General features: G+C 41.7%; 1 protein-coding gene and 2 long non-coding RNA genes across 3 annotated transcripts; 1 reads left to right on the top strand and 2 right to left on the bottom strand.

Annotated features, from left to right (window-relative positions):
* Positions 1-43,422: 43,422 nt before the first annotated feature.
* LOC135228889 (uncharacterized) lies at positions 43,423-63,823 on the bottom strand. Its single transcript, XR_010319748.1, has 3 exons — positions 63,769-63,823; positions 45,822-45,915; positions 43,423-44,539 (listed from the first exon to the last, which is right to left on the bottom strand). It is a non-coding gene; the product is annotated as an uncharacterized LOC135228889 (long non-coding RNA).
* Positions 63,824-74,461: 10,638 nt separating this feature from the next.
* Positions 74,462-135,938, bottom strand: LOC111751863 (uncharacterized). Its single transcript, XR_002786922.2, has 5 exons — positions 135,757-135,938; positions 123,798-123,880; positions 123,543-123,628; positions 122,698-122,914; positions 74,462-74,867 (listed from the first exon to the last, which is right to left on the bottom strand). It is a non-coding gene; the product is annotated as an uncharacterized LOC111751863 (long non-coding RNA).
* A 42-nt stretch (positions 135,939-135,980) lies between these two features.
* Positions 135,981-139,815, top strand: C1GALT1C1 (C1GALT1 specific chaperone 1). Its single transcript, XM_003414764.4, has 2 exons — positions 135,981-136,232; positions 138,416-139,815. The coding sequence occupies exon 2, from the start codon at positions 138,421-138,423 to the stop codon at positions 139,375-139,377; it is 957 nt and encodes a 318-aa protein (XP_003414812.1). The 5' UTR covers positions 135,981-136,232; positions 138,416-138,420; the 3' UTR covers positions 139,378-139,815.
* Positions 139,816-144,179: the final 4,364 nt, after the last annotated feature.

Raw genomic sequence — 144,179 nt, 5'->3', positions numbered from 1 at the left:
ACAGTCTAATGTGGATACTAGGGTGGGATAGGGAGGTAGGTTCTGTTCCATATAGTAGTTCGGTTACCCAAGCTGTTTCCACTATGTGGCTCTGCCATCTTTTAGGGCCTCCACTAGACTGTCTTCATCCCAGTACATGGAGGGTTATGAAGGACAGTTTTATATGCTAGGCTTAGAAGTGGCACTCATCTTTTCGGCTCACATTCCATTGGTGAGAACTGTGACGTGGCCCCATCTAGAAGCAAGGGGGCAGGGAAATGTAGTCTGGTGGTGTGATATTAGTGAGCTCTAGCAGTCTTACATGTCTGTCAGTTTGTCATACTGTGGTGGCTTCTTTGTTGCTGTGACGCTGGAAGCTTTGCTACTGGTATTTCAAATACCAGCAGGGTCACCCTTGGTGAACAGGTTTCTGCTGAGCTTCCAGACTAAGACAGACTAGGAAGAAGGACCTGACGGTCCATTTCTGAAAAAAAATTAGCTGGTGAAAACCTTATGAATAGCAGCAGAAGATTGTCTGATACAGTACCGGAAGATGAACTCCCCAGGTTGGAAGGCACTCAAAATACCACTGGGGAAGAACTGCCTTCTCAAAGTAGAGTCAACCTTAATGACATGAATGGAGTCAAGTTTTCAGGACCTTCATTTGCTGATGTGATACAACTCAAAATGAGAAGGAACAGCTGCAAACATCCATTAATAATTGGAATGTGGATTGTATGAAGTATGAATCTAGGGAAATTGGTAGTCATCAGAAATGAAATGGAATGCATAAACAGCCGCATCCTAGGCATTAGTGAGCTGAAATGGACTGGTGTTGGCCATTTTGATTTGGACAATCATATGGTCTACTATGCTGGGAATGACAAATTGAAGAGGAATGACGTTACATTTGTCGTCAAAGAGAACATTTCAAGGTCTATCCTGAAGTACGATGCTGTCAGTGATAGGATAATATCCATATGCCTACAAGTACGACCAGTGAATACAACTATTATTCAAATATACGCACCAACCACTCAGGCCGAGAAGAAGAAACTGAAGATTTTTACCAACTTCTACAATGTGAAATTAATCAAACATGCAGTCAAGATACATTGATAATTACTGATGATTGGAATGTCAGAGTTGGAAACAAAGAACGATTGGTAGTTGGAAAATATGGACTTGGTGATAGAAATGATGCCAGAGATCGCATGATAGAGTTTTACAAGACCAATGACTTTTTCATTGCAAATACTGTTTTTCACCAACATAAATGGCAACTATATACATGGACCTTGCCAGACGGAATACACAGGAATCAAATCAACTACATCTGTGGAAAGAGACAATGGAAAATATTAATATCATCAGTCGGAACAAAGCCAGGGGCCAACTGCAGAACAGACCATCAACTACTCATACACATGTTCAAGTTGAAGTTGAAGAAAATTAGAACAAGTCCACGAGAGCCAAAGTACAATCTTGAGTATATCCCACCTTAATTTAGAGACTATCTCAAGAAAAGATTTGACTCACAGAACATTAATGACCAAAGACCAGACAAGTTGTGGGATGACATCAAGGACGTGAAGAAGGCAAAATGTCATTAAAAAGACAGGAAAGAAAGAAAAAGACCAAAACGGATGTCACAAGGGACTCTGAAACTTGCTCTTGAATGTATAGTAGTTAAAGCAAATGAAGAAATAATGAAGTAAGAAAGCTGAACAGAGAAGATTTCAAAGAGCAGCTCAAGAAGACAAGGTAAAATATAATGAAATGTGCAAAGACCTGGAGTTAAAAAACCAAAAGGGAAGAACACGCTCAACATTTCTCAAGCTGAAAGAACTGAAGAAAAAATTCAAGCCTCGAGTCACAATATTGAAGGATTCTATGGGGGAAAATATTAAATGACACAGGAAGCATCAAAAGAAGATGGAAGGAATACACAGAGTCACTATACCAAAAAGAATTAGTCAATGTTCTACCATTTCAAGAGGTAGCATATGATCAGGAACGGATGGTACTGAAGGAAGAAGTACAAGCTGCACTGAAGGCACTGGTGAAAAACAAGGCTCCAGGAATTGATGGAATATCAATTGAGATGTTTCAACAAACAGATGCAGCACTGGAAGCGCTCATTTGTCTATGCCAAGAAATTTGTAACACAGCTACCTGACCAACCAACTGGAAAAGATCTATATTTGTACCCATTCCAAAGAAAGGTGACCTAACGGAATGTAGGAATTATTAAATATCATTAATATCACACACAAGTAAAATTTTGCCAAAGATCATTCAAAGGTAGTTGCAGCAGTACATCGACAGAAAACTGCCAGAAATTCAGCCGGATTCAGAAGAGGATGTGGAATGAGAGATATCATTCCTGGTGTCAGACGGATCATGGCTGAAAGCAGACAATACCAGAAAGATGTTTACCTGTATTTTTTTGACTATGCAAAGGCATTCATCTGTGTGGATCATTAAAAATTATGAATAACATTGCAAAGAATGGGAATTCCAGAACACTTTGTTTTGCTCATGAGGAACCTGTACTTAGACCAAGAGGCAGTTGTTAGAACAGAACAAGGGGATACTGCGTGGTTTAAAGTCAGGAAAGCTGTGTATCGGGACTGTATCCTTTCACCATACCTATTTAATCTGTACGCTGAACAAATAATATGAGAAGATGGACTATATGAAGAAGAACGGGGCATCAGGATTGGAGGAAGACTCATTAACAGCCTGCATTATGCAGATGACACAACCTTGCTTGCTGAAAGGGAAGAGGACTTGAAGCACTTACTGATGAAGATCAAAGACCACAACCTTTAGGATTACACTTCAACATAAAGAAAACAAAAATCTTCACAACTGGACCCATAAGCAACATCATGATAAATGGAGAAAAGATTCAAGTTGTCAAAGATTTTATTTTTACTTGGATCCACAATCAATGCCCATGGAAGCAGCAGTCAAGAAATCAAAGGATGCACTGCATTGGGCAAATCTGCTGCAAAAGATCTCTTTAAAGTATTAGAAACCAAAGATGTCAGTTCAAGGACTAAGATGCACCTGACCCAAGCCATGGTGTTTTCAATAGCCTCATATGCATGTGAAAGCTGGACAGTGAATAAGGAAGACCAAAGAAGAACTGACACCTTTGAATTGTGGTGTTGGCGAAGAATATTGAATATACCACAGACTGCCAGAAGAACTGACAAATCTGTCTTGAAAGAAGTACAACCAGAATGCTCCTTAGAAGCAAGGATGGTGAGAGTACGTCTCACATACTTTGAACATGTTATCAGGAGGGACCAGTCCCTGAAGAAGGACATCATGCTTGGTAAAGTAGAGGGTCAGAGAAAAAGAGGAAGACCTTCAACGAGATGGATTGACACAGTGGCTGTAACAAGGGGCTCAAGCATAACAACGATTGTGAGGATGACGCAGGTGTTTTGTTCTGTTGTACACAGGGTCACTATGAGTCAGAACTGACTCCATGGCACCTAACAACAACAACGACAGCAGCCTCAACCACAGAACTGAGAACTGATAAAGGACCAAGCTAAGATGGTGGTAGTTGTTGTCTTTTCTCCCTTTCCAAAAGGTTTGGTACAATGCTTTTGATGAAATAGATGCATAATGAGCCAAACCTGTAAATAAGACACGCCCCGAAGTGGCATCTATCTGTTTTTAGAGCAGAAGTCACCAGAATGAATAGCTAATACTATGGAGAAGACAGGAAGAACTGAAGTTCCTCACACTGAAAGCTGCCTAACTAGAGGTTTCAGACATAAGAAAAAAAGCTTGAGAAAGTCACTTTGAAAGCTATAATTATGTATACTGATTATAGCCATAATGAGCCATAAAGCTTGAAATTTCACAGTGTGTCAGGGCCTCCAGGTATGGAACATTCTTGAATCTAATTTTTATTCTAACCAAAAAGTAAGAAGCCAACGGCCAGCAAGCCAACTGAAAAACCCACTCAGTCCTCTGCTCTTAATGGAATACAGACAGAAACACTCAAGAAAGAACCACCTTGCTAGGCCCTCCACTTGCAATAAGGGGGCTCTGCCTGGAGGGGCCCCTGGGCCTCTGACTGATGTTATGGACATTAGTGCCTCTAAATACTACATTATTCTCAGTCTCGTTGGGTCCCATGATCACCAGAGAGGCCCTCTCACTAGGGGGGCTCCAGGTGTTCAGGCCCAAGCTTCTCCCAGAACAGTTTTTAAAATTTATATTTATTTTGTTGTTGAGAATATACACAGCAAAACACACCAATTCAACTGTTTCTACATGTACAATTCAGTGACATTGATTATATTCTTTGAGTTGTGCAACCATTCTCACCCTCCTTTCCTGGGTTGTTCCTACCTCCTTAACATAAACTAATCTAATCTTTCGAGTTGCTGTAGTCAATTTGATCCCATATAAATAGTTCTTAAAAGAGCATAATGCTGAAGGCAGATATTTTTTTTACTAGTTAAGTTAGTTAAGCTAAACTACTGTTTGGTTTTAAGAAGACTTCATGGGGATATTTTTTAAAGTTTAAAAAATTATCTCACGGTAGTATTTTCAGGGATCTTCCAGCCTCCATGGCTCCAGAAAGGCTGGAGTCTACAAGAATTTGAAATTCTGTCCTACGTTTTCCCCCTTTTGATCAGGATTCTTCTATAGAATCTGATCAAAATGTTCAGTAATGGTAGCCTTGCACCATCTAGTTCTTCACGGTCTTTGATGCTATTGGCCTCACTCATTTTTGCTCTAAAGCTGAGTGTGGAGCCTACTTCTAGGGCAGCTTTCTTCTCCCAAAGCCCGTAGGTACAACTGAAACCCCCAACCTGGACGGGCCCGGGGTTGTGCTGCCAAATGCTGAGCACTGCTGCCAAACGTTGGGCCTGACATTAGTCACAATACTGGGCAAGTAGGTGGTAGCCACAAAGACAGAGGCAGTCGCTCTGCCACAGGTGAAAACAGTTGGAGTGCCACCAAGGCCAGCTATGTGCTGGCATGGGTACCCAAGTTGGAAGTTGTTGGTAATGAACCTTCAAAGCTGACTGTGTGATGCTAGCCCAAGCTGGCTGACCTGGAGTGGAGCTTGAAGCTGGTGCTGGAGCTGCCAGGTTTCCAAATTGGAGTGGGTTGTTAGAGGCATGGTTCTGTGGTGCTGCCCAGCAAGCGCCCCAAATATGGGCTTGTAGGGTAGCTCCAGGGTAAAAAGGAAGGTTCAAAGTTGCAGTTGGATCATAGAACCTCAGTGTAGGTGGGCTGATGCAGTGTCATGAGGGCGGGGGACAGTCTCTAAAGGGCCTGGTCAGATGGGAAGAAGCTCCCACTGGAGTCAGTGGGAGGCCCCAAGAAGAAAGGCCATGTCCATGGGGATGACCACAAAATCAGAAGCAGGATAGGAAGCCAAGCCTGCAGACATGTCGAAGCTGTGATTGGCAAGCCAGTAGAGAGATGGGTGCTAGGGTCCCTGATTGGAGGGGGCTCTGTTAGAAAGAGGAGAATCCACACTCCTGGGTGTAGCACTGGGAAAGGCAGAACTGGCATCTGCTGCAGCTGTGACCGAGGATCTGGGGTGCAAAGGGCCTCCTTCCTCCCCTCTAGGCTTGCACATGAAGGGGGAAGGGACTGAGCGGCAACTGTAGGAGCAGGTGAGTCAGGACTGGGCTTCTTGTTTCACTGTCCACATGTGGTGTGGGGGAGGGAGCAGGGGTGGAAGGGATTGGGGGCCTGTTGGACAGGTCAGTCATGTCAACATCTGACAGGGGGATCAACGCAGGGGTCAGCAAGATGAAAAGGGCTGAGGGCAATGAGGATGAAGAGGTGCCTGGAAGGGGCTGTGACAGTGAGGAGAAGAGGGGCCCTGCTGGGCTGGGCTTCTTACTACACAAAGGATCTACAGGGGTGGCCGCTCCTGCATATTCCAGAATGGCCACTGGGTCTAGGGAGTCCTGTTTCTCATGTCTCTTCAGCTGTGGATTAATGCTGGGGCTGGAGGGGCAGCCGGTGGAGGAGCAGTCCCTGCAGCAGGCAGTGGGAAGGAGCAGGCACTTGTGGGCCCTCCCGCCCTTTTCCCAGGGACATTGTGGAGACCTGCTCAGATCCTGCTGGCGTGGAGGCATGGTGACAGGAGGCAGGCTGGGAGAGACACACTTACCCAGCCATCCCACTCCTAGGTATTGACCCAAGAGAAATGAATACTTTTGTTCACACAAAAACCTGCATGTGAATATATATATGCATACATACACACATATACATAAAAAAATATATACATATGTGTGTGTGTGTGTGTGTGTGTGTGTGAGAGAGAGAGAGTGTGTGTGTGTAATGTATAAAACAAGAAAATCAAACTCATTGTCGTCAAGTCAATTCTGACTCATGGCAACCCTGTATGCAGGGCAGAGTAGGACTGCCCCATAGAGTTTCCAAGGAGCTGCTGGTGGATTCGAACTGCCGATCTTTTGGTTAGCAGCTGAGCTCTTAACCACTGTGCCACCAGGGCTTCATGTAATGTATGTATACACGTATACGTATATATGTACATATGTATATATGTATGTGTGTATATATATACACACACACATATATATTTTTATTTGTGTTTAGCTACTTTATTCATATCTCCTAGATGGAAGACTACTCGGGTTATTCATTTTTTTCTTGAGTGGGTTTGGAATTGTTTTTTTACTGGTTGCTCTGATGATAACAAATATATATATCCAACATTTCATAGTCTAATTAGACTTAATATTTTACCAATTCTAGTAAAACGTAGAAGGCTTACGGTCATATAAATCCTTTTGTCCAACAGTCCTTGTATTACAGTTGTCATATATATTACATCTACATGAATTGAACCCCACCCTCTGAGACTGTAGTATAATTTTTTTTAAACCCCTGGCCTGCCCACAGATGCAAAACCCCAACCTTCCAAAGTACAAAATGTCTGCAAAGCCTAAACCTAAGCCGTTCACTGAATTTTGGTATTTTATTTTTAAAATTAAGTCTCAGTTTAAGAAAAATAAACCACTTCTAGAAAAAGAAAATGCTTAAGATGTATATGTACAGAAGTTGCAAGCTGAGGAATTCATAAAATTGTTACTTTTTTCCCATTTGCCATGGATTAAAAAAAAAAAAAAAACTTAAGTATTCCCTGAGAAGGAAGATGAAAAATATTAGCAGTTCTATTTTTTTTTTATTTGTAGCCTAAAAATGCTATTTTGTGGACAAATAGTCCCTTCCCTTAGGCTTTTAGGATTCTAATCTGAAAAATCAATTTTAACAGTTACACTTTCACAGTTACATGCATAATGGTCAACCCTTAGTTAACCAGAAAAATTCCATTCTTTGAGTATTTTGGTTAAAAGAGGCTTTGCTATAAATCCTTATTAAATGAATAAATAATGACATTGAACCAACTTGACTGCACCATGTCCTTGGTTGATCTATAGATCTAAATGTCATCTTAAACATGAATTGCCCGATATTTCTCTCTCTGGATGAAAATTGCTGCCAGGCATTCACTTACCCTCTCAAAGGTTTCATTCATTTCCCACAGGAAACTGCCTCTGAGTCCTAAAATCCTAAAGGGAAACTGGGAGTTTTGTATGAGCAGGCTTCTAGGGACTGTCTGAAGGTTTCAGTGGAGGTTATCTTCCTGTTGAATGACTTTTCTGCCAAATGCCACTGGCCACCCACCACAGGTCCTTTTAGGACAAGAGATTAGACCCTTCCAGATGAAGATAAGCATCCACTTTCCCATGAGTGTGACCCTGTCAAATTTTAAGGTCACAGCTATCTTTTCCTGTCTGATAGAGTATTTACTCAACACCTGAGTAAGTTACTTTTATTAGCTAAAGGCTAAACCTTTATTACCGTCTATTTTTTTTTTTTATAGAGCATAGAGCCTCCTAATAATGCCCCTACTGGACATTCTAAAAATTACATTGTCTTCCATCCAAATCTTTAGATGTTAGCTTTCACTCATTCAGAATTTATATTAAGTTGACCTAAACTGCGGAAGAGTTTATATGGTTGTTATTTTGGAAGAAGGACTTATTAAGCAAATAAACATTACAAGAAGTTAGAAGTTGGTTTCGTGGGTAATGTGTCTAGCACTTTCCAGTTTACAAAGCACTCTTCACATACATCACATTGTATCCTCATAACCACTCTGTGAAACAGGTACTACTGCCCTTATTTTACAGATGAGGAAACTAGAGCTCATAAAGGTGTGGTGACTTGCTCAAGGTCATACAGGTTGTATTGTAAATGAGGATACAGATTCCATTATTATTATGATAAACAATACTAGCATTTAACATCTATTGAACAGTGATTAGGTAACAGGTATTATGGTAATTCTTTTACATGTATTATTGCATTTAATTCATGTAATCAGCCAGTACATTATTATTATTCCCATTTTACAGATGAAAAACAGTGTCTCAGAGAAATAAAGCAACTTGCCCAAAACTATACAGCTGATATCATAGGGTATATTTAACCGACTAAAGAGAATAAAATGCATTTTAGAACTCTGACAATTTTATTTTTTGTAAATACCAAAAAAAATTTGCCATCAAGTCAATTCCTATTCATAGCACCCTATAGGACAGAGTAGAGCTGCCCCATAAGATTTCCAAGTTGCAGCTGGTGGATTCAAACTGCCAACTTTTGGGGTTAGCAGCCAAGATCTTAACCACTTTCCCACCAGAAAAACAAATAGATATCAGGAAATAATATCTCTCTTTTTTTTTTTTTACCTATTCATTATAAGAAATTTAGGAAAAGTTTGAGTTGGAATATTCTAGGTAGGTAGGAATAAAATGGACTACATCTATAAAAACAAACTATGGAAAAGTTCAATATCATCAGTCAGAACAAGGCCAGGGGCCAACTTCAGAACAGACCATCAATAGTTCATATGGAAGTTCAAGCTGAAGTTGAAGAAAATTAGAACAAGTCCACTAGAGCCAAAGTACAATCTTGAGTATATCCCATCTCAGTTTGGAGACTATCTCAAGGATAGATTTGGCTCATAGAACATTAATGACCAAAGACCAGACAAGTTGTGGGATGACATCAAGGACATCATACATGAAGAAAGAAAAATGTCATTAAAAAGACAGGAAAGAAAGAAAAGACCAAAATGGATATCAAAAAAGACTCTGAAACTTTCTCTTGAACGTAGAGTAGCTAAAGCGAATGAAGAAATGATAATGTAAGAAAGCTGAACAGAAGATTTCAAAGGGCAGCTCAAGAAGACAAAGTAAAATATTATAATGACATGTGTAAAGACCTAGAGATAGAAAACCAAAAGGAAAGAAAACACAGCATTTCTCAAGCTGAAAAAACTGAAGAAAAAATTCAAACCTCCAGTTGTAATACTGAAGGATTCTATGGGAAAAATATTAAACAATGCTTTAAGCATCAAAAGCAGATGAAAGGAATACACAGTCACTGTACCAAAAAGAATTGGTCAATGTTCAACCATTTCAGGAGTTGGCATGTGATCAAGAACCAATGGTACTGAAGGAAGAAGTCCAAGCTTCACTGAGGCATTGGCAAAAAAGAAGGCTCAAGGAATTGACGGAAAACCAATTGAGATGTTTCAACAAATGGACGCAGCGCTAGAGGTGCTCACCCATCTATGCCAAGAAATTTGGAAGACAGTTACCTAGCCAACCGACTGGAAGAGATCCATATTTATGCCTATTCCCAAGAAAGGGGATCCAACTGAATGCGGAAATTGTAGAACACTATCAGTAATATCACACGCCATTAAAATTTTGCTGAAGATAATTCAAAAGTGGTTGCAGCAGTACATCGACAGGGAACTGCCAGAAATTCAAACCAGAGTCAGAAGAGGATGTAGAATGAGGGATATCATTGCTGATATCAGATGAATGTTAGCTGGAAGCAGAGAATACCAGAAAGATGTTTACCATAAAGAAACCATACCTGTTGCCATCGAGTTGATTCCAAGTCATAGGGTGTTTTATTGACTATGCAAAGGCATTCGTCTGTGTGGATCATAACAAAATATGGATAACGTTGGGAAGAATGGAAATTCCAGAACACTTAATTGGGCTCCTGTGGAACCTGTGCATAGACCAAGAGGCAGTCGTTTGAACAGAACAAGGGGATTCTGCATGGTTTAAAATCAGGAAAGCTGTGTGCCAGGGGTGTATCCCTTCACCATAGTTCTTCAATCTGTATGCTGAGCAAATATTCCAAGAAGATGGACTATACGAAGAAGAATGGGGCATCAGGATTGGAGGTAGACTCATTAAGAACCTGCGATATGCAGATGACACAACCTTGCTTGCTGAAAGTAAAGAGGACTTGAAGCATTTACTGATGGAAATCAGAGACCACAGCCTTCAGTATGGATTACACCTCAGGTTAAAGAAAACAAAAATCCTCACAATGGGACCAATACGCAACATCATGATAAACAGGGAAAAGATTGAAATTGTCAAGGATTTCATTTTACTTGGATCCACAATCAACGCCCATGGAAGCAGCAGTCAGGAAATCAAATGAAGTATTGCACTGGGCAAATCTGCTGCAAAGGACCTCTTTAAAGTGTTGAAAAACAAAGATGTCACTTTGAAGACTAAGGTGCGCACTTGCCTCATATGCATGCAAAGCTGAAGAATGAATAAGGAAGACTGAAGAATTGATGCCTTTGCATTATGGTGTTGACAGAGAATACTGAATATGCGATGGACTGTCAGAAGAATGAACAAATACGTCTTAGAAGAAGTACAGCCAGAGTGTTTCTTGGAGGCGAGGATGGCGAAACCTCGTCTCACGTACTTTGGACAAGTTATCAGGAGGGACCAGTCCCTGGAGAAGGACATCATGCTTGGTAGAGTAGAGGGTCAGCAAAAAAGAGGAAGACCCTTGAAGAGATGGATCGACACAGTGGCTGCAACAGTGGGCTGAAACATAGTAATGATTGCCAGGATGGTCCAGGACCAGGCAGTATTTTGTTCTGTTGTACACAGGGTCGTTATAAGTTGGAACCACCTGGACGGCACCTAACAACAACAACGATAGGTAGTCTGAGTTAGCATAAGATATACAAATTCATTTCTTTATTCATCAATTCATATTTCTCACTCCTTCAAAATCCCCCCATTTTAATTGAATTAGTAATACTTTATTGCAGTTTCTGTCATTTTGGAGACATGGGAAACATCCAAATGAATGATTTGAAAAAGCATATTCAGTACTGTAATTGCTTTCATTTGCTTTCATTCATGATGTTCAATTTCTTTTGAAATTTCAAACTATATGGAAAGGAGGGTGTGAGATTTTATACATATCAAAAACCAGCAAAAGTTGAGAATTGCTACAGCTGATTCTTCTCTTCTATGCAAACACAAACACACACCCTCACCTATGGTCTTAGCAATTCCCACTACTGCTCATAGGATGGTGTGCACACACACACAGGCACACAAACTGGGCAAGCTATAGCAAGTCAGGCTGAGCTGCTACTAAGTGTCTACCAGCTCATCGAGTTGGAAGTCATGGTGCCCCTCCTGGAGCCAACAATCTGACTGGAAAAACCAAACTCTTACACAAGAGCTGAGAGAACAATTAAAGAAACAAGTGCTACCTAGTAGTCAATTATCCTCGCTATTCATCAGAATCATCTTGGAAACCTGTTCCAGTGCAAGTGCCCAGATCATATTTCCAGAGACCTGATCCAGAAAGTCTGGGTTAGGGCCTAGCTCTTGCTCAAATTCACCATGAGAGGGGCAGATCAATGCTGTGGACAGAACCTGAAAGTATGGTTTCCTGATGTCTTGTTTTCAAATCAAGGGCTAAAGACAGTCATATCGGGTCATGAGCAAACATGCAGGGCATATTCATCCAATTTGCAGAGGAAACAAAGCTGAGAGGGATAATGACAGAAACTAACCCTCAGAATCTATCTGTAATCCTATGATCAACAAGTAGAATTCCTTGAGTGTCACTACTTGCAGGTAGTAAAAACAATGTAACACTTCTATCTCTCTCTCTCTCTCTCTCTCACACACACGCACACACACACACACACACACACACACACACGGTCATCCTCACAATGTATGCAAATACCCAGCTGCCAGACTAGCCCTTAGCCTAGTGTCTGTGTCCCAGCAGAGCACTGCCTGCCACTCTGTCTGACCACCCTTACATTACATGTCAGCAAGCCCTTTCTGCTTGCAAACCCCCCTACAAATAAACTCTCTGAGGCTGCCAGGCCTCCAGAGGAGCCTACTGTGCACATGGGAGGAGACGGAAGACCAGATGTGGTGGACACAGAGATGCAGTGCCCATATCCCCTCCCCAAGCAAGGACTCGCTGCCTAGCCCTGAGGAGGAACAACTTCCAGCCGCCAGCTCCTTCAGGGTTTGCCTTCGCTGCAGAGAGCTGCCTCATCCCGAGTGATGCCCTTCCAGGGGCAGCCTGCATCCAAAGGCTCAGTAAGGCAGTGGCATAAAGGCCAAGCCATTTCATTCTACAAAGGACAACTCTGACGAACAATCCTTGCTCCTCACCAGGTTGGCCAAGGCTTTGTCTTTGTCAGGACTGCTTCCTTCTCTTTCACTTCACTGGTGTTCTTGTTGTTATTAGTTGTCATCAAGTCGATTCCAACTTACAGTGACCCCATGTGTGCAGAGTAGAACTGCTCCATAGAATTTTCAAGGCTATGACCTTTCAGAAGCAGATCAACTGCCAGACCTGTCTTTCTAGGCACCTCCGAGCGGGCTCAAACCACCAACCTTTTAGCTAGTGATGGAGCTTAACCATTTGCACCAACCAGGGACTCCTCACAAGTATTAACCCCTAATTAAATAGCTTACACCTCCAACTCTGTTTTAGCATCTGCTTCCAGAGAACTAGCCTGCGATACTGGACCAGCCCAGCTCAGTGACAGAGCCAAGTGTGCATGGAGAAGAAAAAGGCAAGTGACTTCTGGGGCCCTTGGTCAGGGCTGCCACCGCATGGGTAGCCCCCAAGGGGCAAAAGCTTGATTCACTCTGCCTTCAAGTCTCTGGCATTGAGAACTACAGAGATTTACCAAGATCCCTAGAACTGAGGACAAATCTGATGACAGAAAGGTGGGGAGGGAGGCTTTATCCCTGGGTGGAAATACCCATCCATACAAAGGACTGGTTAAATAAATTAGGATACACTGCTATAATGGGATGATCCACAGCCCTTAAAAAGAATGAGGTAAAAGTATATATACTGACATGAGACAATGTCTAAAATGTGCTGTTAACTGAAATTTAAAAAGCGAGTTTTGGAACAGCTTGCGTAATAGGACCTCATAGTTAGAGTTAATACAGTATAGTCACGTTTTAAATGAATCTCAATAATGCAAATTTGAAATGCTGTGATACAAAAATATTTTCCTCTTATTTTATGTACATCTGAGATAATGCAAATCTCCCCCCAAATTAAAATATTACCAAGAATCCTGCAATTTCGAAGCTGGAAGGCCCAATGAATTGTAAACCATGTTTACATTATTGCCACATGGTGGCACCACTTCAGCTGATAAACATAAATTCTAGCCTTTGTCAAGATGAGTTGCAAAGTATGCAAATTTCTAATTATGAGTGGCCTTCAGGAACACAGTCCTTGCATAAAACACAGCTGCCCTGAATACTGGTAGGCAGCACATCTGGAGGAATGAATATATACCAAACTTAACTGTGCTTCTCTCTGGAGAGTGGCAATGGGGAGGAGGGTGTTACCTGTCCATGTTTCATACTTACAAATTAATTATTTTCATATTCAGTAGGAAAATGTGTATAAAGGGAAACAATTTCTTATTTAAAAAATGCCTCTTTGGACCCTAGTGTGTTTCAAATGCCAGGCAGATGGCAGACTGCAGACAGGAGGCGGGGCAGGAGGTGGGCCATCCTCTGGCCATGCATCTAGTGCTCCATATGAAAGAGAATCAAAGCCAGAGAAATGTAACTGCCTCAGCCCAGCTGACCTCGGCAATGTCTCTCCCATGCCCCAGGTTTCCTCCCAGCAGACTGTGGCCCAGAGGGCACGCACGCAATCACCAGACAGCACGGCCTTGCTCTGAAGCATCCATCAGCCTCAGAGGGAACGAACACCTGGAGAGAAAAAACACCTGCCAGAACTAGCGAGGAGCCGCAATGGAGCTCTGCAACACTATGCCACTTTGTACCTCAGAGGAGGGGTCAGGGGCCAGGCTGACCACAATGCTAACAACAGCAGCTGCTGTTTGAGAGCTTACCCTGTGCCAGGCATTGTACTAAGTGCTTTATACACATGATCTCATGTAGTCCTCACAATCGCCCTGAGGTGAGTGCAATTATCACCCCATTTTACCAATGTGGAAACTGACATTCACAGAGTTTAAGTCACTTGCCCAGGGTCATACAATAAATGACAAATGTGAACCCAGGTCTATCTGAGGCGCTGGTGCTCATGGCTTGCAGTTATTGCTTGTCGGTTCAAACTTGAGCCCTGAGGCAAAGCAGAGTTGAATCCTCAATAGTTTGCCTATATTTCAGTCAATGGATGTTATTTAAGTGCCTTCGGCCCAAATTTTAACTTGCTGAGCTAGAGATAGACCAACCAGTTGCCGTCGAGTTGATTCTGACTTATAGTGACCCTAAAGGACATAGTAGAATTGCCCCATAGGGTTTCCTAGGAGCGCCTGGTGGATTCGAACTGCTGACCTTTTGGTTAGAAGTTATAACTCTCAACCACTATGCCACCAGGGTTTCCAGAGATAGACCAGATACCTAAAAATGCTGCCTTTCCACTTGTTCATTTCTCCATGCATGCATGCATTCAAATCTCTTTCACAGTCTGCCTTGAGCTACAGTTATCTGGTAACAGATCAGGGTGTGTGGGTGGGTATAAGGCCAGATGTCCTAAAAAAAAAAAATAAAAAATGTTAAATCAGAAGTCCCTGGGTGGTACAAATGGTTAAGCACTGAGCTACTAATGGGAAGGTTGTCGGTTTGAACCCACCCAGAGGTACCTCAGGAGAAAGGCCTGGCAATCTGCTTCCGAAAGGTCACAGTTTTGAAAAACCTGTGGGGTGCAGCTCTACTCGAAACACATGGGATTGCCATGAGTCGGAACTGACTCAACGGCAACTGGTTTGGATTTTTGGTTTGCCAACATTTACACCTCTGGAAGCGAACAACATGCCTCATATGTAGTCAAGAGGCAGAGCCAAAAGTGATTCCCAGGGATAGGAGTCAAAGAAGGAATACTAAAACAGGCAGCACCAGGAAACTGGAGTACATAGTAAGCCCTCAAAACACTGAACTGAAGATCTGCTACATATAAAGCACATTGCATAGCAGAGCCTGGTGTTATGAGCTTCCCAGCAGTGTATATGTAAACCCCACAGACGGCAAGAGAGCAGGCATTTCTGTTGCTCTCCCTTGGCTGTCTGATTTGCTAAACTAGGAGCTCTTTGAGAACAGGAACAAGTGCCGCATCTACCTCTGCATCCCCAGTCTCTGGCACAGATCCTAGCACAGAGCTAGGGCTCAATGGACGTTGCCTGAACCAACCTTTACCTGCTCTGTCACAATGACACACTTGATTTTCTTTTCTCCTTAGGTTTATTGTTGTCCATTCAGGAAAGATTTCTGATATATTTGCTACATGCTAAGGAAAGAAGGGAATTCAAAAGAAATTGACGTTCTTTTCCATGTTCTCTAGGGTGAACCACAGGTACACAGCACAGTTACATAAAAATATCAGGAAGTACCAGCAGTCCTCAGCTCCCAAATGCAAGCCTTAGGAACAATTCAGACAGCTACTACTATGACACCCACTACCCTATTGTAATGATGAGACCATCCATCTCTACCATCTTGTAAATACTGATTCCAGATTTCATATACATCCCTAATACGTTCTAGTTTGTCATCTCTTCTATTCTTCTTCATACACTTAAACTGTTCAAAACGCAATACTTGGAAAACTTTGATGGCTCACAATTTTGTTGAAGAGAGGATGGCCATCTTTGCTGCACAATTGCAAAACATTTTCATTTTTAAATTACCAAACACCAATTAGAATGATCAATTAAATAAGGTGTTTTGTTTTGTTTTTTCCATTTCTACATCATCTTTTTCCTTCTAACCATTTTTGGATACACATGTGCCCTCATGCCTTTGTCCTTCAGCATTTGTCCATTTATGAACTGTACCAAATCCATTTTGGTACAGAAACATTATAAAAGATGGAAGAATACTATCACATGTCCTTTCACCAAAATGGGATGGTCCGGGTTCTTCTCACAAAACACTGACTGATGAAGTCCTTCCTGTTGAGTGACTAGCTGGATGAGAATATCACATTTCCTTTTTGTCCTTGGAAACACATTGTTCCATTATAGATTCTGGAGTTTGAAAAATGTTATCTAAAATAGCGCCATCTGTAGACTCATTGGAAACCCTGGTGGCCTAGTGGTTAAGAACTACAGCTGCTAATCAAAAGGTCAACAGTGCGAATCCACCAGGCGCTCCTTGGAAACTCTATGGGGCAGTTCTACTCTGTCCTATAGGGTCGCTATGAGTCAGAATTGACTCGATGGCAACAGGTTTAGTTTGGTTTTTTGGTAGACTCATTGTCTGAGATTTCACTTACATGATCAATTTCACCATCACCATTAGTCCAGAGTGTTGCTGTCTCTTTGCATTCATCTTCTGATTTGTCTAATAATTCGGAAACGTCTTCCTCTGTCAAAATTCCTCTTTGTGGAAAATTACACCTCCTGAATTTTCAACTGTGTTCAATATATATAAGCTTTTGAAAAAAACCTACAGAGATGTGCTTTCAGACTTCTTTTATAACTTTTTTAAGAATCGTGCATTACTATGGGCAACACAATTAAAAAAAAAAAAAACCTAAAGGACACTGTAAAAAATCTGTATTAGGGATGATTTATTTCACAATTGTATCATCTTTCTAGGTAATTCTATCATTCTCCTGATTTTTTTTATTATTTTAGTCTTTTTAGCATAAACCAGTTGCCATCAAGTTGATTCTGGCTCATGGCGACCCCATGTGCATCAGACTAGAACTGTACTCCACAGAGTTTTCAATGACCGTTTTTTTAGAAATCAATTGCCAGGCTTTTCTTTCGAGGTGCTTCTGGTGACTCCAACTACCAACCTTTAGTTAGTAGCTGAGCACATTTACCATTTGCACCACCCAGGGACTCCGCTTTTTAGCATAGTTGGAAATAATTGATGAGTAATAGTGAAATGATTCCTGGGATATTGAAACAGCAAAATATTTGAAGATGTAAGAAAAATAAGATCAGGAAGATCCCATTGCATGTGTTAACTTTATAAAAGTGTTCAATGGACTCATATAAGTTGTATTCTATTTTAAAAATAAGTACAATTTTTCATTGTTCCTTGGAAGACCTTTAAGAAAAAAATAAAAGTCATGAAATACCCATCCTTACAAGTAGTTAGAACTGTTCAAAATAGAAACTCAAAAATGAAAATTGGGCCCAATGGACCCTGATGGTATATTGATGGTTAAAAGGACTTCCCTAATTTTGACTCCTGCTTACTGTTTTGTCTACATCACTGGACACTTCCCACTCCACCCCAAGCCCGATGCACTCCATGCTTCTTCTCTGCCAAACTATTTGCAGTTCCCCCTGAATATATCATGTTGTTTCACACTTCTGTGTCTCTGCTCATACTTTTTTCTCTGCCTGTAATGCCTTTCCTGCCCAGTCTGCTTGGGAACTCCTACTTGTCTTTAATTCTTAGCTCAGCTGGCACCTCCTCCAAGAAGACTTCCTGGATTCCCTCTCCAGCTCAGCTGGGTTATCTGTACTCTGCAGTACCTTTAGCTTACCTCTCTCGTTGTTTACTAACACACTACACGTCATTGTTTACTTGTCTGTCTCTCTCACCAGCCAATATGCTCCTTTAAGTCAGAAACTGTTTCTAATTCATACCATAACTTCAGTGCCTGGCACATAGTGGGCCCTCAGTAAATATTTGTTAAATGAATGAATAAATGAATGCACCAGCAGGGCTAGGGCAGAAAGTTTCTATTGGAATACACTGGAAGATAAATAAGTCTTGACAGGGAGAGTAGAGCCAAACTGTGGAGAGCTTTGAATAAAGATTCTTACATTTGTTAGAGTGTGCTACAGTTTAACAGGCTTTCAAATACTGACCTCATTTGATCTTCCAAGAAGCCTATGAAGTTGGCAGGGCAGACAGATGAGGAAGTGGAGTCTCTGACCTGTCAAGCAATTTGCTTAAGGACACACTGCTAATTGGAACTAAGATTTTCTGGTGTAACAGAGCACTAATTCAGTGCTCTATTACACCAGCGTATATCCAGGCAGAGGCATTTGGGCTTTACCCTGTGGGCAGTGGGAGGGCCACAGGAATCACTGAACAGGGAAGCAACAAGGTAAAGCTATTGTTTTCAGAATCTTTAGCTAGGAAATAATAATAGAATATTGAGTATGGTTGCAACATCTGCAAATCAAATGACAAATGCAACACCATACTTAATCTGATTATTTTACCCTCCAAAGTTGACCCTCCAGAGCAGCAAAGAGGTTCAAGTCTTAAAGTGCCTTTTTTTAAATGATGTCTTGGATCTGCTTTCAGATAACCTGGGGGTGGGAACTGGGTAGGGATACAGATGAAATACGATTGGCCATGAGTGGATAATCATTGAGCTGGGTGATGGGTATATGACAATTCATCATACAGTTCCATCGACTTTTGCATATACCTTAGTTTGGGTTCCCCAAAGGCAGAGCCTGAAACAAAGATGTGGGTGCTGGTAGTTCATTTGGGACATGTAACCTAGCATCTGACCTCACCTAAATTCCCGAGGAATAAGAATCACGATCAGCATAAAGCTGGTTCTTATGAGGAGGAGGTCAGACATACAAACTTTCTCACCATTTCTGACACCAGCCGCCACCTCCCCACCCCCCGCCCCCCGCTACCCTGCACGCTCTACTTTGCTGCTGGGTTTGATAATTCATTGCAATGGCCACACAGAACTCACAGACCACACTCACAGTTATGTGGTTTATTAGGGAAGTAACAGGCTACAATGGCGGATCAGGATCAACTTGGAAGTAACAGGTTAAATTCAGGAGACAAGATCAACTTCTTCAATCAGGACAGCTTCCAGCCAGGACAGCTCTCAGCTCCTTCTCAGCTGTGCTAGCCAATGACCCTTCTTAGCCATGCCCACAGGCAGGCTGCCCTTCTTGGCCATGCCTGTAGGCAGGCCCTTCTCTCAGCCATGCACACCTCTCTTCTCTGCCTTCGGCCTCCCTGGTGTTGGCCTCTCCACTGCTAACTGGCCCACCTCATGGCCACTGTAGTAGCCCACTTGGCTGCTTCCCTCCTAGCAGTAGCTTTCTTCTGTTATTACTGCCAGCTCTGCTGCTGGGCCCTTCTTCTGGGCCTCTTGCCATCAGCTCTGCCGCTGGGCCCCTTCCCAGGCTGTTATGCCACTGGGCCCCTAGAGGCATATAACTCTTTAGTTCCACCAGCAAGCCTCCTGCCTGGAGGCACCTACCAGCTCGCTCTCTTTCTGTCTCTTTCTCTCTCTCCATGGGCCAACAAGCCCACTGGCTCACTCACTTTCTCCATGGGCCAACAAGGCCACCACACTACCTGGTGCCGTCTCATGCCGTCTTCAGTATTACAGCTCATGACCTGTATTATAGCTCTCTTAGGAGGTTCCCTCCACCCCCTTCTCTCTCCCTGCCTCTATGAACCTATATGGGATTGGCTGCTTATATAAGCAAGCTCCTTGTCAGTTTCAAGGCATGGCCCTCCCAGCAGGCCCACAAACCAACCAGTCCCCATAAGTCACTCAATCCTATGGTGTGGTTTTACACACCACTATTTGCATAGTAAATTGACCAATCCCTGCCAGGTACATAAAACAGACCTGGCAGACTGCAACCCAACAAATCATTTTTGGCAGAGTTATAAACCCAAGGCCAGAAAGGCCATATATAAAGAAACCCATTGCACTGCAGGAGGTGGTCCCAGGAAGTGGGGAGAGTGAAGCAGACATGGTAGAAAATCCAAAAGAAGAACATGTTATTGAAAAAGGTTAAAATGGTGAATGTTATATGTATTTCATCACATTAAATTTTTCTTTAAAAAAATATACTACCGAGGGTCACTGCTGTAAGACATGGGGCCTCAATTCTTCCAGGACACCCTCCAAAGCATAGAGAATGCTTCCCATAAGTGACTGCCTGATGTACTAGAGACACATTCATCTACTCCCATTGGTTGTGGGTTACCCAGAGTTTACGAAAAGGCCCTGGAGCAGAAAGTAGAAAGACAAGAGAAACACATTGAAGGTAAGATACTGTCAGTGTGGGATGAGTGTGAGCTTGCACGAAATTGTCCATGACAGCTGAGGCTAAAATCTGAGATGAGCCAAAGGATGTGATGGGAGCACCACCTATTTCAGTATATGTTTGAAATTTTCCATAATACAAAGTTAAACAACAACAAAAAAGTGTATCTTCATCACTCTTTTCCCATCAGGGAAGTGTAGCCAGAGGTAAGAAGGCCTCCTTCAGGTTGGCCTTTGGGTTTGACTGTTACAGCATGGGCGTCTCTGGGGCTAAGCCATGATTGTCTTCCTTTGGGGCTTTGGGGATGTCAAGTTCAGTTCCTCAGCCCTAGATATAAAAAGATACAACTGCATAGTGTGATTATTCTGAGAAATGAGATAACTGAATTTGAGAAGACTGAGAGAGAATAGTTGGAGTCTTTTCTTTTTTTATCCGCCCCTTTGAACTCACCCAGGGATCTGTGTCTGAGGCAATTTACAAACAATGCTTTCACTGCCATCTCTTTTGCCTGCTTCCCTGGCAAGGTTTCTTGAGGCTATGCACACCTTTAATGGCCCCAGCTGCTCCTCACAGCTTGGAACTAAGGGATCTGCCAGGCTAGTCCATCAGCTCTGGGCCCAGAACTCTTCCTAAGGACAGACTAGATGGCCACCCTTACATTACAATTGAACTTAATTGTAAAGGCTCACTCAGCCAAGTGGACGCTGGGGGCCTAAGGCCAACATTGATTCTGGAATGCAGAGCTGCTGCTCCCTTCAACCCAGGATGACTGTTTAACCATCTTGTTCCCCCAGGCTTAAAAAGCATATCAGGAATATCACATCTAGCCTTTCACTAGGAATAGAGAGACATACAAAGGAAGAAGACAAGAGCCAAAGTTCTCAAACAGGACTCTGGAGTAGGATTCTGGCAAAGGAGATGAGACAGGGGCTCTATGAACAAAATTAGTTTTGGCTAGATATTGTCTAGTACAGTAGAAAACCATTGGCTTGGAAACAGAAAAGCCCAAATTCTAATTCTGTCTCTTCCATTTAGAACTGGGAGACTTCAAGGTACAGTCTCACTGAGCCTCAGTTGTCTCTTCTGTCAAATGAGGCTAATTATCCCTGCCTTGCCCACCTCACAGAGTTTTGTGAACATTTAAATAAATTATTAACATAAGAGCACTCACTTGTATTCTATTAAGTACTCTACACATAAAGAATAATTATGATGATAAAGTTAACAAATATCTATACTCCATAAACAGGTCTGGTTTTTGTTTGTCTTATTCTTTAGGTTTGTCTCTTAAAATACTCTAACTTTACCTCAAATGATGAAGAGGGGTTTTTCTTCACCTCATTTAAGATAGCAAGGTACATGGTTTAAGGGGACTTCTAAGTCAATTGGCAAAATAATTCTATTATGAAAACATTCTGCATCCCACTTTGAAATGTGGCGTCTGGGGTCTTAAATGCTAACAAGTGGCCATCTAAGATGCATCAATTGGTCTCAACCCACCTGGATCAAAGGATAATGAAGAACACCAAGGTCACACAATAACTATGAGCCCAAGAGACAGAAAGGGCCACATGAACCAGAGACCTACATCATCCTGAGACCAGAAGAACTAGTTGGTGCCCGGCTACAACCGATGACTGCCCTGACAGGGAGCACAACAGAGAACCCCTGAGGGAGCAGGAGATCAGTGGGATGCAGACCCCAAATTCTCACAAAAAGACCAGACTTAATGGTCTGACTGAGACTAGAGGAATCCCGGCGGTCATGGTCCCCAAACCTTCTGTTGGGCCAGGACAGGAACCATTCCTGAAGACAACTCATCAGACATGAAAGGGACTGGACAGTGGGTAGGAGAGAGACGCTGATGAAGAGTGAGCTATTTGTATCAGATGGACACTTGAGACTATGTCGGCATCTCCTGTCTGGAGGGGGGATGGGAGGGTAGAGAGGGTTGGAAGCTGGCAAAATTGTCACGAAAGGAGAGACTGGAAGGGCTGACTCATTAGGGGGAGAGCAAGTGGGTGTATGGAGTAAGGTGTATATAAACTTAAATGTGACAGACTGACTTGATTTGTAAACATTCACTTGAAGCTCAATAAAAATTTAAAAAAAAGATAGCAAGGTATAAGAATCTGAATTCAGTAGAAAGGTAGAAACGAAGGGGCAAGGAATAGCTGTGGATCCCCTTTCATCTGAACCATTCCCACAGAGATGGACACAAATAATGATAATACTCATAGCTAATACTTAGCAAGTGATAAATATGTTATCTATGTGTTTTACGTGTATTAACCCATTTAATCCTCACAACAACCTTATAAGACAGCTACTACCGTTAGCCCATTTTACAGTTGAAGAAACTCAGGACAAACTAGTTAAATGAATTTCCCAAGAGTACATAGCTAGTAAGTAATAGAGCTGGGATTTGCACAGAGTCTGACTCCAGAGGCGTAACTAAGGTATGGCAGGTAGGGTGTGTGCCCTGTACACAGCTTGAGGAGGGGTGCTAAATGAGTAGTTTCTATTGGCCATTGCAGTTTCCATTACCAGCTGTGAGAGATCATTCAGCAATTTAAAACTAATTGCCATAGCGGGTATTTTCCATAGATAGGCCCCTATCTGACTCCAGGGCCTGTATCCTTAATCTCTATACCTCACCTATTGAAAACTCCTTATCCTTAACACCATGACCCTTCTACCCCCTACCCCCACCTAAAATATAAACCCACCGCCGTCGAGTCAATTGCGACCCTATAGGACAGAGTAGAACTACCCCATAGGGTTTCCAACTGCTGACCTTTTGGTTAGCAGCTGTAGCTCTAAACCACTACGCCACCAGGGTTTCCACCTAAAATATGGCCCTCACTAATTTTCAGTTGATCCTGAAATGCGTGTTAGTGAACACAACAGCAGGGCTCTGCTTCAAAGGACCTGTTTGTATGGGTAGGTGTTAGCTGGTACAAAATAGGTACTTATTACATGTTTGACAATTAAGGGAGTGAGTGAAAGGTGGGAATGGGTACCTGGCATGAGAGAGAAGGTGTCTGGATTTCTATCATGATGGTGAATCTATTTATCAAATTTACTGAGTTCTTACCTTGGAAAATAGAGTGGGTCCCTAGGAAGTAGGACTTACCTGATTCTGGATCCTTGCAGCCACCCTCACCTCCCAAATAGGCTGTTGCCCTCATCTGCAGGCTGAGTCCCATTCATGCTGACCAGTGGCAGAAAGTCCAAAGGGGCCCTCTAAGAGTGTTCAAGGGTTCAGCATTACATCTTGCTGGCCCACCTAAAACCCTGGATCCAGCACTACTTTAGGCTTCTGCCTTCTTCCTTAACCCATATCTCTACTTGCTGCCCAGTTCTGGGAATGGGTTGCTTCACTGCAACCTATGTCCTAACTTGGGGCCCTTAAATAATAGTAACAATAATTAAAACAAAAAAATGACTGGCAGCTCCTTCTCAGCCTTCAGTGGCTTCCCATTTTGGTCAGAATAAAGTCAGATTCCTTACAATGGCCTCTAACACCATCATGATCTGCCACTTCCTACCTTGCTGACCTCTTCTCCTACTGTTCTCACCCTCCTTCACTCTGCTTTAACCACACTGGCGTCCATGCTGTTCTTCTAACACTCCGGGCATATTTCTGACTCAGAGCCTTTGTATTTGTTATGACCTCTACCCAGAACCCTATCCCCACAGATTACTTATTACTTGAGAAGGAAAAAATACCAACTATAGAGAAATTGAACACCTTGACCAGGTGATCAAAATGAGCATTACCAATAATGGACAGATGGATATCATGTGCCTCTGAATGTGATGTCCTGAGAAGGACACAACGTAACTTATATAGTTTTCTGACTGGAGATGCAGAGCCCAAATCTCAGCATGAGGAAGCAACAGACAAAACCAAAATGAGGAATGTTCTTTAAAAAAAAAAAAAAACTCTATTCTTCAAAAATGTCAATATAATAAAAGACTGAGACAGCTGTGAAAATGTTTCAGATTAAAAGATGCTAAAGAGACATGACAACTAAATGCATTACCTAACTTTAGATTGGATCTTGTACTGAAAGGGAAAAAATATTATAAAGAACACTATTTAGTCAATTGAAAATACTGGTATACAGTCAGTAAACCAAACCAAATCCGTTGCCATTGAGTCGATTCCGACTCATGACAGAGTCAGTAGACTGGAAAATATTGTATCCACGTTAAATTTACTGACGTTGATAATTGCACTGTGGTTATGTAAGAGAATACCCATATCTTAGGAAATACACACTTAAATATTAAGAGGTCATGATATACATGACTTATCAAATGATCCATGTAGGTAAGTAGGTAGATAGAGAGAGAGGCTAAGTAAAGAGTATATAGGTGTTCTGTGTACTATTCTTATTCTTACAATTTTTCTATATGTTTGAAATTATTTCCAAATTAAAGGTTTTAAAGACTAAAAATAAAGCAATATTTTTCAAGGGAACACTTGCTAACTCATTCTATAAGGCCAGCATTACTCTGATACCAAAGCTGGAAAAAGACACCACAAGGAAAAAAAACTACAGATCAATGTGCCTTATGAATATTGTTGTTGTTGTTAGGTGCCGCCAAGCCAGTTGCAACCCAAAGCAACCCTCTGTACAAAAGAAGGAAACATTGTCCAGTCCTGCACCATCCTCACAGTTGTTGCTATGTTTGAGCTGATTTTTGCAGCCACTGTGTCAATCCATCTCGTTGAAGGTCTTCCTCTTTCTCGCTGACCATCTACTTTACCAAGCATGACGTCTTTCTCCAGAGACTGACTGATTCATCCTGATAACATGTCCAAAGTATGTAAGATGTAGTCTTGCCATCTTTGCTTCTAATGAGCATTTTTGCTGTACTTCTTCCAAGACAGATTTGTACATTCTTCTGGCAGTCCATGGTATATTCAATATTCTTCACCAACACCATACTTCAAAGGCATCAATTTTTCTTCAAGCCTCAAGTTGCAACATTGAAGGATTCTACAGGGAAAACATTGAACAATGCAGGAAGCATCAAAAGAAGATGGAAGGAATACATACAGTTACTGTACCAAAAAGAATTGGTCGACATTCAACCACTTCAGGAGGTAGCATATGACCAAGAGCTGATGGTGCTGAAGGAAGAGGTCCCAGTTGCACTGAAGGCATTGGCAAAAAAGCAAGGCTCCGGGAACTGACGGAATACCAATTTTGTTGAAGATAAACCAAAACCGGTTGGAGCAGAACATCGACACGGAACAGCCAGAAATTCAAGCCAGATTCAAAGAGGACACGGAACCAGGGATATCATTGCTGTTATCAGATGGATTATGGCTAAAAGCAGAGAATACCAGAAAGATGTTTACCTGTGTTTTATTGCCTATGCAAAGGAATCCCACTATGTGAATCATAACAAATTATGGACAACATTGTGAAGAATGGGAATTCCAGAACACTTGATTGTGCTTATGCACAGCCTGTACATAGATGAAGAGGCAATCATTCGAACAGAACAAGAGGATTAAAGTCATGAAAGGTGTGTGTCAGAGTTTTATCCTTTTGTCATGCTTATTCAATCCATATGCTGAGCAAATAATCCAAGAAGCTGGACTATATGAAGAAGAACGGGGCACCAGGACTAGAGAAAGATTCATTAACAACCCGTGTTACTCAGACAACACAACCTTGCTTGCTGAAAGCAAAGAGGATTTGAAGCACTTACTGATAAAGATCAAAGACCGCAGCCTTCAGTATGGATTACACCTCAACGTAAAGAAAACAAAAATCCTCACAACTGGGCCAATAAGCAATTTCTTCTTCTTCAGATAGTCCAGCTTCTTGGATTATTTGCTCAACACACAGGCTGAATAAGTATGGTGGCAAGATGCAACCCCAATGCACAGCTTTCCTAATTTTAAACTAGGTAGTATCCCCTTGTTCTGTCTGAATGACTGCCTCTTGATCTAAGTACAGGTTCCTCATGAGCAGAATCAAGTGTTCTGGAATTCCCATTCTTCGCAATGTTATCCGTAATTTGTTATGATCCACACAGTCGAATTCCTTTGCATAGTCAATAAAACACAGGTAAACATCTTTCTGGTATCCTCTGCTTTAAGCCAAGAGCCATCTGACATCAGCAATGAATCCCTCGTTCCATGTTCTCTTCTGAATCTAGCTTGAATTTCTGGCAGTTCCCTGTCGATGTAATGCTGCAACCACTTTTGTTTATCTTCAGCAAAATTTTCTTGTGTGTGATATTAATGATATTGTTCTATAATTTCTGCCTTCTGTTGGATCACCTTTGAAATGGGCACAAATATAGATCTCTTCTGGTCAGTTGACCAGGTGACTGTCTTCCAAATATCTTGGCATAGATGAGTGAACATTTCCAGTATTGCATCTGTTTGTTGAAACATCTCAGTTGGTATTCCATCAATTCCTACAGTCTTATTTTTCACAAATGCCTTCAGTGTAGCTTGGACTTCTTCCTTCAGTACCGTTGGTTCTTGATCATATGCTACCTCCTGAAATGACTGAACACCGACCAATTCTTTTTGGGACAGTGACTCTGTATATTCCTTCTATCTTCTTTTGATGCTTCCCGAGGCATTCAATATTTTGCCCATTGAATCCATCAGTATTGCAACTCGAGGCTTGATTTTTTTGTTCAGTTCTTTCACCTTGAGAAATGCTAAGCGTGCTCTTCTCTTTTGGTTTTCTATTTCCAGGTCTTTGCACATTTCATTATAATATTTTACTTTGTCTTCTTGAGCCACCCTTTGAAATCTTCTGTTCCGTTCTTGTACTTCATCATTTCTTCCTTTCTCTTTAGCTACTCTGTGTTCAAAAGCAAGTTTCAGAATCTCTTGTGACATCCATTTTTGTCTTTTCTTCCTGCCTTGTCTTTTTAATGACCCTTTGCTTTCTTCATGTATGATGTCCTTGATATCATCTAACAATTTGTCTGGTCTTGGATCATTAGCGTTCAATGCATCAAATCTGTTCTTGACATGGTCGATAAATACAGGTGGAATATACTCAAGGTTGTACTTTGGCTCTCAGGGACTTGTTCTAATTTTCTTCAGCTTCAACTTGAACTTGCAGATGAGTAATTGATGGTGTGTTTCGCAGTTGGCCCCTGGCCTTCTTTTGACTGATGATATTGGGCTTTTCCATCATCTCTTTCCATAGATGTAGTCAATTTGATTCCTGTGTATTCCATCTGGTGAGGTTCACATGTATAGTCACCATTTATGCTGTTGACAAAAGGTATTTGCAATGAAGAAAACATCAGTCTTGCAAAATTCTATCATGCCATCTCCTTCGTCATTTCTATCGTCAAGGTCATATTTTCCAACTACCAATCCTTCTTTGTTTCCAACTTTCACATTCCAATTACCAGTAATTATCAATGCATCTTGATTGCATGTTTGATCAATTTCAGACTGCAGAAGTTGGTGTAAATGTTCAATTTTTTCATCTTTGGCATTAGTGGTTGGTGCATAAATTTGAATAATAGTTGTATTAACTGGTCTTCCTTGTAGGCATATGGATATTATCCTATCACTGACAGTGTTATGCTTCAGGATAGATCTTAAAACGTTCTTTTTGACAATGAACGTGACACCGTTCCTCTTCAATTTTTCATTCCTGGCATAGTAGACCATATGATTGTCTGATTCAAAATGGCTAATACCAGTCCATTTCAGCTCACTAATGCCTAGGATATCGATGTTTATGCAGTCCATTTTATTTCTGATGATTTCCAATTTTCCTAAGTTTTATACTTCCTACATTCCAGGTTCCGGTTATTAATGGGTGTTTGCAGTTGTTTCTTCTCATTTTGAGTCATGCCACATCACCAAATGAAGGTCCCAAAAGCTCTACTCCATCTACGTCACTCTACTTTGAGGAAACAGCTCTTCCCTAGTCATATTTTGAGTGTCTTCCAACCTAAGGGGCTCATCTTCTGACACTATTTCAGACAATGTTCTCCTGCTATTCATAAGGTTTTCAGTGGTCAATTTTTTTTTTAGAAGTAGACTGCCAGGCCCTTCTTCCTAGTCTGTCTTAGTCTGAAAGCTCAGCTGAAATCTGTCCACCATGGGTGACCTTGCTGGTATTTGAAATACCAGTGGCATAACTTCCAGCATCACAGTATGCAAGCCACCACAGTATGACAAACCAACAGATGAGTGGTGGATCCCTTATGAATACAGATACAAAAATCCTCACCAAAATATTAGCCATCCAAATCCAAAAGCATATTAAAAGAATTATATACCATCAATCAAATGAGATTTATCCCAGGAATATAAAGGTGGTTCAACATTAGAAAATCAACGTAATAAATCACATTAACAGGATAAAAAGAAAAAACACATGATCATCTTTGATGCAGAAAAAGCATTTGACAAAATTAAACACTCTCTTTTTAAGAAAAACATTCAAAAAATGAGAAAAGGAATGGAAATTCCTCTATCTGATAAAAGTCATTTATGAAAAATCTAAAACTAACATCATACTCAATGGAGAAAGAATTAGAGTTTTCCCCTTAAGATCAGGAAAAAGATAAAGATGTCCATTGTCACCACTGCTATTCACCATTGTACTGGAAGTCCTAGCTAGAGTAACTAGGCAAGAAAAGAAGTTATCCAAATTGGGAAGGAAAAAGTAAAACAATCCCCTTTCATGGATGACATGATCCTATATATTAAAAAAAAAACCACAAAGAATCTACGAGAAAGCTCCTACAGCTAATAAATTAATTCAGCTAAGTGGCAGGATACAAGGTCAACATACAAAAATCAGCCAGGTTTTTATACATTTGCAATGAGCAATCTGAAAAGGAGATTAAGGAAGCAATTCCATTTATAATAGCATCTTAAAAAGAATAAAATACTTAAGAATAAATTCAACCTGGGAGGTATAAGACGTGTACAGTGAAAGCTATACAACATTACTAAGAGAAATTAAAGAATACCTAAATAAATAGAAAGGCTGTCTGTTCATGGATTGGAAGACTTAATATTTTAAGGTATCAATACTACCCAATGTGATCTACAGATTCAACTCAATCCCTATCAAATTGACTGTTGTTATATGCCGTCAAGTATATCTGCAAAATCCCTTCACTTTTGTTATATACTGTAACCTAATCACAGGAATGATATCCCATAATATTCATAGGTCCTATTCACATTCGAAGGAGGGTATTATCCAGGACATGTACACCAAGGGGCAAGAATCTTGGGGGTCATCTTAGAATTCTGCCTTCCACAGGTACTTACCTAAGATAAATGTTACACCTTTTGACATTGTCCCACAGTTCTTGAATGTTTTCTATTCCATTTTTTTCCTCTCTTTTCATTTCAGTTTCAGAAGTTTCTATTGATCTGTCTTCAAGTTTACTAATTCTTTGCTATGTTGAATGTATCAATAAGCTTATTAAAACATTCGTTATTGTGTTTATTTCTGCATTTATTTCTAGCATTTCCTTTTGACTCTCATAATTTCCATCTCTCTGCTTATGTGATCCATCTGTTTTTAACACATTATCTACTTTTTCCATTAGTGCCCTAAACATATTATCATAGTTATTTTAAATTCCCTTTCTGCTAATTCTAACAACTGTGTCATAGCTGAGTCTGGTTCTGATGACTGCTTTGTCTCTTCAGATTGTGTTTTTTCTTGCCTATTAAAAAAAAAATTTTTTTTATTGGCATGCGCATTGTAATTTTTTGTTGAAAGATGGCCATGTTATATCAGATAATAAGAAGTAAGGTAAATAGGTTTTTAGTGTGAGGATTTATGTTAATCTGGCTTAGAGTTGGGATGTGGTCAATATGTATTGTAGCTATAGGTAGCAGAGGCTTCAAAATCCTCTAGTGTCCTTATTTTTGTCTCCTCTTAACTTTGGTCTTCTGTAAGTGCTCCTTCTCAGAGAGACTGTGTCTTGCAGCTTTTTCAGCTATAATCCATTTTTAGTATACTGGAGGCTTGTTGGTCCGGTGGTAGTTTGCAGGAAAGGGGAGCATTCTGTAATCCTTTGATTAAATCTCAGTCTTTTAGTGGACCTGTGTCTCTGACCTGTGTTCCTCCTGCAGGAGTATAGCTTTTTCCCTCCTACCCCCTACTTCCTTCCCTGGCTGCAGCATTCTCGATCTGTTTTCTTGAAGTCCTGTCCCCTATTGACTATATTTTTGTTGTCTTTTTTTTTTTTTTTAGGTGTAACAGGAATACGCGAGTGGGCTGGAGTAAGGCCAGCCCCTTCCCCCAGGTGTATGTGTGTATCTCAATGGCTACTCTCCCTGAGCCTGGGCTAGAAGGGGACCTTTCACAGATCTCACCTTGAGAACCTGGAGGAGTTCCTGGAGAGAAAGTGTAAGAGTCTCTCTATGACTGTAGCCCCCAGAAGTTTCTTCCTCTTCTGCTAGCCCACACAAAGGCTCTAGCAATTCACCAACATTAACCAACCAGTTGCTGTGGAGTTTATTCCAACCCATGGCAACCCAATGTGTGTCAGAGTAGAAATGTGCTCTATAGGGTTCTCTATGGCTGATTTTTCAGAAGTAGATCACCATGCCTTTTTTCTGAAACACCTCTGGGTGGACTTTTGGTTAGCAGAGAGCAAGTTAACTTTTTGCACCACCAAAATTACTAGTCATGTAAGTGGTCCTACTGCTTATGGCATCAATGGCTTCTACTTTATGTAAGTAAATCTCAAATGCTCTATCTCTCTAGATGTGCCTATCTCTCCAGAATTTGGAGTTGCAGTTTGCTTTGTGACCTCAGCTCTCTGATGGGTCCAGGAAAACTTGCTGATTTTCAGTTTGTCCAGTTTTTTCCTTGTTGTAAGGATGGGAGAGATGACTTCTAACCTCTTTATAAGTCAGAGTTGAAACCAAACATCACTTCCCTAAGACAACTGAAAACATATCCACACAAAGACTTGTAGACAAATTTTCCCAGGAGCTTTATTCATATCCACAGATGAGAAAAAATGTTCATGAACCAGTGAATACATTAAAAAATGGTATATCTCTACAATGGAATGCTACTCAGCAAAAAAAAAAAAATGAACTACTGATAGATGCAACAGCTATGCTGGGTGAAGGAAGACGACAGACAAAGAAAGAAAGAATACATAATGTATGATTCCACCTATATAAAACTATAGGAAATACGAACTAATCCATAGCAACAGAAAGCAGATCAGTGATTACCCGAGGTTGGGCAGGGGTTGGGAATGGCCTGCAAAAGGGAAGGAGGAAACTTTAGGAGGGGACAGATATGTTCTATATCATGATCGCGGTGGTGGTTTCATGAGTATATTCATATGTCAAACTCATTGAATTGTACACTATAAATAGGTGCAGTTTATTATATGCAAATTATTACTCAATAAAGTTTATTTTTAAAATGCTATCTTTGGTATTAGACAGACTAATGTTCTAATCCCAACTCAGCTGTGTGACCATGAGTAAGCTACTTGACCTCTCTGCCTCTTAGTTTCCTCATACGTAAAATTTAATTAATAATATTTCATAGAATTATTGTGAAAATTGGATGTAATAACTTACATGAAGCATCTGCCATATAGTGAGTGTTCAATAAATAGAAAGGGGTAGAAAAGGAAAGCGCTGAAGACAAACTTTAACTATGAAAGACTTTTGCCTTGCATAGACCCTGGTAAGCCCCTATATCCCACTGATGGACAAGACAATGAAATCTCTGCCCTCTGTACTTCTTATGGCCATTCCCATAATATGCAATGTTTTCCTCTTTTCTAGAACTTTGCATATTGTGTGATAAGTATTAGTTTACCAGCATTTATATTCATCCTAATCTACAGTTTCAAAAATAACCTGGTTAATAAAGGTTAGTTTTCATCACCACTCAACCCCTTAGTTACCCATTGCCCTTATGCTAGCCAGAGCCCCCATTATGATACCTTATCCAGGCTGACCCTCTCTAAGTAGCAAACCTTGCTATAGCCCCTGTCCTACCTAGTCAAAACGTGTCTGTCTTATATTCCACTCTTCTAGGACCCGCTGGGTGACAAGAGTAGTTCAGAAAACTAATGACCGATAGTGGTATAATGCCTCCTCTTCCAGGTAATATATTTATAGTCTAATAAGGGCCTTAAGTCAAAAAAGAGACTTGTAATAAGGATTTCAGACCACTGGCAGGCTGGGGAAGGAGCTAATTTTCTGGATCACATGCTTTGGATCACATGCCGGATGCTGTCTCTAACTCTGGCTAAAAGATCGGCTCGGGGCTACATTTCCATTTCCTCTGGCTATCCCTAGCATACTCCGTAGTCTACACAGTCATAAAATTCCAACATTTCCGAAAGAAACAGTCTTGGTGAGATCATCTAGCTCAACGGTTCTCAAAGTGTGGTCCCCAGCCCAGCCACATCAGCATCATCTGGGAACTGATTGGAAATGAAAATTTTCATGCTCCACCTTCTGAATCAGAAACTCTCTTAAGGGATGGAGCCAGCAATCTTGGTTTTAACAAGCCCTCCAGATGATTACAATGCACATGAACATATAAGAATCACTGCTCTAGCCCAACATTTCCGTTTTACAGATGAGAACATTAAGACCGAGTCATCCAAGTTTACCAAGTTGATACTTGATAAAAAACAGTGCTCTGACCCTCAATCCAGTGCTCTTTTCACATATCACATTGCTCTAGAAACATGCTTGCTCACTACCAATGGAAAGAGTGGTAACCTTTTCCTTCTACTAGTAAAGAGCTTAAGATGTTATTAAGCGTTTCAGGAAACTTGGGTAGTTACCAAACATATGGAATGAATCGAGTATAGCCACGTGCATTCCAAAGGCCAACTAGAGACTCTTCCTGCTTTTAGCATTAATTTTTTTTGACATTAGAGATGCTGGATTACAACCACCTCAGGGAAATATTTGTGGTGCTTGCCTCTCTAAGCCTGCTGCAAGTGGTCAGCCAGAAGCAACACATACAGAACAGAACACAGACAAACCAAATCCTTTCAGAAACAGCAGAGAGCCACTGAAAACTGGCTCCCTCCGGGCTCTGCAAGAGGCAGCTAGCACATCTGGCAATGGAGGCCAGCCACACCTCTCCACCTTGAAGAGTGGGTAGCCAGGTATGTAAGCCTTTTAAAAGAATCCTGATGAGTGGAGCAGGTGGGAACCCACATATACAGGTAGGGGAAGACAGGCTGGGCAGCTCACTTCCTTAGATCATGTTGCATGTGAAAGAGCAAGGATCCAGAAACCATGCACTTGGTGTCTTTAGCACTCCAGTACCTCCACCACCTTCATGATCCAGGGAAATCCTAGAGACTGCACATGGGATGATATCTGAACAACAGTCACAGTGTTGGAATAATTACAACTAGAGTGTCCAGTTTAACACCATCAAGGCAGAAGAAATTACTTAGGGTCAAATTAGCAGAGAATTCTTAAAACCTTTCTGTCCAGAAATGATCACTTGAGAATGAGACTGGTTTTGATATTGATAAACTCAAAGTTGGGGAGGTGATGAAAGGGGAAGCCCTTTCCCTCTTTTGCCATAGGATCTTTCATTTTTTCCAATTTCTTAAATCTATGATTCTACAACTACCTTACACCTTGCTTTCTTTTCCTTCTTCTTTCTTCCCCCTGCCCTCGTGTCTTCTCTTAGACTCACTCTGCCCTGAGTGCAATACCCTTGTCCTAGCTGAGGCCCCAACCAGCAGTCCTGATATTCAGATTAGATCCGCAAGCCGTGCCTCTCTCTCACAGCAGGCCAGGGGGAAGTAGGGGCCAGCACCTTTTCAGCATGGCCCATACAGGTGCCAGGATACTGGGAATCACTCAGCCTGGTTGGTGCCAAGTACAGCCCCCTTGCTGCCCCTTTGGCAAGAACAAAAAAAAAAACCCAAGGAGTCCTCCTAAACAGCACAGACAGCTGGTCCACTAGCCTCTCCATCTCCACCTAGGCCCTGCAGTCCCCAAACACAGGATACTAACCTCAGGGCTAGGCTGGGTCCTCTTCTTTTTTTTAATTGTGCTTTAAGTTTACAGTTCAAGTTAGTTTCTCATACTTATACACACCTTGTTATATGACCCTAGTTGCTCTCCCTATAATGTGATGGTACACTCCTCCTTTCCACCCCGGATTCCCCATGTCCATTCAACCAGCTCCTGTCCCCTTCTGCCTGTTCATGTTGCCTCTGGACAGGAGCTGCCCATTGAGTCTCATGTATCTACTTGAACTAAGAAGCACTCTCTTCACAAGTATCTTTTTATGTCTTATAGCCCAGTCTAATCTTTGTCTGAAGAGTTGGCTTCGACAATGGTTTTAGTTTTGGGTTAACAGAGAGTCCGGGGGCCATGTCCTCTGGGGTCCTTCCAGTCTCAGTCAGACCATTAAGTCTGGTCTTCTTACAAGAATTTGAGTTCTGCATCCCACTGCTCTCCTGCTCCGTCAGGGACTCTCTGTTGTGTTCCCTGGCTGGGCGGTCATTGGGTTCTCTTCTGACTGAACTGGCAGATCAGTGTAGAAATGGGCATTGTTACCATCTCTACCTTCACCTCTATCATACTTGCCGCGGGCACAAAAAACTAAAACTGGTTGCCATTGAGTCAACTCTGATTCATAGCAACCCTATAGGACAGAGTAGAACTGCCCCATAGGGTTTCCAAGGAGCGGCTGGTGGGTTCAAACTGCCAAACGCTTAACCACTGCTCCACCAGGGCTTCTGCCATGGGCACAGAGCCCCACAGACCCCATAAATCTCAACAAGAGAGGTATTAAACCTGCTCCCTTTTTTTTTTCTTCCTGTTTGAACTTGGTTTGGGGGCTGTCAGCCCCTCCCCCACAAGCAGCTGGATTTAATGTATTTTTCCCTTCCTCCTACACTTGGTTTTATTCTTCCGCTCACCAGCCCACGCTCTCAGCATGCTGCTGTGGCTCTGTCAACACCCTGCCAGGGCTAGATGATAACCTCCTTCTTCCCACCTTCCCTTTCTTTTCTCACACCTCTAAACTTTTTCCACTCCTCTCTCTTTTACTTTCATCTCAGCTCTCTAAACTCTTCTTCCTCCCTCCCTTCCTCCCTTCTGTACCTTTGCTTTCCTTTTCTGAATCCCTTCCCCCACCATAATTATGGCACATTGAAGGTTTTATATGAACAAAACAGTACAATCACTCCATGAACAGGATCCAGTGGCTGAAGTGTCTCCTTATGACCTTGACCATTTTACACAACCAATTTTCAAAAGATGGATTAATCAAGGTTGATTTGAACCTGCTGCCCTTTGTCAGAATCTCTGAAGCTGATCTTCCCACTGCAACAATTTTCCATTTTAACTGAGGCTGTCAGGGATGAGGATGTTAAGACAGTCGAGTGCTCTTTGCTTTCCTCCAGCCACCAAAAAGCAATTTTCGCTAATGCTAGTGAAGATTACATTAAAATGGTGTAAAAGAAAGACAGGACCTTGCTTTTTTGTCAGCTAGTGCTCAGCAGGGTTGTGAAGGTGCTTTCTCTCACCGGCTCCAGCTACCAAGGCTGACCTGAAATGTTAAAAGTTAAAAATTTTGAATGTTAAAAGTTCAGCTGGTAGTATGGGAAGGAGAACATTCTCTTTGGATCACCATCATCTGTTACCATTGGTTGATTCATAAAACTTCACGGACTCTATCTCTCACAAATTGTTGTTCATGCTTCTTAGAATTCTGCCTAACCCCCCATTTCAGATCTTTGGAAAGGGAAAGGCTAGTCCAAATTTACACAAAGTTTAAACTGGTGATAAACATTGAGGGTAGAGGTAGGGATGATGACATCTGTGAATCTGAAAAAGCTCCCCAGGTGAATTATCTGATATAATCGAAATGTCCAGCCTTCCAGTACTATAACTTGCCTTGTAAATTTAAAGGACAGAGTGTGACTTTAAATGCCACATATACCCCCAGTCATTGCCAGAAAGATGCCCTTAAAATGTCTAATTAGATACACACTCTTAAAATCTCAAAACATTTCACTTACACATTGGATTCTTAAGTAAAACAATTAGCCTCAGCAATAGAAGTGCAAACAGAACCATAAAGCACTGATTTACTGCTAGATCTTCTATGTGACCTTATGTTTTTAGACAAGAATGCCTGAACATGACATCCAGATGCTTCTAGTCAAAAAGGGCATATGGGCACATTATGCTTACAGTAGAAAATTTTTCCCAGCCTTTTCAAACAGCTACTTAAAACCAGTTGCCATCGAGGCAATTCTGACTCAGGTGACCTCAGGTGTGCCTGAGTAGCACTGTGCTCCATGGGGTTTTCAATGACGGATTTTTCAGAAGTAGATCATCGGGCCTTTCTTCTGACGTGCCTCTGAGTGGACTCGAACCTCCAACCTTTCAGTTCGCAGCCAATCACATTAACTCTTTGTACCACCCAGGGACTCCCAAACAGCTACTTAAGCCCTCCAAAAGACTGTCATCAAATCAGATCTCCATTTGCTCATAAAGTGTTCTTTGTTTAAAGTTAGCAGTGGGCACCTGACCGTTGGCTATGTTAATCTAACTTGCCCAGAGGATTATGTACAGTGCACAGCTGGGGCTTTTCTGGCCAGGGAAGGCAAATCACCACTCCAACCCCAAATATTGACCTTGGCACCTATGTTGGAATTCTCCCTATGGTAGCCCCCTAGCTTCACAGTGCCTTAAGTCTATATGTTCTTTCATCATTCATTCACATTTATTAACTCAAATATTTATAGAATGCCTACTATTTGCTAGTCTATTGACTAGGTGCTAGTGAGAGTACAGCAGTGAGCAAGGCAGTCCTATTGTCTTCCCTCAAAGAGCTCACAATCTAGTGTTCTCCTGGGTCATATCCTGTTTTGTACTTGACCCAGACTCCTTCCCTAAGTCTCATACCTAAACCAGGTGTTTCTACCCTACTCCTTGGACCATCTATGGGCACTGCATTCAGCCCACAGGGTCTCCTCCCTCAACCTTAGCCCTGAGACCCGATACCTATACAGAAAGATCCTGAGAGGAAAGCACTGAGGCTAGAAAGGTCACCATCACCCCTTGATCTGGGCATATTTTTTGCCCAATCATGACTTATCTTTACTCAGATTCCTGAAACTCATGTCCCAGAAATCTGATGGCCAAGTCTATGATTGTTCCTTCTTGTCCACTGTGTTCCCTCACAGTGCCCAGTAAATCACTAGATTTATTGTTTGGAGCTTTGTACATTCAAATTAATAGTATGGCCATATCACCCTGAAATGAATGTCTTAAATTTATAGGTAGAACCGAGATATAGACATTATTCAAAACCTGTGTCAGTCAGGGTCCCAGGAGGAAATAGATGGCATATTTAAAATGGGTGTGGGGGGGGGGAGGTTAAAAAAAAGGACTATTTATAAAGGTGTGGGCAGGGTACCCCAGAACTAGTAATAGGAGTTACTTTATCACCCCAAGGTCTGAATAGGGAAAGGGAGGCCTTTGATGTCACCCCTACAAGTCAGCCTCCTGGGCCAGAGTGCAGGTGGAGAAGGGTGGAAAGACGATCTGAAGAGGCAGACAGAAGCTATCCAACACAGACTTTCTCATTCAAATTTTGCAGTAATTCAGACTGGAATTGTGGTGTTGTACAAAAATTGGCTTTGTTAAGCAAATTAGTAGGATAAACAAAATGGCAAAGAGAGCTTTTACCCTTCTCAAAAAAGTACACATTTTAAGACATTTTTTAAACTACGGAAGAAACTACTTGTACAGAACAATGAATGACTTATCTATTAAAGTGGGTCTTACCTTGATACTTAACAGAGTATTAGCTCATGTTACTAAATGTGCCTACAAAGAATTAAATTTTATTTATTAAAATAGTCTGGATTTCAGACATATAGCTAATTCAGATTGGTTCCCTTTAACCTTCTCCCCTCCTCCCAAAAAACTGGTATACCAATTAAGGAGCTTTAACACTCATAATAAAACTAACTACAGCATGGTTATCAATTAACTAAACACTGTTTTCTGAAGTCCACTAAACTCGTTGCTGTCGAGTCGATTCCGACTCATAGTGACCCCATAGGAAATAGAACTGCCCCATAGGGTTTCCAAGGAGCGGCAGGTGGATTTGAACTGCCAATCTTTTGGTTAGCTTTTAAACACTGTGCCACCAGGGCTCCAAAAGAGCCTAATAAGAAGAAAGCAAGCTGATATTGGGGCTTTTACTTCAAAAAAAAAAAAGGACCTCTTTCCAAGAGTAAAGCCATCATTAAGTCCAGGCTCCTGATTCTCCCTGTCTGCCTACATTCCTGACCTTGAAGATTGTCCCCAGATGCCCAGCATGATAATGCTAAGACCCTGCTGGAAGCCCAAAAATCACATACAATAGAATCCATGGTAGGCAAAACACTGATCAAAGTCCTCAGCATCAGTAGACTGGCTTGGCTATTGACTAGCTCTGCCACTTTGGGCAAGTTATTTAATTTCTCTGAGGGTCAGTTTCCTCGTCTTGAAAATGGGGATAATGACAGCATCATCAAGTTTTTGTAGAGATTAAAGTAAGACAATATCTGCAAAATATGTAGCATAGCTCCCGGTACATTATAAGTGCTTAGTAAAAACTATTATTTCTATACTCAGAAACAAGAGGTAATGGAAAGAAAAAAGGAAAAAATATATAGGGGTGAGGAGTGGGTTACCTTTCAATTAACTAGAATGTTACATTGCCCAGACTTCCATTCCCCAAGGGGTCCCATTAAGTCCATATTTATGGTATTGATCTTTTCCAAGAAAATGACCTTTTTACACATTAAGTGTCTCTACCTCCTGCTGCTGTTTTACACGTGGCCACTATAATAAGATCTCCACTCCAGTCAATGAGAAGTCTTTGTCTCTTTCTCTGTCAAAAGCATGAGGTGAAACAGGCTAAGAGATCTAGGTCACTACAGGAAATAAATGTCTTTCTGGACAGAGGCTAGAGGAACCTCTGAGACTATGACCCTAAGATACCCTTTGAACTTGGCACTGAAGCTACTTCTGGAGGTCACGTTTCAGCCAAATAACAGATTGGCTTATAAAACAAACAATATCACCCGAGAGTAATGTGCTCCCTTAAACAATCAACTATATGAGACCAAAAGGTCAACAGTTACCCACAAGCAAAGATGAGAAGGCAAGTAGGGGCACAGAAGCCAGATCAATGAAAACAGAACAAACAGAATGGAAATAACGAGAATGCTGACACATTAGAACAAACAGAATGGAAATGACAATGCTGATACATTGTTAAAACTGTAACCAACGTCATGGTACAATTTGTATAAAAATTGCTAAACGGGAACCTAATTTGTCATGTAAACTTTCACCTAAAACACAATAAAATGTTTTTTTTTTTTTTAAGTGTCTTTCCTAAGAATCCTTAAGGAACAGGTCAGGAAGGTTAGTCAATTGACTGTCAGGATCTGAAGTAGAATATGAGACACACAAGACGAACGCATTCAAATTGGCATGGTATGTTTGTTTGGCTCTTAATTCAGAGAAGTGACAACCACAAGTGGTAGGACACTTTCACATATGATTTATTTCTCCTTTCATCCTTATGGCTTGAAGTCCAGGGTCACCAAGATCCACCTCAACTCCCACCCCCTGCCATGGGAGTGGATAAGAGAGGACAAGAGCACCTACACAAATCCAACCCTCAATATAGCCTCCCTCCTCCCAGCCTTGGCCTCTGCAGCCTATTCTCCCCACAGTAGCCACTAAAACACAGTCTAATTTCCCCACAGCAGCCAAAGAGTAATCCTTTGGAAGGTAGATCATGTCACCCCTCTGCTCAAAACTATCTTTGTTGTTGTTGGTTGCCGTTGAGTCAGCTCTCATTCATAATAGAACTAAGTGTTGCCCGGTCCTGCTCTAAGTTCATGATCGTATGTTTGATCCATTGTTGAGGTGTTATGTCAATCCAGCAAATTGAGAGTTTTCTTCATTTTCACTCACCTTCTACTTTACCAACCATGTTTTCTTTTCCTAGCAATTGGTCTTTCCTGATGACATGTTCAAAGTAAGCAGGTCAAAGTCTCACCCCGTACACTTTTGAGGAGCATTCTGGTTGTATTTCTTCTAAGACTGTGTCACCGATTGAATTGTGTCCCCCAAAAATATATGTCAATTTGGTTAGGCCATGATTCCCAGTATCATATGGTTGTCCTCCATTTTGTGATTGTAGTTTTCCTATGTGTTGTAAATCCTAATCTCGGCCTGTGGTTCATGAGGCAAGATTAGGTTATGTTAAAGAGGATTAGGGTGGGATTGTCACACCATCCTTACCCAGGTCACATCCCTGATCCAATGTAAAGGGAGTTTCCCTGGGGTGTGGCCTGCACCACCTTTTATCTTACAAGAGATGAAAGGAAAGGGAAGCAAGCAGAGAGTGGGGGACCTCACACCACCAAGAAAGCAGCATCAGGAACAGAGCGCATTGTTTGGATCTGATGTTCCTGCGCAGAGAAGCTCCTAGTCCAGGGGAAGATTGACGACAAGGACCTTCCCCCAGAGCTGACAGAGAAAGCCTTCCCCTGGAGCTGATGCCCTGAATTTGGACTTGTAGCCTACTAGACTGTGAGGGAATAAGTTTTTTCTTTGTTAAAATCATCCACTTGTAGTATTTCTGTTATGGCGGCACTAGATGGCTAAGACAGGCTGATTTGTTCATTCTTTTGGCAGTTCAGAGTATATTTAATACTCTTCACCAACACCACAGTTTGAATGCACCAATTCTTCTTCTGTCTTCTTTTTTCATTGGCCTGCTTTTACATGCATAAGAGAAGATTGAAAATACCATGGCTTGGGTCCCGTTGCACCTTAGTGCTCAAGGTAGCATCTTGCTTTTAAAAACTTTAATGAGGTCTTTTACAGCAGATTTGCCCAATTCAATAAGTAGTTTGATTTCTTGACTGCTGCTTCCATGGACCCAAACTATCTAATGTATTTTAATCTCACTCAGAGTAAAAGTCCTAGCCCTTACAATGACCTACGAGGTGCTAAGCAAGTTGTTTGCCACCTACCCCTACCACTGATGACCCCTATGACATTATCTTCTCTCATTCTCACCGTCACTCACTTCCCTCCACCCACACTAGCCTCCTTGCTGTTCCTAGAACACACCAAGTACACTTCTGAATTGGGCTCTTTGCACTGGCTGTTTCCTCGACCAAGAATACTCTTCCTTGGCTCAGCCAGCAACCACTTGCAGGTCTTCCTTAATTGTCCCTTTCTCCGTGAAGCTCTCTTTGACCACCCTAATTCAAACTGCATCACATACAACACTGGCATTCTCTATCTCCCTTCCTTAGTTTATTTTTCTTCATAGCATTTATCATTATTTAACATACTATATATTCTACTTAATTGTCTTATTTACTGTCTGTCTTCCCCACTAAAACATAAACCTCATAAAAGGTAGGGAATTTTGTCTCTTTTGTTCATGGAATATATTCCCAGGGCCTATGATCTATGGCAAATGATCTGCACTCAATATTGTGGAATGAACAAATTCACTTAGTTTAAAGCAGTAGTTCCCAGTCCAGACTATGTACATTAGAATCACCTGGGTTGGAAAGTGGGGGCTTTTTAAACAAGAGCTTAGAACTGGTTAGTTCAAGTTCAAACCCCTGCTGAGCATTTGTGTTTCTAACAAGTTCCTAGGAGATGCTAACGCTATTGGTGAGGGACCAGTTCTGCGAACCGCTAGTAAAGCAGTGGTTCTCAAATTTTATTAGACATAAGAATCTGATTCAGTATATCTGGGGTGGAAATGCAAATTCTCAGCAGGGGTTCAAATGGAATGAACCGGTTGGAGGCCTGTTTTAAACCTACTGAGACCAGTTAAATCAGAAGCCCCAGGTGATCCGAATGTGCAGCCAGCGTTAAGAACTCCTGGTTCAAAAACCAGCAATCCCTGGAACCTCTCTGCAGAGGAAACCTCTAGCCACCTTCTTAGCCTAATCAACAGTTGCTGAATGAAAGGATCTGGATGAAATCAGGTTCAAATGATCATCAAGGGGAAAAACAAAGTGGGAAGCCAGTGGAGTAGTTGAAGGGAGAGTTGTGGGGCATTATTGTCTAAGAGTGCCTGTGCCTCCATGAGATCAAGTTGGGTTCAGGAGCTGGCTCTCAGTGTTAGAGGTTCAAAAACTATTTAGTCAGCCCACCAAGGGTGGGAGGGATTTTTTTTTTGGTGGTGGTGGTAAAAACATACATAACAAAACATATGCCATCTCTACAATTTCTACATGCACAATTCATTGACATTGATTATGTCCTTCAAGTTGTGCAACCATTCTAAGTGGGGGAGGATCTTCTTGAGGGATTAACCCTACTCACCAAATTCACAAGAGATTGATAACACAATCTGCATCATTATACAGTACATGACTAACTCTCCAGTGCCCGTGGCTGTGACAGAGAGGAGGGCCATGCAAAGATGGGACGCTGTACATGTAAGTGATAATTTATGGGGAGTAAGGTGGGAAGGGGAAACCCTGGTAGCACAGTGGTTAAGAGCTACGGATGCTAACCACAAAGGTCAGCAGTTCAAATCCACCAGGTGCTCCTTGGCAACCCTATGGGGCAGTTCTATCCTGACCTATAGGGTCTCTACGAGTCGGAATTGACTCGACGGCAATGGGTTTTAAGGTGGGAAGGGGAGAGAAGGCAATGTGGAAGAGGGCACAGTGCTCAGGTAGCCACTTCTCAAAGAGGCCACGTGGGAAACACCTGTTGCCAATGTACGGCGCCTCTGCTTTGCCCAGGTTTTTAACAACGCTTTTAAGAAGTGCTTAAACCAAAACCTGCTGCTATGGAGTCAATTCCCACTCACAGTGACCCTACAGAACAGACTAATGCTTAAAAAAAAAAAAAAAAATGCTTAGAGGTGCCAAATACCTGATGGTGAGAGGAAAGGGGGTGCATCAAGTGGGAAAAAATAAGTTTACATTTCCTATTTAAAAGGGGTGGCAGGAAAAAAGCACAAGGGGGCAAGGAGTTTAATGATAACTACCATTTTTTAATTAGGCACATAATATACAATCTCATTGAATCCTCCTAACAGCACTGAGGGAGGTACTATTATTCCATTCTGTAAAGAAGAAAATAAGGCTCAGAGACGTTAAATAGCTTACTCAAGATCACACAATTGGTAAATAGTAGAGGCAGGATTGGGACTCTCCAAAGACCTTGCTCTAACACCGCTGTCCTCAAACTTTCTTGTATATCAGAATCACCTGGGGAGCTTGTCTCACATGCTGACTGTTGGAACCTGTTGGGAAAAAGTTACTAAAAAACAAAATCTACTCCCAACCCAGAAAACTTCTCCACAAAAATAGAAAAGTTTTAAATTATCACTAAGCTTAAACCCAGAATGTGATGCATCACAGGCAATCTTCTAAAGAGATTGCAAAAACAGAAAGGAATCTTAATGGTTATACAGCTAAGTGGATACAACCCATTACATTCATGTTTTCAAGATAATATTGATAATTTTCTAGTATCTTTATGGCAATGAAAATGACAAATGCAATTTGGAGCCAGGCCACCAGAGGTAATGCTAAACTCCTTCCAGGAAACAAGAAGGTTGGGAGGATTACCTGAAGTTACATTTTAAAGGGGTGGCTGCCAGATCCCTGATTTACATACTTTTCAAAGAGACAAAGAAATAATTTACAATGACAAGTCATCTAAAGTGAATTCTGAAAGAACAGGGGAGGAGGGGGCCTCTTCCCTTATTTTCAACAGGAAGAATTAAAACCTGTTCCTTTCAATTTGTCCTTACAAACCCACCCCCAGAGATTCTGATTTGGAGATTCTAATATGGGGCCCAATATTCTGCATGTGACAAGCCCCGCCCACTCCTCCCCTCTGCCAGGTTATTGGGGTGCAAGTGGTTCTCTCTGGGGAATCACAGCTCTTCTCTTTGGGTGATGGCCTTGGGCGAGAAGCTGCCTCCTCTCTCCACGCAGCACACTCAGACTAGGCCTTAAAGAAGCTTCCATCAAGATTCTCTTGTGCCCTTTGATCCTCTTCCACTTCCTGGAGTTGCTTGATGAGTTCAAAGGACCTTCCCAGTGAGCTCAGAAGATCTGGGATAAAGCGCACACATGTTTTTAGTGAAGCATCCATCCCAGCTGGCTCATATCCCAAGAGAAGATTAACTCCCCCAACACGAGGCCCCCAAGTTAGGGCGGAGTGACATGAGGCTCTGTTGCAGCTCAAATCTCCCTCAGTACCTTCAAGAAGAGAGCATCTGTTTGGACTCGAGCTGGGCTATTTGGTCTTTGTTTGTTGCTCTGCACCCCTCCTTGTACAAGTCCCAGGAGAAAGGGAAGCAAACATTGGATCCCAGAGACTAAACTGCCTACTATACAGTGAGTGCAGGAACTTTCCCAGCTGTTAGGAGCCCAACCCCACTGCAGCTGTTGGGGCAGGGTTCCTTTCTCATGCCTGAAAGCTGTCATTTCCCTAGCCTCAGTGAAATCACCTGCATTTGGGTTTAATTATGCTTTGGCCCTTCCCCAACACACTGTTCTCACCCTCAGCTCTTCAGTCAGGTGCCCCAATCCCTGCACTCGTCCCTTTGGCTCCTTGCCCCCAGTCCCCCAAGGCCAAGTTTCTAGGGAAAGTTGAGGTAAGATTTCCCCCATCACTTAGTGACTGTGAGGGCCTCAATCAAGCATTTCTTTAAAGGAATGGTGTAAGTGGGAAGGCTTGCCATTCCTCTCCTTCAGTAAGGATGAAACCATTCCATTCACATAGCCAAACAGCACAGAGGATGAAAAACTTCATCTGCCACTTACTTTGGGTAAGCCACTTTCATCTTTCTAAGCCTGTTTGTGTATAAAAAGGTGATGGCATCTATTATGTGTGGGTGTAATAAGGATTATATTTTAAAAAGTTAAAGTGCCTGCCACATAAGCCAAAACCAAATCAGTTGCCATCAAGTTGATTCTGACTCACGGCAACCCTATGTGTTGCAGAGTAGAACTGTGCTCCATAGAGTTTTCAATGGCTGATTTTTCAGAAGCCGATCACCAGGCCTTTCTCCCAAGGTGCCTCTGGATGGCCTCAAACCACCAACCTTTCGGTTAGTAGTGGATGCTTACCTGTTTGCATTACCCAGGGACTCTTACCTGGCACATACGGGCTTAGTAATAATAATAGCAACAATAAATAACATTTACTGAATATTTATTACATGCCTGGCACTATTCTAATTGCTACATTTTCATTAACTTATTTAAATTACAACCCTCCAAAATAAGTACCTTATATTACGCCCATTTTACAGATGAGGAAATAGGTTTAGAGGGGGAGTGAATGTCCCAAAATCACAAAATGAACTAGAAGCAGAGCTGAAATTCAAACCTGAGTCTGTGACTCCAAAGCCTGTTGCTGCTGCTGCTGTTATTGTCACTGTCATCTTTGTTGTTTACTGGGGGCATGCTGTGTGCAATGCACTCTGTAAGTCATGAGGAACACAAAGAAAAATTACATATGGACATTGTCCCTAGTAAGTTCACAGTCTGGACAGATATGGGGACAAGACCTATGCATTAAAGAGAATCTAATACATGGGGGCAGTGGCGGTTTGGCAGCAGAATTCCTGCCTTCCATGCAGGAGACCTGGGTTCAATTCCCAGCCAATGCACCTCGTGTGCAGCCACCACCCGTCTGTCAGTGGAGGCTATGATGCTGAACAGGTTTCAGTGGAGCTTCCACACCAAGATGGGTTAGGAAGAAAGGCCTGGTGATCCACCACCGAAAATCAGCCAGTGAAAACCCCTTGGATCACAACAGTTTGATCCACAACTGAGCATGGGGATGGCACCAGACTGGGCAACGTTTCCTTCCATTGTGCATGGTGTCACCGTGAGTTAGGGGTCAACCCCACGGCAGCAAAAAATGACAACAATACAAGGTAGCTCTGCCAAGTGCCGGCCAAGTGGTTCAGAAGTTCAGAGAGGAAGGGGAAAGTCCCCGGAGAGTTTGGGAATTGTATATCATCGTGCTTGCTGAATGCCTGGTCCCCTCAGGGAACCACGGGCTTTAGAGTAGGCCCCATGAGCTTTATTTTCCTTATTTATCAAGTGGCAACAATAACCATACCTCCTCCTCTAGTGTTACTGCGAGGATTACTTGGGGGAACATGTATAGTCTAGCACGTGTTCAGCATTCAATAAACGGGACTTTTATGATTAACTTCTTAACTGCTCCCACGGAAGGAAGGCCCCACCCTCATTTCCTGTGTGCTCTCAGATTCAGAAGGTAATAATTCCCATCACGACTGGCATTCCGCTGTGGGCCATGCGGAAAGAAGCAGGAAGGAGGTCAGGAAAGTGGGTTCCTGGATATGCCCTGGCAACTCATACCAGGGGTTCGGGAAGTGCTGAGATGGACAGCAGTGGGAAGGTGGGCTAGAGCCAGAGTACTGTGGAGCTGGAGAAAGCAAAGAGCTGCCTGTTCAGCAAGAGTGTCCTTGCTGTATCTATAGACCAACACTTTCTTCCCCTGGTTTCATCCAGGGAGGACAATCAAGGCTGGGGGTGGATACGTAGAAGAAAAGACAGAAAGGCAAAAGTAGAGTGGAAGACAAGCTGACATATATTGAGTACCTTTTCTGAGCCAAGTACAGGTAGTCCCTCATTTATGATGCATTCAAGTTACAATGAACCTCACTTACGACCATCTGGGTTTTTTTGTACATCTTATCATTAGTGGAAACCCTGGTGGCATAGTGGTTAACAGCTACATCTGCTAACCAAAACGTTTACGGTTTGAATCCACCAGGCGCTCCTTGGAAACTCTATGGGGCACTTCAACTCTGTCCTATAGGGTCGCTATGAGTCGGAATCAACTCAATGGCAACGGGTTTGGCTTTTTTTGGTTTTCTTATCATTAGTAATATGTACTATACACTATGTGCAGCTAGTAATTTCCTGATGTTAACATTCTCAGATGTTTACTCACAGATGTTCAAAGATCGAATTTATAAAGATACGAATAATAAAAGGCAGTAATAATGAAAACTTAAAAAAAAGACAGAGAGATTCAACTTACGTCAGAACCAACTTATGATGGAGTTGTTGGAAAGGAACCCCATCGTGAGTTGGGGGCTACCTGTGCTGTGTGGGTGCTTTCATCCACTCAAAAAATTTTTTTCTATATTTTATTTATTTTGTTGTTGAGAATATACACAGGAGAACATACACCAGTTCAACCATTTCTACATGTACAATTTAGTGACACTGATTACATTCTTCGAGTTATACAACCATTCTCACCCTCCTTTTCTGAGTTGTTCCTCCCTTATTAACATACACTCACTGCCCCTAAGGTTCCTGTCTAATCCTTCTAGTTGCTGTTGTCAATCTGATCCCACATTCAACAAATATTTATGACATCCCTACAATGTGCCAGGAGTCTCTGGGTGGTATAAACAGTTAACATGCCTGGCTGCTAATCAAAAGGTTGGAAGTTCCAGTCCACCCAGAGAGGCCTTAGAAGACAGGCCTGGTGATCTGCTTCTGAAAAGTCACATCTTTGAAAACCCTATGGAGCATTTGTGCTCTGCACACATGGAGTTTCCAAGAGTCACAATCAACTCAAGGGCAACTAACAACAATACCTGTAGATGTAAGCTGGTTTGGGAATAGGACTGTCTTTGTTATGGTAATGAGGCCATATCAGTTTAGACTGTGTCTCAAACTTAATCACTTCTGAGTAATAAAAAGAGCAGATTAGATGCAGAATCACGCAGACACAGGGGAAAGACAGAAGCTACCCAAGGATGACAGAGGCAGATGAACCTACAAGCCCAGGAACTCCAGGATTGCTGGCTGCTGGAAGCTGAAAGAGACAAGGACCTCTTCCCTAGAACCATACCCTGAATTTGGACTTTTGCCTCCTGGGCTGTGAGAAAATAAATTTCTGTTACTTAAAGCCACCTACTTGTGGTATTTCTGTTAAAGCAGCACTAGATGACTAAGACAATTATGAAGGAAATAATCAGGGTTTAAAAATGGTCTGACCTCCTCTAACTTCACCAGGGGAAAGGAGAATCCAGATCAACAGCCCAAGGCTGATTCCTACGAGGTGGAAGTCAGACATGCTTCCTCTCTCCACCGTCTTTACCAGTTCTGACACCAACCGTCCCTCCCACGGCACTCTCTACTTTTCTGCTGGGTTCGATAATTCATTGCAGTGGCCATACAGAACTCACAAACAGTACTCACAATTATGGGGTTTATTAGGGAAGTAACAGGTTACAATTCAGGATGAGGAACACTTAGGATACAGTTCTTCCATTAGGACAGCCTCTTCTCAACCATGCTCGCAGGCACGCCTCTCTATGGCCCCTACGCCTCTGCCCTGCTCCGGCAAGTGTCACAAAGCTCTTTTAGCTCTGCTAAGTGCCCCCAAGGTACCCCACTGGCCAGTAAGTTTTGGCCCAAGGGTGCTCAGCTCTAGCTCCTGCCCAGAGGCACTCAGCTTTCTCGCTCCATGGGCCAGGAAGCCCACTGTGCCATCTCCTGCAGCCATTTCTCTGTCACCACTTCTCACCATCTTTGGTGTTAAACAGCTCTCTCTCTCTGTCTCTTTCTCTGTCTCCTGGTTCCAGAAGCTTCTCAGGGCAGGGATCCCAAGTCCAAAGTAAGTGCTCTACTCCTGGCTCTTCTTCCTTGATGGTGGTGAGATACTCTCTCTCTTCTGAAATTGGCTCTCTTTTAAGCCTAGCAGGATGGCAAAACTGACCAATCCCCTTGTTAGGGTTCCATATACCTCTTTAGAATGGTCCTACCAATCATTTGGTGGGAATTAGAAGACCATGGACAGAAACTCCTCACAAAAGCAATCCATCGCACCACACAGGAATAATGAGCCTCAGTGTCCTTATCTGTAAAATGGGGCCAATATTAATTGTGAGCTCCTGGCTCATGGAAAGTCTGCAACAAATGTGAGCTTCTGTCATTATTCCCCCTTAGTTCTTCCATGGAAATATAAGGGCTGAGTGGAGAGAGAGCTGCAAAAGGAGAGAAGAGACACTTTGTAGCTCCTGTGAGGGTGGAGTTCAGCAAAAGGGTTTTTTTCTAAGCAGATATGAGGCAATCAGGTCCTTGCCAGCTAATTATTCTGCAGATCAATACCTGAGAACCGAGAATCTGAAATATTACAAACAAAAATGAACTTGAAATTACAGCTAGTCCATAACCTTGGTACACCCCTTACACATGAAGGTACCCACGAAAAGCACAGCCTGAGGTGAGTGGTTCTGGCCCCAGGAGCTCTCTTCCTTTCTCCTCTTCCTCCAAATGCTGCCCCAAACCAAAAACAAACAAAACAAACCAAGCCTGTTACCCCTTTAAGACAATTCTGACTTATGGCAATTCCAAGTGTTACAGGGTAAAATCGCTCCATACGGTTTTCTTGTCTGTAATCTTTATGGAAGCAGATCACCAGGCCTTTCTTCCGTGGTGCTACTCAGTGATTTTGAACCACCAGCCTTTTGTTTAGTAGACGAGCACAAAGTTTGCACCACCCAGGGTCCAACTTATCCAGGGCCAGGCCAGCACAGCTGGGCCGGTAAGTCCTGTCAGTGCAGTACGTACAGAACCCTTGCAAGCTCCTTCCCCTCCCACTTCCACCACCCAAAGGCAGCTGCTCCTCCTGCCCCAGTGCTGACCCAGACAGCAGTGTTTCCAGCCTATCTCCTTCTCCCCAACCCCTCCCCAGCCACTGTATCAACGTAAAGCTCACTGACAGACCCCACTCCAGGCTAGATGCAGCAGACATTAACAAATGGTGATTGCCGTCATGCAAAAGGCTGGAGTCCTATTTTTCTTTCTGAGCCATCACACAAGAAACTATTTCAAAGACCCATTTTGTGCCATGAATGCTTCCCTCCCCTTCCATAACTCACCCAGACATCACCCTAATGGCTCCATCTCCCTAGTGAACAAGTAGCTGGCCTCCAATTACTCTGAACCATTTGCTGTTGCAGTGTGTGTATGCTGAAGTGATGGGTGGTGATCAAGTGGCTAATCCACGGTAATGATGGGTAGGCCATTTCATGTCTTTGTGGTAGGCTTTGCTTTCATGTGCCATATTTTAAAGGCCTTTCTGAGAGTTTGAAAAGACCCTTTCGTTATAATGGCATGTGCCCCTTGTTGTATGAGGTCTGAAACTGGGGTCGTCTGCTGTGGCACATCGTTTTTCTCTGAACTGCATGTAATCTGAGTTTCCCCTGGCTTTGCCAGCTTGAGGATATATAAAAGGTCACAGTAGTAGTTATCACCTAAATTTTACTAGCTCTTGCCCTTATGTCTCATGGAGAACTTAGCCTTTAACAAGACGCCCCTTAATCATTTTAGAGTCCCTGAGGGATGTCTATATACCGTGGACTGCCAGGAGAAAGAACAGGCCTGTCTTGGAAGAAGTACAGCCAGAATGCCCCTTAGAAGTGAGGATGGTAAGACTTCATTTCACATACTTTGGACATGTTATCAGGAGGGACCTGTCCCTGGAGAAGGACATCATGCTTGGTAAAGTAGAGGGTCATTGAAAAACAGGAAGACCCTCAGTTAGATGGATTGACTCAGTGGCTGCAACAATGGGCTTAAGCGTAACAACAATTGTGACAATGGTACAGGACCTGGCAGTGTTACATTCTGTTGTACATAGGGTCACTATGAGTTGGAACTGACTTGACGGCACCTAACAACACTAACAACATGGGATGTCTGCTTCCTGCCAGGGGCTGCTGCTGCCCTCCTGTTTATTTCTTGGTATCTATGCTAAGGAACTCTGTGTCCACTGGACACTGCTGTCTGCTCCTACAGCCAAGGTGCCAAAGCTGTGCCATGTATTGTTATAGATGGGGGAGAATGTGTCTGTCTCTTCCCCTTGAACAGCCAAGCAGGCTTGCTTATGCTCTTATGTCTTACCAGGGTTTTTTTGGGGGGGGGCCGTTGAAACCCTCTCTCTTCTATCTCCTTTGTTTCAAAAGATTCAGAAATGAGTTCAATGGCAGCTGGACCAGGAGATAAGTCTGTTTTCAGAATTTCCCCCTCTCCCAAGACAGGATTTCTTACTGGGTCCAATGCATGGCCCCTGCTTTGGGCTTCTGTCAGAGTGAAGCACATAAATCTAACTTCAGCCCTTTGCAGACTTTTCAACACACCAACATTACCTAAGTGCTCCTTCGTCCTTCTTCCTACAAGGGCTATGTTCAAAGAAAGAGAAGAAGGGGGAGAGTGCAAAGGTAGGGACACTTAGGTGGCCTTATGTCTGGTTTCCACTAGGAGTAAAAGTTCTTCAAAGGCAATATACTTATGTAAACATCAAAGGGCAGAGAAGAATGCATGATGGTAGTTTCTGGTCTACAAAGGGCCAGGCGAGACAGAACTTGATCAGAAGCAAAACGGTTTCTTTCCCCTCATAATATAAGTTCAAGCTGAAAAAACATTGTGAGGGTATTTCAGGGTTGGATGGGGAAGGGCCTCAAGGCCTATTATGATCCTGAGGATGGAGAGGCTGTTTAGAACACCGTGGTATTGCCAAAAGTGCGGCAGGCAAACAATTAGTGAGATGCAAGATCACTGGAAGTTGTACCCAGATGAACATGCATAATTAATAGTTGTTAGTTGCTATCGAGTCAGCTCCAACTCATAGCGACCCCATGTACAACAGAACAAAACGTTGTCCAGGCCTGCACCTTCTTCATGGTTATTGGAATGCTCAAGTCCATTCTTGTAGCCACTGTGTATTTCCAGTGCCTTCCAACCTAGGGGGGCTCATCTTTCACCACTATATTGGATAATGCTCTGTTGTAATTCATAGGGTTTTCACTCGGAAGAAAGGCCTGGAAGTTTACTTTTTGGAAGCAGATCACCAGGCTTTTCTCCCTAGTCTGTCTTAGTCTGAAAGCTCCACTGAAACCTGTCCACCACTGGTGACCTTGCTGGTATTTGAAATACTGGTGGCATGGCTTCCAGCATTGTAGCAACACACAAACTAACAGATGGGTGGTGGAATTAACAGCTATTGTTGTTGTTGTTAGGTGCCTTTGAGTTGATTTTTGACTCATAATGACCTCTTGTGACAGAGTAGAACTGCCCCCATGGGGTTTTCTAGGCTGTAATCTTTACAGGAACAGATTGCCAAGTCTTTGTCTTACAGAGCCAGTGAATGGGTTCAAAGGGCTAAGGTTCATTATTACAATTTTCTTCAATTTAGGACACTCAATAAAAAACCAGTTGCCATGGAGTCAATTCCACCTCATGGAGACCCCATGTGTGTCAGAGTAGAACTATGCTCCAGAGGGTTTTCGATAGCTGATTTTCAGAAGTAAACTGCCAGGCCTTTCTTCCGAGGCAACTCTGAGTGGACTCAAACCACCAACCTTTTGGTTAGTAGCAGAGTGTGTTAACCCACTGCATTACCCAGGGCCTCCTACTGGATTTCCATTTATAGTATTGACAGAAAGCTTCCTGCTAATGAAAACTTAAGTTAAAAAAATTGATTCAAAATACTAAGAAAGTAACAATATAGATAGTACATGATATAGCAAAAATTATGAAGGCGGTGTTTGAGAGGCTGAAGGTTAAGATAAGATATAAGGTTAAAAGTCTGACATCTGAAGTCTGACAGATCTGGATTCCAGTGCTGGCTTCACCACTTACTAGCTGGCTGATGTTGAGCAGACATGTGTGTGCTTAATATAATGCTGGACACATATTACATATTTCTAAAGTTTACTGAGTGTTTACTACCTGCAAGGCACTGAGCTAAGATTCCTATATATGGTATCTCATTTAATCTTTACATCTATGAGATAGATACTATCATTATCTCCATTTTAAGATGAAGATGAAGGAATGGAAGATGAGAAAGCTCCAGTAGCTTCTGTGTGGCCAGGCTGCCGAGAAGTGGCAGAGTCAGGCTTTGACCCAGGCCTGCCAGGCTCCGAAGCAAGAATTTACTCACCACTATGCCTCACTGAGAGTTTTTTTTTTTAATGCCTCACTGAGAGAAGAGTCCTGGTGGTGCAACAGTTAAGTGCTCGGCTACTAACTGAAAGGTTGGTGGTTCGAAGCTCTGTGGGAGAAAGACCTGGCGACCTGCTTCCATAAAAAGTACAGCCTACAAAACCCTATGGGGCAGTTCTACTCTGTCATATAGGGTCACTATGAATCGAAATCAACTTGACAGCACCGAACAGCAACATGCCACACTGCTTCAAATGGTAGAGCCAACTCTACCCATCGGCAGAGTGAGGAGCCCCTGTGTATTTAGGAGTGGCCATGAGGCTCTTCTGTCTCTAAACATCTCCTCTGCTGACCGATGACCATGAAATTTCTACCTTTAGGTATATCTTTGGGTTATGGATAATAATAAGGCAAGATAGAATTTCTTTTTCTCCTACTCACCTTTTTCCTCCCGCAACTCAACACAGGAGGTGAGGATAAGGGGCCTTTTGTAAAACAGAGTAAATAATAATTGCTACAGATATTGAGCGCTCACTTTTCTACGTGTTATATATGTATTATCTCATTTAAACCTATCATTTTACAAGTGAGGAAGCTAAGACTCAGAGCGGTAACAAACAGGTCCAGAGTCACATAGTTAATGGCAGAGCCAGGATTCAAACCAAGGCAGACTGATTTTTAAAGCCTGTTGTTTTAACCACTATTCCTATGAAAAGTAAGGATAGTGGAAAAGGAAGAGGGGAAAGAGAAGAGGGAGGGACTGTCAAGGCTCAAGATAAAATCCTTTCTCTGGCTTAAGGCAGGTCAGGGGTCAGAGAGACAGCCAAGTTCCTGGAGAAGCAGTCTTCTTCCAGACCAGGCCCTAAACTGCACCAAGAATGCAGCGCTGCCATGGAGCACAACTCCCAGGGACAGACTCACAGATCCTTCTGTGATGGCCCGTATCTACCTTCTAAGCCCCACTCTTTTTTAAAAAAAACTTTTTATTTGGAGATAATATCAAACTTACATATGCACACACTTTTTCTGAACTATTTGAGAATAAATTATATGTATCATAGCCCTTTACCTTTAAATACTTCAGTGTGTATTTCCTAAGAATAGGGAGGTTCTCTTATCTACCACAATACAGTTATCAATTTAACAATGATTTTATCTAATCTACCATCTGTATTCAAATTTGTTGGTTGAGCCAATAATGCTCTTTAGAGCATTTTTTATCCTATAGGTCTAGTCTAGGATCCAGGCTAGGGTCAGGTATTGCATTACTTGTCATGTCTCTTTACCTCCTTAAATCTGGTTCATTTCCACATTGTCTTTTATGACACTGACTTAAAAAAAAAATACAGTCCCCCCCCACCCCGCCTTTCCTCATTGGAGGTTTCCAATGCTAGAATACCATATAAGTGATGTCTCCTTCTCAGGATATCGCATCTGTAGGCACATGATATCTATCTGTCCTTCATTGGTGTGTTCATTTCGATCTCTTAGTCAAGATGTCCAGTTTCTCCACTGTGTAATTACTGTATTTTTCCTCCTTGAAATAAATTAGCAATTCTAGGTCTTTGGGTAGCACTAATGGTTTGCTCTCCTTATCATTTACTGATCAAAAGGTTGGCAGATTCGAACTCATCCAGAGGCACTGTGGAATAAAGGCCTGGTGACCTGCTTCCATAAAGATTACACTCAAGAAAACCCTATGGAGCTCAGTTCTATTCTGTAACACATGGGTCACTATGAGTCGGAATCTACTCAACGGCAATGGGTTTTTTTGTTGTTGTTGTGTTTTGGTGAAGAGATCTTTAAGAACATGCAAATGTCCTGTTCCTCGCTGAAAGTCCGCCCCCCCCCCAAAGGAAGACACATTTCTTAGGGGACACTGAACTTTTGTTAAGGGCAATAGAAAAATTCAGGGATGGTTAATGGTGATGGTTAAATATGATGAACATAATTATTGTCACTAAACTGTACATGTGAAGATTATAGAACTGGCAAATGTTTTGTTATCTATGTATTTACCATGATAAAAAAGAAAAAAAAATTTAAATATTCCACCTATATTTATCATCCATTGATGATTCTTGACTGATCCAGTCTTTACAGTGATGGTTGGAAAATGACGACATGGCATAGTGTTTAAGTGCTACAGCTGCTAACCAAGAGGTCAGCAGTTTGAATCTGCCAGGCACTCCTTGGAAACTCTATAGGGCAGTTCTACTCTGTCCTATAGGGTCGCTATGAGTTGGAATCGACTTGACGGCAGTGGGTTTGGTGGGTAGCCTTGTGAGTTCCACAAGTCAATGGTTTATAAGTCATTACTGTACTTAATTATTTGAGTCCTCAACTTGTCCCAGATTTGGCCAAGGCCTTGCTCTTGAAAGCCTAGGAGGATCCACCTCAAAGGTCAGAGTTGACGTGCCCAAGAGAAAATGGCAGCCAAAGCAAGGTGCCGCAGTGGGAGCTGATCTAGGGCTGGCCTCAGACCCTAGGCCTGACTTGACTGCTCTGAGTGGAAAAACACTTATAAAGTACTGCCCAAGCGCCAGCTAAACCTCCTGCAGTTCTAACTACAGGTAGTTAACCACATGTCAGAGTATCCTGGTCTGATGATGCTAACATGCCTTTAGCCTCAGTCTGGCTCGTCCCGCCAGGCCTCTCTTCTTAAGCCTTGCCTGTACCATGATTTTTTGTCAACTCAGCCTTCGTATCATCTGAGATTGGGAGGAGGGGAATAAATTGAGAAGAGACCACTCATGTTTACCTCAGGCGGCCTAACAGGGTCTCAGAATCACAGTACTCCAGGCTTCCATGGGAACAAAACAAAGGGACAGAAATTATCCCCACCCTACTCCCAGCTCACATCTTTTTATTAGCCTATAAAGCCACCCAGGTGTCCGCCTGTGGCTGTGCCTTTCAAACAGCTCCCTGAGCTCAAAACCCTGGGAAGAGTACTTAAGGGCCATTGAGGGTGGTGTGAGTTCTCCCTAGAGGCCTCAGTCTCAAGTAGGCCAAGATGCCCTTTTGTGCTATGAACACGCTAGGCTAGGTCGTTTAGCAATGAGCCCTCTCAGCCCAACTCCAGAAAGCACGTGGGAAAAAAACCTTCCCTTGAGGAGCCTGTAAGACATCTGCAGCGAAATGAACAGCTCCTCCTTTCAGCTCACAGGTCCAAAAGCCACTTTTGCCAAACACTGAATGCTGCTTCCTGTTCAGTTTGCCTTTCACTTGAATCTGCATCATTTCTCTTATTTAAATGGCTGAGTGAGGCCCTGGTAGTCCTCTCAGATTCCCATATTTGGATTCTTTGTTCCCATGTAAATAGGCATGGGGCCTCTAGCAAGTCTCTTTTTTGCTTCCTCCTATTGAATATGCTACATGTAGTGGCTTCCTTTTGAATCTTGTAGTTTCTGTATTTCAGAATAAGTTGACTTTAGACTGTAAGTTTCAAGAGCTTTGACTGATTTGGGTTGGCTGTTGGAGAAAGAGGTTTAGAGGATAATAAAATGGTGTGGTTTTTCAAGCCATACAAAAAAGAGAAAAGAAGAGGAGAAGTGGGGACAGGTCTACTGAAAGACCAGCTGTTCCATCCAACCCCATCTTTATATACACCCTCAGTAAGGGTTTATTTAAAGCAGCATTCCCCCCACTCAACACAGACAGCTCAGCTCATCAGGGGCTCTGCTGCCCTTTCAGAACTTCCAGCAATGCTGGGGGAGGGGAACCCTAGCTGCTAAGGGTGACCCAGGAGGAGGATTCATACACATTTTGCCATATTAAACAGAACAACAGCATGGTGCCCCAAGTGACAATGCCCTGGGAATGGGGTTGCCAGATAAATTACATAATGCAATATCTGGGACATACTTACACTAAAACATTATCTGTTGTTTGCCTAAAATTCAAATTTAACTGGGTATCCATATTTTTATTTGCTAATTCTGGCAACCCTACCCAGGAACCCCATAGCATCAATGTGACTTTCAATTGCCCTCCCCTTGGTAATGGGGTGAGAAAGGAGGTCCCCCAACCCAAAATGTACTTTTTCCAAATTGTCCAATAAGGGGCAAATTCCCCAGCCTTAGCCCCAACTCCCTAAACCTGCAGTAAGAACATATGGCTAGTTTCCCCATGTTGAGAGCAGCTGGCTATCTCCCTGGCTCCAATTCTCACTTGCTCTAGCTTACCTGTCCACTTTTCTCATTCATAATGTACTCTTCCCAGGTTAACTCTGCCACTCACCAAGTTTTAGAGAGATGAATGGAATCTTTCTACAAGTGGCTAGGCAGTGGGTGATGGTCATTATAGGTTCTGTGCTTGTTCCCCATAGAATCAGCAGAGTTCAGGAGGAGGGAAGAGAGGACTATTGTCCAGCCTGTCCCCTGTGACTTCTAAGTCCATCTCTTCAGGCCCCTGAAGACTTCAAGTTCTAATCCTGGCTCCAGCAAGTAGCTCTGTTTGTAGTCTATCATTTTGCCCACAAAGACAGACTGAGAGGTTTATTAAAATAAATTTAAGAGAAATAAATTTTAAGAGTTTATGAATACTCGGAAGGGCAGCATCTTGCATGAAGTAAGGTGTGTTTGCATGCTGCAAGAAGGAGCACACATACTGTACTTCCCAGAGTGCTTTGATGGATGTTGGACTGTCCTTCGTTTGCTAGCCTCCAGGCATGTTTACACAAACTAGATTGGGAAAAGATGGTGGCTGCCACAGCAGCTTAGGGGATGAATGTGCAGGACATCCTCAAATCGAAATCTGTTGCTCCCAACATCTCTGTGGGCCACACAGCATGTAGGAAGCAGACAGGTAGGTGGAAGACAGGTGGGTTTCACCGCACCTTCTGAAAGGGACTTCACCCAAAAGGGACCTCAAGCCTTGGAGCTCTAGCTCTACAACTGACAGCTGCCAGTAGATTCAGCTTTAACGGAAATCCTGTCTGGTTATGGCTCCCCAAGGGATCTAAGCCTAGGATTTCTCATTATTTATTCATTTAATCAACAAACATTTAATGAGCTTCTACTCTGTGCCAACACTGCTGATACAGCAGTGGGGCAAAACAAAACTGATACAATTAAAACTCAGGGATTTTAGAGTCTAATGGGAGATGTGGAGAATACATTAGGTGGAAGTACAGGTGCTGCACAGGTGCTGTAAAAGAAGCCCTGGTGGTGCAATGGTTAAGTGCTTGACTGCTAACCAAAAGGTCAGCGGTTCGAATCCACCAGTTGCTCCATGGGAGAAAGATGTGACAGTCTGCTTCCATAAAGATTTACAGCCTTAGAAACCCTATGGGGAAGTTCTCTATCATATAGGGTCACTATGAGTCAGAATTGACTCGATGGCAATGGGTATGGGACAGATGCTGTAGGAGCATGAAGGTGGGACACCTTACTCATTCCAAGAGGGTCTGGAAAGGGATGTAAAATGATGTCTGAACTGAGACCTAGAAGATGAGGGGTTAACAGAGAAGAGTGTTTCAAGCAGAGGGAACATGTACCCAACCACCATGGATGAGTTTGAGGCATGGCAGGATGGACACATGGCATTTGAGGGCCATAATAATACACAGCATTTATCCAGCATTTACCGTGTAACAGTGTCGTGCTAAGCTTCTGACATACATTATCTCATTTGAACATCATAGATCCCTCAGATGAGGCAACCGAGACACAAAGAGGTTAAGTGCCTTACCCAAGGTCACACCTCTCATAAGTAGTGAAGCCAGTAATTAAAGCAGCTGTCTGGCTCTAGAGCTCACACTCTTAACACCATGCTGTAATGTCCAAATCTATAACACAAATGAATAAAGCAAATGGTGGGACTTCAGCACAGGCCTGTAGCCCTCACCCCTGGAGTCCAGGCTGGGGTGCAGTCTCCACTGGGCTGCCGTCCACTCTGGGCTGCCACAATGGAACTCAGTGCTGAGTACCTTCCGGCAGAAGCTGTAGCGGGAGCTGAAAGCAGAGCATGAGGAGGTTAGAGGACACAGCTCTCAACCGTTGTGTGTTCAGCTTCCGAGTCCTGGTGGTATCCTCCGAGTTCCAGGGGAAACAGCTGCTACAGACACACTGGCTGGTGACCGCATGCCTAGCAGAGGAGCTCCTGCACATCCATGCCTTTGAGCAGAAGACCCTGAACCCAGTAGAAATGAGGGGCTGTGACCCGCACAGCCATGAAACTATGAATCAGGAAAAAAAAATCAACAACAGTGTCCAATCTCCAGGGTTCTGTCCTGCTTGTGCTCTTAGGGGTTGCGAGCCGGATCCTGGCTGCAGCTCAGGGCAAAGGCAGGCCAGGTTGTGGGCCTCCAGCCGTGCTGGGCCTTGGGGCTGGCAGCCAGATCCTGGGGCAACCCATCTGGTCTCCTGAATAAAAGTCAAAGCTGGATTCTTGCCATGGCCTATTTCTCCCATGTCCCAACACTGGGTGTGACAGCCCCTCTGCCCAGAGCCATGGAGAGGGAAGCCTTGCTGGGCACCAGGCCTTGGCCACACACGCAGCCCCACGGAGGTGGTTCAAATTCCAGGCCAGGGCCCAAGAGTATGGGAAAACAGGGGCTGCCACACTGTGTCCAGGATGAGGGCGGGACAGTCATAATCAGCAGAGGAGCGGGGGGGGGGGTCCCAGGGCCAGCAGCCCTACTGGGACTCTTTCTCATGGAGGTGGGCCTGAGGAGGCTGCCTCCAGCCCTGGCCAGATGGTGAAGTCAGCCTGAGGCCCCTGATGATTAAGAGATGTGGGACCTCCAGTCAGATGGCAGCTCAGCCTGGGAGCAAACATGATTGGCTGGGGCAGGGGGAGAGGACAGGACCCAGGCCAGTCACAGTTGATGATAACAAACAGCAGGTACAGCCCCACCATACCTGTCAGCAACCCTCACCCCCCCACCCCCTCACCTGGGCTTGGCCTCTCGTGGCCCAGGGTTTCTTAAGCTTTAATGTGCACAGAAATCACCTGGGGATCTTGTTAAAATGCAGATTTGGATTCAGTAGATTTGAGATGGAGCTCAGATTTTGCATTTTTAACAAGCTCCCAGGTGATGCTGATGCTGCGAATTGCGGAATACCCTTTAGATAGCAAGGCTATTCCTGTCATAGCCTGTTCCATGACATTGAACTGACTCTTTGTAACCTGTGAAGTACTGAACAAATATAAAGGAATTGTATTGTGCCTTTATTTGAGACATCTGGCAGCTCAAAATAGAATGAATGAACAAATGAATTTACCACAGGAGACAGAGATGGTGGCAGACCGTTAACAACAACAAAAAGTAAAATTACACAGGCCAAGACGGAGAGTACTTTTCCCATGCTCCCTACAGGTGACACTCAGCTATTTGTTGATCATAGGACACATAAAATACGTTGAGGACATTTCACTACCCAGGAAAAAATTGCTTCAGGCTGAGCTAGGAGTTAGGTATTACCATACATTTTAATACTTCTTCACAGTCCAGGTGAATTTCCACATTGTTTATCATGTTGTTTTACAACATCATAGACTATTAAAGCTATTTCTTCATTTTGCAAGTTAAAAAACTGAAGCAGAGAAGTGGTTCAACTTGCTCAAAGTCACATAGCTAGTTAGTAGCAGAGCTGGACTAGAGCCAGGAAATAAGCCTAGTTTTCTTTCCACTCTGAGGATTTGTTAACATGGCATCTGAAAAAGTGAAAAATTTTTAAGTTCATTCATCACAAGTCCCTCCCATAGCCTGCTGTAGAGGCTCCTTGAATGAAAACAAATGCTGTTTGGGAGAGAAGAATTTTTCCAGGCTCTCAGTCATTCAAACAAATAAACATCTTTTTGAGCACAGATTGCCCATTTGTTTATTCAGCAAACATTTGTTGAGCTCCGTGCTAGGTGGGGATAGAGAGAAATAAATCACAGTCCCTGCCTATCTTAGTTATCTAGTGCTGCTATAACAGAAATATCACGCATGGGTGGCTTTAACAAACAGAAGTTTATTCTCCCACAGTTTAGAAGGCTACAAGTCTGAATTCAGATGCCAGTTCTAGGGGAAGGCTCTCTCTCTCTCTCTGTGTCCGCTCTGGGGGAAGGCCTATGTGTTTTTCAGCTTCTAGTTCTCAGTTCCTTGGCGATCTTCATGTGGTATGGTATCTATCTTCCCCCATCTCTGCTTGCTTCTTCTGTATCTGATCTGCTCTTTTTATATCTCAAAAACTGATTGGTTTAAGACACGTCCTACCCCGCACTAATACTGCCTCATTAACATAACAAAGAAACCCATTCTCAACTGGGATTATAACCATAGGTTTAGGGGTTAGAATTTACAACAGATATTTTGGGGGGACACATTTCAGTCCATAACAATGTCCTGGGAAAGGAGTAAGGAGAGAATGACATATAAACGAAAAATTGTAATAGACTCGCATAGGTACAGAGGGGGAACAAGAGAAGGAATGAAAGACTTCAGAAACAATGTCATCAGCCAACATAGAAAAGCAGGCTGGACTAAGCACCAAATGTGGGGTGGAGACCCAAGTGGGGTGCAGTCAGAGCTGAGTGGAAAGAGGGAGAGAGGGATCTCTGTGGGCTACAGAAGTCATGGAAGGCTTTTTCGAAAAGTAAGTCTAAGTCTATAGCAATGACTGTGAGGATGGCACAGGACTGGGCAGTGTTTCGTTCTGTTGTACATGGGGTCGCTACTAGTCAGAACTGACTCAGTGGCACCTAACAACAAGTCTACGGCTGAGTCTTGGAGCATGTATAAGATGTATATAAGCAGAGACAAGGTGACAAGGATGTTTCCGATAAGGAATAGCATGAGCAAAGGCATAGATACAGGAAAATACACTGTAAATTGGTCCTTTGTATATCAAGCTAAAAATTGTTCTTAAATCACCTTTTGCTTTTCCAAAATAGTTGTCTTTTGGCCTTCCTATAAGGAATTATCTCTAGCCAGCAGGTCATATTTGGACGGGTCCTTCCAACACCAACTTCACTCTTCACTCTCACTGAGAAATACACTGGTAGTCTGCAAGGCTACCATGTACAGTTGTGCATGTTGTTCACCACACAAGGAGGTGAGTTGAGGCTGAAATCCAGACTGCACTGTACTTGCCAAACCATGCTTTCTTTTCTTAGTTTTATATATTGTGTCCTTTCCCGGTCATGTGCCCAGAAGAAAAGGCACGTTTTCCAATTTGCACAAAGGTACCCTAGCACCCTAGCAGTGGCTGAGGCACTAGATCAGGTATAGATCAAATTCTGAAGTGAATGAGATTTCTTTCTGATTTCTCCTGGCCCCAAATCCTTATAGCTGAATCCACTAATGGAGCCACAACCCATAGACTCAGTTCCATCCCAGTTCTTACGCACATCCTAACTGACATAGGAAAAGTACCAAGAAGCCCCATCACCCTTCAGCAACTCAGAACTGCTACCCTTCTGGATCTGGCCTGATGTGGCTTGCTTGGTTTCATGTCCCTCCAAACCCAAACAGGGCAACACTGAGTGCCACCAGTTTCCTGGAGTCAGTTATTCATTCCCATAGGACAACTACATTTCTGCATGATTCACAATCAAGCTTATTCCTTGTTTCTTGTCTCACCTGCCTGGCAGTACCATCAGAATCAGCCTTAGAAATCAGGTGGGCACTCACTTGCCGTACCCACCTACCACAGTTGGCAGTCTTGCGCCGCATCCTAACTCCCTTTTACCTCCAACCTGCCCTGTGCTACCACGAGCCACTCACTCTCCCTCTCAACCTACCAACCAGGGCTTTCAGATCTCCAGAGTTTTCCCTTTATTAGGGCTAAAGGGCTAAGCTACTGTAATATAAAGGCCCAACAATACGGTAGACTAAAGAACAATTAAGTTTTTCTCCCACATGACAGTCCAGGGTGCATGGGTGGGCTACTGTGCTTGCATTCAATCGTACACGGACTTGGGTTCATTCCATCATGTTTCTCCACCCTCCTCTAGGGTGACGGCCTCACCTGCCCAGCTGAACCTGTCTTATAGACACAGTCATGTTTCTGCTCACAGGAAGGGGAAAGGAGCATAGAGAGCACATGTGCAAGGCTTAAAGGCGTGGGTCTAGAAGGAGTACACATCACTTCTCACATTCTATTGGTCACAGAGCCACACCTGGCTACAAGGGAGGCTGGGAAATGTAGTGCCTCACTGGACAGCCTTGTCTAGCTACAATTCTATTATTATGGAGGCTGTCATGCCACCTTTCCTGTCAGGGAAAAGCATCTGTATGCTTTCCTGCCCAGAGTAGAAATGATACAGCCTAGTTCAATCAATTTAAATAGAAGCAAAGCTTAATGTATTCATAAATTTGTTTACTGTATAGCACATACCTTTTCCTTAGGCACTATTTCTCAAAGCATGGTGCACAGATCCTGAGTGGTCCAGAGCCACTGATTATTCCCAGGAACCTAGCAAGTGGCAGAGGAAAAGCAATTTAAAAAAACAATTATTTGTTCACATCCCTTCTACATATTTGAGATGAAAGGCTAATTATGATTTTTCACAGCAATCACAGGACATTTTTAACAATCCTTATGTTCTTAAAGGTTGGGCATGCATTACAAGAACTGCATTTGTCTCTGTTAGCACTCATTTATCAAGGTACATAGTTCATCTCTCTTAACATATATTTGTGCTTTTTGCACACTATTGCTCATGCTTGTTATGGCTATATTTAGTGTTATGGCTATTGTGTTCCATTATGTCCCCAACCAAATCAACCACTCAAAACTGGTTCATTGAACATTAGCGTACTAGTAAAAATAATAAGTTAAACACTACAGCTCAGTAAATATCATTTACACAAATAGTGAACAGGACTCCAGCACAAACAGAGAATGTGAACCTATATGTGCTGGGACAAATAAATCTTTGTGTGTGATGATATCACACAAGCAGCCATGAAATGCAAATATGAAATAGGATAAAAAGCTAAAAATCTGATCTTACTAGACCTGCCATCCATTTGCTCCTGTCTCCAGCTGTTTGTAACAAAACATGTCAAATTGTATCATGAAGTCATCGAAGCTTTCACATCCTTATGAAACAAAGTACAGTGAATCCTGGGTAAATCAATTGAATTTTTCAAGAACAAGCATAACGTAATTATTTGCTGTATGAAATGGATGAACACTGTGACTAAGGCAAAGACACTACGGCTATAGGGCTATCATTCAAAGTTGTAGACCTCTTGGCAAAACGAGTACAAGTCACTTTATTGCCAAGAAGCTTGTAAAACCAACCACAACATTAATGACAAAATGACTTAGAGAAAACAAGAAGGAGCTATTGGCAAAACTCCTGTAACGATGTCACTGGACATCCATAATATCCATGGCACACAATATAGAAAGGAAATTACTATCACATGTGGATTCCATCAGATATTTTATTTTACAATTGGGCAAAACTACCAATATGTACTCTTTGTATAGGAGTGGTACTTAGACAAGGGAGAAGCGCTCCACAACCTTTTTTGCTTTTTTTTGACCTTGAAAACCGAAGCTATAAGAGGAAAGATTTTTTTAATCAAACTTCTTATTTTGAGATAATTGTAGATTCACATGCACTTGTAAGAAATGATATAGAGAGGTGACATAATCTCTTTGTTTAGTTTCCCCAGTCTTGAAAAGTATAGTACACTATAACAACCAGGATATGACATTGATACAGTCGAGATACAGAACGTTTCCATCAGCACAGGGATCTGTGATTCTGCCTGTTTATAGCCACACCCACTCTCTCTCACCCCCTCCTTAGCCCCTAACAATCAATAATCTGTTCTTCATTTCTATAATTTTGTAATTTCAAGGATGTCATACATTTGGATGAGGAGTCCCGGTGGCGCAGTGGTTAAAGCACTCAGCTGCTAACCAAAAGGTCAGCGGTTTGAACCCACCAGCCGCTCAGCAGGAGAAAGCTGTGGTAGTATGCTTCCATAACGATTTACACCCTTGGGAACCCTATGGGGCAGTTCCACTTTGTCCTATAGGCTTCTTATGAGTTGGGATCAACTCAACAGCAGTGGGTTTGGCTTTTTGATTTTTACACATTTAGAATCACACAGTTTGTAACCTTTTGGGATTGACTTTTTTCCCCTTAGCATAATTTTTGTAGATCCATTTAAGATGCTGTGCATGTCAATAGTTTGTTCCTTTTTACTGCTGAGTAGTATTTCATGGGCACCACTCCTGTCAGTTTGTTGTATTGTGGTGACTTGCATGATGCTCGACATTCAGCCATTTCAGGAGGTGGCATATGATCAGGAACCGATGGCACCGAAGGAGGAAGTCCAAGCTGCTCTGAAGGCATTGGCGAAAAACAAGGCTCCAGGAATTGATGGAATACCAATTGAGATGTTTCAACAAATGGATGCAGTGCTGGAGGTGCTCACTGGTCTATGCCAAGAAATTTGGAAGACAGCTACCTGGCCAATCAACTGGAAGAGATCCATATTTGTGCCTATTCCAAAGAAAGCTGATTCAACAGAATGCAGAAATTATCAAACAATGTCATTAATTTCACATGCAAGTAAAATTTTCCTGAAGATCATTCAAAAGTGGTTGTAGCAGTACATCAACAGGGAACTGCCAGAAATTCAAGCTGAATTCAGAAGAGGACATGGAATGAGGGATATCATCGCTGATGTCAGATGGATCTTGGCTGAATGCAGAGAACACCAGAAAGATTTTTACCCGTGTTTTATTGACTATCCAAAGGCATTCAAATGTGTGGATCATAACATATTATGGATGACATTGCCAAGATTGGGAATTCCAGAACACTTAACTGTGCCCATACAGAACCTGTACATAGACCAAGACGCAGTTGTTAGAGCAGTACGAGGGGATACCGCGTGGTTTAAAATCAGGAAAGGTGTGCATCAGGGTTATACTCTTTCACTACGCTTATTCAGTCTACACGCTAAGCAAATAATCTGAGAAGCAGGACTATATGAAGAAGAACATGGCATGAGAATCGGAGGAAGACTCATTAACAACTCACGATATGCAGATGCCTCAGCCTTGCTTGCTGAAAGTGAAGAGGACTCAAAGCACTTACTGGTGAAGATCAAAGACCACAGCCTTCTGTACGGATAACACCTCAACATAAAGAAAATAAAAATCCTCACAACTGGACCAATAAGCAACATCTTGATAAATGGAGAAAAGATTGAAGTTGTCAAGGATTTCATTTTACTTGGATCCACAATCAACGCCCATTTAAGCAGCAATAAGAAATCAAAAGATGTACTGCACTGGACAAATCTGCTGCAAAAGACCTCTTTAAAGGGTTAAAAAGCAAAGATGTCACCTCGAAGACTAAGGTGCGCCTGACCCAAGCCATGGTGTTTTTTTTGTTTTCATATGCACGTGAAAGTTGGACAATGATTAAGGAAGACTGTAGAAGAATTGACGCCTTTGAATTGTGGTGTTGGCAAAGAATATTGAATATACCATGGACTGCCAAAAGAACGAACAAATCTGTCTTAGAAGAAGTAGAGCCAAAATGCTCCTTGGAAACAAGGATGGTGATACTACGTCTCACATACTTTGGACATGTTATCAGGAGGGACCAGTCCCTGGAGAAGGACATCATGCTTGGTAAGGCAGAGGGTCAGCGAAAAAGGGGACAACCCTCAAAGAGATGGATTGACACAGTGGCTGCAACAATGGGCTCAAACATAGCAATGATTGTGAGGATGGTGCAGGACTGGACGGTGTTTCTTTCTGTTGTGGGTAGGGCCATGATAACTCAGAACGAAAACTACATAATCAAGTCACTAAACAGTTGAGGCAGTTCCCGATGACCTACTATCTGAGGTAGGATTTTATGCTTTTTATTATGGAAAATTTTCAAATATACACAAAAATAGAGTGGACAAGATAATGAACCTCCATGTACCCACTACCCAGATTCAGTAGTGTAGCAAATGCCTCTGGTGCCCTGCATCACAACCCCTTGATCCAACTCTGATTTCAGCCACAGCTGTGGTGGACAGTTCTCTGCAAGCTCTGACTTGCATCACTCTGACATCATCCCACCTTAAAGTCAAGCTGCTCTCTTTCCATCTTCTGCTCCTGGGCCTTCTCCAAAGGTACCCCAATTGAAAGCACAGCCTGGAAGTGTTTGGGTGTTAAAGCCTATGCGGGCGAACTTCAACCAGTGGGGGGCTGCAACCCCGTGGATGAGTGCTCCTTCTATGAGGCTGTCTTGAAAGGTGTTCTGTGTGCTTCTCAGGAGGTCCTGGCAGAATCAAGCCCATGTTGCTCAAAGCAGCAACCTTGTGATGAACCCTTAAATTGGCTTTTCTTCTTTCTCTAACCCTTTGTATTCCCTCCCTACTGCTTCTTGGGTTAACATCCCAAATAAACTGCATCCAAGTCCTTGCCTCAGACTCTGCTTTAAAGAACCCAACTAAGGCAAATACTTATCAAACTTTACCATTATTGTTTCACCTATCCTGGAATATTTTAAAGCAAAGAGTTTGATTTTTTTTTAATTTAGTAGAAGTAAAAATTTAGGAAGAAAAAAAGCCAATTCGATATGAAAGGTGATCTGTACATCAAGCTGTGTGCATCACCAAGGCAGACCTATATACCTTATGAAATATTGTCCCCAATAACAAAATAACATCCTTCTCCCTGATAGGAAATCATTAAGTATATTATTTAAAGTAATAATTTTATTTAATGCTGATAAAAAATGTAATGGAGCTTCTTTTTAATTTACCTCAATGATGTGTGTGGGCAGGATGCCTACCACATGGTCCTTGAAAGTCATGAGAAACACTGACCATCCGAGGACTCCCCCAGGGTAGTCCATAGGAGTCCGTGAACCACATGAAAATGTATGCTCATGTGTGTATAGACACGTGCATTTTTCTGGGGAAAAGGTCAATAGCTTTCACCAGATTCTAATACAAGTCCTTGACCTAAACAGGGTTAAGGACCACTGATCAAGGGCTATTAGGCAATGTGACTTCTGAGTAGAGATGATTTTCTTGTACAGAGCTTTCCTGGAAATCTTTAAATCATACTACATGGCTGATCATCAGCTTCACTAAATTACTATGATCTCATTACTATGAATCTTGCCAGTATTGATAAAATTATAATGAAAGGATTTTTCCCCCCTCAAGGTCTAGTTTATAAAGAAGGGATTATTTTCCTCAAGGTCTAGTTTTTTGACATCTGGTTTACATGATCTGGTCCTAATTTTCTCCTCAAATCTATCTATCCTAGCCTCAAAGAACTTTTGGGATTTTGCCAATCAACAGGAAAAGGATTTAGATTACAGTACGTGTTCTTTCCAGACTAGTCTTAGTTCTCCCAGATACCTCTGTACCCTGAACTGGGTGCGTTTCCAGGAATGTGAGCGATTCAGGGCCAGCTGTCAATGAAGCAATTCCTTCCACCTGTGTCTTGTCCAGCCCCTAAATCACTAAGAAAGGAAGTTGGAAAGTTAAAGAGGCACACTTTCTCGAAAGAGCCTTAATTAGGTTTGGCACTTGGATTTGGGTTTTTTTTTTCTCTCTCCCTATTAACAAAGAACTATTTGAACATTATAAACACAAGCAGAGAGAGAAAATTACAACTTAAAATCATTTCCACTTAAAAACCAAGACAAAAATGGTACAGGTGGCTTTTTAAAAGGAGGAGGGAAGAAAATCCCCTCCCCATAAGCCCTTTTCTTGAATAGGCCTCTAACTAGCCCTGGTGCAGCTGCGAGGATGCATTTAACATTCCTGTGAATTATTACTCTAAAGAGGATATTCTCAGCCATCATCTGCAGAAGTGGGCCTAGCAGGATACAGAATGAGAGACCAAGAACATATTAGAATCGGCTAAATTTTCCATGTGGTTTCCATTTTCCTTCTGATTGTACTCTGAAAGTCTTTTTTTTTTTAAAGAGGTTTTTATCCACCACAAATATCACAAAAGCACCCTGTCCATAGGGCAGATTGCTGCAGGCCTGAGGCAGGGACTAAAACTACTAGAAAAAGGAGGAGTCCCAAAACATTCTCCATCTTGAACTGCAAAGCTTCCTAAAACCACCTCTTGGCATGAAATGTCCTCCCTGACTTAAAGGTCTATGCCTACTATGGTGTGTCCCCAGGCTAGGTCACAATTTTTAAGTAGGGAAAGAACAGCAAACATCAATTGAGTACTAACTAAGTGACAGGGAATATTCTGGGTGTTCTACATGGATTATCTCATTTAACCCTCAAGCTATCATCCCCATTTTACAGAGGAGGAAACTTCAGCTGAGAGAGGTTAAGCCAGTTTACCGAAGGTCACAGAGCCTGTGAGATGGGAGCCAGGATTTGATTCCTGGTTTGTACGAGTCCAACAGTAGCACTTGTAACTACTACATAGCTTTAAGCCCTTTCTTTTTCCTAAGGCCGCTCCCTGACCCTCAACACTAGGCCTAATACTAGCCCCTCACTACCCAGAGACTCTAGCTATAGTACCCGTCTGGACCTGTCCTCTGAAGTAACGTTCCGTGTATGAAATTCCCCATTTTGTCTAAATATATCTAACCCATGGAACTAGGGGCTCTCCCATCAAATCTTTCAATGAAATTAAGGCACTTTTTTTCTAATGAAAAACATTCCATATTTTCATGAAACTATTTTTTTAAAAAACTATTTTGTTAAATCTCTTTTGTGTATATACACAGACATACATCTTATTCTGTTAGTTAGCATATACTGAACATTTACTATACGCCAGGTAACCTGTTAACTAATTTACATGCATTTTCTCATTTGAATCTCCACAGTAACCCTATGAAGTAGCTACTATTATTTCTCATGTTTTACATATGAGAAAACTTCCATCAAGCGAATAGTAAAGCCAGGATGTGAATTCATATGTGTTTGATCTGAGAGCCTAAACCACTACACTCTACTTCCACTCTTCCTAACAATGATAAACCATGTTGATAGTATCTACCCTTGATGTGGCACTTTATTTCTGTGATCTTTCTCCCAAAAACCCATGTTGTTGTTGTTGTTAGGTGCCGTGAAGTTGGTTCTGACTCAGAGCGAACCTATGCACAACAGAACGAAACACTGCTCGGTCCTGCACCATCCTCACAATTGTCGCTATGCTTGAGCCCACTGTTGCGGCCACTGTGTCAATCCATCTTGTTGAGGGTCTTCCTCTTTTTCGCTGACCCTCTATTTTACCAAGCACGATGTCCTTCTCCAGGGACTGATCCCTCCTGATAACAACAGCAACAACAACAAAAAAAAACAGTCCCAGTATAAACATGATAAAAACATCAGACAAGTCCCAGTTGAGAGATATTCTAAAATTACCTGACCAGTATTCCGGCAAAACTTACCAGGCCATCAAAATCAAGAAAATAATCTAGGTGATATCAGGGAAAATCGTAGAGTAGGTAACTACAAAAGTCTGTTCCTCCATAAAAACACCATATAAACTCGCAAAAACTGTCAGAATGAACTTTCTCAGAACTCTGGGTACTAATCAAAAGCTTTCAACAACTAGGAGAATGCTTAATTAGGGCAAAGCAGCCTTGACTTGCCTGGTGGCTCCCTGAAAAACCAGCTCAAAGGGCTTGCCTTTATTTCACCTAATTCAGAATTCTCTCAAGGCTGAGGTGACTATCTGGGGAGAAAGGGGTGTTTATTCAAAATATTTAAAGGCAAATATATTAGTCATTGCTGTCTGGGGTAAAGGATAACTGTTGGCACCAATCCTAGACTAACCAAAAAGCTTAGAAGGAAAGGCTGGGGAATGAGATGCTTTGGGAGAAATAAGAACTCTGAAAAGTTCCCACATATGCCTGGCCTGGGTGCATGCTTGGAAAAGACCTGAGAAAATCCTAAGCACTCACCTCTGGCTGACCTTCAGACTCTGCACAAGTGAAGGCTAAGGCAGAATTTTAAACTGCCTGGCTGAGTGCTTAAGGCATGCCCCAACACCCACACAGAGCTCATCTGCAAAGACAAGAGATTGTATATGCGTGTGTGTTCCAAACATTTAAGGAAATCCCTGGCAAATCACTAGCTGACCATTAGGCTAATGGAACAGAGACTTTAGTGGCTGCACATGACTAGGAATACAGATTTATGGAATCTGTTTGGAAAAGTTACTAAACAAACAACTACTGCTAGACGAAGTAACAAAAAACCCTGGGGAGGGAGGAGAATCTGAGTTCCAGACTGTCACATTATAATAATCAAAATGACTAGTTTTCAACAAAATATTATGAAGCATGCAAAGAAAAAATAAAGTATAGCCTATACACAGAAAAAAAAAAACAGAAATTAATAGAAACTATTCCTAGCCAATCCCTGGAGAAGGATGTCATGCTTGGTAGAGGGTCAGCAAAAAGAGGAAGACCCTCAATGAGATGGATTGACACACTGGCTACAACAATGGGCTCAAACATAGCAACACTTGTGAGGATGGTGCAGGACTGGGCAGTGTTTCATTCTGCTGTGCATAAGGTCACTATGAGTCAGAACCGACTCAATGGCACCTAACAACAACAACATCCCTGAGGAAGCACAGGCACTGAACTTAATAGACAAAGACTATAAATTGACTATTTTAAATATGTTCAATGAGCTAAAAGAAACCATGAGGACAATGTCTTGCCAAATAGAGAATATCGATAAGAGACAGAAATTATAAAAAGGAATCAAATAGAAATTCTGGAGTTGAAAAATACAATAACTGGAATTAAAAATTCACTAGAGAAGTTCAACAGCACAGCAAGTGAAAACAGCAAGCAGAAAAAAAGAATCAGTGGACTACAAGATTGGTCAACTGAGATTACCCAGTCTAACAGAAAGTAAAAAGAATGAAGAAAAACAAACGGAACGTCAGAGACCTGTGGGACACCATCAAGCATACCAACACATGCTAAAGGGAGTTCCAGGGGAAGAGGAAATAAAGGCGAAGAAAGAATATTTGAAGAAATACTGGCTGGAAATTTCCCAAATTTGATGAAAGACATGAATCTATACATTCAACACACTCAATGAACTCCAAATAGGATAAACTCAAAGAGATGTACACAAAAACACATTACAGTCAACTTGTCAAAGGTCAAAGACAAGACCAACACACAAAAATCAGTTGTATTTACATATACCAGCAATGAACAATGTGACAAGGAAATTAAGAGAACAATTCCATTTACAATAGTGTCGTGGATGGAATTATGCCCCTCCAAAAATGTGTGTATCAACTTGGTTAGGCCATGCTTCCCAGTACTGAGTGGCTGTCCTCCATTTTGTGACTGTAATTTCATATTAAAAGGATCAAGGTAGGATTCTAACACCACCTTCCCTCAGGTCACCTCCCTGATCCAAGGTAACGGGAGTTTCCCTGGGGTGTGGCCTGCACCATCTTTTGTCTCTCAAGAGACAAAAGGAAAGAGAAGGAAGCAGAGAGTTGGGGACCTCATACCACCAAGAAAGCAGCACCAGGAGCAGAGCGCATCCTTTAGACACGGGGTCCCTGCGCCTGAGAAGTTTCTGGACCAGGGGAAGTTTGGGAACAAGGAATCTTCCTCCAGAGCCAACAGAGAGAGAAAGCCGTCCCCTGGAGCTGACGCCCTGAATTTGGACTTGTAACCTACTAGACTGTGAGAAAATAAATTTCTCTTCGTTAAAGCCATCCACTTGTGGTATTTCTGTTATGGCAGCACTAGGTGACTAAGAAAATAGCATTAAAAAATAAAATACTTAGCAATAAATTTAACCAAAAGGTACAAGACTTGTACACTGAAAACTACAAAACATTGCTGAATTTAAAGAAGACCTAACTAAATGGTAAGACACACCATGTTCATGGCTTGGAAGACTTAATATTGTTAAGACGGTAATGCTCCCCAAATTTATGTGCAGATAAATGCAAACCTTATCAAAATTCCAACTGCCTTTTTTAAAAATAATTTTTATTGTGCTTTAAGTGAAAGTTTACAAATCAAGTCAGTCTCTCACACAAAAACCCATATACACCTTGCTACACACTCCCAATTACTCTCCCCCTAATGAGACAGCCTGCTCTCTCCCTCCACTCTCTCTTTTCATGTCATTTTTGCCAGCTTCTAACTCCCTCCACCCTCTCATCTCCCCTCCAGGCAGGAGATGTCAACATAGTCTCAAGTGTCCACCTGATCCAAGAAGCTCACTCCTCACCAGCATCCCTCTCCAACCCATTGTCCAGTCCAATCCATGTCTGAAGAGTTGGCTTCAGGAATGGTTCCTGTCCTGAGCCAACAGAAGGTCTGGGGGCCATGACCACCGGGGTCCTTCCAGTCTCAGCCAGACCATTAAGTCTGGTCTTATAAGAATTTGGGGTCTGCATCCCACTGCTCTCCTGCTCCCTCAGGGGTTCTCTGTTGTGTTCCCTGTCAGGGCAGTCATGGGTTGTAACTGGGCACCATCTAGTTCTTCTGGTCTCAGGATGATGTAGTCACTGGTTCATGTGGCCCTTTCTATCTCTTGGGCTCGTAATCACCTTGTGTCCTTGGTGTTCTTCATTCTCCTTTGATCCAGGTGGGTTGAGACCAATTGATGCATCTTAGATGGCTGCTTGCTAGTGTTTAAGACCTCAGATGCCACTCTTCAAAGTGGGATGCAGAATGTTTTCTTAATAGATTTTATTATGTCAATTGACTTAAATGTCCCCTGAAACCGTGGTCCCCAGACCCCTGCCCCTGCTACGCTGGCCTTCGAAGCATTCAGTTTATTCAGGAAACTTCTTTGCTTTTGGTTTAGTGGAATTGTGCTGACCTCCCCTGTAATGTGTGCTGTCTTTCCCTTCACCTAAAGCAGTTCTTATCTACTGCCCCTCTCCCACCCTCCCTCCCTCGCCCCTCTCGTAACCACAAAAGAATGTTTTCTTCTCAGTTTAAACTATTTCTCAAGTTCTTATAATAGTGGTCTTATACAATATTTGTCCTTTTGCAACTGGCTAATTTCACTCAGCATAATGCCTTCTGGGTTCCTCTATGTTATGAAATGTTTCACAGATTCCTCACTGTTCTTTATTGATGCGTAGTATTCTACTGTGTGAATATACCATAATTTATCCATTCATTCGTTGATGGGCACCTTGGTTGCTTCCATCTTTTTGCTATTGTAAACAGTGCTGCAATAAACATGGGTGTGCATATATCTGTTTGTGTAAAGGCTCTTATTTCTCTAGGATATATTCCAAGGAGTGGGATTGCTGGATCGTATAGTAGTTCTATTTCTAACCTTTTAAGGAAGCGCCAAATCGATTTCCGAAGTGGTTGTACCATTTGACATTCCCACCAGCAGTGTAGAAGTGTTCCAATCTCTCCACAGCCTCTCCAACATTTATTATTTTGTGTTTTTTTGGGTTAATGCCAGCCTTGTTGGTGTGAGATGAAATCTTTGTCCAACTGCCTTTTTTTGCTGAAATGGAAAAGTGGATCTTAAAATTTATATAAAAATACAAGTTACCCAGACTAGCCAAAACTACCTTGAAAAAGAACAAAGTTGGAGTACTCATACTTCCTAATTTCAAAACTTACTACAAAGCTACAGTGATCAAGACAGTGTGGTCCTGGCATAAGGATATACACAGATACATGGAAGAGAAGTGACAGTCCAGAAGTAAACCCATTCCTCTATGGTAAATTGATTTGTGACAGGGGTGTTAAGACAATTCAATGAGGAAAGAGTGGCCTTTCAAAAAAAGGTGCTGGAACAACTGAATAGCCACATGCAAAAGAATGGAGGTGGACTTTTACCTCACACTATATACATAATTACTCAAAGTGCTCCAGACTCATAGGTAAAAGCAAAAACTATAAAACTTTTAGAAGAAAACATAGGGGTAAATCTTGATGACTTGGGTAAGACAATGGTTTCTTAGCTATGACACCTGAAGCACACCAAAAAACCAAACCAAACCTGTTGCCATCAGGTCAATTCCAACTCATAGTGACCCTACAGGACAGAGTAGAACTGCCCTATAGGGTTTACAAGGGGTGGCTGGTGGATTTGAACTGCCAACTTTTTGGTTAGCAGCTGTAGCTGTTAATCACTGACCCACTAGGGCTCCACCTAAAACAAAAGCAATCAAAAAAAGATAAGTAGGACTTCATCAAAATAAAAAACTTCTGTACTTCAAAGGATACTATCAACACGTGGCCTTCTGGCTTTCTCGGTAGGGTCCTCTAAATGTCAACATCACTAGTCTGTTTAGTTTCTTCAGAGAATGTTTCTTTAATCAGCTGCTTGTGGGGAAACTGAGTAAGCCTGCTTGCTTGCATTCTGATGTTAGGCAAGAGAGTATTTCATTTCAGAAGCAGATTTTTCAATTATATTACCTGTTTTCAGTCTCACGCTTCACTATTCTATTCTGTGACTGACGTGCCAGAGCTCAGAGCTTCTGTGCTTCATTTTCTCTAAAGGTGATTCTCGCTGTCTCCTGTGTGGTTTGGGGACTTGCTGTGCTGGATGGGGTTAAGGATTTGGAGGCCTAACTTCTTCTGTAAACAGAGTTTTAAATATTCTCCAAGTCTTCAACCCTGTATCCACTGTCAAAGTTACTTGGTTCCTCCAATTCCTGAGACTATCTGGGATTTTGCAGGGAGAATCAGCTTGCTTTTCGTTGGTATCTCCTTTTGTGAATGCCTAGGATGTACCTTTTCCTCCATTCTGCTAAGTCATTTAGCATTCCTACCTCTGCTTTTCTTCTCTTGATATTGAAGTAAGGAATTATGATGTAGCCTGGTTTCATCAACTATGGAATAAAATTAGAGTACCAGTCCAGAAGGTCCAATAACTGAATAATAGTTGTACTAGAAAGAGACAATTAAAAGGGGAGAAGGCTTACTGAAGAAACACCACTTCCCAGAACTGAAGGACATGAGTCTGTAGATAGAAGGGCTCACTGAGCGTTCAGCACAATGAATGAGAAAATATTCTCAATAAGACTTATAATCATTAAGTTTTGGAAAATCGGAGATAAATACAAGTTATAATCAGCTTTCAGAGGGGGAGGAGGCAAACAACAGGACACATACAGGTATCAGGAATATATTGATTGGGAATTAGAATTACATTAGATTTCTCAGTAGCAACAGTGGAAGTTAAATACTTGGGATTTTTTTTCCAACCTATAAATACATACACAGACAAACAACAAGAAGTTCTTGAGAAGAATAAGGACATTTTCAGATATTCAAATTATCAAAAAAATTTACCTCCTGTGCATCCTTTCTTAGGAAACTTCTTGAGAGGAACATAAGAAATCCAGGAAAAGAGGGATGGAACATAGAAGAGATACAAAGCGAAGTTCCGAGACGACAATTGTACATGAGGCCTAGAGAAGTGCTACTCAAAGTGTAGAAATAAAGGCAATATACCATATGCAGAAAGGTATTAAAAATAACAGATTGAATGGTCCTTCCTTATTTCATACTTCAGAAACAAAATACAGAGATTATAAAAATAAACCAGTTGGTTATTTTAGGTTAATTTCTAAAAGGAACTCTATTAAAATAAACTTTAGAATATAGTGTAAAAATACGATCATATGAACACATTATGAGGGCCTCTCCCAGATCTTTGGAAGAGGCTAGTCAAATCCAGAGTCATGGAGCTCAAGCTTCATTACCATCAAGGTAAATCCATTTCTGGCATAGACACTGGCAAATTTCTGAGCGTACCATCAAAGAAGCTCCTTCAAGTAGCTTATGGGACAGTTCCATCTCATTATATTTCTATTCACACTATGTATGTCTTAAAATAAGAAGTATGTTCATTGCATACATGATTTTATTAAACATATAATCTTTGCCAGGCACTGTTCTAGGCATTTTACAAACATTAATTCTCACAATAACCCTGTGAGTAGGTACTATTATTATCCCTATTTTACAGATATTTAAACTGAGGTTCAAAAGGGAAGCTATTTGCCCAAGGTCATGCAGATAAGTCCTGGAGCCAAGGTTTAAACGCAGGTCTCTATGATTTCAGAGCACTAGATCATTTCACTGTACCCAAATTCTTTCCATTTTCCTGATTCTTCCACTCTCCTCATCTGTCATTAAGGTTTTCCAGCTGCTTCTGACAATACCATTTTTTTATCTGAACCTTAGTCCTCTTAAGCAGCACCTGTGGCTGCCATCAGCTGAATCAGTGGCTCTGCAGCTATCACTGCTGTCATTCCAGCAAGGTGGAGAAGGAAACTCCCACCTCCTGCAGTATTTACAGGATTTTTTCAAGCTTCCTGACTCTCTTCAGATTCCTAGATTTATGTATTCTAACTATAAGGAATGCGGTACTGTATATCAACCATTGGAACAAGGTATATACCACATCCTAACATTTTTTTTTTTAACATATAGTATCCAACCCTACAAGGCTTGTTTTCCTTCTGGCATCTTAGCTGAGCCTTCAACAACCTATTATATTGTTTTATCAGGCGTTCTGTAAGCTCTCTGATGGTGGTGCCAGTGTAGGCAATGTGGGCCCAAACACAAACCCGCTGCCGTTGAATCCATTCCAACTCATAGTGACCCTATAGGACAGAGCAGAACTGCTCCATAGGGTTTTCAAAGCTGTAAATCCTTACAAAAGCAGATTGCCACATCTTTCTCCCACAGAATGGCTGGTGGGTTTGAACCACCAATCTTATTATTTTGTTGTTGTTGTTAGCAGCCAAGCACTTTAACCACTGTACCACCAGGGCTCTTGGCAATGCAAGACAGAGAAGGCAAATCCATACCTGGAGTAGACAGATATTCTACTGAGGAAAAATTGCTGCTCCCTTAAGGGTGGAATGGATCCAAGTAATCGACCTGAATATCAGTGATTGGCTGACTTCCCTGAAGCATTAATGGTGCTATATAGAGGGATGGTGGTGGGTTGAGCACTTAGCTGTGGCTGATGCTAGATCAGCTTTAGTGACAGGAAGTCCACCCACTGGGAGTATTTCCTTCACAACTGTCCTTCATATGGCACTTCATGCCACTAATAATGGGACAACAATCCATATCAAGATAGTACTAACATATTGCACTGACCCATCTGTGAACCAGGCCTGAGTCCTTCCATCCTCTGTCAGTTGATAGTAGAGGGATCTCCCTCCCTCCAACATGAGGCAATATAGGTGTGGGTTGAAGAAGAGAAGGTGGTATGACAGAAACAGGTGACATTTGTCTGGACCATCTGCTCCTGTAATTCATTCGTGCCTCTGGACCAACTTGAGTCCAGTCCTAAGTGTACCATTTCCATTACATGATAGATTACTGCTGCTCATGACCAACCTTACAACTCAGTAGGTCAGATAATCCCCAATTCATTAGGAGGAGCTCACACTGCATAGTCACTTGGTGCCTGCAGTAGAGACACCCTAAGGTAACTCCAAGATGGCTCACTCACATTGCCTGGCAAATTGGTGCTGGCTGCTGGCTGGGATCTCAGCCAGGGCTGAGGGCCAGGAACCTCAGTTATTTACCACAGAGGCCTCTCCATGGGCTGACTGACCCTCTTTGCAGCATGGTGTCTGGATTCTAAGAGTGACCACCCCCAGAGACAGGAAGTAGAAGCTGCTGGTTTCTTGAAGCATAGGCCCAGAAACTGGCACAGTGTCACCTCTCCCATATTCTATTAGTCAAGCATTCCCAGAACCCAGATTCAATGGGAGGGGACTAGACATCACCTCTCATTGGCAGGAGAGTCAAAAAATTAGGGGACCATGTTTTAAAATGGCACAGCTTAGAATCCATAACCTGACGCTAGTTGATGACACTTTTGTTTTCATGGGGAGGAGTAGTTCTTGACACCCATCAGGCCCCTGAGAGAATGGGAACTAGGATAAAGATAATAATATAGTTAACAGTATGTTGTTGTTGTTGTTGGCTGCCGTCAAGTGGGCCCCCAACTCATGGCGACCCCATGCACAAGGGAACGAAATGATGCCCAGTCTTGTGCCATCCCCATGATGAGTTGCAAATCACACCATTGTGATCCATAGGGTTTTCACTGGCGGATTTTCAGAAGTAGATCTCCAGACCTTTCTTTCTAATCCATCTTAGTCTGGAAGCTCCGCAGAAACCTATTCAGCATCACAGCAACACTCGAGCCTCCACTGATTTACAGGTGGTGGTTCTGCATGAGGTTCACTGGCCGGGAATTGAACCCAAGTCTCCTGCATGAAAGGAAAGAATTCTACCACTGAACCATCAGTGCCCCATAAAGTTAATAATATAAAAAACCAAACCAAACCCAGTGCCATTGAGTCGATTCCGACTCATAGCAACCCTACAGAACAGAGTAGAACTGCCCTGTAGTGTTTCGAAGGAGAGCCTAACAGATTCAAACTGCCAACCCTTTGGTTAGCAGCCATAGCACTTAATCACTACGCCACCAGAGTTTCCATTAATAATATAGCTACTACTTTTTGAGAGATTACCATGTGCCAAACCTCATTCTGAGTGCTTCACATGCATCAGCTCATTAAATCCTCCCAATAACCTCAAGAGGTAAGTTACTATCAGTATCCCTATTTTACAGATGGAGCCCTGGTGGCACAGTGGTTAAGAGCTCGGTTGTTAACCATAAAGGTCGGCAGTTCGAATCCACCAACAGCTCCTTCGAAACCCTATGGGGCAGTTCTCCTCTCTCCTATAGGGTCGCTATGAGTTGGAACGACTTGAAGGCAACAGATACAGGTTTATTTTACAGATGAGGAAACTGAGGCATAGAAAAGTTAAATAATTTGCCCAAAGGTACACAGCTAGGAAGTAGTTGAGCTAGGATCCCAGCCCAGTTTTAACTCCAGAGCCCACACTTAAAATCATTATGCCACGTTGGAAAGGGTAGATGTAAGCTTGTCAGAGGTAGATAGGTTGCAGGCCACAGGTCTGAGCAGGACCCAAGGGTTCATCAACCTTTCATTGGTAGCAGCCTTATAGGAAGAAGTATGTGTAACACATCAAAGTGGTTGGGATTTCCCACCAAAGAAAATTCCTGGTCTGGGAAAGCAAGAAAGGAAAGAAATATTCATTGCTGAGTACCTTTTGAGGAGTCCTGGTGGTACAGTGGTTAAGAACTATGGCTGCTAACCAAAAAAGATGGTCAGCTCAAATCCACCAGCCATTCCCTGAAACCCTATGGGGGACTTCTATGGTGTCCTACAGGGTCACTATGAGTCAGAAACAACTCAATGGCAATGGGTCAGGCATTATGCTAAGTGCTTTATGTGCATTTATTTCATATAATCCTCTAAACAATCATGTGGTAAGTATTGTTATTACTACCATTTACAGCTGACAAAACTGGAATTTAGAGAGTAATTTATTCAAGGTCACAAAGGTGATAAGTGTCCAAGCTGGGATTCTAGCTCAGATCTGACTCCTAACCCATAAAAAAAGAAAAAGAACTTTTTTTTTTTATGCTTAAATCATTGCATATGAAACATTGGGGCTCTGTCTACAGCAGGATAGCCCAAGGGCTGGGACTGCTGTGTAGAACCCTGGGGAAGAGATTGCTGAAAAAGTTGGGAGAGAATGAAGGATATCCTGAGTCCATCTAATCCCTCATATTGCTCTCAGCCAGAGCAGTCTCCAGGTAGTTGCCCCTTTTTTAGAACGTTTCCCTTTGTGCTTACTTCCTGTTATCCAAGACCTTTCGATAGCCAAGAATATTGACTCTTACAAGGCACAAGACAGTCTGAGCAAATCCATCTCCAATTAATCTCCTCTTTATTCCCAGTTAATTAATAGCTAACTATTGGAGAGATTAAAATAACTGACTTCCTGATGACATTGAGCAATGAAGTTCTTAGCTCTCTTCACAAGTCTAATCACTGCTTTAAAAAAAACCCTGCTAAGTAGAGATTAATTGTGATAGATCCCCTCTCCATCTAATTTCCAACTTGTAACCAACTACCCATTGCAGGCTTCTGACCTTCCCGAGATGCTTTCCTGGCAGTAACTGTAAATCTTGGTCTAGTCAAGCAAACATTTTCAAGCACTTAATCTATTGTTAACTGTAAAATAAATACCTGTCCAGTAATGGAGGGTGACGGAAGGGGACTTAGATTTCAGGATGCCAGTTGGGCCACTGAAATGCTTTTTGGAAGCATGTCCAAAGGGATTAGGTTAGAGCCTACCTGGCTCCCTCCCCAGCAGCCTTCTAATTCCGGTAGCCTGTCCCCTTAACCTTGGCTTTCATCCCCAGCCCCTCTCTAGTTTTGGGAAGCACAAACTCTCTAGTCTGGAGAGCTATAAAAACTTAAGAACCCATTAGCTTAATGTCAGGCATCTGGTCATTTTTGGTACAGTTCCTATGCTAATTTTGAACTCTAAGGCCAGAAATAGAGTCCTAACCTAGGTTTCCAGACTGGTACCCCAGTGGTAAATTTGGCTCTCTGTCACTAATACCTTGGGTACCCCCATCCCAGACTGACCTGAACCTCAGTATTTCTACTCAGATGTCTCCCTCCAAAATTACTCTACTGTCCAGCTAGCCCATGTTTCACTCACCAGACCCAGACATCAGTTCATGCCCCACTTGTCCTAGGGACACCTCCTAGAACAGTTCACAGTACCTCTGTCATTTCTGACCCTTGGTTCCTTGGCATCCCTTGGCTTGTAGATGATCCTTACATGGCATCTGTCTTCCCGTGTGTGTGTGTGTGTGTGTGTCTATTCTGGTCTTTTTATATCTCAGAAGTGATTAGGTTTAGGATCCACCGTATACTGGTATGACCTCAACTGATTGATTGATCACATTACATTAGATTACATTAGTTGCAAGTTCTTACATTGCATTACATTACATTACACTGTGGAAGGTAATCTGCTCTACTGTACCCAAGGCCAACTGATATAATCACATGTAACTACTTCATGACACCAACTAGACCAAACAACTGGAAACCATAGCCTAGCCAAGTTGACACATAAAATTAACCATCACAACACCCTTCCAACAACAGCTCCAAAGGTATGGTCTGCACACCGTACTTGTACCATTGGCCTGGGTCTCCTAAGAGCAAGGACACACCCTGTCAGAGCCAGAAAAACAACAGCTAGGGCCAGTTTTGCCCGAACTTTACCTGACTGCCCAAGGTCTGAATAGTGATAGTGAAGGGACAAGTATCCATGCTCTCTCATCAATTTTATCCACACATACACCAAAGAACCACTTTTTAAATATAACTCAGCTAACTGTGATTGCTTTATAGCTGACTTTATCAGGATGGCTGCCTCACTGACCAACTTCCTGTAAAAGAGGAGGTTCACTTACACTCTAGCCATGAACAAGGCATTCACGGTGTAAAGATCCTTGTAAGACCTGAGGGGCAGGAGGAAGGCAGTGGCCATTTGGCCTGTGCCTTAAGCAGAAGAGGTCCTCAAATATATCTACTGTTCAGAGATAAATATAGGTAGGGGAATTGGGTAAGGCCTCATCACAAATATTGATCCTAATTAAAATCCAACAAACCGTGGTACTAATAAAACTAAGGGTAGATGAAAGGGTGAAAGACCTCAAGATCTAAAAATTCCGGGGCCTTATTACAGCAACAACAACAACATCTGAGTTTCATTGAGTGCTTTCTGTGTGCAAGGCCTGCTACATATACTCATTTAGAATTCACAGCTATCCTAGAGGTAAGTAAGCTCTAGCTGGACTGTCTGAGAGTATAGGGCTATAAAGGTGGGAATAAAGGACAGGACTCTTAGGGTGGAAGAGAGAAGGGCTAGATGCCCTGAGTCTGGGTATACAAATGTGTGGGAGGCAAGTTCTAAAAGTCGTCTGGAATCTGTACCCCACTTCTTCCTAGAAATCCAGAGGTGACAGCAGAAAATCCTGGAGACAGTCTTTCCTTCCAGGCTTAGTTGTTCCCTCTATATTAACTCTTGTTGACATTCTTGGTGACTTAAGCTGCTTCTATCAGAGACCAATGCCTTCTGTCTGCTCTTGGGTCTTTCAGTTTATCTCTTCTGAGTAACATTTCATCCTCACTTTCAGTCTTTTAGCAATCTCCTTTATCTAAAGAAACTTTTAAATGGTGTGCATTGCATTTCCCATTAAATGGACCCAGAGTTCCTTGGAGAAATGGCTGATTTCAGGTCTGGGGCAGAAAATGTTCAAGATAAGCCTGGAGTATCTTGTTATACCAGAAAGCAAGGATACTATCAAAGACTACTGAGGATGTATCAAAAGGGCTCAGGAGCCAAGTTGAAGAGGCTCTGTCTTAGTTATCTAGTGCTGCTATAACAGAAATACCACAAGCAGGTGGTTTTAACAAAGAGAAATTTATTCTCTCACAGTCTAGGAAGCTAGAAGTCAGAATTCAGGGTGCCAGCTCCAGGGGAAGGCTTTCTCTCTCTGTTGGCTCTGGAGGAAGGCCCTTGTCATCAATCTTCCCCGGTTGAGGAGCTTTTCAGTGCCAGGGACCCCAGGTCCAAAGGATACACTCTGCTCCCGGCACTTTTCTCTTGGTGGTAATGAGGTCCCTCTGTCTCTCTGCTGGCTTCTCTCTTTTATAACTCAAAAGAGACTGACTAAAATACAACCTAATCTTGTAGATTGAGTCTTGCCTCATTAACATAATTGCCACTAATCCCACCTCATTAACATCATAGAGGTAGGATTTACAACTCATAGGAAAATCACATCAGATGACAAAATGGTTGACAACCACACAATGCTGGGAATCACGGTCCAGCCAAATTGACAGATATTTTGGGGGGATACAATTCAAACCATGACAGGCTCATACTGACCAAAGGTTATAAATACGAGCATTAAAAAAACAATGCCTGGGCAGCTCCTGTCTGGAGGCGAAGGCACAGAGGGACAGGAGCTTGTTGAATGGACACGGGGAATACAGGGTGGAGAGGAGGAGTGTGTTGTTTTATCATGGGGAGAGCAGCGAGGAGTACATAGCAAGGCATGTATAAGTTTTTGTACGAGAGACTGACTTGGTTCATGAACATTCACTTATAATAACAATAATTCACTATTCTGTCGACATCACACCTTAAAAAATCAACAATAATTCATTATCATCTAAAAAAAAAAACAATGCCTGCAGTAGACCCAAACGTATCAAATATACAAAATTTTACAAGTTCATTATGATACTCAAAAAAAAATTGATCATCACTGGTGATTTCTAGAAGAACTCATTACACTAAAAATTAATAAATAACAGTAAAGAATCAAGGATTTATTCTGCCTTTCCTGGTCAAACAGTATTTTAGGGTCAGTCACCATGAATCAGAATCAACTTGATAGCAACTAACAAATAGTTGGTAAGGGAAAGTTAATCAATGCAAAATGAATGACAGGATCAGAAACTCATCATTTTGCAACTCCTAACAAAATAAGGGATTTCAGAAAAGATCATCAATGCATGCTAAAACAATTAGGTGAAAGTATAACAAGTTCAACCACGTGTGAACCCACTGATTGATTTCATCAGTAAAAGCGGTTGCAAAAGGGCCCATGTGAGGAAGCAATGGGGATGAAATTAGGCTGGATTAGGTTAGGATCAGGTTGCAAAGGTCTTTGAAGTAAGGCTGACAAGGCGGATTTTTCCCCCATGGGAAAATGGGGAACCACTGAAGATTTTAGAACTGGGAAAGCAACAAGAGTAAAACAATGCATTTCCGGAAAAGTGTTATATGGAATACTGTTTTTGTTAGCTGCTGTTGAATCGACCCCCAGACCCATGGTGACCCTATGCCAGGTCCTGCACCACCCCCATGACTGGCTGTGGATCGGATCATTGTGATCCATAGAGTTCTCATTGGCTGGTTTCCAGAAGTATATCTCCAGATGTTTCTTCCTAGTCTGTCTTAGTCTGGAATATTAATAGATATCATATGAAAAAAAGAAGTTTGAGAAATGCTGAGATAAAGGAAGTTAAAGTTGTTTCTTTATCACAGGACTTCTCAGAGCCTTCACATGCTATGTTTCTTTATTGCAGGACTTCTCAGAGCCTTCACATGCTAATGTACACTGTGAATCTCCAAGAGGGAGCTGAATATGCCCTGGTTCCTCAACTTGCATTAGCACAAAATTCTGTTTTTATGGGCAGCCTCTACCTGCTGTTATGGTTAGACTCGTGGTGACCCATATGTGCAGGATAGAACTACTCCACAGAGGTTTTCGGGAGGCCTGGTAGTGCAGTGATTAAGAGCTATGGCTGCTAACCAAAAGGTCAGCAGTTTGGATCCACCAGCCACTCCTTGGAAACCCTATGGGGCAGTTCTACTCTGTTCTATAGGGTTGCTATGAGTCAGAATCGACTTGATGGCAATGGATTTTTTTGTTTTTCGTATAGGGTTTTCAAGGCTGTGGCCTTTCAAAAGCAGATTGCCAGGCCTGTTTTCCAAGGCGCCTCTGGGTGGGTTCGAACCAACAACCTTTCAGCTAGTAGTTGAGCACGTAACCATTTGTACCACCCAGGGACTCCAGCATCTATGTAACATCCCCGAAAACATAATTTGGGAAACGTGACTTTAGCAAGATTAATCTGCCAATGATATGCAAGAGAGGTTGAAATGATAGAAAAACGGCCCCCACACAACCGCCACAGCAGTGAGAATGAAGTGAAAAGGTCAAATCCAAGAGACCTTGTGCAGGCCAGGTAGAATTGAGGTGAAGCCTCTGGTAGAAGGCAAAACTGTGTTTTATACAGGCATACATCATTTTATTGTACTTCTTAGATACTGCGTTTTCTACAATTTGAAGGTTTGTGGCAATCCTGCATCGAGCAAGTCTATCAGCACCATTTTTCCACCAGCATGTGCTCACTTCACATCTCTGTGTCACATCTTGGTAATCCTCGCAATAGTTCAGACTTTTTCATTATTATTATATCTGTTATACTTATCTGTGATCAGTGATTTTTGATGTTACTATTGTAATTGTTTGGGGCACCATGAATCCTGCCTGTTTAAAACAGCAAACTTAATCGATAAATGTTGTGTGTGTTCTGACTGCTCCCCCGACCACCTGTTCCCCTGTCTCTCTCCCTTTCCTCAGGCCTCCCTATTTCCCGAGACATAACAATATTGAAATTAGGCCAGTTAATAACCCTACAATGGCCCTACATCTGCCTCTAAGTGTTCAAGTGAAAGGAAGCATTGCAAGTCTCTCACTTTAAATCAAAAGCTAGAAATGATTAAGCTTAGTGAGGAAGACATGTAGAAAGCTGACACAGGATGAAAGCTAGGCCTCCTGCACCAGTTAGCCAAGTTGTGAATGCAAAGGAAAAGTTCTTGAAGGAAATTAAAAGTGCTACTCCAGTGAACATATGAATGACAAGAAAGCGAAACAGCCTTCTTGCCGATATGGAGAAAGTTTTAGCGGTCTGGATAGATCAAACAAGCTAGAACATTCCCTTAAGCCAAAGCCTAATTCAGACCAAGGCCCTAACTGTCTTCAATTCTATGCAGGCTGAGAGAGGTGAGGGAGCTGCAGAAGAAAGTGTGAAGCCAGCAGAGGTTGGTTCCTGAGGTTTAAGGAAAGAAGCCGTCTCCATGACATACAAGTGCCAGGGGAAGCAGCAAGTGCTGCTGTAGAAGCCGCAGCAAGTTCTCCAGAAGGCCTGGCTGAGAGAATGGTGAAGGGGCTGCGCTCCGCAGCGGGTTTCCACTGCAGACCGAACAGCCTGACACTGGAGGAAGACGCCGTCCAGGACTTCCGTAGCCAGAGAGGAGAATCAAGGCCTGGCTGACCCTCTTGTTAGGGGCTAATGCAGCTGGAGGCTTGAAGTTGAAGCCAGTGCTCATTTCCCATTCCCAAAATCCTAGGGCCCTTAAGAATTATGCTGAATCTCCCCTGCCTGTGCTCTGTAAATGGAACAACAGAGCCTGCATGACAGCACATCTGTTTACAACATGGTTTACTGAATATTTTAAGCCCATTGTTGAGACCTCCTGCTCAGAAAAAAAGATTCCTTTCCAAACATTACTGCTCATTGACAATGCCCCTGGTCACCCAGGAGCTCTGATGGAGACGTACAAGGAGATCAATGTTGTTTTCATGCCTGCTGACACAACATCATTCTGCAGCCCATGGATCAAGGAGTAATGCCAACTTTCAAGGCTATTTAAGAAACACATTTCATAAGGCTATAGCTGCCATAGATAGTGTTTCCTTTGATGGGTCTGGGCAAAGTAAATTGTGAACCTCCTGGAAAGGATTCATCATTCGAGATGCCATTAAGAACATTTATGATTCATGGGAGGAGGTCAAAATATCAACATTAATAGGAGTTTGGAAGAAGTTGATTCCAACCCTTGTGGATGGCTTTGGGGGCTTGAAGACCTCGGTGGAGGAGGTAACTGCAGATGTGGGGGAAATAGCAAGAGAACTAGAATTAGAAGTGCAACCTGAAGATGTGACTGAATTGCTGCCATCTCATGATAAAACTTTAATGGATGAGAAATTGCTTCTTATGGATGAGCAAAGAAAGTGGTTTCTTGAGATGGAATCTACTCTTGGTGAAGGTGCTGTGAACACTGTTGAAGTGACAACAAAGGATTTAGACTATTACATAAACTTAGTTGATAAAGCAGCAGCAGAGTTTGAAGGGATTGACTCCAACTTTGAAAGACGTTCTACTGTGGGTGAAATGCTATTAAACAACATCACATGCTACAGAGAAATCTGTCATGAAAGGAAGAGTTAATTGATTTGGCAAACTTCATTGTTGTCTAATTTTAAGAAACGGCTACAACCACCCCAGCCTTCAGCAACCACCACCCTGATCAGTCAGCAGCCATCCACATCAAGGCAAGACCCTCCACCAGCAAAAAGATTGACTCACTGAAGTCTCAGATGATGGTTGGCATTTTTTAGCAATAAAGTATTTTTTAATTAAGGAATGTGCTTTTTTTTTTTTAGATATAATGCTATGTGCCGACTCTTTGGTTAGCAGCCGTAGCACTTAACCACTATGCCACCAGGGTTTCCTTATAGACTTCAGTATAGTGTAAAGATAGCGCTTTTATATTTACTGCGAAACCAAAAAATTCATGTGACTTGCTTTATTGCAGTATGTGGTTTATCGCAATCTCTCTGAGGTATGCCTGTGCTTCTTTATCTCCTATACTGTAGCATCCAGCACAGAGCTTTACATCTGAGACAAATCTACACACTTGCTGGCCATTACCGTATCTCTAGCACCAGGGATTTAATAAAATTACTTTTTCTGTTACACTGTAAAAATAGTTTACCTGGTGTTTTTTGTATAATTGGCACAATTACAAAACAACATCTCTCACCTTCCGTTAGCTCCACGTTCGTGCTGCAACTAAAGAGGCAATTGGGAACTACCTAAACAGAGCTTCTTTCTAGCCACTTGAAAAGCAGAATGTGTATTTAGGTGAGAGCTCTGGATTTGGTGTTTTAATTTGAAAGAAAAGAGTTAGAGAATAGGGAGGAAGACAAAGAGGGAATGTTCTACCCCAAGGATGTTTAAATTTTTTACTCAGCTCCCCCTCCCAGGAGCCTTAAGGGTACTCCTTAAGTAGGGCTTTGAACTGGTTCGAACCAGTTCAGTCATGGCCAATGAAATGAAACTGGAACCGACCTGAATTTTTAAAATTTGGGTGGCTGGAACGGGAAAAACTACAAGTCGAAGTCCTAGGATGGGAGACTCCAAAGAGGCATAGTGAGCCCTTTCAAGAGCCTAATGTGAGAGACTGGATTATTGGCAGGACTGTGGACAGCGATACACATTCAAAGTGGCACTGCAGGCCACGGTCTTTGAACAGGGCACTGCTCTTTCTGACTCTCCTCAAAATCCAATGGGCAAGAGATTTGATTGCTATGCAACACATACGCTGCCCTTGTTTTCTAAGAGGGAGATTAGGTTTCTAGCAGGGCTTTGATCTGTAATTTTTCCCATTCCAGTTATTGTTACAGTTCACTCAAATTTTAAAACTTTGGGTCTATTGTGGTTTCACTTCTTTGGCCATGACTGAACCGAGAAGAATCAATTTGAAGACCTGCTCTTTAGCCTATAGCTATATAAGTTACAGTGTCTGCAGTTAAATGAAAAACACTCAACAAAATAGTTAACAAATTCACAGCCAGGGAAATCTGACTAAGGTGAGAAATTCCAAAGCACAATTGGAGAAAGGTTTGCTTGGTTAATAAGGGTTAAGAGAGTTAATAACCATGACTTTAAAATCCTCACGTCATGGATCTCTCAATTGATGCTAAGTCAGAATAAGTTACAGAGTTCAGGGTTTTCTACCTAGATTTAACATTAGCCTCACCTTTCTGGCCACATTTTAAAATTAACCAACATGTTTCTAGAGCTTTTCATAGCTACTTTGAGCAAAGGCAGTCCCTGGGGAAGGCAGAAAAGGCATGATTTCAAAAGGGGATTCACTGTGCAGGCCATCACCCTTGCCAACAGGATACACACGGCACCCAGAGATTCTTAGATAATAAATGCAGTCCCCAAGTCAGGCAGATTTTGACTAGACTGTCGCTAGGAAAGCTCACCCCCTTGAAAAGAAATATCTATCCCCAAGGGTGCAGCATTATCTATGTAAACCCATACACAGCAAAGAGCCCTGGTGATGATAACAGTTAAGTACTTGGCTGCTGACCAAAAGGCTGGCAGTTCAAACCCACCCAGCAGCTCCATGGGAGAAAGACCTGGTGATCTGCTTCCATAAAGACTACAGTCAAGAAAACCCTATGGGACACTTCTACCCCGTAATGTGGGGCTGCTGTGAGTCCAAATCAACTTGAAGGCACCTAATAACAACAACATAGAGAACAAAGGAGTCCCCAGGTGGTGCAAACGTTTACAAGATCAGCTACGAGCCAGAGGTTGGCAGTTCGAATGCACCCAGAGGTGCCTCAGGAGAAAGGCCTGGAGATCTGCTTCTGAAAGGTCACAGCCATAAAAACCCTATTGAGTGCAGTTCTACTCTGCACACATAAGGTCTCCACAAGTCAAAATAGACTAGATGGCAACTGGTACAGACAGCAAAACCATAATATCAATCTATGCCTCTGTTTCCTCATCTACGAAATGGAGATAATAACAGCACCTACTTCATATGGTTGTGGTAAAAATCTTTTGAGTTCATACGGGTAAAATGATAAGTACAATGCCTGACAACAGAAGGTGCTCTTTAAGTGTTAACTATTTTCACTGTTACTATTGCTGTTTTTGTTAGGTGCTGTTGAGTCGGTTCCAACTCATAGTGACAAAATGAAACACTGCCCAGTCCTGCGCCATTCTCACAGTCATTGCTATGCTTGAGCCCATTGTTACAGCCACTCATTGAGGGTCTTCCTCTTTTTGCTGACCCTCTATCAAGTGTGATGTCCTTTTCCAGGGACTGGTCCCTCCTGATAACATGTGAGATGAAGTCTTGCCATCCTCACTTCCAAGGGGCACCCTGGCTGTACTTCTTCCAAGACAGACTTCTTTGTTCTTCTGGTAGTCCATGATATATTCGCTATTCTTTGCCAACACCATAATTCAAAGGCATCAGTTCTTCTTTGGTCTTCCTTATTCATTGTCCAGCTTTCACACACATATGAGGCAACTGAAAATACCATGGCTTGGGTCAGGAGCACCTTAGTCCTCAAAGTGACATCTTTATTTTTTAACACTTTAAAGAGGTCTTTTGGAGCAGATTTGCCCAATGCAATACGTCCTTTGAACTCTTACTGCTGCTGAAATGGCACTGATTGTGGATCCAAGTAAAATGAAATCCCTGACAGCTTCAATCCTTTCTCTGTTTATCGTGATGTTGCTTATTGGTCCAGTTGTGAGGATTTTTGTTTTCTTTTTGTTGAAGTGTAATCTATAGTGAAGGCTGTATTCTTTGACTGTCATCAGTAAGTGCCTTAAGTCCTCTTCACTTTCAGCAAGCAAGGTTGTGTCATCTGCATAACGCAGGTTGGTAATGAATCTTCCTCCAATCCTGATGCCCTGTTCTTCTTCATATAGTCCAGCTTCTCGGATTATTTGTTCAGCACACAGATTGAATAGGTATGGTGAAAGGATACAACGCTGACGGACACCTTTCCGGATTTTAAATCATGCAGTATCCCTTGTTCTGTTAGAACAACTGCCTCTTGGTCTATAAACATGTTCCTCATAAGCACGATTAAAGTGTTCTAGAATATCCAGTTTTGTTATGATTCACAAAGTTGAATGCCTTTGCATGATCAATAAAACACAGGTAAACATCTTTCTGGTATTCTCTGCTTTCAGCCAAGATCTATTTGACATCAGCAATGATATCCCTCGTTCTATAACCTCTTCTGAATCCGACTTAATTTCTGGCCATTCCCTATGGATATAATGCTGCAACCATTTTTGAATTATCTTCAGCAAAATCTTACTTCTGTAATGGGGGAGACAGATGCCTTGTGAAGACCTCCAAGGAACACAGGAACACTGGGAACACAATAGCTAAGACAAGGATCTTCCCCCAGAGCCAACAAGAAAGAGCATTCCCCTATAGCTGGTACCCTGAATTCAAACTTCTAGCCTCATAACCTGCGAGAAAATAAATTTCTGTTCTTTACAGCCAAAATATATATATATATATATATACATATTTTTACTTGTGTGTGATATTAATGATATTGTTTGATAATTTCTGCATTCGGTTGGATCACCTTTCCTTGGAATGGGCACAAATATGGATCTCTTCCAGTTGGTTGGCCAGGTAGCTGTCTTCCAAGTTTCTTGGCATAGTCAGGTAAGTGCTTCCAGCCTTGCATCAATTTGTTGAAACATCTCAATTGGTGTTCTGTCAATTCCTGGAGTCTTGTTTTTCACCAATACCTACAATGCAGCTTGGACTTCTTCCTTCAGTACCATAGGTTCTTGATCATATGCTACCTCCTGAAATGGTTGAACATGTACCAGTTCCTTTTGGTACAGTGACTCTGTGTATTCCTTCCATCTTCTTTTGATGCTTACTGCATGGTTCAATATTTTGCCCATAGAATCCTTCACTATTACAACTCAAGGCTTGAATGTTTTCTTCAGTTCTTTCAGCTTGAGAAATGCTGAGTGTGTTCTGCCCTTTTGGTTTTCTATCTCCAGGTCCTTGCACATGTCCTCATAATACTTTGTCTTCTTGAGCCACCCTTTAAAATCTTCTGTTCAGCTCTTTTACTTCAAAATTTTTTCCTTTTGCTTTAGCTACTTGATGCTCAAGGGCAAGTTTCAGAGTCTCTTCTGACATCCATCTTGGTCTTTTCTTTCTTTCCTCTCTCTTAACTGACTTTTTGCTTTCTTTGTATTTGATGTCCTTGATGTCATCTCACAACTCATCTGGTCTTCGGTCATTAGTGTTCAATGCGTCAAATCTATTCTTGAGATGGTCTCTAAATTCAGGTAGGATATACTCAAGGTCATACTTTGGCTCTCGTGGACTTGTTTTAATTTTCTTCAGCTTCAACTTGGACTTCCATAGGAGTTATTGATGGTCTGTTCTGCAGTTGGCCTCTGGCCTTCTTCTGACTGATGATATTGAGCTTCTCCATTGTTTCTTTCCACAGATGTAGTTGATTTGATTCCAGTGTATTCCATCCGGTAAGGTCCACGTGTACAGTCGCCATTTATGTTGGTGAAAAAAGGTATTTTCAATGAATAAGTTGTTGGTATTACAAAATTCTATTATGTGCTCTCCGGTGTCCTTTCTATCACCAAGGCCATATTTTCCAGCTACAGATCCATCTTTGTTTCCAACTTTCGCATTCCAATTACCAGTGATTATCAATGTATCTTGATTGTATGTTTCATCAATTTCAGACTGATGAAGTTGATAAAAATTTTCAACTTCTTCATGTTTGGCCTTAGTGGTTGGTATGTAAATTTGGATAATATTCTTATTAACTGGTCTTCCTTGTAGGTGTATTGATGTTATCCTATCACTGACAGCATTGTACTGCAGGATAGATCTTGAAATGTCCTTTTTGACAATGAATGTGATGCCATTCCTCTTCAATTTGTCATTCCTGACATAGTAGACCATATGATTGTTTGATTCAAAATGGCCAATACCAGTCCATTTCAGCTCATTAATGCTTAGGATATCAATCTTTACGCATTCCATTTCATTTTTGACGACTTCCAATTTTCCTAGATTCATACTTTGTACATTCCACATTCCGATTATTAATGGATGTTTGCAGCTGTTTCTTCTTATTTTGAGTGATGCCACATCAGCAAACAAAGGTTCCGAAAGCTTTACTCCATCCACATCATTAAGGTCGACTCTACTTAGAGGAGGCAGCTCTTCCGCAGTTGTATTTTGAGTGCCTTCCAACCTGAGGGGCTCATCTTCCAACACCACATTGGACAATGTTCCGCTCCTACTCAGTTCATAAGGTTTTCACTGACCAATTTTTTAGAAGTAGATGGTCAGGTCCTTCTTCCTAGTCTATCTTAGTCTGGAAGCTCCACTGAAACCTGTCCACCGTGGGTGACCCTGCTGGTATTTGAAATACCAGTGGCATAGCTTCCAGCATCACAGTAGCATGCAAGCCAACACAGCATGACAAACTAATAGACAAGTGATGGATTATTATTATATGAATATAGCATCAAAGCCCAACAATCTAACAAGGTACAATCATATAATGGTTGGCAGAGGGACAACTTCCTTGTGGGAACATACCCTGTTTCCCTTATTCAAACCTATACCTTTGTCACATGCATCCTCAAAACCCATTTCCTCTATGGAAACCTGAGCATATAATCCTGAGCTTCTTTGCCAATTAGGCTCCTTCAAAGTCCTCACAAGCCAAAATGGTCTGAAGCGCTAAAGTTTCCACAATGTAATGGGGCAAGGCAGAAACAATACTGTGGTGAGAATGCTCCTAAGACAGGAACCAAATGTTTAGCACCTATGAATCCTCAGTGTCTAGCATAGGGCCTGGCCCAGAATAGGTTCTCAGTGAAATTTCATTGAATTGCACAAGAAGAAAAGGAAGAAGCAATTTTCAACCTTCTTCAGCAGGTGCCAGAACCTTAGCCAAAAAAGAAACTGAGAGAGAGAGAGATGATGTCATCTACAGCCTGAGTGAGTACACAGGAAGGCTCTTATGAAGTCACTTTAGGTGCAAATTTATTACTCCCTCTAGATGTCACCAGCTTTCTGCGTTGTGTCGACTGCCAGCAGCATGATGTGGTAGACACCTAGGATTCCTGAAAGAACTTCCTGCATAAAGTGATCTTCAACAGTGGCCTGATATGCTGCTTTATCAGATACCCAATCAGTTGCCAGGACATCACAGGTGCTCAGGGCCATGAAGAAGCTGTGATGTTTGAAGCTATGGTTGCTATTAAAGGGTGGGGTTATGAACAGAAGACTAAAGTGAGTTACTATAAGCCACCTCTAGTTAAGCAGGTGGACAGGCAAAGTTGGCAGTTGGGTGCTGCGTTAGTCCAGGTCCTCCAAGAAGCAGACCCCAATACAAGACTAGACATGCCAGAAATTTACTGGGGGGACCTCCTGTGAAGAAAAAAGGGGAAGGTGATGGAAAAATCAGGGAGAGCCTTCAGACCATGATGCAAGTCTGACATATGAGAAAGAGAGTGCAAAGGAAGATTAGACAGGGAAAATCTCAGACTGCAGTGCAATTCTAAGAAGGTTTTGGACACACTGATAGGCAGTGCTCAAGCCAAGGTCACCTGCTCAAGGAGTCCCATGTCTTGCAGGAATGGGCCAGCATTCACCATGTGACAGGCTGGAAGCAGTCCACGGGAAGCAATGTCTCAGTGTGAACAGCAGAGGGGGTGGGAGAGCAGACACGACATGCAAGTCTACCAATCATGCTTCCTGCTATAGTTGATGGATGGCATCGTAAGCCGAGTCTTGATGGGCAGAGATGAAAAAGCTCTTCTTTAATCTCCATATAGCAGTCTTCTGGACTGCCACAAAGAAACAACCCCAGCTCCTCCCTTGTAGATGAGGGAAGAAAATTGACTGTTGCTGCATCTGTGTTATCTTAGAAGTGAGAAGCCATAACCCAAGCAGAAGCTGTCCAAGGGCATCTTGGCAGGGGGCCTGAGAGAACAGTGCCAGTAGCTGCACAACTGTGTTCTAGTTCAACCTTGGTCACATTCTCATCAGATGCTGCACTGATGAGTTGTAGAGTGGGATGCGTAGGTCTACATGATCCATAACTCTATGCAGATCTCTGGAGGCCCTGGAAAGTGGATGAGCTCAACATTTGTGTTAGGCTGGGGAAGAGGATGCTCCAAGGACTGTGGGTGGAACCAAGGTGCTTGTTGCCCACGGTTACAATGCATGGAGCCAAGGAGCAAATTCCAAACGTGGAGTCCTGAGGATGCCAAGTTCCAAGCTGGTAGAGAGCCCAAAACATAGGTGGCCAAGTCTGAGGGGTTGGTGGAAATGTAGAACCAAAGTATGAAAGCAAAAATTGGGAGAGATGCAGGAAAGCCAACAAATGAAACAAGTTAAGGTGGGCCTGAAGTAATCCTGAGCTCATTGCCTCAGATTTTTAGAGTTCTCATGCCTGATTTTGCAATTAAGGGCTTGAAAAGGACAGAAAGTGTAAGGTATTTTGACATTATAAACTACTACTATTAGATTCTTTTAAGAACACTCCCTTTTAAGGTGAGAAGTTACCTGGGAAACTGACAGGAGCTGTTAGCTTGAGAAGGGAAAAATCAGGGCATGTCAATCTTTTCTCTTCTGTAAATGATCTATAGAAATAGCACCCCTCAAATATAATAAAAAGAACTTAGAGGACACTTCACTGTACTTTAGAAATGGAAGCAAGAGTAATCAGGTATTGAAGATTGGAGATTGGATAGTACATGAAACAGAGATGCTCCCGAGGTTTTGGCATCTGCTATTGAAGCCCTGCTGGCATAGTGATTAAGAGCCATGGCTGCTAACCAAAAGGTCAGCAGTTCAAATCCACAGGTGCTCACTGGAAACCCTATGGGGCAGTTCTACTCTGTCCTATAGGGTCACTATGAGTCAGAATTGACTCCACGGCAGTGTTTTTTTTTTTTTTTTTTTTTTTTGTATTGAAGCCCTGCCTCCAGAGCAACCAAACCTATATGTTGGTTGTCCAGGTAAATTCAGTGCATTAAGGGCTCTCTCCCCATTCATGCCAGAGAGATCAGAGAAAAAATGGCCTCAGTTTTCTTTTAGACCCAGAGAAAGTCTCAAGGCTCTGACTCCTTCTCTCTGATTTAAAAATCTCTCACTAGCAAATGGTTCTCCATTTTCTATTCTGCTGCCTCAAACCTACATTTGCCCGCTCTTCCTAGGCCTTTTGGATTAAGGATTAATCTCTCTGGTTCTGACTTCAGTCTCTTTCCAAGATGGCCTTCCTCCTTTCACCTGCATAGCCTGCAACCCTATCCTCACATCCAACCTAGGGTCTCAGACAATATACCTAAGCCTGAGTGCCGCTTCCTGGGAAAGAGAGATCTGACACTTAACTCAGAACAACAGAAGTGGAAGCAGAGGTTGCCTAGTGAGTGAGCCAATCTGAACAACCTCCAGTAGGTGTGCTCCCAGCCAACCAAAGAGAACAGGCTTGAAGAGAGGACCTAGAGCCTATTTGACAGATCCAGCCCAACCCATCCACTAGTGCTAAGGCCTTGCTGACATTAGGATTAGGGATGTGAGTTTAGGAACCCTCCCTATGCCTATGATTTTATATTGCACCTAAAGTCCCAGATGAAAGCCTCTCTGCATCCCAACTGTATTATTTAGGATTAGGTCCAGCCACAAGTAACAGAAAACTCAAAATAAAGACATAAAAGCTTATTTATGTCATGAGGAAGTCCAAAGGTATGTAATCTTAGATTGTTATGGAGGCTGTGCTCTACAAAGTCCTCAGGAATCCAGGTCCTTCAAGCTTGCTGCAGAACCATCCCTAAGGTATAGCCTTTATCCTCATGGCCCAGAATGGTGGTATCTGCATTCCAGGTAGCAGAATGGAGGAAGGACAAAAAAGAAGACAAAAGGCATAGACCAGGTGTCTCATAAAAAGGTTTCTGAAGGTAAGCACACAGTTTATAGTCCGTTGGTCAGAATTGGATCACTTGGCTATACCTAGCTGCAATGAAGATTTGGATAAGTATTATGGGAGGCTGTGGTGGTTAATGTTGCGTGTCAACTTGGCTAGGCTGTGATTCTCAGTGATTTGGCAGATATTGGACTGGTTGCTCTTCCATAAAAAAAAAATTTATATATATATATTTTTTATACCTTCCATGATATGATCTGACGTGATCAGCCAATCAGTTGAAAGGGGAGTTTCCTTGGACTTGGGGCCTGCCTCCAGTATATAAATGGATATTCTGGCAAAGCTCACTCTCTCTCAACCCTGCACTCTTCTCATCACCTGACCTCTGATTCCTGAGACAGAAGCCTGCAGAAGTCTCTCGCCTGCCATCTGCCCTACAGATTTTGGATTCTTCAGCCCCCGCAACCATGAGCCAGCAGAGGTTTCCAGTCTGCCACCTGACCTACAGATTTGGGACTTGCCAGCTCCCACTATTGCATGTGCCATTTCCTTGAAGGAAATCTCTTTCTAGCTCACTCTCTCTTACTCTTTCTATTGGTTTTACTCCTCTAGAGAACCCAGACCAAGACAGAGGCCCAGCTAAACATTGTATTACTATGAAATAAAAGATATTGGGGAACACCTGGCAGTTCTTGGCGTGCCACTCTAGGAATTTTAGCCAACCAGGCTGAACTAACATTAATTGTATTTGCAGGAGAGCCTGATGGGCTTCAGAAACAGTAAAGTTGTCTTGATCTTGATGGCCAGGCTCCAGGACATTAGGATTTAGCTTCTGGGATGTTAGCTATTATTCTGAGATTATATCTTCTCTACTTTTTGTAGTGCTAAAATGTTCTTTTTATGATATGAAGATCTTTGTAGATGGTCATGATGGTTTTAACATTCTTACCTAATGAAATAAAAGATTGGCCACCCTGTGTAGTTCCCAGTTTTTTTCTTTTTTTTTTAATTGAACTTTAGATGAAGGTTTATAGAACAAACCAGTTTCTCATCAAACAGTTAATACACACATTGTTCTACAACATTGGTTAACAACCCCATGATATGTCAACACTCTCCATTCTCAACCCTGGGTTCCCTATTACTATCTTTCCTATTCCCTCCTACTTTCCAGTCCCCGTCCCAGGGCTGGTACGCCTCTTTAGTCTTGTTTTTTTTCCATGGGGCCTGTTCAATCTTTGGCTGAAGAGTGAACCTCAGGAGTGACCTCATTACGGAGCTGAAAGGGTATCTGGGGCCATACTCTCAGGGTTTCTCTTTTGCCAAAATGCAACTGGGCTAAAAAATCTGAAAGTCTGGAAGTCACTGCCCTAAAAGCTGAGTGGTAGCAGGTAGAGAAAATAGGGAGAGCTGGGTGAAGCTGAGGCAAACAGTGAGACAAAACCTCCACTACAGGTGACTTATCACCTAGCTGGGATGGCTGTCCCTTTCAACCTGGGCAGTGCTCCTACAGTTCATGTTTATAAATGCAGTGCAGGGAACATCAGATTGTGAGGCCAGTAGGTTAGTCTAAGGCCACCTAGCAGAGATTTAGGCCCCGAAGAAATGAAACTGTCTTTGACTGTGAAGGGGGAGGAGGCAGAGAAGTTATAGGAAGGGGGAAGCCTTGATAAAAGAAAATGTGGAGGGTGCAGAACACAGCCTGCTACTTCTTTCACAATGCCAAGGGCCAGGCTGGGCTTGCCAAAATCCCAGATGAGTCAGGGATTAAATATTTACCCAACAGTCAGGGGCTAAAGCAGATAATAATGTGAAACCAGCTGAATGAGAATCACTTGAGCAGTAGAAAACTAAAATATATTAAAGTCATCCATCAGGTCCTTCTGTTGCTAGTAAATGATAATTGGCTGAATCTGTTTTCTGGGGTTGCTAGCAAAGATTGCTCAGGCCCCTCCTCTGGCAGGGAGTAAAAGAAGCAGTCCCTGGGCAATTAGCCCTGCAGGCAAGATTTGGAAGAGAGGTGCTTCTTTTGTGTGTATTAGACAGAAAACAAACAATATGGGGGAGGGAGGGGACAGCAGGTCAAAGTTAGAATGGGGATTTCAAATGAGTTATCAAGCTGTCTAGACCTGGGGTTTTTAACCTTTTTTGAGCCCTTTGGTAAAGCCTATGAACTTTTTTTCAGAATAATATTTTTAAATAAATGAAATAAAATATAAGGGCTTACAAAGGAAAGGAAATATACTGATACACAATTATAAAAATATTTTCTATGTGACATAGTAATACATACATTTCCTTATTAACACACTAAATACTAAATATTAACACACTAATCTACTGGTGGGTCTAATAACTTCCGTAATTTCAGGAAGTATTTTAAAGCCTCTACAACTTCTGCAATTTAATATAAAAGGATTTCTACTGGTGTCAAAGTCACAGGTACTGCAAATACTACCAAAGTCTGTTGCCAACATTCATAATAGAAGAAAATGCTAAATTCCAGTTAGAGGTTAGTGAAAATGAATTTGACACTGTATTTTTTTTTCCCATATAAGTTCACAGACCCCTTGATTTCTATCCATGAACCTCTAAGGATCTGTGGACCCGAGGTTAAGAATCCCTGGAAGAACTGAAAAACGGAAGCCAAAACAAGGAACCAGAAAAGTTAAGAACCAAGGGTAACAGAGGTGGTGAGCAGGAGGTTGACATGAATTGAGACGATGAGGTGCAGTTGCCTGTAGTGGCTTTTTAAGTGTTCTCATTTTTGTTTTTTTTTTTATCATGCACTTGCTTGGCTGAACTATATTCAGTTAAAGAGCCTGACAAAAGCTGGGAAGGGGTATAGATAAAAGAAAAAAAGAAGATTAAAAAAAGATAAAAGAAGAGTACCTATATATGTTGATAAATATTAAAGCTGGTGATGGGTACATCAGGGTTCTTTATACTATTCTCTATTTTTCTGGATATTTAAAATCTTTTCATACTAAAAAGATGTAGACGTAATAAAATAAGGGACCTAACACACTATTTGAGTATCAGAATTCCTCAGATTCATTCACTCACTTATATATTCAGTCAACAAATACTTATTGTTGCCTCTGGCACAATGTAGGGTATAAAAACCAAACCAAACCCATTGCCATCGAGTTGACTCCAACTCATGGTGACCCCATGTGTTACAGAGTAGAACTGAGCTCCATAAGGGGTTTCTTGGCCGCATTCTTTATGGAAGCACATCACCAGGCCTTACTTCCGTGGTGCTGCTGGGTGGATATGAATCACCAACTTTTAGTTAGTAGACTAGCTCAAACGTTTGCACTGCCCAGGAACCTTAATGTAGGGTATAGCAAGGCTGAAACTAGAGGCATTTAGGAGTCAGACCAGGAGAAGCAGTAAAGAGGACTCAGTTCCAGTCCAGAATGAAAGATGGAGAATGATAGGAGAAAGCTAGGGGGTAGGGTACAAGGCCCTGAAGGAGGATATTTTGATGGGGTGAAGCGCTTGGAAGAGATGAAGAGGGGTGGACACATTACAGTGGCGGGGGGGCGGGTAGAGTGGGCAGTATAAGGGTACAAACTGGCTGGATGCAGGAATGAGGAAGTAGAGGAAAATGGCTAAAGGAGAAGTATGGGGTCAACAATGGCAGCATTTGCCTCCATTTCACAACTATGCCAACCCTACACAGAGGGATCTACTTGGTGGCTGTTTCCCACCCAAAACGACATATTCAAGAATACACTATTTGGATAAACCAAAACAAAGAGAAAACCACCAAACCTGTTGCTGTCAAGTTGATTCTGACTCATAGGGACCCTATAGGACAGAGTAGAACTGTCCCATACGGTTTCCAAGGAGTGCCTGGTGGATTTGAAACACTGACCTTTTTTGGCTAGCAGCCGTAGCTCTTAACCACTATGTCACCAGGTTTCCAAAACAAAGAGAGTAGGATAAAATCAAAGCTCCCTCCTTGAAACATAAGTTTTAAAGTTCATTATGAAGCTCAAAAGAAAAAATATGTTCCTATATATAAACCCACTTCCATCGAGTCCATTCTGACCATAGCAATCTTCTAGGACAGAGTAGAACTGCCCTATAGGGTTTCCAAGGAGCACCTGGTGGATTTGAACTTTGACCTTTTAGTTAGCAGTAGTAGTTCTTAACTGCTATGCCACCAAGGTTTCCTATATATATATAATATGTATTTACATATATATGTGTTGAAAGAAGTACAACCAGAATGCTCCTTAGAAGCAAGGATGGCAAGACTGTGTCTCACATACTTTGGACATGTTATCAGGAGGGATCAGTCCCTGGAGAAGGACATCATGCTTGGCAAAGTACAGGGTCATCAGAAAAGAGGAAGACCCTCAAAAAAGTGGATTGACATAGTGGCTGCAACAATGGGCTTAAGCATGACAAAGACTGTGAGGATGGTGCAGGACCAGGCAGTGTTTTGTTGTGTTGTACATAATAGGGTCGCTATGAGTCAGAACCGACTCAATGGCACCTAACAACAACGACAACATACGTATATATGGTAACACTGTAGAAAAAAGCTTTAAAAGGGACATGCTACAACAGTGTTACTTGGGGCTAATGTAAATCAAACATCAGAGAGAAGAAATGAATCTCTGTTTATATTTCATTTCCTCTAACATTTGCCTAGCTAGAAAACAGCGACTAAGTTTTAATAACACTGGAGAAGCAGAAATTCCCAGGATGTAACCCTTTAAACAAGTTTTCTTCCAAAGTCCAATTCAATAATGGCATGGTAAGTACTGCACTCACAGGAGAGCTCTAGGTGGCACCTTATAGGAGTGGGCTTTCAGGACCCTGACGGCAACCAGATGCCCACTTTCTCAAGTCCCGATGCATTCGAGAAAAGAAACAAAACCCAGATGGGTTTCATCAGGAAACCCTTTGGTGAGAAGGTTGGCAAATGAGAGGAATTCTGCTTCAGTGTGTATTTCTCCTTCATTAGCTACTAGTTGTGCTTCCTCTGGCACTTCCTGGGGCTCTGTTGACCAAGACACAGTGATCTGAATATGTCATCCAATTGGCAACGACTCCATTCCCTTTGGGCTCATAGTTACATCTGCCACATCTGGACAGAGGGCAGCCCAGTGTCTGCCCACAGACACAATTCAGAGGAGACAATAATACCTCTGAAAATGTTATCCTCTTAGAAACCTTCTTCTACCTACCGTCAGCAGCAAGAAAAGTAATATTGGCTAGTTTCAGCATCCAAATACCTTTACTGATTTGCAACCAGATCAGCATAACCTATTCTGGTTAAGAGCACAGGCTCTGGAAACAAATCTGGGTTTTGATTTAAGGTACCCCTTCCCCCACTTACTAGCTGTGTGACTTCGGACAAGTTACTTAGCCCCTCTGAGACTCAATTTCATAATCAGTGAAGAGGGTATAACAAGAGTTATCTATCTCATAAAGTTGTTTTACAAATTTAATGAGACAGGTTCTTGTGCAGCTCCTCCCTTGACACTTCACCCCTGCAGTAAAGCAGGCCCTCCCAGTCCACTAACCAGTCAGAACCCCACCGGACTCCTTCCAGGGGCGTGGGTCTGGGAAGGCTCGCCAGTGTGAATGCTTACTCACTCGTACCCCCACCACCAAGGCCAAAACAAACAGGAGAATGGCCACCTGAAAAGCAATGAAGACTTAACACCCATAGGCAAAGAGGAGTTCCCTCACCCTCAATGGAACAGATGAGGCAGCCTAGGGCACCAGAGATGCCCCTGAGCCAGCACCTCCTAGTCATGAGTCCAATGGAGAGCCTCCAAGGGACTCAGAAGAAGAAAGAGAAGGAAAGGAAGTAGAAGGAGAAACAATTTCCCTTATAGGAGCCCTTTAACACAGAGGCCTATCCTTCAAGAGAAATCAGAAAGAGATTGAAAGTGTTGTGTCTCGCTCCTCACTCACCAAAGGGAATAAGAGAAGAGGAAGTGAGACTGGCAGTATTAAGTGAGCTGCCAGGAGAGAAAGGCCACCACCACTCCCCCAACAGCCAGGAGTCCCAGGCAGAAGCTACCTCTGCCAGTACTGGTAGGGATGCAGAGAAAGACACAGGGCTCCAGGCTGCAGAGCTATCCACACCCTCAGACCACAGACTAGCACCCACACCATGGGGGAGGGGCAGGAGGAACTGGGTGGGAGCATGCAGGTGCTTTCTAAGCTGCAAAAACTGTATTGTCTTATAGGGTCACTGGCCAGACCTGGTGCTCTGGCTCCCTCCCTGTGCTAAAAAAGGAACTGGCTGCTGTCCCCTCCCAGACGTGTTTTCCCTCTTCTCCCTCCTGAGGACTTTCCCATTATCTGTTTGGCATCCCTTCATCAACGACAGTTGAAAATTGTCTCTTGCAGTCTCCCAGATGAGCATGGTGATGTAAAATGCTCCTGTTTATGTCCTCACTCCCTTCTCTGGCCTTACACCTGCAGAGGTCAATTGCTGGTTCTCCTCCCTACTTCTATTCCGGGTAAATTTTATTCATCCTGTTCACAAAAGCCCTGATCTAGGAGTGAGATATCTGTACTCTCAGGCTTGGACTGTCCACCCCTGCCACACTATGTTGAGTTTTTAGTCTCTTGTGCTATAGCTAGGGTCTCTGGATTGGGGCACTGATCCTCCCTAGGTTTAAGCCTCCAGATTGTGGATCAACTGCATGTCCCTTTTAGACATCAGAGGGGAATATTAGGTTTCAGGGGACAGGAAAGTATCTAATGTGAAACAATTTCCTGTTGTCTTCTTTTCTCCCCTTTGTTGTAAATAACATATAATGGCCAAACAATATATATATCCTAACTGCTAAAATCATCTCTCCCACCTGGTTTTATTTTAACATTTAGAAAGGGAATAAATGCTGATCTCTCTTAACAGAGAGAGAGAATTAAATGAGATAATCTATGTAAAGCTTTTAGCAAAAACCTGGCACAAAGTAAGTGTTCAATAAATGTTAACTTTTATTATTATAAAGGAGCCCTGGTAGTGCAGTGGTTAAGCATTCAGGTGCTAACTAAAATGGCAGTGGTTCAAATCCATCAGCTGCCCCGCAGGAGAAGAATGTGGCAGTCTGCTTTAGTAAAGATTTGAAGCCTTGGAAACTCTACGGGGGCAGTTCTACTTTGTCCTATAGGGTCACTATAAGCTAGAATCGACTCAATGGCAATGGGTTTAGTTTATTATTATACATTTTAAAGATTTCAGAGTGCTTTTCTTTATTCCCTGAGGTTCATTCCTCCATTCATTTACTCATTTGAAAAGTATTGTTTGGTACTTACCTTACCATGAGCACATAACAAAATACTAGACACTGGGGCCAGGGAGTTGGGACACAAAGAAGGATAAGAATACCTCTAAACAGTCTCTGCTCTCCAGGATTTTATAACGTAGTTGTGGAGACAAGATGTACACATGCATGAAATTGTCAGGAACCCTGGCAAGGCATTAAATGCCTAAATGAATGATACAGATCGAAACGGTGTACTTGGTGGACAAGAGGTAAGAGAAGGCTGCATGCAACTTGTGTTGACCCTTGAAGGATGGCCAGGGTTTGTGGTGGCAAGGAACATTGAGGCAGTGGCAATGGCATGGGCATGGACTTAAATTCCAAACAAAAAAACAAACCCGTTGCCGTTGAGTCGATTCCAACTCATAGCGACCCTATAGTACAGCATATTCAAAAGACAGAAGACCAGCCTATAGGGAAGCCGTGGCAGAATACAGTGGAAAGTCAAGCTAGATGGACTAGGGTTATATTACCATGTGCGCCTAGTAAGACTTTGAGACACATAGTTCAGCTTCTGGCATGTTGAGGCCAGAAAAGAGATGGTATCTAGGAGGAAGGGGCATTGATGGTGAGGAAGAAGAGGGGAAGAAGCAACAGTATGTAGATATGATAAACTAGGTAATAAATGTTAAAAAATAAAGAAATAAATGTTAGGTACAGGTAAAACCTTTATAATTGGAAAGTCTGGAGAAATTCTTTGGGACAATAGATTTTCTGACAAGCTAATTGTTAAGCAGAAACTCATTTGGATTCCTCCCCACAACCAACCATGTGGCCCTTTAGAAAACGTTCTTACAAAATTTGAGTTCATCATCCTTTCTTAGTGAGCAGACTCTGGGTGAGATACAATATTTTTCTGCTGGCCAAGGGCCTGAGGGTAATCATTGTCAATTATGAAGAATTACACAAGTAGAGCATAGAGTTCTCAGATCCACTGAGTGTAGACTGAGCCTGAGACATACTGTAGAAGTTGATTTTTAAAATAAACTTCCAATATAATTTTGTTTTTCTGTTGTTTACCTCATTTCCCTAAAGGGTAAGCATAGCAATAAAAGAAAGACAAAACAAAAGTTAACATTCAGTTAATTAAACTGCTGCTTTTAGCCAAGATGAAATAACAGGGACTAGATTTATCCTACTACCTTAAACAACTAGAAAATTCTACAAAATATATAAAAATAACAGTTTTCAGACATTGGGTAACAGGCACTGAAGGACTGTCAGTCCCCCTCCCCCCAAGTCTGGAAACGAAGTGGGCCCTATGATTGATTACCTGAGGCAGTTTCTAGGGCGGACACACACACACACACACACACACACACACACACACACACACACGGAATCCAAACAGAGCCCGGCAGTCTCACTGAGTTGAGACAGAGACTGGATGGAGTTCAGGGAGGCCAAGGCAGCTAGAATGTGTAGGGTAGACTACCAGAGAGGAGGAAGCTGCACAGAGAAAGAGTTCCAGAAATCTGTAGAAGGGCACCCTTAAGTTTTTGGTTGAGTATTGATCTGCATAGTCATGACAGGAAATTATTCAGGGCCAGGGAAAGAACCATGAAAAAAAGAGTAACTAGAATAGTTCCCAGTTTTAGAATAGTTCCCAGAGCTCACATAGTAATAGTTCATGCCCTTACCAGCCAGTGTAGAAGGATCTCCTGATGCACAGAGCATACAGTGGAATCCTCAGAAGAACAGCAGCAGGGCAAAATTAACCCTAGATTAAATGCTGCCCTGGACCTATCTAACAAATCTTAAAAACAAGCATTGAAAGTATCAAACTGATTCTAAGTAACTTAACTGCATATCAGAAAAAAAAATTCAATACTATTTAAAGGAATACAATAAACCAGCAACCAACAACAAAAAATTGACAGTGTCCGGGATTCGATACAACTTTACCAGGCATGCAAAGAAACAGGAAAAACTGACCCATAACCAGGAGAAAAGTCAGTCAATAGAAACAGGCCAAGATATGACTGAGATGATGGACCTAGCAGACAAGGATATTGAAACAGCTACTATACATATATTCTATACGCGTTCAAGGAGATAGCAAGCTAAGAGTTAAGCAGAAATTCATTTAAAAATGAAAAACATGAGCATGATGAAACAAGAAATGGCAGTGTGGGGCAAAGAACTGAGTTTGGCCTTTTGTTTCTGGTTTCTAAAAATAGCCCTAGCAATGAAGATGCTCTTTTTCTGTCTGAAACAGCCAGGGCGCACTTAAACATGTGTAAATGAATTGGGAATGTCCAACTCATCACCTTGGCAACAAGTCTCAGGAACAGAGGGGGAATGATGAGGCTTCTACTGCCCCACCTTCTGAGGCCTGATGTTTGCCCATGAAGCATGGCATGTGGGCTTTGGAGTATAAAAATGGCTAGCTGAGGGACCTTGTTGTCTCCTCAGCTATGGTGCTAGTGGGCGATGCACAGCATTAAGCTTACAGCCCACCTAACTGCACCTACCTGGCCTCAGGGAGACCGGCAGAAGGTAGGCTCTCATTGTGCCCCTCACCCAGAATGCCAGGTGGACGGCATGCATAGAAGAGTTCTTTACATTCACTGGGAGAGCTTCCAGAAGCCAAGGGGGACTGGCCTGTCCCATTTAAGTCCCTCATCCAATACACAAAGTGGGGTATGTGTGGAAGAGCAATCATCTCTGCCTAGACACTTTTTGAGCCAGGGGGACTATCAGCCATGGAATTTGCCCTGTTGTATGATGTTTGCTTCTTTTTGTAAGAAATAAAAGCTACTTTCTATGTGTTAATGTGTGTTCAAGCTCTGAATGCAAAGACATGATGTTCATGAAGCAAATTCATATTAGTTATTGGTACCCTTTTTCTAATGGCCTCCTGGTTGCCTAGAAATCCGGCAACCCCCATGAGCACCATGCAGATTTCGCATGTTGCCTCTCAGAAAGATATGAAAAAAGACTCAAATGGAGCTGTAAGAGATTAAAAAATACAACATGTGAAGCAGATATGCATGATACTGCAGAAGAAAGGATGAGTAAACTTCAAAAAATAGCAATATTCTCCAAAATGCTACACAAGGAGAAAAAAGATGGAAAAAATTAACAAGCGATTATTAGATAATAAAACTGAATAAAAATTAAAATGAACATAAAGCGTGCAATGCAACTAAAGCAGTGCTTAAAGAGAAATTTACAGCATTGACTGGTTATATTAGGAAAGAGGAAAAAGTATCAAATCAATAATCTAAACTCTTACCTCAGGAAACTAGAAAATGAAGAGCAAAGCAAATCCAAGGCAAGCATAAAGAAGAAAATAATAAAGCAGGGAAACCAATGAAATTGAAAACAGAAAAATAATAGAAAAAAATCAATGAAAAGAGAAGCTGATTCTCTGAAAAAATCAGTAAAATAAATAAACCCGACAAAGACTGATAAAGGACTATCAGACACAAATTACCAATATCAGGAATGATGGAGAGGATATCAGTAGAGAAGCCTCAGACATTAAAAGGAAGAAACAGGAATACTACAAACAATTGTATGCACTTAAATTTGACAACTTAGATGAAATGGGCCAATTTCCCCAAAACCATAAACTATGAAAATTCAACCCTGATGAAATAGATAATCTTAAAACTTCTATAACTATTAAGGACATTAAATTCATATTTTAAAACCTTCCAAAAAAGACATCTGTAGACCCAGATGGTTTCACTGGAGAATGTTCTACTAAATTTTATGAAGCCAGCATTAGTCTGATACGAAAAGCAGAAAAAAACAGTACAATAAAAGAAAAGTGAAGACCAATATTTCTCATGAACCTAGAGGCAAAAATCTTCAGCATGATAGAAAAAAAGGGCTTTAGAGATAGACAGGCCTGAGTTAGAGTCCAGAATCAGCCACGTACTACTCATGCCACTTACAGCAAATTACTAAACATTTCTGATACTATTTCTCATCTGCAACATGAAAATGACTATACATAACACCATAGCTTTGTTGTAAAGAGCAAATGAGATAATATAAAATGATTAACAAAATTCCCAAAATACAGTGGCAATCAATAAATGTTGGATAGTATTTCATTACTATTATCCATGTTCCCATTTATGGGATAATCTGAGGTCTATCTTAAGCAACTGAAACACAGTGGACAGTAGCACAGAGGCCTTCTGATCTTGTGGAAACTGAATAAGGGTTTACTTCCAGGGCTGCAAGGCAGATGCAGCTTGCATACCAGGACCTGACCTATGCCAGTGGGTTAACAAGCACAGCGCGAAGCAGTGGGGGTAGCCTGACTTCCATTCAGACAAAAGCACTCTGGTGAGCAGAAAAGTGGAATTCCTGCCAATCTGAGGGTTTCTGAAGCACTGAGCCCCTATATTAGTTTTTTTTTTTCATAGTTATCGTTGTTAGATGCCATCGAGTCGGTTCCGACTCATAACGACCCTATGTACAACAGACCAAAACACAGCTCGGTCCTGCGCCATCCTCAAAAACACTGTTATGCTTGAGCCCATCGTTGCAGCCACTGTGTCAATCCATTTCATTGAGGGCCTTCCCTTTTTCACTGACCCTCTACTTTGGACAGTTCTGCTCTGTCCTATAGAGCCTCTGAGTTGGAATCGACTTGAGAGCAACAGGTTTGGTTTTTTGGTTTTTGGTCTACTTCACCAAGCGTATGACACCCTTCTCCAGTGACTGGTCCCACCTGATACCACGTTCAAAATATGTGAGATGAAGTCTCACCATCATTGCCTCCAAGGAGCATTCTGGTTGTGCTTCTTCCAAGACAGATTTGTTCATTCTTCTGGCAGTCCATCCTATATTCAATATTCTTCACCAACACCATAATTCAAAGGTGTCAATTTTTCTTCCATCTTCTTTACTCATTGTCCAGATTTTGCATGCATATGAGGCAATTTTTTTTATGAGGCAAGTGAAAATACCATGGCTTGGGTCAGGCACACCTTAGTCCTCAAAGTGACATCTTTGCTTCTTAACACTTCAATGAGGTCTTTTGCAGCAGATTTGCCCAGTGCAAAATGTCGTTGGATTTCTAGACTGCTGCTTCCATGAGCATTGATTGTGGATCCAAGTAAAATGAAATCCTTGACAAACTTCAATCTTTTCTCCGTTTATCATGATGTTGTTTATTGGTCCAGTTGTGAGGATTTTTGTTTTCCTTATGTTGAGCTGTAATCCATACTGAAGGCTGTGGTCTTTGATCTTCATCAGTAAGTGCTTCAAGTCCTCTTCACTTTCAGCAAGCAAGGTTGTGTCATCTGCATATTGCAGGTTGTTAATGAGTCTTCCTCCAATCCTGATGCTCCGTTCTTCTTCATATAGTCCAGCTTCTCATATTATTTGCTCAACATACAGATTGAATAAGTATGGTGAAAAGATACAACTCTGACACAAACCTTTCCTGATTTTAAAACACACAGTATCCCCTTGCTCTTTCATAACAACTGCCTCTTGGCTAATATACAGGTTCCCCATGAGCACAATTAACTGTTCTGAAATTCCCATTCTTTGCAGTGTTATCCAGAATTTGTTATGATCCACACAGTTGAATGCCTTTGCATAGTCAATAAAACAAGGTAAACATCTTTCTGGTATTCTCTGTTTTCAGCCAAGATCCACCTGACATCAGCAATGATATCCCCTGTTCCACATCCTCTTATGAACCCAGCCTTAATTTCTGGCCATTCCCTGTGGATATAATGCTGTAACCATTTTTTAATTAACTTCAGCAAAATTTTGCTTGTGTGTGATATTAATGATATTGTTCAATAGTTTCCGCATCCTGTTGGATCACCTTCTTTGCAGTGGGCACAAATATGGATCTCTTTCAGGTGGCTGGCCAAGCAGCTGTCTTCCAAATTTCTCGGCATAGCTGAGTGAGTGCTTCCAGTGTTGCATCTGTTTGCTGAAAATCTCAATTTGTATTCCGTTAATTCCTGCAGCCTTGTTTTTCTCCAATGCCTTCAGTGCAGCTTGGATTTCTTCCTTCAATTAGTTCTTGATCGTATGCTACCTCCTGAAATGGTTGAACATCAACCAGTTCTTTTTGGTACAGTGACTGTGTATTCCTTCCATCTTCTTTTGATGCTTACTGCATGGTTCAATATTTTGCCCACAGAATCCTTCAAAATTGCAATTTGAGGCTTGAATTTTTTCTTCAGTTCTTTCAGCTTGAGAATTTCTGAGCATGTTCTTCCCTTTTGGTTTTCTAGCTCCAGCTCCTTGCACATTTCATGATAATATTTTACTTTGTCTTCTCAAGCTGCCCTTTGAAATGTTCTGTTCAGCTCTTTTACTTCATTTCTTCCATTCACTTCAGCTACTCTACATTCAAGAGCAAGTTTCAGAGGCTTTTCCAGCATCCCTTTTGGTCTTTTCTTTCTTTCCTGTCTTTTTTAATGAACTTTTGCTTTCTTCATGTATAATGTCCTTAATGTCATCCCACAACTCGTCTAGACTTCTGTCATTAGTGTTCTATAGTACTCTATTCTTGAGATGGCCTCTAAATTTAGGTGAGATGTATTCAAGGTTGTATTTTAGTTCTCGTGGACTTGCTCTAATTTTCTTCAGCTTCAACTTGAACTTGCATATGAGCGATTGATGGTCTGTTCCACAGTCGGCCCCTGGACTTGTTATGACTGATGACATTGAGCTTCTCGATCATCTCTTTCCACAGACATAGTCAATTTGATTCCTGTGTTTTCTATCTGGTGAGGTTCACGTGTATAAAAAAAAAAATAGTCACCATTTATGTTGTTGAAAAAGGTATTTGCAACAAATATGTCATTGGCCTTACAAAATTCTACCATGTGATCTCCAACATCGTTTCTGTCACCAAGGCCTTATTTTCCAAATACAGATCCTTCTTCATTTCCAGCATTTGCATTCCAGTCACCAGTAATTATCAATGCATCTTAATTGCATTTTGGCTCAATTTCAGACTGCAGCAGTTACTAAAAATCTTCAATTTTCTCATCTTTGGCATTAGTGGTTGGTGCGTAATTTGAATAAGAGAAGTATTAACTAGTCTTCCTTGTAGGCATATGGATATTTTCCTATCACCAACAGCATTATACTTCGGGATAGGTCTTGAAATGTTCTTATTGGTGATGAATGTGATGTTATTCCTCTTTGTCATTCCTGGTATAGTAGGCCATTTGATTGTCTGACTGAGAATGGCCAACACATTTTAGTCCCTATCATTTTAAAAACAGAATAAAGCAATACCAATGAAAAACATTTTCCAATCATGTCCTTTTTGAAAGCCATTTAGGAGATATTTGGTGGGTTAGAGGTTACTATTATCATACTAAATGAACCTGTGTCTACTCTATATTCAATATATTTCAAGTTGAACTTACTTAAATCTAAAATGCTTATACAAGCAAGCCCTAGAAGAAACCTAATCATACAAAAGCATAATTTCCTAATCCTGGATAAGTCAACTCTTAAGAAACCTGTCATCGTACCCATAAAGGGCAAAAAGGATGTTCCTCTCCTCCTCTTCACCCCAACATAGTAGGCCATATGATTGTCCAATTCAAAATGGCCAATACCAGTCCTTTTCAGTTCACTAATGCCTAGAATATCGGTCTTTATGTGTTCTATTTCATTTTTGATGACTTCCAATTTTCCTAGGCTCATACATCTTACAGTCCACATTCCAATTATTAACTGATGTTTGTAGCTGTTTCTTCTCATTTTGGGTCGTACCACATCAGCAAATAAAAGTCCCAAAAGGTTGACTCCATCCATGTCATTAAGGTCAACTCTACATTGAGGAGGCAGCTCTTCTTCAGTAGTATTTTGAGGGCCTTCCAACCTCAGGGGCTCATCATCGGGCACTACATAGGACAATATTCCGCAGCTATTCATAACATTTTCACTGGCCAATTTTTTTAGAAGTAGATGGCCAGGTCCCCCTTCCTAGTCTGTCTTAGTCTGGAAGCTCTGTTGAAACCTGTCTACCATGGGTGGCCCTGCTGGTATTTGAAATACCGGTGGCATAGTTTCCAGCATCATAGCAGCATGCAAGCCACCACAGTATAACATACTGACAGACAAGTGGTGGTTTTTTTCATAGCACCCTCCTCTTTTCCTTTATAAAATTTATTAATGTCAGCTCCCCACTCAACTGTGACGTCCATGGCAGCAGGGGTTGTGTCTCCTTTGTTCACTGCAGTATCCTTGATGCCTGCTATAGAGTAGGTGCTCAATGAGAATTTTAGTTGGATGCAGAGAGACAGCACAATCTGCCCTGTAAGTATTTTCCTCCATGAGAAGCCTGGCAAAAGAAGTAAGTGACCTAACTATCCCCTCTGCTTTCTCACTCTGCCATCTCAGAAGATTTACCCAAGTTCTCCCTTGGATAGGAAACAACCTCTCTCTTCCTTTATACCTACCATCCTTCAACCCATCCCATCCTTCCAATTCTTGAAACACAATGATCCTCTCACATCTCAGTCCAGCTTTTCTTTTCCCTATTTTTTAATAGAAACTGGATATACAGAAATATTTCACTTTCTTCTTAATGTCACAGTAAAAAGAACAACAATCCAAGGTCCATGATATATAGTAAATGACTTTTAGATTCAATGTCAGGTTGATAACAGCAGCAGCCACTGCTCAGTTCTAGTCAGTTGTTGCCATGAGGAAATGGGGGCCCTGTGTGCCAGAATTTCCATTTTCCAGGAGAAGTCAGGAATCTGTATTTTTGTATGTACTCTCCCATTTTTTAAATACTGGCAACTATTTTTTTAATGTGAATAGTGCTGGCTAAACGGAGCATATCTACAGGAAAGATGTGTCCCACAGTCTACTAGTTTGTGACCTCCAAATTGCAAATAACTTAACTATAATCTAATGAATGAAACCAGCAGTACAATAAGAGTAAAAGCAACAAACCACAGGGACACATACAAAGGAACAATCACCAGCCACACAGTGTAATATGAATAAAATAGATCCACTTAAAAAAAAAAATAGGCCAAATGGCCCATGTGGGTAACAGCATAACCAAGGCAGTTATCTGTGCCCCAACCTTTCTTTGGCCTCCTGAGTCACACAGCTTGTCCAGTCATGGTCCGTGACATACCAGTTTGTCTATCTTTTGCTTCCTGGATCTTGCAAAGAAGACAGGAAGTGAGGAAGCAATGATAATCAAAACAAAGAAAATAAGCTTAGAAAGGAACACAATGTTCTTCCAGAAAAACATTAGAGGAAATGAGTTCAAGAAAGCTGATTCTTTCCAGACATAAATCCATCCCATATGAGCAGCTGGTATTTGACAAAGGCCCAAAGTCTGTTAAATGGGGAAAAGACAGCCTCTTTAACAAATGCTGCTGGCATGACTAGATAACCCTCTGCAAAAAAATGAAACAAGACCCATACCTCACACCATGCACAAAAACCAACTCAAAATGGATCAAAGACCTAAATATAAAATCTAAAACGATCAAGATAATGGAAGAAAATAGAGGGACAATGCTAGGAGCCCTGATACATGGCATAAACAGTATACAAAACATTACTAACAATGCAGAAGAGAAACTAGATAACTGGGAGCTCATAAAAATCAAACACGTATGCTCATCCAAAGACTTCACCAAAAAAGTAAAAAGATTACCTACAGACTGGGAAAAAGTTGTTAGCTATGACATTTCCAATCAGCACCTGATCTCTAAAATCTATACGATACTGCAAAAACTCAACTACAAAAAGACAAATAACCCAATTAAAAAATGGGCAAAAGATAAGAACAGGCATGTCACTAAAGAAGACATTCAGGTAGCTAACAGATACATGAGGAAATGCTCACAATCATTAGCCATTAGAGAAATACAAATCAAAACTACAATGAGATTTCATCTCACTCCAACAAGACTGGTATTAATCCAAAAAACAGAAAATCATAAATGTTGGAGAGGCTGTGGAGATACTGGAACACTTCTACACTGCTGGTGGGAATGTCAAATGGTACAACCACTTTGGAAATCGATTTGGCGCTTCTTTAAAAAGCTAGAAATAGAACTACCATACGATCCAGCAATCTCAGTCTTTGGAATATATCCTAGAGAAATAAGAGCCTTTACACAAGGAGATATATGCACACCCATGTTCACTGCAGCACTTTTTTCAATAGTAAAGAGATGGAAGCAACCAAGGGGCCCATCAATGGACGAATGGATAAATCAATTATGGTATATTCACACAGTGGAATACTACACATCGATAAAGAATAATGATGAATCTGTGAAACATTTCATAACATGGAGGAATCTGGAAGGCATAATGCTGAGTGAAAATAGTTGCAAAAGGACAAAAATTGTGTAAGACCACTATTATAAGAACTGGAGAAATAGTTTAAACAAAGAAGAAAATATTATTTGATGGTTATGATGGGGGGAGTGAGGGAGGAAGGGAGAGGGGTTTTCACTAATTAGATAGTAGATAATTATTATTTTAGGTGAAGGGAAGGATAACACAATACAGAAGAGGTCAGCACGACTGGACTGAACCAAAAGCAAAGAAGTTTCCTAAATAAACTGAATGCTTCGAAGGCCAGTGTAACAGGGGTGGGGGTTTGGGGACCATGGTTTCAGGGGGCATGTAAGTCAATTGGCATAGCAAAATCTATTAAGAAAACATTCTGCATTCCACTTTGGAGAGTGACTTCTGGGGTCTTAAATGCAAGTGGCCATCTAAGATGCATCAATTGGTTTCAACCCACATGGAGCAAAGGAGAATGAAGAACACCAAAGACACAATTATAAGCCCAAGAGACAGAAAGGACCACATAAACCAGAGACTCCATCAGCCTGAGACCAGAAGAACTAGATGGTGCCTGGCTACAACTGATGACTGCCCTGACAGGGGATCAACAAAGAACCCCTGAGGGAGCAGGAGAGCAGTGGGATGTAGACCCCAAATTCTTGTAATAAGATTAGACTTAATGGTCTGACTGAGACCAGAAGGACCCTGGAGGTCACAGTTCCCAGGCCCTCTTTTAGCCCAAGACAGGAACCATTCCCATAGCCAACTCTTCAGACAGGGATTGGACTGGACTATGGGATAGAAAATGATACTGGTGAAGAATGAGCTTCATGGATCAAGTAGACACATAAGACTATGTTGGCATCTCCTGTCTGGAGGGGAGATGAGAGGGCAGAGGGGACTAGAAGCTGACCTGACAGACAGGAAAAGAGAGGGTGGAGAGAAGGAGTGTGTTGTCTCATTAGGGGGAGAGCAATTAGGAGTATATAGCAAGGTGTATATAAATTTTTGTATGAGAGACTGACTTGATTTGTAAAATTTCATCTAAAGCACAATAAAAATTAATTAAAAAACTGATTCTTAGGCATTTATATTAATAGTTCATTCCTAGAGGCACCTGTTGAATTTAGCCATTTTTATTTTAATTTCTGATATTATACTTAAAAAAAAGCCAACCCATTGCCATTAGGTCGATTCCAACTCATAGTGACCCTATAGGACAGAGTAGAACTGCCCATAGGGTTTCTGAGAAGCAGCTGGTGGATTCGAACTGCCAACTTTTGGTTAGCACCCATAGCTCTTAACCACTGTGCCACCAGGGTCCCTTACATTTTAAGACCCTCTATTAAGTCCTTTGGTGCCCTGGTGATGCATGGTTTCTGGGGACACCTAGGTCAGTTAGCATAACAAAGTTTTATTAAGAAAAAGTTCTGCGTCCCACTTTGGTGAGAGGCGTCTGGGGTCTTAAACGCAAGCAAGTGCTCATCTAAGATTCATCAATTGGTCTCAACTCACCTGGAGCAAAGAAGAATGAAGAACCCCAAAGACATAAGGTAAAGATGAGCCCAAGAGACAGAAAGGGCCACATAAACCAGACACTACGTCAGTCTGAGACCAGAAGACCTAGATGGTGCCTGGCTACCACCACTGACCGCCCTGACAGGGAACACAACACAGAATCCCTGATGGAGCAGGAAAAAAGTGAGGTGCAGACCTCAAATTCTAGTAAAAAGACCAGACTTAATGGTCTGACTGAGACTGGATGGACCCCAGAGGTCATGGTCCCCGGACTCTCTGTTAGCCCAAAGCTAAAACCATTCCCGAGGCCTACTCTTCAGACAAAGATTAGGCTGGACTATAAGACATAAAATGATACTGGCAAGAAGTGTGCTTCTTTGCTCAAGTAGACACATGAGACAATGTCAGCAGCTCCTGTCTGGAAGCCAGATGAGAATGCAGAGGGCGACAGGAGCTGGTTGAATGAACACGGGGAATACAGGGAGGAGTGTGCTGTCATACTGTAGGGAGAACAACTAGGGTCATATAACTATGTGTGTATACATTTTTATATGAGAAACTGACTAGAAATGTAAACTTCCACTTAAAGCACAATTAAAAAAAAAAAACCCAGATTCCTGGACGTCTAATAAATGCCAGGCAAGAACAACAGATTGAACAAAGGGAATTCCGGTACAATTAGCTGTTACTGTCCATTTGAATGGAGTATATCATTCACATTCCTTAGGATGCCCTAAAGGCTTGTGGGGAGCATTTCCTCATGACATTTCTGGGTTTATAATATCCTTTTGAGGGGTCTCTGGCTGGCGCAAACGGTGAAGCACTTGCTATGAACCGAAAGGCTGGTGGTTCAAATGACCCAGAGATGCCTCCGAAGAAAGGGCTGGCAATCCACCTCTGAAAACTCAGCCATTGAAAACCCTATAGAGCAGTTCTACCCTGACACATATGGGGTCGCCAGGAGATGGAATCAACTCGATGGCAACTGGTTTGGTGTTTTCTTTTTTTTTCCTTTTAGATATCCTTTTATTGGTTTCATCAAATATATACAGAAGCTGTCGAGTTCTAAATCAGCTTCTAGAACTTCTACTCAAAAACTAGTGTTAAAGCAACTTGATTCCACCTCCCTAAACTTCATAAAGCAGCAGGTCCATACCTGTCACTGACCTCTCTCCGTGGGATAACTGGCTTCGTTTTTGTTTCCTTCCTCCACTTTCTTTAAAAACGATATAAGGATGTCATATTATGACTAATGATTTCTCTCAAAAAGTGAATTGCATTCACTTTGATTTAGTATCTAAATACTTAGGCCTGGAAAAATTCCAGAGCTTCCTCAGAGTAAGGCCATTATTTTATTTTTATGGAATGAAATTTGTGTGTCACTTTTTTTTTTTAACTTTTATTGTGCTTTAAGTGAAAGTTTACAAATCAAGTCAGTCTCTCATACAAAAACGTATATACACCTTGCTATATACTCCTAGTTGCTCTCCCCACAATAAGACAGCACACTTCTTCCCTCCACTCTCTATTTTCATGCCCATTTGGCCAGCTTCTGCCCGCCTCTGCCCTCTCATCTCTTCCCCAGACAGGAGCTGCCCACCACATAGTCTCATGTGTCTACTTGATCCAAGAAGCTCACTCTTCACCAGTATCATTTTCTATCCCACAGTCCAGTCCAATCCCTGTCTGAAGAGTTGGCTTTGGGGATGGCTCCTGTCTTGGGCTGACAGAAGACCTGGGGACCATGACCTCTGGGGTCCCTCTAGTTTCAGTCAGGCCATTAAGTCTGGTCTTGTTATGAGAATTTGGGGTCTGCATCCCACTGCTCTCCTGCTCCCTCAGGGGTTCTCTGTTGATCCCCTGTCAGGGCAGTCATTGGTTGTAGCCAGGCACCACCTAGTTCTTCTGGTCTCAGGCCGATGTAGTCCCTGCTTTATGTGGTCTTTTCTGTCTCTTGGGCCCATAATTACCTTGTATCTTTGGTGTTCTTCATTCTCCTTTGCTCCATGTGGGTTGAAACCAATTGATGCATCTTAGATGGCCACTTGCTAGCGTTTAAGACCCCAATGTGTGTCACTTTTTTAAACTCTTCTAAGAACCTTCAAGCCTGTGGCCTCATAGAGCCTCACAACGTTCCCATAAGTAAACTGGGCAGTAAACTGACAAGAAAACTGAAACTGGAGAAATCACGTTATGTTCCCAAGGTTACTCAGCAACACTAAGATTGGATCCTAGGACCCTCTCCCATCTTCCCCAGATGATTGTTACAAAAGGTTTCTTAATAGATTCTCCCCTAAATAAGTAGATTGATCAAATGACCAGAGTTCTGGTCTGCTGAACATGTTGGGACAATTTCCTTTACTTGTCCGTTTCAGAGCAGAGACTATATCTGAGGATATCCAATCAATATTCCCCAGGTCTACATTCAGTTCTTTGGTACATGGTTTTAGTTTTTCATTTCCCTGCACCTCTGTTTTCTCTTACAAAATAATTCAGTATCCCTGCTGTTGGTCCTTCGAGCAAAATGAAAAGAAACCTTCCCCACTTCAACACCAACACCTCAGTTTTTCATGCCATTTGTCTAATTTCAGCACTAAAAAACCCAGTGGAAATGGCAACACTAAAGACTAATAACCACAAGATGGCAGGATTTACCATTTCATCTTTTTCTTGCTTATATCATTTATTCATTCATTCATTCAAGAATTATTCTTAATATCATGTCACTGAATTGTACATGTAGAAATGGTTGAATTGGTGTATGTTCTCCTTGTACATATTCTCAGCAACAACAAAAAAGAAAAGAAAAAGAAAGATTTTTTAAAAAAAGAATTATTTTTTTGTGCGTCTACTGGGTATCTAGTGTTTTTCTAGGAATCAAAAGGTTTACAAAGGAGATACACTATGTGATATGGTTCCTGCTCTTGATGAGCCTGTAGGGAAAGAGACACCTGAGAACATTTAAATGAAACCCCATGATAATGTGTGATTATGGGCCAAATAGGTCAAATGGGTGATGCAGACCACTGTATGAGTTTACAACGGCCATGGGCCATTAGAGTTAGGGAAGTGCATGGTAGAGGTGAGAAATGAGCTCAGGTTTGAGGGATGAATATAATAGGTTGAAAAGAAAGAAGAAGTCCCAGGCAGAAGGACCAGTGTGAGTCATGCTACTGAGGTAAAAATGAGCAAAATATGTGCCCAGGTCAATGATGGGACTAACCTGGTTATATCACAAGGATATTGGGTAAACAAAAAAAAAAGATTGAAACAAATTAGATCTCCAATGATTTTGCTAGAATGATGTCCACCATAAAAGCTAAAGTTATCTATTAAGTTTGCCACTAACTATAGCCTTCAGGCAGACCATTTGACCAGTCTAGCTTCAGTTGCCTCATTTATAAAACTGAAGTTTGAACAAGATGGCCTCCAATAACCTTTCCAGAGCTGAAAAAGAGGAAGAGGGAGAGACGAGACGGGGGTGGGGGGCGGGGGGGAAGCAGGGAAGAGGTAGGGAAAGAAGAGAAAGACAAAACGTTGATTCTAAGTTCCTAGCAATCGCTCTATGGCCTTTACATGGTTCAGTTGCAAATATGAACAGTAGCAGTCTAACATGGTGGTTAGAGTTTGGGCTCTAGTATTAGCTAAAAACAAACAAAGAAAAAAGTTGCCATCAAGTCGACTCCAACTCATAGTGACCCTATAGGACAGAGGAGAACTGCCCCCACCCTGGCTCGGTTTAAATCTTGGATCAGCCACTTAGTAGGTATGCAACATTACACAAGTTAACCTCTATAAGCTTCATTCATTAATTCAACATATGTGTATTAACATTTTAGTATGTGCCAAGCCCAATGCTGTTGCTGTGTGCTGCAGAGTCGATTCTAACTCATAGTGACCCTATGGGACAGAGTAGAACCGCCCCCATAGGATTTCCTAGGCTGAAGTCTTTATGGGAGCAGATTGCCAGATCTTTTATCCCACAGAGCAGACGGTGAGTTTGAACCACTGACCTTTCAGTTAGCATCCAAGCTGCTTAACCATTGTGCCACCAGGGCTCCTTAGCCCTATGCTAGTTATTGAGAAAAATAAGACAGACAAGGTCTCTTCTCTCATGTTTTGTAGAGGAGACTCAACCCATTGCCATCAAGTTGATTCAGACTTACAGTGACCCTATAGGACAAAGAACTACCCCATAGAGTTTCTAAGGCTGAAATCTTTACGGAAGCAGGCTGCCACATCTTTCTCCCGCAGGGTGGCTGGTGGGTTCAAACTGCCGACCTTTTGGTTAGCAGCCAAGCACTTTAGCCACTAGGGCTCCTCAGGGAAGGCAAGGCAGGCACGAAATGCAGGGCCTGGCAGTCAGGAAGAACATTCAGGGCCCAATTATGTTTGTTGTATACAATTGCCCTTGATAAAGGAACCCCCCGCCCACACCAAGAAGCAAATAAATAAATGAGTTTTCACCTGGGCAACCTTCTCTTAGGTACCCTGCCTGGTACTTGAACCATTCTGGAGACTGGCAGGCTGCTAGACTCAGGGTTCTGTTTGCACATGTACTGTCCACTACCACCAAGGCCTTTTACAGACTGACATCAGTTTTGAGGACTTGGGAGCTATGCTATATCATAAAAACACAAAGGAGAAGATAACCATTGTTTTTTGCCAACTGGACTCTATCAGCTGGTGATACCTGGGATCCAATTCAAAAATCAAGTTTCTAGCACTACAGTGAACAGTTACAGACAACATCCTCAGGTAAGGTGCCCTGGAAGGTGGGGACCCTACGTCAGGAATGACTGAGGAAAGGGCATCTAGAAGAGAAGAGTGGCAAGGAAATACAGGTTCAGGTTCTGGAACTGAGACACCACCTCCAAAATACTTTCCCTAAGCTTGCCTGGGGTCAAGTAAGCTCTAATTCAAGAAGGTGAGTGAGCCCTGCCTCACACTTTTTCACAGGCCTTCAGAATGCTAGTTTCAGCCCTCACCTACTGTAGTGAGAGGGACAGGCTGAAATCTCATAGTGGAGTATGGAAAGGCTGTGACCTGGAGGTTGCTTATTTTCCTCCAAGGTGAGAAGTGAGATGAGAACTGACAGGATCCAAGTGTGTGCCGCGGCGACAGCATCTACCTTTCTCGAGGAAAAATGAACTGTGGCAGCCAAAGTGCTGACAACCTTGTTTGACTTTTGACAAAGATAGTTGCTGCTATTGTTAGTTGCCACTGAGTTGGCTCCAACTCATGGCAACCTTATGTATAACAGAATGAAACGTTGCCCAGATCTGTGCCATCTTCATTATCATTGACATGTTGGAGTCCATTGTTGCAGCTATTGTGTAGTGCCTTCCAACCTGGGGGGCTCAGCTTCCAGCACTTTATCAGACAATATTCTGTTGAGATCCATAGAGTTTTTACTGGCTACTTTTCGGAAGTAAATCACCAGGCCTTTCTTCCTAGTCTGTCTTAGTCTGCAAGCTCTGCTGAAACCTGTCCACCATGGGTAACCCTCCTAGTATTTGAAATTCTGATGACATACTTCCAGCATCATAAAAAAAACCCATTGCCAAAAGTTGATTCCAACTCATGGCAACCATACAAGACAGAGTAGAACTGCCCCATAGGGTTTCCAAGGCTGTAAATCTTCATGGAAGCAGACTGCCACATCTTTCTCCCATGGAGTGGCTGGTAGATCTGAACCACCAATCTTTTGGTTAGTGGCCAAGCACTTAGCCACTGCACCGCCAGGGCTCCAGCATCAGTTACCATTAACCATTGCCTTCAAGTCGATTCTGACTCATAGCAACCTTATAGGACAGAGTAGAACTGCCCCACAAAGTTTCCAAGGAGCACCTAGTGGATTCGAACTGCCGACCTTTTGGTTAGCAGCCGTAGCTCATAACTACTACACCACCAGGATTTCCTCCAGCATCATAGCAACACACAGTCCACCACAGTACAACAAACTGATAGACAGGTGGTGGGACAAAGATAGCAGTGTTGCCGAAAACAGGATTGGTGAAAGCAAGGAAGGAAGGGCAGGGTTACATCAGTAGCAGTGCAGTGCCTGGGGGGCCTCAGCAGCAACTGTAAGTATGGCCCTGAAGGAGGGACCAGAAACTCCCTGACAGGTCACATGCAGGCCTCACCTTTAGCAGGAACACCACAACTGAGGAGCCAAGAACCACCACAGAGGAGATGACAGTGGGCAAAGGCGATGGCAGAAACACTGTCTAGGATTAGCAGAAGGAGGCGCCTGGGGCATTTGGTTTTTTTTCTTGATGGTGTGCCAAAATCTGTCAGGGAAGGACTTGATCCCCTGCTCACATCTGGATTGGAGAAGGAGCTGTCCTCTTTTTGACTCATCTGGGGATTAATGGAAGGAAAGATAAGTGGGTCTTCCTACGTAATGACTCCAGGTTTTTCTCCCCAGGAAGCTTTCAACAGAGTTGAGGCTTTATACTTGTTTAGACATAAATTCAAATCTTAGTTTTACACTTATTAGCCTGGGCAATTTATTTCACTTCTCTATATTCTAGTATTGGCATCTGTAAAATGAGGATGATAATACTTATGTAATAGGGTCATTGTGCAGGTGTCAATGTCTGACATCTAGTAAGCACTCAGTTAAAAAAAAAAAACAAACCCATTGCTGTCGAGTCGATTCCAATTCAATTCCAACTCATAGCAACCTTATAGGACAGAGTAGAACTGCCCCATACGGTTTCCAAGGAGCACCTGGTGGATTTGAACTGCTGACCTTTTGGTAAACAGCCATAGCTCTTAACCACTACGCCACCAGGGTTTCCAAGCACTCAATAGATTGTTATTATTACTGTAATTCGGGTTGATTATTATAAATTTTCATCCGAAAGAAAACAGTTTTGGATAGTAAGAAAAAAAAACATAGGTTTTGAAGCCATACAGATTCAGGGTTGCATCCTGCTCCACCACTAACTCTCTATGCTTAACTTGAGCAAGTCAGTGTCCTTACCTGTAACGTGGGACACTCCAAATGACCATCAGTATCCACCTCATAGACATTGGCAGATCCAGGTTTTGTGGGGCCTGAAGTTTATACTATTTGGGTAAAATAAGTTAAAATAAAGTACAAAATTGGATATAATTCTAAACGTTTACTTAGAACGAGAAAATAAATCACAGGAGATTACAAAATTTAAAACCGACAAGTGCCACAAACATCAAGAATCAAAAAAAATAATATTTTTCATTAAATTAACTGACATACCCGTACACTGCCAGTTTCCCTAATTTTTGGCGGCATATCCTTTGATCGCCTCTTCATCTGATACCACTTTTGTAGTATAATTTCTGTAGAGAGAAGAGAAAAAACAATTTAGTTTTTCCTGAGAGTTTAGGAAAGTCTCTTTCAGCTTCACAGCTCACCACTGGTGATGTCATGTAAATTTCCTGACTTGTAAACATTTGGGAGAATCTCTATCAATTCTTTTATATAGTAGCTGTAAGATTTTAGGATGTGTCAAGGTTTTTTATGTAGTGACTAATCTTAAATATGCTTTGAATTGTCGACTTTATAAGTGCTCCCGAAAGTCATTCCTACACTGGTACAGCCAGCAATGACTTAACTATACATAGAAGTGATGACAAACCACATAAATGTATCCCATTAATTCCAAATAAATGTATCCCCCACTCAACTTTTCTTTGGTTAGATCCCTAAAATGTCTGTTTTCACTCCAACACCACTCAATCTGAGGAGAAGCACAATGGAGGGGAAGTCAAAATGAAAAGAGCAGGCTTAATGAATTGCAGTTATAACTTACTTTCACTAATTTTACAAAAGCTTATGACCATGTGAACTCATAAGGCCCCTCCTGAGGACTTGAAAGGGTCTATGCAAGGGAGAGGCCCTGAGGCTTAGGTTTCCTTAGCATCAAAAGAAATCTGCCTTTGCTCACAGGTTTGTTGATAGGATTTTATCAGTTGCCGCTGAGTCAATTCTGACTCATGGCAACCCCATGCGTGCAGAGTAGAACTGCACTCCATAGGGTTTTCAAAACTGTGACCTTTCGGAAGCAGATCTCCAGGCCTTTCTTCTGAGGTTCAAACCTCCAACCTATCAGTTAGTAGTCCAGCGCTTAACCAATTGTGCCACTGAGAGACTCCGTTGATAGGATTAAATGAGATAATTTAAGTGAAAACGCCTAGTACTGGGCCTAGCTTTTGTAAATATTACCTTCTTCCTTCCCCTGGTGAAAATAATGCCTATGCTACTCAAACAAAAACCAGGCTCCACATGGCCAGGTCTCCGCATAGAATTACATATAAGAAAACAGTCTAACAACAGAGTAATTTAAAAGCACTGGCTAAGTTCCATTCACCCTAGTCTCCAATTCAGCTTCACAAAAAGAACAGCTCTAGTAAAGACACTGTTCTCCATAGAAAGCAAAGAAAAACAGAAAATGTGAAAAGGCTAAAGTGTCTTCTGGGTAGGGAAGAGGTAGACAATACTCAATTTTTTAATACATCTTGTGCTTTCACAGAAACACTGGTGGCATAGCTCTTAAAAGCTATGTCTGCTAACCAAAAGTTTGGCAGTTCGAATCCACCAGGTGCTCCTTGGAAACTCTATGGGGCAGTTCTACTCTGTCCTATGGGGTAGCTATGAGTTGGAGTCAACTTGATGGCAATGGGTTTTGTTTTGGGGGGATTTTGTGCTTTCACATGTAGATTCAAAGTTAATAAATGTTGTCCCTTCACATATACTTTTCAAGTGTTCTAGTGTTGTTAACTCCATTGATAGAATTGGAAAAGCCATGCCCCAGAAAGATAAAGCCTCAGAGGAAACCTGACAGGAAAGACTTGGCCGCCACTGAAGTCTAGACCTGTTCTATGACAAAATACTTTCTAAAAGAAGACAGAAAAGACAGAAACCCTAAAGGAGAAAATGGACAGATTTAACTGTATGGGCAGATGCTTTTAACTGTAAAAAACTTAAAAATATCTATGTGGTTAAAGCAAGCAAACAAAGGATTAATATCCCTAATAATCAATTAAAATTGAAACAGCATGAAAAATTCAACAGAACTGTCAAAGAACATGAACAGGCCATTCACAGAGGAACAAATACAAAAGGCAAAAATTGAATGAACTGGCAAGGATTTCAGGAAAGCAAGCCTTCTCACCCTGCCGTTGGGAATATAAATTAGTTCAACCTTTACACAGAACAATTTGACAATAGAAAAATAACAACCACTAACATTTAGAAGGAGCTTGCAATTTGACAAGCACTCTGAAGTGCTTTATACTGATTGACTCATTCGATCCTCGTTCAACTTTATTGATATTCAATGTGCATCATTTGTAATGATGAAAAACTCAAGACCCTTCAGACCCTCAACAACAGGGTTTTACTTAAATGGGACATGAAACTTCTACACAGTGGGATTGAAATGATCTATACTTACTAAAATGGAAAGCTGTCCAAAAGGTAATATTTTCAAAAAGACTACAGAAGAGAATTACACTATACCATTTCCATAACATAAAAAAAATGTGAATATGTGTCTATACATGTATATGTATATGGAAAAAACAGAGGTTGTCTCTGGGTAGTGGGATTTTACATGATCTTGATTTTCTGCTTTATACTTTTCTATTATGCCTTCTGAATTTTTGTTATCACTGCCCTTGCTGCTCAGGAGTCGGGACCAGCTTCATGAGCATGCAACCTATGAGTCACACAGAGCCCCATGTTTAGAAGAGCCCCACATTGGGTTCAATATTCTGCTGTCACTGTTTGGAAATTTTTCGTTAACTCATGAACAAGGTGCCTCACATTTTCATTTTGCACTGGGCCAGCAAATTATGTAGTTGGTCCTGTCAGGAGTGCACTTCGCATCTTCAATTCTTCTCCTGGAATGTGGTGCTCTGCAACCATCAGCACCATGAGAACTGGCTACTCTCATTTTCCCTCCTTCAAGTAGAAGTGGAAAACCTCTCAACAAGGAGGATTTTGAATCTTTTTTTACACTGTCAGTAGGCCTATCAGCCTGGAAGAAGAGGGAGAGCCTCATAGGGCAGACCGTATTCCTTCCCCACTAGAGTTTAGCTTCACACTCTCTCAGGGTCCTATGTACCTTCCTAGGTTCCTAGTCCCTGACAGGGTGGATTATGGGTATCCATACCTGTCCATACCCTCCAAACTGCCAAACCTTCTAGCAGGAGAAAAACCCTTTCCACAATCAATCCCAACTACTGCCCTAGCTTCATATGCATATATATAAACTCATATATGTAAATTTTCTTTAGGTCTTTCGGTAATGAGCCTTCGTGCCTCTGATCCTACCATGCGAGCTTTTCAGAATGTCCTTGAGTAGTTTAGTATACTGGGTAGAGGCAACCTTCACAAGCTACCAGTGAATATGCCTATGAGATTTCCCTATAGTTTATTCCATCGACTAAGCTTTTCATTGTCAGTAAGGGTTTAGTGCAATCCAAAACTTGGAAATTTTACTGTACATCCTCTCCTCCAGATCATTCGCAAAAATGTGTTTGTAAAAAAACAAACAAGTAATCTCATTCCACTGTAAGAAATCATGCTTTCAAAATGTCAAAATAATGTTCTTAACCTTCTTTAGCTCTACCTTTGCTTCGTATTTCTAAGGCAGTATTTACTCAAAGGGGAAAGAGGGTCACAGTTCTATGGCAACTCAATTCCCTTAAAAACGGAGTTTGTGACATCTTGTCAAATGCTTTTTGAGCATCCATATGTACTGTGCTCCTTTAAAAAAAAAACACCTATATGAGACTAACAGTCAATAATGACTTTAAAACAAAGATAAGAATGTAAGGGGGCAGAGAAACTAGATTAACAGAAATGGAACAACCAGAGCGGAAATAATGAGAATGTTCACACATTGTGAAGAATGTAACCAATGTCACTGAACAATTTATGCAGAAATTGTTGAATGAGAACCTAAGCTGCTGTGCAAAACTTCACTGAAAGCACAATAAAACATTATTTTTTAAAAAAGCTTTTTGAGGTCAATTTATATTATAGTCACAGAATCGGTTTTGTCTGCATGCTTATTTAATCCTTCGAATAATTCTGGTTAACTACGTAAGCATTATACAAATCACCACATTTCCTCTAACGAATTATTTTTGTTCAAACATCTTCTACTATCTTTTCTGACATGAAGATCAGACTCTCCAGTTCTTGAGCGACCCCATTGTCCCATAATTGTCACATAAACAAAAAACTTTTAATTATGGATATTTTTAAACACACATAAAAGTATAGAGAACAGTTTAATGAAGTTCCAGGTATCCATTACTCAGCATCAGCAGTTACATTTTGCCAATCTTAATCATCACCTTTTAATTTTGCTTCTTGATTTAGAAGAAATTTTAGGCATTAAGTTCTAACTGGGAATACAGCCAAATTCACAGTCTCATTCAAAATAAAGCTGTCACTTATATAGCAGTTATCTAGTTAAACTCTAAAAGCATCTCCCTTCCCAGATTTTCTATCTCCACCCAACCTGTTCTCCACCCTGACTGCAACCGGCACTTGTCCCAGCTAACTGATCGTCTTTCAATTATGTAAACTAAGGGAAGGAGGACTTCAAAAATAAATTGGCTTAGGATACTGCAGAAGAGTCCAAAATGCCTTCTGACCCAAGTATTCCAAGGCAATCCCATGCCCAATCTTTACCTCCTAGAGAAGTGAATAATGGCATTAAAACAAAACTTATTTTTAGAGCTTTAAATCAAATATCAGTTTAAGAGCATGTCCAGTGTCTATGACGTGAAAGTGGAGGTTAGGCAAAGAGGATAAGAATATCAAGGATCAGAGGGAATAAGATGGAGGGTTAAGTTACAGATAATGAGAAGGAAAGTGATAGTTCCAGGCTCCCTATGGGAAGCTTTATCTTCTTTAATCTTCCCAACAACTTCAGGTATAATTTGATTCCCATTTTACATATGAGGAAACACTAACTTCAGAAGACCTGCGGCTCAAGGCACCCAGCTTGTGAGTGCCGGAGGGGAGGATTGAATTTGATCTGTCTGACTCCAAAGTCGTGCTCTTCCCACCTCACTATGGGGTGAGGTCAGGAGCACAGGGCACTGGCACAGGAAATTGGTTGGGGTCACCAGGACAATCCCTTTTGAGGCCTGAGTCTGCAAAGAAATGCCACTTGGTAATGAGACTTTCTTCCTCACCAGATGGTCCCCTAAATTAGTTGAAGCCTGTGGGCCTTAAATATAAAACAGGTGGTTGCATCTTGATTATAATACAGCAGTTCGGATTTAGTTGCAAGTGTTATGCTTAAAATGTAAGAATATGATTGACTTACAGCATTTTCTTTTTAAAGGACAGCAGAGTTCTTTGTGCTCGGTCAGTCCAGCCCCTGAATGCCTGGCTACTGTCCATAAGAGACTACACCCAGCCAGGCCACAAAAAGCAAGGGTGCTACAGCCATCTCCCTGGGACAGCCCCGGGCTACAGGACCTTCACCCAGTCCATGCTGCTGACATTGCCCCTGTTAGATCTGCTGGTGGCAGTGTTTGCCTATTCTCCCTGGGCCAAACTAGGCAAGATATAGTTCCTCAGGAAGCCCCCAACTTGCTGGAATCATGTTCACCTCCTTTTTCACCTTGTCTGGCATTTACCCCAACCTGCCTAGATCCAGAAAGCTGACCCCTCCGGACCAGAGATCCTCCCTTTTCTTTCCCACTGAGTGGAGGGACAAGCGGTAGCTTTTAAGCTTACTTTTCTCTTACTCACACTTAGTATGTCTGTTTTGTCTGTGTGTAAAGGCCCACTCATCTAGAACTAGGGACAATCTTGCTCTTATTTTTAACTTTGGAACTAGGAAATCAGTCTTTATTCAGACACACAGGCTTCCTCCAAAAAGCATGGCAGTTGGGGTGGAGTGGGAACTAGACTAGGAGTGGTGAGGTTGCAGGATACAAGACGGATGGGGAGGGAGGCATCACTGAAAGGCAATGCGGAGCAGTCTTTCTCAGGGAAAGGAGATGTCACTGGAGGCAGCAATGAAGAAGGGGAATTCTTGATTCAGAAGAGAGGGAGAAGGAACTGACCAACCACAAAGACCTCTCCTAGCCTTAAAAAGAAAATGTTGTAAGTCAATCACTATGCTAGATGCTTTACATACACAGAGGGGAGAGGGACAGGAAATGGGGAGAGAGGAAATGTATTTTATTACACTAATTCAGGGAAGAAGTAGTGTGAGACTTAAAAGAGTGGTGGCACTTTGAGTGGAAAAGAAGGGATGGATATAGACCTCACTGTGAAGGGAGACTTGATGGGACTTTACAACTGATTGGGTGTAAAGGCCATGGAGGAGGAAACCAAGACAGCGTTGGGGTTTGCAAAATGAGGATATATATATATATGTATCTGTATAGGGGATATTGTTGTTGTTAGGTGCCGCCGAGTTGGTTCAGACTCATAGCAACCCTATGTACAACAAAACGAAATATTGCCCAGTCCTGCATCATCCTCACAATTGTTGTTATGCTTGAGCCCATTGTTGCGGCCACTGTGTCAATCCATCTCATTGAGGGTATTCCTCTTTTTTTGCTGACCCTCTACTTTACCAAGTGTGATGTCCTTCTCCAGGGACTGATCCCTCCTGATAACATGTCCAAAGTATGTGAGACGTAGTCTCACCATACTTGCTTCTAAGGAGCATTCTCGTTGTACTTCTTCCAAGACAGATTTGTTCATTCTTCTGGCAGTCCATGGTATATTCAATATTCTTCACCAACACCACAATTTGAATGTGTCAATTCTTCTTCAGTCTTCCTTTTTCATTATAGGGATGAGAAATATAGATTTAGAAATTATCTTTCCAGAGGTAATCGTTGAAGATATTTGAGTAGATGAATCTATTGAGTAGATATCATAGGTAAAGGATATAGCAATTAAAATGGTCGAAGAATAGAACCTTGGGGAACCACTGCACTTGGGAAAAGGAGAAAGATACACCAAAGATGGTGGCAAAGAAGAGAGGGAAGTATAGTTTGAAAAGGTGAAAAAGAAAACAGGACAGTGTTGTCACTGAATCCACTGAAATAAAGAGTTGCAAGGAGAGAGGACCACACAATTTTGCTCACTTAATGCTCTCTATCAAAAGAGCCTTAGAAAGGTCCTTCGGTGGCACAAATGGTTTGCGCTTGGCTGGTATCCAAAATATTGACAGTTTGAACCCACCCAGTTGCCCCATGGAAGAAACAGGCCTGGCAATCTGCTTGCATAAAATTACAGCCAAGAAAACCCTATGGAGCAGTTCTATTCTATATGACATGGGGTCTCCACAGGTCGCAAAAACAACAGCAAAAAGAGCCTTAGGCTAGGACTGCTCTATTCTGTGACTGACTAGCTATGTTACCTTGAGCAAGGCCCCTTCCTAAGCCCAAGCAAGGTTCTTTAGATGTAAATATATATATGTATAATAAAAGCAGTCTTTCCAGTTAAAAGGCTGCTATGAGGATCAAATAAGAATGCAAGAGAAAAACGCCTTTGTAAACTGTAAAGCACTGGACAAATATGAGAAGCTGTTCATTCAATAAGTCTTTATCATTATTTTTATCAATAATGTGAAAATGTTATTTAATTATTGAATGAGGGATTTTAAGTTAATCTTGAATTTGAAAGGCCATGATTATTTCAGAGTCTCATTAGATATAATAGCTAGCTCTTACTGAGCACCTACTGTGTGCTGGGTACTTTGCTAAACCTCCTACCTACCTTAAGTCAGTTAATCCCAACAACACTATGGTGAGATAGGTATTATTATTAGTTTCATTTTACAGATGAGAAAGCTAAGACAGAGAGACCTGAGCTAACTTGCTCAGGTCACAGAGCTCAAAAGTGGCAGAGTCAGAGCTCAAAACCAAGTTTGTCTTACGCCAGAGCCTAAACTCTTAATCACTACACTAAACTTCCTCTTAAAAATATGTCTCCATAATGGTTGCAGGAGCCCTGGTGGTGTAGTGGTTAAGAGCTCAGCTGCTAACCAAAAAGTCAGCAGTTCAAATCCACCAGGCACTCCTTGGAAACCCTACGGGGCAGTTCTACTCTGTCAAATAGGGTCACTATGGGTCAGAATCGACTCAACGGCAGTAGGTTGGATTTAATCTTACCGAAGCAGATCACCAGGCTTTTCTTCCCCAGAGCCACTGGGTGGATTTGAACCACCAACCTTTCAGTTAGTAAAAAAAAAAAAACCAAACCCAGTGCCATCGAGTCAATTTTGACTCATAGCGACCCTTATAGGACAGAGTAGAACTGCTCCATAGAGTTTCCAAGGAGCGCCTGGCAGATTCGAACTGCTGACCCTTTGGTTAGCAGCCATTAGTAGCCAAGAGCAAACCATTAGTACCACCCAGGGACCTATATGTACACTGCTACCACGGTAAAAAAAAAAATGCCTTAAAAATTACAAGACCACATATTGCAACCCTGTTGAATTAATACCACAGGCACTGGCCATCAGTGGCAGCGAGCATCACAGGGAGAGACAACCAGACAGTATGTGGCTCCTGAGGGAAGCACACAGAACCACCTATGAAGCAGTTTTTCCCGGAAAAGAAAATGAACCTGATTCTAACCAAGCCTTTTGATTAGGGTTAGGGTTGCCATATAAAATACAGGACATCCAGTTCAATCTGAATTTCAGATAAACAAGGAATAATTTTTTAGCGTAAGCATGTCACATGCAATAGTTAGTATGTCTCATGCAATACATCCGGGACATATTTATACTAAAAATTATTCCTTGTTTATCTCAAATTTAATTTTAACTGGGTATCCTGTATTTTTATTTACTAAATGTGGCAAACTACCAGTCCACAGGGAATACAAAGGACAGAGAAACATATTAAAAGAACCAGGATGAGGTAATCAGCACCAGACTGTGGGTAAATCTACAAGAACAATCAGATTGCTTCAACAAAGAAATGTCAAGAGAAGAAAAGAAAGTAAGAGAGAACCTAGACTAAAAAGAGACGTAAGAGACACAAAAACCAATCACATTGTAGAGATTTTATTTGGAGTCTGATTTAGACTATAAAAAAATTGTGATATTGTTGGTAATTCGAACACTCTAGATATTTGATTATATTAAGGAATTATTAATTTTCAGATATGATAGTGGTATTGTGGATTTTTAGAAATTCTTATCTCTTAGAGATCCATATTGACATGTTTACGACAGAAGGAGCTTTACAATAATCTAGAAGAAAGGGAAGTGGAAGACGTATAGATGTGACAAGATTGGCTTTGAGGTGATGATTGTTCAAGGTTCGTGAAAAGTACATGTGATTTCATTATACTTTTCTCTCTACTTCTGTGTAAGTTTGAAATTCTCCATAATAAAAAAGTTTTTAAAAGAAACAATACCTAGTACAGTGCCTGATATGACATACTGTAAACATTTTGTTGGAGGGCAAATGGGTTTGTTCATTTAAAAAAAAAAAACTCTCAGATATTTTTAAGTAGAAAAATATTTTTGACATAAGATTCCAAGCATGAATATGCCTGAAAACACAAACTGAGATTCATTTAGAGACCAAACTATCCTCAAGCTGAAACAATAATGAATTTGCTCAGACCAGGGAATTTGTTTATTGCACATGAACAGTTGAGAAACTCTGGGCAGAAGAGTTACACAGAGGTACTTCATTCACAGAAGATATTTTTAACCCTCCAAAAAGATGTTATGCAGAAAACAATCCACCTTAGATTTTCTTCAATATTATTCCAGTGAACTGTTGCAGAAAGTCACGTCAATTTCCCAAAGGCCTGAGGGCAAATTTTGAAAATTTGAGTGCTTACACGCAAGTGAATCTCCAATTACTAGAAATTAATGACCTCTACGCTGCATAATGCATGGAATTGGCAGAAATGCTTTTCCAAAAAGGCAGTGTTTTCGGCTTTGAATGCAGTCTTGCCTTGCCTGCTATGTACATGAAGGCAACCAAATTCAAATGCAAACCCCCATAAAAGGTGCAGGTTAGTGTGTTTAGTGAAGTTTAGTGCAGGTTAGTGAAATAAGCTATCTTGTTTTTAAATGTTTAATATTCCATTATATGGATGTACCATAATTAATTCAACCATTTCCTTATTGATGAATGTTTCCCACTTTTGCTATTATAAACAATAATGCATTTTTCCTTATATATTCAGCCTTACATTCTGATGTTTTAATTTCTGTGGGAGCGATTACTAGAAGTGGGTTTGCTGGGCCCACTTATATGCTGAGTGTAAACATTCTTATTTTTAGTAGATACTAATTGCATGACTTATTAAGGTTATAATATGTAAAGGTCTAAAAAATGAAATCACCTAACTAAAGTCAATCATCTCTAACTTCATTTCAAATGTTAAGTATACTTAAATTCTGCTTTAAATAGAGAACTGGGTTCTTAAACAATTTCTCATTAGCAGTGTTTCTGGTGTTGAAAATCTTATGATTTGTTCTGTTTCAGAGCACTGTGTATCAGTACTTCCAGTTTGGTATACCTTCCTGTACTAGAAAAAAGAAATGTTTTAAATTGCCTCCTTATAATTGTCTCTGAAATCTGAGTGAAATTTCTATCTGTCCTTCCTTGGTCCTTTTTTGCAAGGAAAACTAGTTCTCTATTCTCTTTAAAAAGGTATTGGTATCTTTTCCTCTTTTTCTTTTTGTTGCTTTAATTTTTTTAATTCCTTTATTTGCTGCTTTTCAAATTCAAAAGTAATAAATGCTCGTTAGAAGCAGTGAAACAATGCAATACAAAGATGGATAATGACAGAGTTAACCATACTCACCTCAACCTCCGGATGTGATCAATACTGCTGGGTATAGTTCTATACTCTCTTGCTCATTCAAACAAACCAAGCATATGTGCATGTATATAAAAATTTGTTTGTTGTTACCAAAGTATAATCATACTATACACATTATTCTGCAACTTGTTTCACTTAACTATATATATATGTGCGTGTATACACATATATTTATATTTGTGACAATCTAAAAATGACTATATATCAATTAAGAAAATATAACAGAGATATTCTGCAGTATTAAATTCCTTTCCAGTTCAAAAATTCATCTTTTGTATTCCTTAGAGTCAGGGGCTGAGTCAAAGGCAGCTGACATGTCACATTACAGGGAGAGCAACTAGGGTCACAGAACAATGTGTGTATAAATTTTTGTATGAGAAATTAACTTGAACTGTAAACTTTCACTTAGAGCACAATAAATAAAAAACGGCAGCTAACAACAACAGAGAATATATCACTATTACAATTATTTGTAATAAATTGTTTAATGTCATTCTTCCCTGCTAGACGGACAGTTCCATATTTTACAGGGGACTTATTTTGTTTACCACCATAGCCCCAGAATTTAAGGTAGCACCGCCATGATAATTGCCCAGAGCCTATTTTTTTGTGACTGAATAGTCATTGCTAATAGACCCAAAAACATCTAAGATAGATGTGTTTTTGGAAACGCTAGCTGAAGTCACCACACCAGTATCTAACATAGAGAAATCATTCAGTTAATGCTATTTGAAGGAAACATAGTGACATTTAAAATATTTCTAGGGATTTGTGCTTTTTTGCAAAAACCCCTCTCTGCCACAAAAAGAATTTTATGATAGACCATATATTTAGTGGAAGGAGTTCTGCACTTGTAATTAGGAGACCTGGATTCTAGTTCCACCTCTGCCTCTACCCAGCTATGTGACCTATATTAGGTTTCTTATCCTTTCTGGGCCTGGTTCCTCATCTGTAGCTCTAACTCATTTAATTCCACTATATATTTATTGTTGAGGAGTGAACAATAATAACAGCCAACATTTGTTGAACTCTTACTCTATGGTTGGTGTTTTGCTAAGGGAGTCACATGCACTGTCTCATTTAATCTTCTACAAGATAGGCATTACTGTGATATTTTCTGTATTTTAGAAAAGAGGGCACTGAAGCGTTGAGAGGTGAAGTAAATTTCCGAGGACATCAAAGCTAGTGGTGAAGATAGGATTGGATTCCAGGCAGCGTTGCTTCGGATCCCAGCCCAGTAACCATAGCGAATTCTTACCCTCATAATTCAATGATTTTAGTGGCTGACATTTGGGCCCCAGTCCAAAAGTACTCGGGTGGAATACCTCTTTGCCAATATAAGGGTGCAATGATGCAGAGCTACCTTACAGAAACCACTGAGACATCCCACGTACGGCCGCCAGGAACCAGACTCTACAACACCCTCGGTTTTCACATCGGGAAGAAGAAGAGGTGGGAGGTGTCGGCGGGTCCGATGCACGCACGCCTCTCTAGGCGTCCCATTGGGTACAGGAGAGCGTGCGGTGGGCGGGGAGAAAGAGGCGCGCTGCGTGCGCACTGAGAGAAAGAGGCGCGCAGCGTAGGCGCGGGCCCTTCTGAGGTCTGAGCGAGCGGGCGGGCGGGCGGTTCAGCCGGGCCGAGTGCCCGTTTGCCCCGCCCCGCTGTCTTCGCCTTCGTGGCCTCCGCTTCTTGGTCCTCCCCACCTTTAGTGAAACCAACGAGAGGACTCCGCCTGCAGCTAGAGCAGCCTGACTGGGAGCGTTACCAAGTGGCGCGCGGACCTGAGAGGAAAGCTGTGCGCGGCTGCGCTTTCCCACCCCTGAGGCGTTGTAGACACCGGTGAGTGCCGGGGTCTCGGCCCCCACCCCCGCGGACCCCGGAATGTTCTGACCCTGCCTCTTCCCTGAGGAGGGCCTGAGCCCTTGCTCACTCCCAGCATGCTCCACGCGGGACGCCAAGGCAGGTGCTGTTGGAGGAATAGTCAGTGGGGGAGATGGAGAGTTTTGAGGTGACCGTATCCTACTCCTTACTTCTCTTCTCCCCTTTCGTCCTCCTCCCTTTTTGATACTCCACCCCAGCACCTTCACCTTCTAAAAAGATTCATCCCAACCACTATGATAGTGCTTCATTTGTGTTTGTTTTAAGTTTCCCTCTCTTCTTCAAATATCCTATCATGTGCGTTTCCAGTGTTACATTTTTTGGCCTGCCTTGATTGGAAAAAAAAAAAGAAGTCTACTCCTTAGAATAATTTGTGTGAATGGTTTTATTTAAAAATTGCTGACTTCTTGAGTTTGTTCAATATTTTTGCAGCCATGAGTAATAACCCATCAGGCAGAATTCTGACGTTATTTGCCATTATGGAGCTGAAAGACACATGTGAAATATATTGGCCAGAAATAATGAAAATTGTGTAATGTGAAATGCCACATTCCTATATACGTTAATTTTAGAGCACCCCTGACAGTTCTAATTAAGCAAAGCTTGTTTCCTGTTCTCTTTTCCTTCTTGGAGCTGTTTATTGATCAAGTGCCGTGAGTGATACAGTGCAACCATCCTGCTTCTCCCCCCACCCCAGTTTTTAGTATGATGATGTTGGGTGTAAAATGTCAATTATGGTTAACAGATCCCCATATGTATATATACACATATATATTTTTTTTTTGGTCTGTAGGAAAACAAGTGATTCATTTGTTAAAGTCTCAATACTATGGGTAGAAGCACCGTAGAAATTGATATGTAATGAGAAAAATATTAAAGTGATGTCAGGAGATCTGGTGTCTAGTTCCACTTCTACCATTAACTTCGTGACTTTGGGTCAGTTGCTTAACCTCTCTGGACCTTAGTTTCCCTATTTGTAAAATGAGATAAAAGGCATTAGATAGCTTCTAGTGCCCCTTTGAACTTTAAGAGACAAAGAGAAAACCTGAGTAGCTCAATAAAACATTCTTTGTGAAGATGAAGGGGTGATTGGGAAAATACTAGCCTTTACAAGCATAAATGCTGGTTGTATTTAATGTTGGCTTTTTCAGTTGGAAACCCTGGTGGTGTAGTGGTTAAGAGCTACCCAAAAGGCAGTTCAAATCTACCAGGCATTCCTTGGAAATCCTATGGGGGCAGTTCTACTCTGTCGTCTAGGGTCGCCATGAGTTGGAATCAACTCGATGGCAACAGGTTTGGTTTGGTTTGGCTTTTTCCAGTTGAAGTAAAAGTGTAGAGTTTCCCTTTTTTACTGGAAGAAGAAAATGCCTTTTCAGGAAATAAAATGTTTGTTAATGGTCCCCAGATATGTCTGTATTGATTTAGTTCTCATCGAAATAATTTAACTATTCCCATCATAAGCTTTTAATACACCAGTTAGTTGAGATACGTATTAGGTACAGTATTGGAAACCATTTAGTTTTAGGAACAAAAGTGTAAATATTAGCATATATGCTATCAATCTCAAGATACTTGATTTAGATGTACTCCAAACACCTAAGGTCAGCAGCCATCAGTTAAATAAAGTACTAGGCTGGGAATAGAAATGTCAACACAGATACCATTGGTGATTTGCCACTTGTAGGTGGCTTTATCTGTTAGACTTAAGGTTTTGGTGTGAAGGTCCATTTATATCTGCAAAGGTATTTGAATAACATAATGCAAGCTTGTGAAACGAAATTCCTTTAAAGAGAACGATGAACGGACAACTTCTGTGACATTGGTTTCTAGAGTTAATGCTTTGATTTAGTACTTGGACAATTAAATCCCCACAGATGAAGTACAAAAAAAAAAAAGAGCCTTCTCACAGCAGATTGTACTCCATAAAGGAGTTGCTTCAAAGTTCCAGTTTACATCAAACAGTAATCAGATGCCACTGGAAGCTAAAGATTCCTAGGGTCATTGGTACTATGTACAACTAACTGGATTTCAAACTTGGGAACCTTTTTAATGTCCAGAGCAAAATGTAAGTATATAAGGAATACCAAATCAAATGACTAATCTTTTTCCTTTAAATATTTTAAGGATCTTTTTCTTCTTTATAGGAAAAATGCTTTCTGAAAGCAGTTCATTTTTGAAGGGTATGATGCTCGGAAGCATTTTCTGTGCCTTGATCACTATGCTAGGCCACGTTAGGATTGGTCATGAAAATAGAATGCACCACCATGAGCATCATCACCTACAAGCTCCTAACAAAGAAGATATCTTGAAAATTTCAGATGATGAACGCATGGAGCTCAGTAAGAGCTTTCGGGTGTACTGTATCATCCTTGTAAAACCCAAAGATGTGAGTCTTTGGGCTGCAGTGAAGGAGACTTGGACCAAACACTGTGACAAAGCAGAGTTCTTCAGTTCTGAAAATGTTAAAGTGTTTGAATCAATTAATATGGAAACAGATGACATGTGGATAATGATGAGAAAAGCTTACGAATATGCTTTTGATAAATATAAAGACCAATACAACTGGTTCTTCCTTGCACGCCCCACTACGTTTGCCATTATTGAAAACTTAAAGTATTTTTTGTTAAAAAAGGATCCATCACAGCCCTTCTACCTAGGCCACACTATAAAATCTGGAGACCTTGAATATGTGAGTGTGGAAGGAGGAATTGTCTTAAGCATAGGATCCATGAAAAGACTAAACAGCCTTCTCGGTATCCCTGAGAAGTGTCCTGAACAGGGAGGGATGATTTGGAAGCTATCTGAAGATAAGCAGCTAGCAGTCTGCCTGAAATATGCTGGAGTGTTTGCAGAAAATGCAGAAGATTCTGAAGGAAAAGATGTATTTAATACCAAATCTGTTGGGCTTTTTATTAAAGAGGCAATGACTAATCAACCCCAGCAGGTAGTAGAAGGCTGTTGTTCAGATATGGCTGTTACTTTTAATGGACTGACCCCTAATCAGATGCATGTGATGATGTATGGGGTATACCGTCTTAGGGCATTTGGGCATATTTTCAATGATGCATTGGTTTTCTTACCTCCAAATGGTTCTGACAATGACTGAGACCTGGAATGAGCATATGTACACTGTATAGGACATGAGTTGTCATTATTTGTGGTAACAACTACATATCCAACACAGTGGTATGTCTCTTCTTTTCCTCTTTCTGTTTAAGTTTTTTTTTTTTTTTTTTTTGGTGACACTGGTATAATTACACATTAAAATTTAGTAGTACATTTTTAAATGGGGTGGTATTGTTCTCCTCAAAAATACAAATGTGTTGGAAAGAAATGTTTTAAGAGTAGTAATTTTGCAGGTAAAGGGTATAGTTGTAAACACTGTATGTGGTAAATTCTAAATTATGAATATTAAAAAATCTAGTGTGGTGCATATTTTTGCTGATTGGTTAAAAAAAATTAAATGTCTTTTCTAGGCTTCTAAGATATGTAGATGAATCTCTAGTTGTGAATTTGCGATTAAAGTAAAACTTCAGCTGTGTTATTTAATGTTGATTGATGTTCTAAGCCTCCCCAAGTGCCAATAGATTTGTCTTCTTAAAATATACAACCAGGCAACTAAGGAAATGTTCCTAACCAATGTTAAAGTGAAAGTTTCAATCTATCCCCCAGAGAAAGAGTGGAAATTACTTATAAATATTAAGTAATTTTCCTGGGAGCTAATTTAGTGTCATTTCTCAGAGTGCACAATTTCAGTGTGACTCTGTGTGCACTGCAGACACTGAAATTGGAATGGTAACTATAAAGAAGATAATGTCATTTAAGTGTACGGTTTCCTAGTTAAACAGGCTCCCAGTTGGGGCTTGCAAAAAAATTTATCAGCTGAGATTTATTTATGCCTATTGGGCAAATGAGTTGTGAAGTCTCCTTTGAAGAACTTGTTTTGGGCAGTCTGGCAGTGTCACTTGCCTGAATTGTGTGCGTCCTGGTTTTTATCTGTTCAAATTCTGAGATTCTCCCAGGTTCGTGGTTGTACCATATCCAACTGTTTTTGGTCTGGGGGCCCTAACCTCACCATCACCTTGGATTAACATGCCATTTGCCTAATTTCAGTGGTTCTGGGGCTGCTGTGAGTCCTAATCAACTCAATGGCAATGGGTACCCAGAAGCTTTACCCAGTGGTAGGTACCACAGCTCCTGTGCCTAAAATGTGTGACTTGTACTAAATCACATCTATAAAAACCTGCATAGGATGTGAGACCATGACATTTTAGAGATCAGTATTTACTGTAACTGGCCTCATGACGTTAATGGTCTTCTACACCTTTAGCAAAACCAGAAAGATAATTTCCTCAAGAGGGAATTATCCTCAGAGTAGCGTGTAAAAACCCTTTGTTTTAATTTCTCTGATTTTCTTTATTGGGGCTTTTGGTTAAGATGAAGGATTATTAATAACTTTGAAGAATAATAAAATCTCTGTATCAGGCACCCTAATATGTGGTCTCAGATGTGATTAAAAACAAAAACAGTTGCGGTCAAGTCAACTCTGATTCATGGCAACCCGTGTGTATCAGAGTAGAACTGTGCCCCAGAGGGTTTTCAGTGGCTGGTTTTGCAAAAGTAGATCACCAGGCCTTTCTTGCAAGGTGCATCTGGGTATGATTATTACAGATTAAATCATTTTTAGTGTGAGTACAGTGATAAACAGTATTTTGCTGCGTGTGACACATAGCTTATAGTATACATGTTCCCTTACCCCTAACACCAATACATTAAACTTCTACTGCATTTGTCACCTTCAGTTATAGTAGTATATCGGGGTATAGTTGTAATAATTCAGAGAATACATTCCATTGCTTGATTTGCTAATGGGAGTGGGTGCTCAGGTAACATTGATTTTTGAACCAAATTAATGCTCGGGTTGTATTTTAATGTATGAGCATTCCTTTATAAAATGTTAATTTTCTTAAATAATATGCTGCTTCTTTGAACTTATGAGTTCTCATTCTTACAGATAAAATTTAAATCAGTAGCATAGGAAATAGTACTACTGAGGTCATGGTTATAAATTTGTCATCATGCATGTCAGTTAGCTTTACATAGAAAAATTGTGTATTCAGTGGCCAGAAACTGTAACCCTAATCCCACACTGTGTTATTGGAGAGTGAGTTGGGAATAGTGGAGGAAATTTATCATTGTTTTGCAAATATATTTTTGCATGCAGCGTATATAGCTAAAAAGTTGCATGTGAGTCAAACCTGATTTATAATGCCCAACTTTTTCTATACTGCAAGTGTCCTTATCTATATTACCTATGAGCTCAACGCTAGGCCTGGTGCTTTGTGGAGAACAAAAAGAGCCCAAACTGATGATTCATACAGGCAGTCAAATAAATAATCATTCTGTGTAAGCTTTGCATGAGCAATTAATACAAAATCTAGCTTATTATTAGAATATGGTGGTCTTTTTGCGTCAAAAGTCCTGGATTTGATAATGTTTATTTCTTTTAACCCACACAATTCCCATTTCTTTGCTAGTATTCACTGATGCCATGTAAGAATAGTCACATTGGTTATGCCATTGCTTTGGCAATTTGGTAAAATGCCATAGCAGGAAGAGCAGGATCTAAAAATAAGACTCTCATTTTCACTAGATAGACAGGTAAAAGAATTGCTGCCTTAATGTGTGACAGGCTTGCGTTTGAAAAACTCCAGTGAGTGACTCATAAGAGAGATCCACATACGTACTTTCTAATAGTCAAAAGACCAGCCCAGTACCATCTGACTATATGTGGAAGGGAAAGGGGAAAAACTGTTCTTAGCTTGACGAAGACTCTGAATACTAGAATACTAGCACTAAGAATCTTCTTTCCCATATTTAGCATTCTAAAGCACTTGCCTCCATAAGGAAACTTTGGGGAATACCGACTATTCTCTAATCCAGCGCTGTCCAATAGAAATAGAATGTGAACCACATGTGTAATTTTAAATTTTCTAGTAGCCCCATTGAAAAAGTAAAAAAAAAAGACAGGTGAAATTACTTTTAGCAACATTTTATTTAGTCCAATATATCCAAAATATTATCATTTCAACATATAATCAATAGGAAAATATTAAGATATTTTACATTCTTTTTTTCTTATTAAGTCTTTGAAATCCAGTCTGTATTTTACACACACAGCATATCTCAGTTCAGACAAACCACATTTCAAGTGCTCAGTAGCCACATGTGGCTAGTGGCTACCGTATTGGACAGTCCAGTTCTAACCAATTCCAGAAGGGTGAGACTCCCTGGCTGAGCTATAAATGGGAGAAAACTTGAAGTTTTTTTCTACAAGTTTCATTTATTTTTCTGGTTTTCTTGCATACAGTGGAAACTGCAGCCTGACTTTTAGCATGTCCCAGGCCATCTCCTTGTGTGAGTTCAATCACTGGATCTTCCTTCTCAAAATTAAAACATTGGATCTGGAGCAAGGTATAGATTAGATCCCTTAGTTGTTTTTTTTTTCCTTAGATCATAAAAAAGCTAACCCAAAAATGTACCTTTCACTTGCTTTAACATTCACTATTTTCCCCAGCTGTCTTTTGAGTATATTGATAGTCTCAGAGCAGCTCCTAGTCCTGCCTTTGCACATTACCTTCTATAGAAACTCATTGCCTCGCTTCTTAGCTAACTCTCCCCCTTGAATCCTTTTCTAAAAAGATCTAGCCAGGGCTTTTAAATGGTGGGGCAGTTCTACTCTGTCCTATAGGGTCGCTATGAGTCGGAATGGACTGGACGGCACTGGGTTTTTTTTTTACCTTTAAATGGTTGCAAATCACTGACTCGAAGGTGACTAATCATAGGAAAAATTCAGACCCTAGGACTGAGTTCAATTTCAAAAGATTCTCCAGTACCCCCTGCTGTTGAAGAGGAAACATTCCCTCAGAAGCCCAATTAATACACTGTGCAAGTATCTGACTCCTACCTCATTCATTCTACTCATATTTTCCCACTGTGGAACAGGGGCTTGGCCAACATATATCTTTCTCCAATAACCCATAAACAAAGATGGTGACGTGACTGTGGGCTGAACTTAACATTTTATGAAATATAAAGGGTGAATTTTCTACAAAACACAGGCTTTGCAGTCACACAGACCTGGGTTCAAATCCCAACTGTGAAACTTATTAGTTGTGTATCTTCAGGAAAGTAATACAACCTCTCTGAGCCTTAATTTTACTTGTTTGTAAAATGAGAATTAAAATCTACCTCGAGGCATTGTAAAGATTAAGCAAGATATGTAAGTAGAGCTTGTGGCATATAGTGGGCACTCAGGGAATGTTATTTCCTTTTCACTCTTATCTATTTAAACATGTTTAAATAGCACTCTGAACAGTTAAATATGTATTAACCTTTTGTATCAAATATCTTGATGGTAAAAAACCAAAATATTGACAGCTGGCACTGAATATTCGAATTCACAAAGGAACCCCTTTAAACACTAGAGGGTTTAAAACAACATCTGTACATTTAATCTGTGCCATGTGATAAAATAGCTTTTCCTCCAACAGCTTTTTTATAAATATTTTTTTAAGGATAAACTCAGAAGTTGCTTTTAAGAACATGAACTTAGAACATGTTTCCCTTTCACAGCAAATCAGACATTCTTGGGGCCAAAACTGCCCAGATTAGTATGGTTTTTGTCTCCCTACACTTTAATCAAGAGTTTTTCCTTATATCTGCAAAAACCACTGCTTAAGTGAGACTCCTGCATCCTCAGTAAATGTATCTGGACATTTGGTACTTGAGAGAGAATTGGATTTGACAGTTCCCAGAAGCTAATGAGTCCACGTGCTTTCTTTCAAACCTCTGCATTCAGGAGCAACAAAATAGAATTATGAACTCTTCTGCAGATATTTTATAAAT

Source organism: Loxodonta africana, chromosome X (assembly GCF_030014295.1).
Source record: "Loxodonta africana isolate mLoxAfr1 chromosome X, mLoxAfr1.hap2, whole genome shotgun sequence".
Classification (NCBI taxonomy): domain Eukaryota; kingdom Metazoa; phylum Chordata; class Mammalia; order Proboscidea; family Elephantidae; genus Loxodonta; species Loxodonta africana.
The sequence above is the reverse complement of the archived record's forward strand: the minus strand, read 5'-3'. Positions and strand labels throughout refer to the sequence as shown.

Excerpts from the sequence above, each read along its gene's own strand:
- C1GALT1C1 (XM_003414764.4), top strand. The coding sequence starts at position 138,421 with ATGCTTTCTGAAAGCAGTTCATTTTTGAAGGGTATGATGCTCGGAAGC.